The 121,896-nt window shown below is 35.7% G+C and overlaps 4 protein-coding genes and 2 long non-coding RNA genes across 23 annotated transcripts; 3 read left to right on the top strand and 3 right to left on the bottom strand.

The window, feature by feature from the left end:
• The first annotated feature begins 474 nt into the window (after window positions 1–474).
• On the top strand, window positions 475–30,257 carry LOC110006785 (uncharacterized). Of its 9 annotated transcripts, XR_016040516.1 has the most exons (6): window positions 475–598; window positions 707–813; window positions 1,214–1,312; window positions 1,404–1,454; window positions 28,632–29,599; window positions 29,710–30,257. It is a non-coding gene; the product is annotated as an uncharacterized LOC110006785 (long non-coding RNA). The 9 variants fall into 9 exon arrangements; XR_016040517.1 differs by lacking the exon at window positions 475–598 and having other exon boundaries at window positions 628–813; window positions 29,458–29,599; XR_016040518.1 differs by lacking the exon at window positions 475–598 and having other exon boundaries at window positions 628–813; window positions 28,738–29,599.
• A 9,052-nt stretch (window positions 30,258–39,309) lies between these two features.
• LOC148780572 (uncharacterized) lies at window positions 39,310–42,335 on the top strand. Its single transcript, XR_016040513.1, has 2 exons — window positions 39,310–39,668; window positions 41,972–42,335. It is a non-coding gene; the product is annotated as an uncharacterized LOC148780572 (long non-coding RNA).
• A 1,663-nt stretch (window positions 42,336–43,998) lies between these two features.
• On the bottom strand, window positions 43,999–48,861 carry LOC110006786 (uncharacterized). Its single transcript, XM_088846461.1, has 5 exons — window positions 48,690–48,861; window positions 44,824–47,052; window positions 44,652–44,693; window positions 44,384–44,472; window positions 43,999–44,284 (listed from the first exon to the last, which is right to left on the bottom strand). Exons 2-5 carry the CDS (start codon window positions 45,429–45,431, stop codon window positions 44,085–44,087), a joined length of 939 nt encoding a protein of 312 aa, XP_088702587.1. The 5' UTR covers window positions 45,432–47,052; window positions 48,690–48,861; the 3' UTR covers window positions 43,999–44,084.
• A 14,366-nt stretch (window positions 48,862–63,227) lies between these two features.
• EMB2757 (Transducin/WD40 repeat-like superfamily protein) lies at window positions 63,228–72,913 on the bottom strand. Of its 10 annotated transcripts, none has more exons than XR_016040508.1 (14): window positions 72,787–72,913; window positions 72,574–72,636; window positions 72,416–72,484; window positions 72,047–72,103; window positions 71,572–71,870; window positions 71,106–71,170; window positions 70,930–71,023; window positions 70,313–70,368; window positions 69,114–69,180; window positions 65,829–65,911; window positions 65,619–65,710; window positions 65,407–65,513; window positions 64,588–64,651; window positions 63,228–63,614 (listed from the first exon to the last, which is right to left on the bottom strand). XR_016040508.1 is itself a non-coding variant. In XM_020663901.2 (13 exons), the coding sequence occupies exons 4-13, from the start codon at window positions 72,115–72,117 to the stop codon at window positions 63,522–63,524; spliced, it is 1,035 nt and encodes a 344-aa protein (XP_020519560.2). In that variant the 5' UTR covers window positions 72,118–72,177; window positions 72,416–72,484; window positions 72,574–72,636; window positions 72,787–72,913; the 3' UTR covers window positions 63,228–63,521. The 10 variants fall into 10 exon arrangements, 4 of the variants coding, with proteins under 4 accessions (XP_020519560.2, XP_088702586.1, XP_020519559.2 ...); XR_016040510.1 differs by having other exon boundaries at window positions 71,623–71,870; XR_016040507.1 differs by lacking the exon at window positions 70,930–71,023.
• Window positions 72,914–85,624: 12,711 nt separating this feature from the next.
• Window positions 85,625–88,650, top strand: LOC18428720 (glyoxal oxidase-related protein). Its single transcript, XM_006838018.4, has one exon. It carries the CDS (start codon window positions 86,883–86,885, stop codon window positions 88,521–88,523), a length of 1,641 nt encoding a protein of 546 aa, XP_006838081.3. The 5' UTR covers window positions 85,625–86,882; the 3' UTR covers window positions 88,524–88,650.
• A 19,039-nt stretch (window positions 88,651–107,689) lies between these two features.
• On the bottom strand, window positions 107,690–109,609 carry MGH3 (male-gamete-specific histone H3). Its single transcript, XM_088846459.1, has 5 exons — window positions 109,557–109,609; window positions 109,292–109,397; window positions 108,741–108,817; window positions 108,437–108,527; window positions 107,690–108,285 (listed from the first exon to the last, which is right to left on the bottom strand). Exons 2-5 carry the CDS (start codon window positions 109,361–109,363, stop codon window positions 108,115–108,117), a joined length of 411 nt encoding a protein of 136 aa, XP_088702585.1. The 5' UTR covers window positions 109,364–109,397; window positions 109,557–109,609; the 3' UTR covers window positions 107,690–108,114.
• Between the last annotated feature and the right edge of the window lie 12,287 nt (window positions 109,610–121,896).

Below are 121,896 nucleotides of genomic sequence, written 5' to 3'. Positions count from 1 at the left end.
GTGACATCCGAAGTTTTAGGGGAGGAGCCGGAGGTCATAAAACGGCGATACCTATAATTTTTTTAAAAATCTAAATAAAAAAATGGGAAATTTTCATAAAGAACCCTAGTTCCTCGTATTATTTCATGGTATACCCTCTTTCCGTTTTTCTTTCAAGCGGCTTAAGAAAACCCCTAAAGATTTCACCATGCCCCATCATTTTTTATCTCCCTCTTTTATTGATTTTGATCATAAAAATTGGTCTGAATAAATCTTTTTATATCATTTCAACCCAAAAACGTTTTTACTGGGTTGAAAAGGAAAAAGAAAGTTAAATTTTTTTTTGGTATGAAATGATATAAAAGATTTATTGAGACTAATTTTTATGGTCAAAATCAGTAGAAGATGGAAAAAATAGATAAGCGGTGCGGTGCTAGTTAGGGATTTCCTCATACCATTTGAAAGAAAAAAAGACAGACGGTTTACCATAAAATAAAAGGAAGAATTAGGGTTTTATACAAAACTTTCCCGAAATAAATTTATTCTAAATATCTCTTTGGACCAGGGGGGACAAGTGATCATCATCATCCATTATTTTATTAAACGGCGGAAAACACTCGTAAGTAGTAACCATTGGGTTTCCTAATCATATGGATCATAGCATTTTCCTGGTAACCGTGGGGTTTCCTAGTCATATGGATCATAGCATTTTCCTTGACATTTCCAGCTTCATGCCTGGCGTTTTAATCTAAGGAGCAGGCATCTGTAATGACTCTGATTTCATTTCTACCCCATTTCTGAACGGGCAGCACGAGTTGTTTATAATCCACCATGGTAATTTAGGCTTTAAACCCTTTCTTTGTTAGGTGTTTATTTTCGGACAATCTCTTGCTTCCCCATTTTGATTTTCTAGAAATTTCTTCTTATTTTTTTTGCTAATTGACTTATTTATTGGTTTCTGATTCTGATTTTGTTATAAATCTAGTAAGAAATGATGCAGAAGGATCTAATGAAGTTTGGGGTTCATTTGAGTTTTTTTTGCCTTGGAAGGAATTTGACAATTTTTTTTTTGCAGCTGAAATCAAAATTGGATTTTTTTTTTGAAGCTAAATGTGATGTGATATAGTGTTTTTCCAGCTAAGATTAAAACACGTTTTTTTTTTCCCCCTTCTTTTTATTCAAGGAAATGGTGTTTGGTTTTACAGAATGATCGGAATGCATTTGGTTTTTGCAGATCCGTTTTATATTGCTCCAGAATAGGCAAGGGAAGACGCGTCTTGCAAAATACTATGTTCCACTTGAGGAGCCTGAGAAGCACAAAGTTGAATACGAGGTATAAATTCCAATATTTTCCTTTCTTTTCTTTTATGAATTTTCTTCAGATTTCAGGACCTTTTAAATCTTATTCGCTTGAGGTTCTGCAGGTTCACCGATTGGTCGTAAATAGGGACCCAAAATTCACAATTTTTGTTGTGGTCAGTAGCTCTTTGAGTTTTTACCCCCATTTTTCTTATTTGTGAATGGAGATTAATCATGTGTTTCATGCATTTCCCTTGTTGTTTTCTACCTTTGTTGAATTATTTATCTTATTATTGGATTTCTACAGTTTTTGGGATTCTAAGACAATTTTCTTGTATATGGTTATGTTTATTTTGTTTAAGAAACTTAGGCAATTAGGGGAAGTTATGCCCAATGGAGTTAGATCACAAGTTAACTTTCCTAGATAAATTAGCTAATTTGGAAGGAATGGTATTAGTTATGACTCAATTGTAATAGAAATAGACAGAGAAAGCTAAGAGGTTTAAGCTCATTAGCTATTTTTAGAGATTTTATGGAGTCTAGAGCTTATGGTTTCCCTATCAGTTAGATCAATTTCCATTATGGGTTGAGGCAAAAAAGATCTTATTGAGAATAAAATTTGAAAACTTTGAATAAGAACCATTAGCTTTTATGCTTAATTAGAATTTTGCAACATGGATATAGAAGCTTGAAGTTTTATTCATATAAATGATCGTGCTTCAAAGATTTTTGGTTACTCTTATAAACATTACAACATTATGGAGTCTAGAGCTTATGGTTTCTCTAGCACTTAGATCAATTTAATTTTTGGGTTGACACAAAAAAGATGTTTCTGAATCTGAAGAGATAAAACTTCAAAACCTTGGATAAGAATAGTCAAATTTTATTTTTGAGTAGAATTTACCTCTAGGATTCTAGAATCTCAGTCTTATTCATAGAAGTGATCACGCTTCAAAGATTTAAGTTATTCTTAAATCAAGTAGCTTCAATAATAACAGGAGTTCATTACATACTAGGGCTCATCTATGCCATTGGTAGAGTCGATATCTTTTCTCTCTTACAACCTCCCATGTTTGGGTTACCATATTGGTAGCAATGTTGCAAACTTTCTCATCTATTTGTTGCAACTTTTTGATATTTGGCATGGGTTCCAGTTTTGGGCAACTCCAAGCATTCCATGATCTAAAGCTTTTTTAATGCAAAAGTTTATGGAGCATACCAGGAATCTTCTTTTGGCTGGTAGATTAAACAAATTAGAAACTTGATTATTATATGTAAACCTTGTTTGTGAGCCACATTTTGGCACTGAGATCAGCCCATAGTTGATGGCATCAGGATAAAAGGTTGGAGATTGTGAAAGGCTACAAAATCCATATGGTTGGGAGCATCTTTGGATAATGCACATGTTAGGCACTTATCATCATCATCATCATCTGAGCATATGTTAGGACCCCAAATGTTAGGACCTTGATCCCACCTTTTGAAGATTTTGATCCAACTTTTTGGGATCTTGATCCCAAACTTTTGGGGATCTTGATCCTGACCTTAAAGTATATATAATCTAAAACTATATATACTCTTTAAAGTAGGTATCTCTTTATTTATAGCCAACAAACAATGCAATCGTATGAAAAATATAACTACATTTGGTAGCTGGTTATAAACAAAGAAAATCCTTAGCTTGATCTTTATCTTGGTCTTTAAAGTGGGGATTTAGATCCCCAGTAGTGGGATCGATATTCCGAATAATCAAGATTGGGATCCTAAAATTTGAAAGTTCAAAATTCCTTGAAGATCCATTTCCCGGAGTGCTGGAGGGAGATTCCAGAGCGGGATCTCCAGGTTGGGAGATCCAAACAGCTATGAATCAACCTGTTATGAGCATTTGCATGGTGAAGGGTGTAGCATCGCCTAGCGTTAAAGTAAGCAAGATATTTGTCCATAAAAATTAGCAGCAGGATTGAATGTCTTAATTGCTGGAGTGGTACTCAACACAACTAAGAAATGGTCCTTATTAACAGCCTAAACTGGAGTTAAGTTGGGCTGCCGCTGGGGATGGAACCCATGACCCATTAGAATTATTTGAAATAAGTTATGGGCATTAACTGGAATTGGAACCTAGTATTGTAAGACTTGATTCTTGCTTCAATTTTGGATTGATTGAGACCTTTAGAGCTGATTAGAGAAGTTGTCCACTTATTTACATAAACTTCTAATACACTTGAGGTACCTTTTGCATGGTTTCATTCATTTCACAAAAACAATTCCTTCCTTCTAAATTTCTAAAAACCTTGCAATGTGATGTGATAATGCTAGAGAACAAAATATTTGTATGGCTACCTAGTTCAATAATAATAAAGTTTCTTTTTTTTAACATCTAACCTAAAAGGATAAAGACCAGAATTCAAACTAGAAGCACTATTGTAATAAGTGGTATTCTCTTTATCATCAATGCTAACTCCCTTTTCTTTTCATATGCTATGTTATGACGTTCTTATTGCAACTTGATGTATGTTAATGAGATAAAGAATTAAAGAAACAAATGGATCTGGCTAAGAGATAACATATAGTAGTCAAGTCACAACATAAAACTAACAATACAACATGATAGTGTGAGAGACAAAATTGTTTTTGTGCCTCAATAACCTAGTTCGATACAATTCAATTTTGAGCTTTATCATCCAAGTTTCTTGAGTTTTAACATCCAATCTAAAAGAATAATGACCAAAATTCAATACCAGAAGTATCTAATGTAAAAAAAAAAAGGAAGGGTCATAAGCCGGTGCTGGTCTTGCTTACACAGGGTCCTTGGAGGGGTGAGATGGAAACGGTCCTAATCTTTGGCTTTTTATGCACAAATTGGCTGCTCTCAGGACTTGAACCCTCTTGCGCTAGCTACCCGAACCTTTTACCGTCACACCAAGTGACGACCCCTTTAGGAAGTATCAAATGTAATAAGTGGTAATTCGTTAATTTTGGTTTCCATTTTTTTTGTGTTGTGTTTGTTGTTTTTGACCCCTTTGCAGTTCCTTTCTTCAGTACCTACTCAGAATCATATTGGGCCTCAAATTTTGGCATTGATGTAATATCTGCCGACCTTAGTTCTTTTGCCTCGAAGAATGATCTGTTTGGTTCACTCTCTAGGGATCTTTTTGTTAAGCTAAAATTGTTTGTGCTTAGAATGGGAAAATCCATACTTCCTATGAAAAGAAAGGAAGTAGTAAGTTGAATCCATTGAGAATCCATACTTGGTATGAAAAAAAAAGGGAGCTGTAAGTTGAATCCATTGAGCACCTTTGATGTAGAAACATTTGTAGCTCTAATTTTTAAGTAGGACTTTAGAAGAAAGCTTTGTCTTGATTCCTATGAAGCAATTATGAGTATGGGGCGGAAGACACTTGGTCAAATTACTCCCCCAATCCCACCTTATCTAAATTAGATAGGTTCCTCACTTCTCTAGATTGGGACAATCTCTTCCATGGGACTCACTCCTCCGTTCTTCCCAATCTTACTTCAGACCACGGTCCTATCTTACTCGATACTTAGGCAGTCAAGAGGCGTCCCAAACCTTCAAAAAATCCAAGGCCTCGTTATCAAAACTTGACTGAGAGAAGATATGATCACATAGATTGGAAGGTTCTTGATGAGACTCTCCCTAGAATGGGCTTCAAGGGTAAATGGAGAAAATGGATTCAAGGATGCATCTCCAATCTTTTTTTGTCTGTACTCATTAATGGCTCCCCCAAGGGATACTTCTGGCTTTTAGGGGCATTCGATAGGGTGATCCTTTGTCACCCTTCCTCTTTGCAATAGTGGCTGAGGTGTATAGCGCCTCCATTTTGAGAATGTACCGAGCATGCTTTCTTACTGGCTTAAACATTGGAAGGTCGAGTACGTCCATCTCCCACCTTCAATACGCAGACGATACTCTCCTCTTTTGCAATGCATCCCAGTGACAAGTTGACTGCCTGCTACTCTTCCTCCAATGGTTTGAGTTTGCATCCTGCTTCATAGTTAATATGGTGAAATCTAAAATGATGGGTATTGTCTTGGACAATCCTTTGGTTCAGATGATAGCTGACCGAAGGGTTTACACAATAGACGACCTCCCTTCCACTTATTTGTGGCTTCCTCATTGTCTCGGTTTACTAAGACTCGACCACTCATCATCATAGCTTTTTCCCAATTAATTGGGATCGGCTACAAGAATCATGGTCAGCTATTCTGCTCTATTAAAGACCATACCCTCAGTGAGGTCATATGTCCCCATATCTTTTCGGACTATTTCCAACCACGTCCTTTTGGGCCTACCCCATTCCCTCTTCAATTTTTCCACTTGAACTAGCTCGCTCCTCCAAACAGGTGTTTTACTTGGTCGGCGCCACACATGGCCAGTCCACTTAAGTCTACTCTCTCTCATCTTATTGCCTATTGGTGCCACACCTAAATTCTCTCGAATGGAGTCATTTTGACTTTTATCCCTTCTTGTCTTGCCACTCACCCATCTCAACATCCTCATCTCCGCTACACTCATTTTTTTGGTACATTGTTTTTTGTCCGCCCAACATTTTACCCCATAGAGCAAAGCTAGTCTCACAATTTTCATATAGAACTTGCCCTTCAGCTTCATTGGTACGCGGAGATCGCATAAAATTTCATTTGCACATCTTCACTTCGCCCACCCAACTCTAATTATGTGTGAGACATCTTTCTCAATCTTTCCATTTTCCTAGATTATCGACCCAAGATATCGAAAGTGCGGTCTGTTTTGTACTTCCTGGCCTTCAATCTTAACTGCTTCCTCGTCTCTACTCCTATTATTGTTAAACTTTTATTCCATATACTCTATCTTAGTCCGACTAATTTTAAATCCTTTGGATTCTAAGGCATCCCTCCAAAGTTCTAACTTTGTGTTGACGTCGTTTCAAGTCTCATTGATCAAAGCTATGTCATCTGCGAACAACATGCACCACGGTACCTCATCCTGTAGGTGCTTAATTAAGACGTCCATAATTAAGACAAAGAGGTACAGGCTCAAATATTGAAGCCCAATAAATTGATAAATTTGAAAGGAGGCTAGCTGCATGGAAAGGGAGATTTTTATCCTCAACCAGAACATTGATACTCATCAAGGCTACCCTCTCTAGTATTCCACTCTTCATAATGTCTCTTTTTCACATGCCTGCCTCTATCCTAGCTAGGTTAGAAAAACTTATGAGAGACTTTTTGTGGTCAGGTGACGGTGGCCAAAAATTTCTCCTTATCTCTTGGGCTAAGTTGTGCTTACTTAAATTCAGTGTATCAAAAAGGGCTACGCGGGTCCTAGGCGGCCTGGGGGGTCCAGGTCGCCTAGGGCCCTAGGCAAGCGCCCTGGGGGGTCCAGGTCGCCTAGGGCCTAAGCAGGCGCCCAAAACCTGGGCAGCTGCCCAGTTGAAAAAAAATACCAAATTACCAAATACCATATTCCAAGTTGAAAAAAAAAAGATAGATGTCGAGAAAAGAATTTTGATAATCTATATTGTTAAAACAATAAACTGTAAAACCATACAAGTGTAGGATATAAAAGTCAACACTCAACACTCAACACAACAGAAATATACAAAACTTTAGAATATAAACAATCCAACAAAAGTCAACACTCATGGCTTAACACAACAGTCAACACTCAACACTCAGCACCAAGAGGCAAGAGTCTTCAGTTGTTGTCATCATCATCGTCAGAAGGAATATCAATAGGGCAAGCCTCATCATATGCATCAAAGTCGAGGCCATCATCATCAGAGTCATCTCCCTCTTCAATATAACGCTCATCCTCCTCAGTTTCTTATGAATTTGCCTCTTCCTCGTCTTCTACCTTCCTCTCATCGATCAAAGCTATGTCATTTGCGAACAACATGCACCATGGTATTTCATCCTGTAGGTGCTTAATTAAGATGTCCATAATTAAGATAAAGAGGTACATGCTCAAATATTGGAGCCCAATAATTGATAAATTTGAAAGGAAGCTAGCTGCATGGAAAGGGAGATTTTTATCCTCGGCCAAAAGATTGATACTCATCAAGGCTACCCTCTCTAGTATTCCACTCTTCATAATGTCTCTTTTTCACATGCCTGCCTCTATCCTAGCTAGGTTAGAAAAACTTATGAGGGACTTTTTGTGGTCGGGTGAAGGTGGCCATAAATTTCTCCTTATCTCTTGGGCTAAGTTGTGCTTACTTAAATCCAATGTATCAAAAAGGGCTAAGCGTGTCCTAGGCTGCCTGGGGGGTCCAGGTCGCTCAGCGCCTAAGCGGCCACCCAGTAAAAAAAAATACCAAATTACCAAATACCATATTCCAAGTTGAAAAAAAAAAGATAAACATCGAGAAGAGAATTTTGATAAACCATATTGTTAAAACAATAAATTGTAAAACCATACAAGTGTAGGATATAAAAGTCAACACTCAACACAACAGAAATATACAGTCTAACAAAAGTCAACACTCATGGCTCAACACAACAGTCAACACTCAACACTCAGCACTAAGAGGCAAGAGTCTTCAGTCGTCGTCATCGTCATCAAAAGGACTATCAATAGGACAAGCCTCATCATATGCATCAGAGTCGAGACCATCATCATCAAAGTGATCTCCCTCTTCAATATAATGCTTGTTCTCCTCTATTTCGTTTGAATTTGCCTCTTTCTCCTCTTCTTCTACCTTCCTCTATGCAAATGAGGCCCTAAGAGTCTTAGCTGCTCTACCTTTTTCTTTGTGCTTCTATGAACTCAAATATTGTATAATTTCCTCCTTGGTAGCCTCAGGAACATTTTTATAGGGAGCAACATGCTCCTTAATACCGGGAAGGTGTTTTTTAAAATGATAAATGCCCATATTAGTATCCTTTCCACAATAATTACATTTAATACGATTTTTATCACTTGGATTCGGGTTACTTCCAACCTGGATCACCACTCCGACTAGAACTTGGAGAAGATACTTCAATAGAACAAGGCTTATTTTCAACCTTTTCTGGTTCTTCTTAATTCAGAAGATGTCTAATCTCATCCCAAACTGCTTCAGAAACATTTGTACAAGAGCAACATTACCTCTAACACCAGCAAGGTGTTTGAATCGGCTAATACCCCTATTGGTATCCTTTTCACAAAAATTATACCTTATACAATTTTTATCATTTGGTTTTGGGTTGTACCCATACTTCCAACTCGGATCACTTCTTCTAGAAGTAGCAGAAATAGATCTATGACAAGGATTTTGTTCTTGTTTTTGTTTTGCATAACTTATATATAGCTTAATCTCGTCTCTGATAGCTTCAGGAACATTTTTTACAAGGGGCAACATCCCCTTTAATACTGGCAAGATGCTTCTTAAACCGGTTTATGCCTCGTTTTGTATATTTTTCACAAAAATTGCATCTAACGCAATTTTTGTCATTTGGATTCGGGTTGTATCCATATTTCCAACCCGGATCTCTAGTTCGACTAACTCTTGAGGAAAAGTTTTGCACTTACTTTGATTGCTCAAACTCCAAACTTTGAGACACTTCGATCAAATGAAATGTAGTTTTCTGGATATTTCTTTCTCTCTAAAAAGTGTTCTTGTGGGTTTAGGTTTCAAATGAACCCAAAACCCCTCCTTCTAACCTTTTATATCTTTTAAAAAAATCAAAACAAAAAAAACATTTCCGCCTTTGGGCGGGGCACACGTCCTGGGCAGCCGCCCAGGGACCACCCCCCAGTTTGGCCACCTAGGCCCGATGTGACCAAACCTTCTGGACCACCTAGGCGCTGGGCGGTCTGTTTTTTTGAACGATGCCTAAATCCCAGGTGGTCTAGGTATTTGCAACTTAAGAGCCATCAATGTAGCCCTGCTATGCAAATGGTGATGGCGTATGCCACACAACCAAACCACCTACGGAGAGAGATCATCTCTTGTAAATATTGTCGCCAAGTCCACGCTTGGCTAACCTCCTGTAGGTCTACCGGCAATATATCAGGCTTTTGGAGGTCTCTTCAACACTGCTGTAGCCTATTGTTCCACTGGGTCTGTTATTGCCCAAGGTTGGGTAATAGTAACTCATGCTAGTATGATGTTTGGATTGGTGGCAACCCTCTTAAAGAATAGTTCACCACCCTCTTCTGCTCGCCCAATATCCTAACTCTATGGTGGCCGAATGCTTTGTCTGCTCAAGGAATACTAGAACCTGGAAGCCCAATTTTAGAAGGCCCCTCACTAATCAAAAGCACTTTTCAGAACTCTCAGTCCGCCTACACTCGGTTTTCCTTCCTTTGTCTGGGGAAGATAAAATCATTTGGTCACCTGCCTCATCGGGGACGCTCTTCGTTGCCTCATTCTATTGAGCTATTACCATGCTTTCCTCTCCCACCATTGCCACTCCCTTTATTGCAGCCAAAGCCTGGATCCTATCCACCCCCCTTAAGATCCAAGTTTTCAGTTGGACTACCCTCCACGAAAGGGCCTTAACACTTGACCAACTCCAGAGAAGAAGCCTATCCCTCCCTAACAGATGCATTGTGTCTTTGAGCTGAAGAGACAAAGTCCCATTTCTTCATCCATTGCGAAGTAGCATTAGCCCTTTGGTCCAATGTGCTCAACCTTTGCAAATGGAATTGGGTTACTCCCCAGTGAATCCCTCAGCTCTTTTCCACTTACCTACATACTCCTTGGAGTAAATTTGGTTATTTCCTTTGGAGAGCCTCTATTGCTGCTATCTTGTGGACAATTAGCTTGAAAGGAATAGCAGAAAATTAGGGGCGAAAGGAATAGCAGAATTTTTAGGGGGGGGAGGGGGGGGGGGGGGGGGAAGTAGCTCCCATCCCTTACTTGATAGGCAAATTCCGTACCTTAGATTCCTTTTCGGCTAGAAACCACAAACTCCACAAAAATTTCTCCTTTGCCCATCTTCACCACAATTGGCATGAACTCCTATACCAGACAGCTCCTAGTATATCTTGCTCCTCATTGTGGAGACCGCCGGAAGATGGGCAAACCAAACTTAATTTCGATGGTTGTTCTCTTGGCAACCCAGGGCCCTCTGGCATTGGGAGAATTTTTAGAAATTCTGAGGGCTCTACCCTCCTTTCATTCTCCTTGCCTGCTAGATTTACGGACTCCAATACCACGGAGGCCAAGGCATTGCTTGAGGGGCTCCGAAGACTAACCCTAGCTGGAACACTGAATTGGTAGTTGAAGGTGAATCTAGTAACATCATTACTTTGGCCTTCGAGTCAACTCCATGGCCCTGGAGACTTGACCATCTTTGAAGAAATCTCTCAAATTTCTAGCACCTTTAGGGTTATTTGGAGTTGTGTTTTTAGAGAAGCCAATGAGGCTGCAGACGCTTTAGCTTGGGAAGGAGCAAGTCTTAACTCTACCACAGGAATTGCAAGCATTTTTTAAGCTTGCATTCCCTCCCCCTCTCTTTCTTTTTCTCTTGTGTATCTGCTGTAGATCATTTTTTGGGCAACCCAAATACTGGGTTGCCTATTTTTTATATGTGCTATTAATTGTACTCATTTACGGTATTAATACAATAGTCAACTTATTCAAAACGAAATTATGAGTATTATTCTTCAATGTGTTATATGGTTTGTTTTTATGGATTGCTTGGCAGCCCCGATACCCAAGAAATAGAAAATAAAAATGTAACTCTGGTTAATGTGTGTGTATATAAGGATACAATTGGGCCAGCCTTGGTAAGCTAGTGGGCCTTAAATTTTGGCATGGCCCATTTGCACCCAATTGAACTGGAAAATCATATAATAAGGGCCCATTGAAAAAGCATATGCATAGACTTGACACCTTAACTTTAGACGTTATATCCAGAGAGTAAACAAGGTGCATGGGGTCCCCAATTGCTATCGTACCCACCTCCACCCATCCGCCCTTCCTTTCGTCAGCCCCGCGACTTATCCCCATCTCCTCTGTCACTCCCACCAACCTCGTTGCTCAGCTTCAGACCTCCTTGGTGGATACCTTCAACCCCCAGAGAAACGAAAGTAAGGGGATCAAGAAATGGGCTTCGAAACTCTAGCAAGAACCTGGTCTGGCCTGCAGGGCCCTCTCCAAGGGCTCCTACTTTTTCTCCTTCCTTTCTGAGGAGAGAGCTTCAGCAGCATTAGGGACCAGTCCTCAACCCTTTCACGGAGCCCGTCTGTCCCTTTCTCGCTGGACTGAAGAAGTTGAAGCGTTCCGGTGTCAAAAAATTTGGATCATGGCCTCTTGCACTCTGCTTCATTCCTGGTGTGTCGAAACGTTCAGAGCCATTGGGGATGCGTGTGGAGCATTTGCAGCTGTCCATTGGCAATCTTTGGACATTCTCCCTCTCAGGTTTTTAAGGTTGATCGTTGATGTTTTGGACCCACAATTCATTCCTTTATCCCTCTAGCTTGAAATCTCGAGGACTTACTTTCAAGTCCTTATCTTGTGGTCCTCTACTTCCCCTCCCTCGTTTCGCTTTGTCTTCCATCCGTCCCCCACCCCTAATTCTGTGCCACCCGCTACTGACCATTGGACGATGGTCTCCCATAAATGTCATTCTTGCCTCGTCTGACCTCCTCAGAAGGGCCACTCCTTTGCTCTCCCTCTCACCCCTACCCTTCGTCCGCAACCTTTTTATCCGCCATACAACCCGTCTCCCCCTTCTTCTATTTCTCCTCCGCCACCTCTGCCTCCTCCACCTCCACCTCCATCGTCCTTTTCTCAGGGTTTGACCTCAATCAACAAGCTTTCTGTAAAGGTAGTTGACGGTAACATTTCTCACGCCCCGAAAGCTACCTTGACGGCCATTGCCAACTTTTTTCCTGGAAACCACACACCTTCATTCAATGCCCCCGACTACTCACCTCCCTCTTTCTTTGCCACTGACATTCATCCGCTCCCTCTCTCTAAGGCCTTATCTCCCTCTCTGGTCCACGTGGCATCCTCGGTCTTTTCATGACCTTCCGCCCACACTACCTCGATACCTCACCCTTCGTCAGCAATGTTTCAAAAAGTGCTAGGCTGTCAGGGGGGTCCCGGCCGCCCAGAACATGGGAGGCCCAGTAAAAAAGTTTTTTTTTTTTTGGTGTTTCTCTCTCTAAAATTGCCTCTAATGGGTTTTAGGTTCATTTGAAACCTAAAACCCACAATTTTGTACTTCTAATATTAAAACAAATAACCCAAAATGACCAAAAAATGGCCTCAATGAGCGGCATTTCTGCCCCTGGGCGGGCGCCTAGGCGGGTTCCCGGGCGCTTAAGCAGGCGCTTGAGGATACCCGCCTAATTTGGCCGCCTAGGCCTTGGCGATGCGCCCAAGCCTTTTGGACCGCTTAGCTGCCGCCCAGGCGGTCTGCGTTTTGAAACAGTGTTCGTCAATTTCTGCCACTTTGAATCATGAGGTCCCTGCTGAGAAGGACCCTCAAGGCTCGATTTCGTTCTTCTTTAGACCAACCTTGGAAGGTGGCTTGCCATTGCTCGATCTACCAAGACTTTCAGTCACAGAATCTCCTGTTGAGGTTTTCTCTCTAGAGGCTACCCCTTCTCCAATTGCTCCGAAATTTTCGGTCTCTCAAGACACGTCAGAGGATCACCCATCTTTGCCTTCGGTTAATTCCAACTTTGTCAATCGTATGGACGTAGCTCAAGGAGACATTAACCAGGTGTTCATGGTCATGGGTTTTCCTTATGCTGCCCTAGAAGAATCGCTCCATGAGTTCTTCAATGCTAGCTCTCAAACCAGATCTAGGGATAGCCCAGGGCCTAGTAGGGAGGCTTCCAACCTTGCATGCTCTGTCAACTTTGGCAGAACCTCCATCTCTAAGTCATTATTATATTGCCCTTTTGGATCATTCCCGCTTGATGGCGTATATAAACTAGCTATCTCCTCATCCATCCTCTGCTTTGCAATGTTTTTGCCTTTGGTCGCGTTGAGAAATGTCGTCATCTGCTTTCTTATATTATTAGGGACACTATTGCACGCAGAAACATCTCCCTTAACCCTTGTCAAGTGTTGCTTGAACCTATGTACCCCACTACTTTTCACTCTTTGGCAGTAATTACAAATAATTTTGTCTTTTTTTGTTGGGATCAAGTTTGACCCCATATTGCCATGCAGGGTCTTCTGCAGATCTTGCCATGGTTCAACTTTAATATGTAAAAGGTTAAAAATTAACCTGACAGTTCAACATGAAAAATAATCTCCATGTGTAGTGATAATATGTAGGGATAGTTCATGAAGTTATATTTTTTCTATTGACAAAAATATTTTAATTCCTACTGGAAAAAATAATTTATTTATGTAACATTATAGATAAAAATAGCCTATATCAGCCACTACATATAGAACAAAAAATTTACATTGATATAGTATCAATAAAAAATATATTTACAATGGTATAGTAACTCACAATGCCAATACATATGGACTTGTCACAAATCTTCATTTCGACAAACATTAATTAGCTCCTACTGAGAAAAGAAAAATATTGATGCAACATTATATATAAAAAACAAGTCTTTTAAGTCACACTTAGAATCAAGAAAAAAATTACATTAATATAGTCATCCATAATGCCACTACACATATATTTGACACAAAAAACATTTACAATGATATAGTCATTCACAATGCCACAAATAAGATTTACAGTGATATAGTCGGCACAATCTCAACTCGATTGAAATGATCACAAATAATCGTACATCTCAATTACAAATATGCAAGATAATAAAATAAAAAATTCAAGCTCCAAACATGGCTACAACTAAATTATCAAGAACATACATTTTTTGCATTAAAATTTTAACAATAAAATTGAAAATTGCAAGATAATAGAATTATCATACATGCCATGATTTTTTACAATGATATTCACTTTAATTCCTAATGATAATACAATTTAACAACATGTATTTTTTGCATTAAAAATTTTAAAAATTAGAAATACATTTTTAATGCAAAACTGCATTAAAAATATAATACAGTTTAACAACATGTATTTGTTAATGTATTTTTCTGCATTAACAACAAATTAAAAAATAACTTTTTTGCATTAAACCTATAATAACATGCCACGATTTTTTTACAATGATATTCTGTTTAATTCCTCATGATAATACAATTTAACAACATGTATTTTTTGCATTAAAATTTTAAAAAATTAAAAATACATTTTTAATACAAAACTGCATTAAAAATATAATTCAGTTTAACAACATGTATTTGTTAATGTATTTTTTTGCATTAACAACAAATTTAAAAATACAGTTTTGCATTAAAAATATAATAACATGCCACAATTTTTTTACAATGATATTCACTTTAATTCCTCATGATAATAAAGTTTAACAACATGTATTTTTTGCATTAACAATTTAAAAAATTAAAAATACATTTTTAATGCAAAACTACGTTAAAAATATAATACAGTTTTAACAACATGTATTTGTTAATGTATTTTTTTGCATTAACAACAAATTTTAAAATACAGTTTTTCATTAAAAATATAATAACGTGTATTTTTTTGCATAAATAATCTATCAACATGCAATTTTTTGAACTAAAAATTTAACAATAAAATTAAAAATATTGTTTAATTCATCATGATAATAAAAAACTGGTCACAATTTTCAGAAAATCATGATTTTTCGAAAAATTTACCATGAATTAAAAAAAAAAAAAAAAAAAAAAAAAAAAAAAAAAAAACGCAGTTCCTCACTGACCCACCTAACATCAATCATTCCAACTAAAAAATCTGCCTCAAATCGAATAAATTACATCAAATTGAATACATGTTTTGATAAACAACACTATAAGGAATCAAAGCCCTATAATGTTAATACTTTATTATCAAAATATTAAATAAAATCGATTGAATTGAGGGGAAAAAAAAAACGCAGTTCTTCACAGACACCAGTCATTCTATCTCAAAAATCAAACTCAAATTGAATAAATCAGATCAAATTGAATACATGTGATGATAAACAACACTATAACGAATCAAAACCCTATAAATTTAACACATTATTTGTAAAATATTTACTAAAATTGAGAGAATGGTGGAAAAAAAAATAAAAACTCAGTCATTTTTTTTTCACAGACATCAGTCTTTTTTTCTCAAAAATCCAACTCAAATTGAATAAATATAATCAAATTGAATACATGTGATAATAAACAACACGATAACGAATCAAACCCTATAAATTTAACACATGATTTGCAAAATATTAACTGAATTTAATAGCATGCCGGAAAAAAAAAAAAAAAAAACACAGTTCTTACCTGTTTTTCGTGCACCCATGCCTTCAAATTCAAAATTGGTATGTATTCCTCCAAAATAATCACAAATTATGAACAAAAACTTCTAAACAACACTATTACGATCAATCACCCTGAAATTTTACAAAAAATGATGCCCTATTTCGCTTGAAATCAGTGAAATGGCAGAAACCCTAAAACTCACTCTTCGATCCAAAATTTTTTGATCAAAATCGGTGATTTTTATTACCTTTTATTGAGTGAAATGGCTGAAAAATTTGAATTAAAGCCTACAAGATTCGATTATAAGGCTGAAAAAGATGGAAAATGATAACAAAATGACAAAAAAAGATGAAATCTGTGAAGAACACTGTGCAGCTCGTGTTCTTGGGCGAGACTCAGCGTTTCACTATTGGGAATCGCCCGGTTCTCTCTGGACACGGGCAATTCCCGGTTTGTCGTGGAATAAGCACGGTAGCTAATGATTCCTGAGTCGAACCGAGCTAGTCCGGCTCGAATCGGCGAGTTTTCAAACCCTGGGAGAAACCATACAGTGACTTGTCCTGTAGGAAACAAACTCCTTATATGGGGAAATGCATAATTATATATGAGCATTAGAAAAATCAGTAAGAAACATGTCAAAAGTAACAATAATCAGCATGTACCAACTAATAATAAGAAAAATCAATCATGCCTACCAAGATAAAAAAATGCATACCCTCCAATATACATAGGGTGAAACCGAGATTGAGGTTCCTATTGAGATGTCCCCCTACATTGTTGAACGCCATAAGGAAAAGCCTTCTCTTCCTCTCAACCACACATTCGCTAACCTATTTAGGCTTATAGGGCCTGCCGCATATGCTTTGGCTGAATCAAATGCATTACAAACTTTTCAATAAAAGGTAGGGTACGTTTCTAATTGTCAAAGCAAATTCCACTTAATGCAATTAACTGGGCTAGAGGACTATCTGAGTGCCCTTTTGATCAAACAGCCGTGTAAAAAGAGCTCTTTGTATGTATTGACATTGCTTGAATCACCTTTAATCATCTTTTGGCTCTCGAGATTCTTTATTATCTTCAGACCCTAAAAAAGAGCTCTTGCTTCAGCTTCGTTTATTGTTGTATATCCACATGGTCCCAAGTAAGTGAATTTGTAATGACTCATATGATCTCTAATGGTACTGCCATAACCTGCTGGGCCTGGGTTTCCAATTGAGCTTCTATCAAAGTTGAGCTTTAAGCAATTTTCATGAGGAGGCATCCAAATAGCATTTCGAGTCTGTCTGTCATTATTAAGCGTAGCAACTTCATATGGGATTTTAAAAATCGGTGATTTTGGGATAAACTTACAATCTTTGTTTGTTGAAAACCATTCAGCAGTTGTTGCTAAGGTGTTGGACTTCAAATTTTCAATATCACATTGTGTCCCTTCAAATGTTCCAAATCGTGCTCACCTATAAAGCTCTCCATAGCATTGTGCCAATTTTCGACAAACCAGGGTTCATCCATTGAGAAAAGATCAGTTCTGGGATTTGTGAGATCATAATATTTAGATTCAACAACTTTATCCACTAATCCCACATTCTTAGAGTGAAAGGATAATGTAAAAGAATATGATCTACACTTGCGTTATCCCTCAAATAGAGCCTACAAACATTGACAATTATGAAACCTCTCTTACAAAAGTTATCCCCAGTAGGCAGCTTTTTTTTAAGAGCTACCCACAAAAATAACTAAACCTTCAGCGGGACCTGCAAATTCCATATTATTGCTAAACTATGATCACTCACTCTGTGAGTCTCCTCATACAACATTCAATAGACATACTTAAATGAAAAATCCCCTGAAGCTGTGAGTTCCAATACCAATTGATCATCTTTATTGGATATATATAAAAAATTATTCAATAGATTCATAAGCAATTGAAACTCATGAAAGAAAGAATCTGAGACCCTCCAAGACCTGCAAATAATACTCTATGAAGAATTAGTAAAATCAGCTCTTTTGAGATCTTTCACTGATGTCAATAGATTGTCGACTTTGGAGAAAACCTCAGGGAAAAAATCTCGAAGAGTAAGATCTCCTAGCCATTTATCAAACCAAGACAAGGTTTGATCTCCCTTTCCAACTACTTTGCGACAATGACTAAGATATAATGATCGGTACGTATCAATTCCTTTCCCAATGTTTGAAAAACCAACCTTAGATCTTGGATTTTAAATGAGGTCAGTCAACACATCTACTCTATATATTTCTTTTAACACCTCTCCCCATAAACTATCCTACTAATTTTGGAAGTGCCACCACCACCACTTAGTCATTAGGCTAGTGTTCATCAATTTGAGCTTTGTAACTCCTAGACCCCCATCTCTCTTAGAAGTGCATACATTTTCCCAATTCACGAGTTTCAGTTTTTTTCCTATTCCTACATTGCTCTATAAAAAAGAGCTCATAATGTTTTCCAAAGTCTTCACTACCGGCTTCGGCATTATGAAAATTGACATAAAATAAATGCGTAAGTTGGACAAAATAGACTTGATAGCTCCTCCTCCAAACGACAACACTTTAGAATTCCATAGATCCTTTTCTTATTAAATATTTCAATAACAGGATCTCAAATAACTGTCGATTGGTTTCCTCCAAATAATGGAATAACCAAATATTTGCAAGGAAACTTGCCAACCCTACATCCAATAATTCTGCCAAAGACGCAACCATGTTATCTGAAACTCCAATCCCAATAAATTTGTCTCTTCTAAATTCACTTTGAGACTCGTTGCTATTTCCATATACTTTAAGAATACCCAAAAATTCTTTACTTCTTATTCCTCTAGGTGACAAATGGTGTCATCTGCATACTGCAAATGAGAGATTGTTAATCTACCAACATTAAATCTAGAAATTAGGCTTCTACTCACCACAAAATTCAGCATAGTACTAAAACTTTCAACCAAAATAGTATATAAGTATGGGGACAAAGGATCTCCTTGCCGAATGCCTTTTGATGCTTTAAAATAACCACAAGATTTTCCATTGAAAATGATGGAGAAATGAGTTGACATCAAACGTCCTTGGATCCACACTCTCCAACGTGATCCAAAACCCATCTTTCCTAAGATTTCATATAGCACATGTCAATCCACTTTGTCATATGTCTTTTCAAAATCTATTTTATATAAAAGACCTGATTTTTGTCTTTCAGCCTTGACTGTATGCATTCTTGTGCCATTAAGATATTGTCCATAATATGTCTGTCTTTGAGGAAAGCAAACTAAGGACCTTTCACAACCAGATGCAATAATTCCCTCAATCTATTTGCCAAGATATTTACGACAATTTTATAAACACTCCCCAATAGGCTAATAGGCCTTATATCCTGCCCACTCTCTATAATAGTTTTTTTGGGAATTAAAGCAATAAAGGTAGAATTGTTGTTGTTTAGATTTTACCACTATGATAAAATTCATCTATGATAAAAAAAAAACCCTCCTTTAGAAGCTCCCAAAAGGTTTGAAAAAAGGCTAAAGGAAAACCGTCTGGCCCCGACGTCTTATCCCTCCCCAAGGAGAAGACAACACCTTTTATCTCATCCATTTCGAAAGGTCTTTCCAGCGATAAAGCCCTTTCTGAAGGCAATCTATCGAAGAAGACATTCTCAAGACCAAATTGATTTCTTTTCTCTCTTGTAAAAGCTTCTTTGAAATGATTAACTCAACTTATTTTGATGCTAATAGGTTTAGTAAGCACCACATCTGGAGTTACCTCTATTTCTAGCATTAGCAATAACATGAAAGAATTTAGTGTTCTCCTTCCTTTAGCCATTTTAGTATAGATCTTTGCCTCCAATATACTTCTTCCAATTTCAGAAGGTCATGCAGGGAAGCAAGAGAGATGCTTCTTGCCCTCATTTTTTCTTGTGACAATGATCCTCTCATAAATTGGAGCTCATCAATTTCTGCAATAGTTTTTTTTGTCATTGTAATTTTTTCTATAGGTTACTCCAAAATTCTTTTTTCCATTTACAGATTTCATTATGTCAATAATATTTGAATACTTATAGCCCGTCTCATGTTGAGTGTTAGTTGTCTATTAAATTACCTTATAATCAAAATAAAGTTTAAAATGCAACATGATAATAAAATGAATATCTTTAATTCAATTTATTTGTTTTATTGTATTAACTTAGGAGTTTTGATTTTTGAAAAAAGCTATATGGAATAATTTAATGCAAGAGGTTGATAGTAGAGAGAGAATTTTAGTAGAATTATTTGTTTGTATTGTTTAGTAGACAGAGAGAGAATTTTGATAGAATTCTTGTACTACGTAGTAGAGAGAGAGAATTTAGTGGAATTAATCTTAGTAGAAATGTTAATAGAACAAACTTTGTAGAGAGAGAGACTCCAAGGTTTGGGGAGAGAGAGAGAGACGCCAAGGTTTGGGGAGAGAGAGAGATGCCAAGGTTTGGTGTGAGAGAGAGAGAGTGTGTGTTATGTAACGAAGCAAGAATTAAGAACTGCAATAATACACATTGTAAATGCTAAGAAGAAGAAAAGAACCACATCAGGGATACAAAGAAGAAAAGAACCACATCAGCTATGAGTAGAGTTCATATCCACATGTGTGAGATGGTGAGTTGTGCTCACATTGCATTGGGATTCACACAATATTGAGAAAAGTGCACAAATAGCCGTTCCTCTCATAGAGCTAGTTGGTTTAAAGGGGGAGTCCTCTAGATCCCGATATATTGCGGGATTCAAATCCCCATCAACGATTCCCGATGCATATTCTATTTTGATCCGGGCTACCAAATTTTCAAACCTTAAGATAAACAAAATTTCAAAGAAATTATCCAAAAGATTTACATCTTCCAATGCAACTTATCAATATAAACATAGAAATTCTTCAATAAAAACTTTTCATTATTAGTGTTACATAACACATTGGATTAATATTTGCATATATTCACTAAACAAGAATCAATTTAACACTAATGAAATTTATCATATAAAACAGGGATAGGCTAATATCAGGAATCGGGCTTGGATTGAGACTGTAGCAGCTGGTTTTTCATAGCACTACGTCTCAAGTTTCATTCCTATGTAACTATGATCAACAATTCTCGATTTGAATTGGGTGATCCCGATCCAGATCGTCGAATTATAGTTGTAACTCTAAAGAGCTGCACCCTAAATTGCTAGAAAATGTAGTTCTGGCTGCGCCAAGCTTAACAAATGATCGTCTTGACTTTGTCAATTTTCAATCCCTAAAGAATGTCTATGCTGTAAGACATTTTCTGAAACGTCCATTCAAGTGTTATGACATGTAACATTTTTGGATCTCCAAATTACTAAGAAAATATAGATTTGTTAGCCCTCACAAGGGTTCTAGCACTAAAACTTCGATCCCAAACATCAATTTTATGGGTGTAGTTTGGGCAAGACCCCTCTTCCACACTTTAGAAGCCACCCGTTCTGTGGTTTTGCAAGGAAATAGCAATTTTGACGAAACAACTTTTAGAAGCCGTTGAGCTTCTAAAAGTTGCACTTTCCATGAAACAAACATAGGAAATGCTATAGTTGTACGCTTTGAGAGAATCACCACCTTCCATGAGCTATTCAAAACTCCGATTTTGATTAAGCACCTTATGTGGTGTGGTAGCTTTGGTGACAGTGAAGGTATATTTTTAAAAAAAAAATTATAGACGCCTGCCTTTTTTTTTTTTCTTTTTTCTTTTTACCGAAATTACCATAATATAGATAGGGAAATGTTCTTATTGAAGCAAGCACACCCGCAAGAGCATGGAAACAATTATAGAATCGTTGTTTTTGGTAACCCTTGTCATTTGGGCCAGTATGATGTTGGAGATATTGTAAAGTCCCCTTTTTATTGTTATTTGACATTGGGCCATATGGTTAAAAGAACAATGCTAAATTTGGGGTGACCTAATATTTCCAATATCAATCTGCCCCCAGAAATGGGGGAGGCAACACACTCCCCCATAAATCACAAAAAAATTAAAATTAAAATAGAAGAAAAGGTGGGGGAGGGGACCATCTGCATAAAATTTCCAAAATTTTAGACAAGTCATAATTCCAGCAAATTCCAACAAAAAAACTGATATGTATGTAAATTATTCTATTTTAAATTATTAAACACCAAAATCTGACTATATTGAGTAGGTTGCATGCTTATGGCGTCCTAAACATACTCATCAATAATGTCTTCATGAGAAGCTACAATAGTCTATCTCAATAATACTTGACTTTCTATCAGTGAATACTAGGAAAGACAGATACGGCCCAAATCCCTACTAACTTACCAAAAAAAAAGAACACTAAGAAAAAAAGTAATGAATAAGCGGATTAAAATCCAATAGAAACAGTTCAACAAATGTCACAATAATGTCTTCATGAGAAGCTACAATAGTCTATACTTGACTTTCTATCAGTGAATGCTAGGAAAGACGGATACAGCCCAAATCCCTACTAACTTACCCAAAACAAAAGAATACTAAGAAAGAAAGTAATGAATAAGTGGATTAAAATCCAATAGAAACACTTCAGAAAAATGTCACAATAATGTCTTCATGAGAAACTACAATAGTCTATCTCAATAATACTTGACTTTCTATCAATGAATGCTAGGAAAGATGGATACAGACTAAATCCCCACTAACTTACCAAAAAAAAAAAACACTTAGAAAGAAAGTAATGAATAAGTGGATTAAAATCCAATAGAAACACTTCAGAAAATGTCCCATTAAAAACCCAACCAGAGTGAATAATTACACAGAATCCACCCAACCAAAGTGAACAATTACACAGAATCCATTTGTTTCTCTCGCTCACTTTCCATTTGTATGCGCTTCAATTTTACAATGATCAACATCCCAAATGCGGGCAAGCAATCGGATCTTTCCTTTCTTATACATAATTACGAGGACAATTTTGTTCTGATTAGCTTTCAAATTGAATGATTTGACTACTTCCATCCAACCTGTACTTATAACGTAGGCATTGTTGTGAGCCCACCATTTCAATGTACTTCTATCTCCTCTACCATCCATTCTTTATTTACAACCAAAATGTTACTTCTATCTCCTCTGCCATCCATTCTTTATTTACAACCAACATTTTCAATGCCACAGGCTCCCTCACTTTCCTATCAACATTATCCTCTCTTTCACTTAAGAGTGTCCTCAGATATTCAATTTCACTATTTCTAATCATCTAGCGAGCTTGATGTTGGTGCACATCGCTCGTTGTGAGCACTTTTGCGAACCAAAATATCGGCCAATACTTCCGCATGAAGCCAGCTGCTTATCAAAAGCAAATCAGAAAGAAAAATGTAATTAATTCATCTATAGAAATTCATCAAAATATACCCAAGAGTTAAAACTATTTTAGTCATTTCTTTTTAAATGATTTTAAAAATCCTATAAAGAAACACCCGATCATAAATTTGAATGGATAACTCATTAAATACTCGCACACACATACAATAGTTGTTCTAGATCATTTTTGTTTGTTCTAGATTATTTTTGTCTGACCTAGGGTTGGAAATGCCATGCAACTTCATGCATGGAAATGGATGACTTTCCATGAAGTCATCAGCTGCTTATCAAAAGCAAATCAGAAAGAAAAATGTAATTAATTCATCTATGGAAATTCATCAAAATATACCCAAGAGTTAAAAATATTTTAGTCATTTCTTTTTAAATGATTTTAAAAATCCTATAAAGAAACACCGGATCATAAATTTGAATGGATAACTCATTAAATACTTGCACACACATACAATAGTTGTTCTAGATCATTTTTGTCTGACCTAGGGTTGGAAATGTCATGCATGAATGCATGGAAATGGATGACTTTCCATGAAGTCATCCATTTGGAGCGAGTTTTTTTTAGCTCTTTTCTCAATACAATTCAACTTCATAATGAATTGAATAGAAAAACTCATTCTTACTCATGCAAAATGACATAGACACAGTAGAGTGATGTTGTGTATTATGAGTAAATAGATCTATCATGGTAGAGTCAAAAGGATTCGATATATCTGGACTTGGATATATCCGTATAAGGGTATTTTGGTAGTTTATACTATATCCGGAACAGATCCGTACATGAGTTATCTGTAGTATTTTGGATTCGATATACCTAGGACTTAATATATATCCGTACAAGGGTATTTTGATAATTTATACCATCTATACATATAGCTCTACATGCGTATTATCCATAAATCGTTATTTTGATTACAAGGGTATTTTGATAATTTATACCATATATACATATAGCTCTACATGTGTATTATCCATAAATCGTTATTTTGATAATTTGTATAAGACGGATATATATCCGTACAAGGGTGTTTCAGTAATTTATATCATCTATCTGAATAGATGCATATTTATCCATACATAGGTATTTTAATAATTTGTATGGGACACTATATATTATAGAATATATATATTGTAGAATATTGTAGAGATGGAGTTCCTTTTTAGTGTTAAGGGAAAAACACTATATATATACATATACATGGTTATTGGGTATTTATCCGTGCATGGGTATGATAATTTGTACGGCACTCTATATATATTTATTGTATATTTATTGTAGAGATGGGTTCCTTTTTAGGGTTAAGGAAGGGAACAGAGAGGCATGAGAAAGAGAACAATTATAACCCTATTCTCCATTGGGTTATAATCTCCATTGTCAAAGCTCTTTGGGTTGTGGTTGGTTGTTTCTCTATGGTCAAAGCTCTCTCTAGGTTGTGGTTGGTTGTTTCTCTATTGCCAAAGCTCTCTAGGTTGTGGTTGCCTTACTCCATTGCGAAAGCTCTCTGGGTTATGGTTGGTTGTTTCTCTATTGCCAAAGGTCTCTCTAGGTTGTGGTTGGTTGTTTCTCTATTGTCAAACCTCTTTAGGTTGTGGTTGGTTGTCTATTTTCTGTTTGTTTGTTCTATCTTGGTTTCGTGGATTACTTTTCGTTTCTACATAGAGAATGCCTAATACTTCATGTGTTTGTTTGTTCTATCTTGTTTTCGTGGATTGCTTTTCGTTTCTACATAGAGAATGCCTAATACTTCATGTAATTCATGTTTTCATGGATTGTTTTTTGTTTCCATATAGAAAATGCCTAATACTTCAAATTAATTGAAAGTAGGGCATACATATTATAAGACAAACCGTTCCCCATATCAAAGAGGAAAAATTACGTTTTAAAAGTGGTGATTACGGACTGATACAATCTTATGAAAATATTACGCAGAAGTAGAAGCAGTAAGATAAGATATTTACACTACGTGCCTTTTCCAGAAAGGCTGCGCGACCGTTTTTTTTCCCTATTTTCATATCGCTCATCCCTCCTAAAATTTTAGAAAATTTTAGAAAATTTCATGAGGTACCACCTTATGTTACTTTCTTTATATAAATTTTGGTCCATCAGACCATATTCTCCACAAAAAAGAAAAACAAAAAAAAACAAAAAGTTTAGAGTGATCTAAGAGTCTAAATCTAGTGCCTACATTTTGAAGTTATAAAAATAAAAAAAATATGATATTTCCAATGAAAAAAAAAAAAACTTAAATAGACCTATGTGTCATATTTCCATAAAATTTTATCAGTTTGTAATTACATATTTAATTTAAGAATAATTTTAACGTAATTTTTCTAAAATATTAGAACAAATTAGGGAGAGAGAGATACTCACATATATCCAGGGGTTCCTTTTGATGGACATCCGGTTTCTTGGCGGTAATACGTTGCCGTTTGGGTGGTTTCTTGGCGCTAATACGTCGAAGGCCACTGTTGCCAGAAGTTTGGGTGCAATTAGTCCCAGAAGTTTCGCCTGGATAATTCTCGTAGCCATGATGAGCTGCTTCTATTTCTTGCAGACTAATGCAATCGCTTCTAAGCTTTGCATTATTAGAAATAGAGTCCTCCTTCACCCGTATTTCTCTCTCTTCCAAACTCAATCACCTTTGTCTCTCTTCAAATTCTTCCCTCGCCCTCTTTCAGATACCTTCTTCTGATAACCTCCCCCTCTCTCTACCTTCTTCTGATAAATCCAATGCTGTCACGTTTCCATCCCTGAATCTCATAACTTAAGAAGATGGAAACATAAAAAGGTACACAATCCCTCAATAAAGCAAATTCATATCCTCTCTCTCTCTCTCTAAAATCTAAGGATTCTCAGCTGACAATGCAGTCCATCTTACTCTACAATGTCCTCAAAATATACAACGCAATGACTTCTAAAGGACTAGATTAGGATATCTTAAGAGAAAAGAGTCCTAACAATCAAATTAAAACCCACCTCAAAAAATTCACGACAAGATATTGTTTTGATGCCCAAATATCCTCCAATTGATCAGATATCAAGAGGCATGATCTTTATATCAAGAGGCATGAACATGAGAAAAAAATTGGATTTCAAGTTTTGAAAATAATACATATTGTACAGGACGTCATTTTTCAAGATTTTCAATTTTTCATAGATCTGCTTGATCTACTAACTATTTTGAAGCTTAAATTTTAAATTTTTATATGTAAAGATCAAAATATATTTTTTAGGAAATAGTAATTCTCTCTCTCATGAAAAATTAATAGAAATCACACACAAAACAAAAAAGAGAAAAACACAATAAACTAATAAAGATCTCTGATCAAGAAATTTAGTATATGAAGGGTAAAAAAATAAGAAAAATAATAAAAAGAAGAATTAAATGTAAAACATAATAAACTAATAAAGATCCCTGATCAAGAAATTTAGCATATGAAGGGTAAAAAACATAAGAAAAAGAGGAATTAAATGCGAAGGAAACCAGCCTTGCGCATAAGATTTGAAAAAAAATGGACCTTTATGTATTTTCCCATTAATGCTTTGTGTCAATATAATGAGAGAGAGTGAGAGTTTTCATAGGAATATGTCTCTATTCAAAGAGAGATATTTCTTAACAAAGAAAGAGAAAGAAGCTCACGAATATTGTTTCTGATGTCCGGCATTCATGTCACATGGTTTCTTGCCACAGAACATCCCCACCGTAATTTCGGAGCAATTTTTTCACCCCCAAAGAATTTGAATTCAGACCCAATTTCTTAGTAGTTTCCATTTGATGATGAGATTCATCGTAACTCTTCTTCTTCTTTCTTCTGAGGAAGGCAATTGTCTTCTGTTTTCTGAAATTGAATTTGAATTATCCATAACCTAATTTTTATTATTGACCTCCTTCCCCTTCAATCTTCAATTTTTTTTGGCACTGCCTTCTCTCCTATTGCCATTTCTCTCTCTTCAACTCCTTTTCCACTCCTTTCTCTCTCTTCCAAAACCATTAACTTACGGAAGCTAGTAACTTCAAAGTTAATGATCCTGTAATATTTATGGCCCTTCTACAAAATTTAAAATTCATGTACAGGGGTTATTTTCTTGGAATAAAATAAAAACGTAAAAATCAAGAAAAATAAAGGTTCTCGCTCAAGAAGGAGTGACAAATTTTACTCCGATCTATTTTGTTACTTATTTACTATATTAGTATACAGTCAATTTCTTGAAAGAAAATTGTAAGATATTCTCCTATGGAATGCAAAATCTATTTCCATAAATATAATGAATAACCCATTCAGGTGTGTTCCATAAAAAAGACAAGATGATTTGATTTTCATAATTTAGCCTTTGTACCTGGTATTGCATGGTGATCATTATTCTTACCACCTACTATTGAAAATTAAAACAATTCATTTAATTAATACTTAAAACAAATAATTTCTCTAGCTTTTTTTTTTTCTTCTTCTTCTTGAATATTAACTTGAAAGTCAGATGATGAAGACAGAAAGATACAGATTCAAAATTTAGTGGGGAGAAAAAAAAATTCATAACTGAACCCATTCTTCCTCTCCTCTAAAACAAAATAGGAAATTCTGAAACAAAAATTCATCTCAGGGACTACTCACATGAATTTGAGAATCTCAAATTCATCACCCCTTCAACAAGAAACAAACAAAAATACAGTAAAAAAATCACACAAAAAAATTAAAGAGAACAACTTGAAAGATGAGATACCTTTGATACGTCTTCTCACTTTACCAAAGGTTTCAAATATCTCCCACCTCTAACAAGAAGATTTATAATATGAAACAATACTTGGAACGAATTATTCAAGTAGTAAATCTCATCAATAATTTATATGATGATATTGTTTGTTTTAATAGCATATAAATATACACCCACCAAAAAAATTGTGCGATTATCTGATTAATGGGATTCCTATCGATTATCTGATTAATGGTATTCCTATCCTCTATTCAATAGGAGTACCTGTGAAGTCGGACGTAGATATCCAATCAAAAGTATATATTTAAAGTAGTTTTGGGTTTATCTAACTGCCACTAATTGTTTTTTCAATAAAGAAACTGTATGTGAAGTTAAAAGAAAAATTAATTTCCAGTAATAAGAAAATATGAGAACTGAAATATAATTTATAATTTTTTTTAATTTCAAATAATGGACTTATCACATGCCTATATTCATAAGGTAATCGTTCATTTATCTAAAAATATTGATATGCAAAAGGGTGTGGTTTGTATAAGGTTGCAACGCTAAACAATCCAATCAAGGTGCACCACCAAATTTTATCATATCATGTAATTTTGGGGTAAAAGTTTGTTAGGATTATCTCAAAATCTATTTTCATATCTAATTATAAAATTTTAAACTCAAAAAATGGTTAAAATCAAGTAGATCTATAAACATATGAAAATCTTGAAAATAGACGTTCTAGATAATGTCTTGCAAGATGTATTATTTATGGGACTCAAAATCTTTTTTTTTTTTTTTTTTATATTCATACATATTGTTGTCGAGATGATCAATTAAAGGGTTTTTTGACATTAAAAAACTTTTTTCGATGGATTTTTTAGGTGCATCTGTAATTTTGCATTTTAAGGTTGCAACCTTATATAAACTTTTTCCTATGTAAAATAGGCATTAATTTTAGTATTCAAATTTAAATATTAAGGAAAACGCTATCATGAATTTTCTCAAAATTTCTAATATTTTCATATAACATTGCAAGAATCCTTAAAAATAGGGACTCGCTATATGAAATCGATAGAGAGCAATCCGCATGAGAATATGAAGTAGCCAAGTTTCAAGGGGTGCCCCTAGTTCCTATGGATGCCTCTCGGGGTGTGCAGGTCCTTGGGCTTCCACGATGGGCCTTGCGGTGGGCCGCGTTCGAGCAGCACTTTATGGCCTGGTCGAGGCCCGCTTGTTATGCCGGAATTATTTTTGGGAGGGGTGAGGAGCCTTTGTCTGCCCTCTCGGGTCCGGACCAAAAATTTGTATAAAATACAATTTTTGTTATTTTATTTTTTCTGGTTTGGGAATCAGTAGTTGTTAAAAATGACATCCACAAAATTTGGACACAAAAAGGGGTCCGTATTACAAATTGGTTTATTAATTTTATTTCTCAAAAAGGAATTAGTTCATTAATTGGTCCTAACTTTCAAGGGGTACCTCTTGAATTTAAAACCACTTAATGGGCAATTCGTATTCGTTTAAGTGACATTATTGGCCTTATTTTACCTAGAGATCCGTGTCCCTTTCATTGAAACAGCCTATTTTTAAGGATTCTAGAAATTGAAACGCCTTATTTTTAAGGTTTTTTGAAATGTTTTTTTGGGTAAATATTTCGTGAAGAACTATTAAATGATAATATTAGCGTGAACTAAATCGTTCATGAGTCTTAAATCTTAATCCATTTCATTGAAACAGCCTTTTTTTAAGGTTTCTTAAAATTGAAAATCCGGTTTCTTGAAATTGAAAATCTCTGTTTTTTAGATGAATATTTCTTGAAAAAAATATTAAATCATAATAGTCGCGTGATATAAATCTTTGATGAGATTTGTTACTAGAATAATCCGCTCCAAATATTGCGTCATTATATAAAAGAAGGGAGTCATTTGCGTCATTATATACTTCTATGCGAGAAGGGAGTCATTTGAAGTCCTTGTTAGAGAGAGATGACGTATTCTGATTCCAAAGAGAAACAAACCAGTAAGGTTTCTCATCTTTTTATTTCATTCTTTGTACTGATAAGCTCTTGTTATTTCTTTAAAAAACATCTAATAATGTTTTCATTTCCATTTTATTCATTGATTTTACAGATTTGAGAATACAAAAGGCAATAAGATGAACAAGAAACGAAAATTGGAGAATGCAACCCCAAAAGTGGAAGAGTGAGAAAAGGTGAAGGCAGAAGGAGAGGAAGAAAAGCCCATAAATTTGGAAGAGAGAGAGTGAAAGAGAAAATAGTTAGAAGAGAGAGAGTGAAAGAGGAAATACATGGAAAAAAATTTTCAATAGATTTGGAAGAGAGAAATGATGAGAGAGAAGCAGAGAGAGAAAAGGGAGAAGGAGAAAAACCATTGAAAGAAGAAGAAGAGGGACTTCTGCGCTTCACGTTGAAGTGGGTCAACAACCATTATGTCTTTCAATCATACGATAAGGACACGTGGGTCAATCCGAAGAGATACGATCGTTCAATGGATGCTTCCTTCAAAGCTTGATACAGTCACCCTTTACAAGCTCTTTTATTTTCATTTGATGAATTTTGAATTCCTATTTATTTGGTACTGTGATTTTTCATCTATGGATTTCTTGAATTGATTAACAAAAGATGTAAATCCATTAGTGTTGAGCTTTCTTGGTGGTTCTCACAGAGGTAGAGAGAGAAGAAATATGGTGTGAGAATGAGGATGAGAGATATAGAGAGATTTTATCCAGGGTTTGGTGGCCATGGGGTTCCCTTTCTAACTTCTTCAAAGAGAGAGAGAGGAGCATTCGGGATGGGGGAGAGGGTGCGCAAGAAAGTTTGGGCTTTTCGGATTATTTCAGGCTGCCCGATAAAAAACTTATCTTCTTTTTTGCCCTGCCCGTCTTGGGCCCGAATTCGTGGCCGGGCTTGCAAGCCCAAGGCCCAGCCCGAACCCTTGGCCGCCCCAACCTTATTTATCTTTATTTATGATAATGACGAATTTTCAATTTCAAATAATTCGTTGTTTTTTAGATTTCCCTGGTCAAAATGAAACCTAGCCTCCTTAAAGGCTGAGAGGGCGAGCTAAGAGGAAATTATTTATTTAATTTTTTAGGTAGCTCAGCAGTACGAATTGAACCAGAAAAATACCGCGTTATATTAGATGCTAACAGTTCAAGCCCAAGTATAATTCTTAGAGGTGTCGGATCTACTTTTTTTTTTTTTTTTTTTTTTTTTTTTTACAGAAAGAGAGAGAAGGAGTTTAGGGCGTTTTACAAAGACAAAACGATAGAGAGAGAGAGTTTAGATGAAGTGCCTCGCCATTTATTCACGATAGAAGCGAACTCATAATGTCATGTTGTGGCGCTACACCACCGTGACTATTTACCCTTAAGCAATCTTAAAGGTGCTTATAAGTCATCATGCAGAATAATATTAAAGGCGCTTATGACTACTTGCCAATTAATCTTAAAGGCGCTTCTGACTACTTACCCTTGAGCAATCTTAAAGGCGCTTATAAGCCATTATGTAAATTAATCTTAAAGGCGCTTATAAGTCAATATTTCAGATTAATTTTAAAGGCGCTTATAAGTCAATATGCAGATTTAGAGTTTATGCAGGCAATCTTAAAGGCGCCTTATAAGCCTTTAGAGTGGTTAGCAAATTATGGGAACATCTTCTCACCACTCACTCCTTTGGCCCTAACGGTCTCTCATCCCATCTCTGGCCAAGATGTGATAAAGGTTGAGATACAAGATGCCAAAGATTTCCGCTCTCATGTTGCTTCTTTTCTCAAACACATAGTTTTTCAGTGGAGCCGTTCCGATAATGGCATTGTATGTTTTTTGGATATGTTCAGAACCAATGAGATTTGTAGTAGGACAATTCCTTCATGTTGCTTCTTTTCTCAAACACATAGTTTTTCAGCATAAAAATTCATAGTGGAGCCGTTCCGACAATGGCATTGTATGTTTTTTGATATGGTCAGAACCAATGGGATTTGTAGTAAGACAACTGCTGCCGGCCAGGCCAAAAGGGGATTGGGTGGGAAAGCAATTTTTCCCCTTCTTCCGATATGAAGTGAAGGCCGGCCTGCTCACAAAATCTTTGCGTAAGGCCTGCCCTCTCCCTTTTCCCCAATGAAATGGATGAATTCGGAACCCTAAAGAAATGGATGAATTCGGAACGGAAAAAAGTAAGGCACAAATGGGAAATAACCGAGTGGTTCGGGAAGATCCTGGTCAACCAGCAGACACAGAGATATATAGGACGATTTCTTCGCAATTTGGACAACTTATAACGGTGTTTGTCTCTCATATCACTAGGAAGATCGAGATCTTTACAAAAGGCTTTATAAAGTTTTCGTCTCAATTCATATTTAGCGGCGAGCAATCTACGTTTGTGATCTCGTATATTTCGCTTCTCCGGCATCTTACTGACAATCCTCATCACCTTTTTATAAAAAGCTGCTCCACGGTGATAAAGTCTCGTCTTGTGTGTTGGCAGAAGTGACAATAGTCACATTGAACCCTCAAATATGCTTGAAGATCTGAAAATGATCTTCCAGTTCTGAGAGAATTCGCAAAACTCTTACATAAAAAGAATTCTTTTTCTCCCCTCACGAGTACGGGATTACTATTGGGTCGGCATTAGATTCATTTCGATCCCGTGACTTGCAACTTCATCATCATGCCGTTTGATTGCTCAAAGCCATTTACTTGGATTTGAGAGGCAATGTGGACTGATCCCCTTTCTATCATGTTATTTTTAGAGAAAATTACAAAAATCGCCCCCGACCCAATTTTCTTTGCAACCTACTCCCAATCAATTTTTTTACGGCAACATTTACCCCAAAACAAACTTTTCTAGCAAATAATTCCAAGTAAAAAAGTTGTAGTTTTGAAGTCCAAAATACCCTTTCTCTTTTCTAGCACCAACTACTTAACTTTTCCCATAACACACAAAAAGGCGGTGCAACAGTATAAATATTTTGTAGTAAAATGATTGCTTCCTAGAGAGTGTTCCATGAAAGGAAGTGAATATATGGTATACACTGACCGGGAGCAAGTAATCTTTTAGTTTATTTCTTTATTTTTCTAATTTTGTATGTACTATTACGAGTATGTATTTTTACTTTATCGGCACGTATAGCACATTCGTGCGAGATCATCATCATCATCAAGGTCTTTTCCCAACTATTTTGGGTAGGCTGTACGAATCCCGGTCTACTATTCTACTTTATCAAGGTTCATACCCTCAATGAGGCCATAAGTCCCCATATTTTTTCTCACTACTTTCGACCATGTTCTATTACTCTTAAGTTTTTCCATTTTTAGCCTTCCACTTGAACCTACTCGCATTCGTGCAAGATCATTAGAAAAATTTACATACAGATTGAAGAGATGTAGTATTATTGAGTGGGGCACATTACAAGATGTAATGTATTATGAGGGGGCTACATTTTGAGTTCTTGTTTGTCAAGTTCTTTTAATCATATTTTACCTCCAGTTCTAAATCTTAACTTTCAAACTGTCGAAAATACAAAAAAGAGAAATGATGGTAGCTGATACACCAACCCATGAGGGGAGACTTACACTTTGTATTTCACTGATGTATACCCACAGGCTAATAAAACAATTCATCACCCATGGCCTAGATTTAATCTTTGTCAGACAGATAGCCACAAATCATTTCTTTACGTTTTTATTTATTTCTTAGGAATGATGTTGACAAGAAATTTGGAGTGTTTCTACATCAAAATGGGGACGCCCGTAGTAAAAAATATATTTTGGGGGCATTTCAGCCAATTTTTTTCCAAAATATTTCTTATTTTTATTTGTTTCGCCATGTTTTGATGTAGAGACAATCCAAATTTCACTTAGAAAATATACAATACATCTAGTATGGGCCGTTGGGCATACAAGATGAGGTACACGAGGGGTTGTACTGCATTTTTTCATTATTTTTTTATGGAAAAAGTTTATATAAGGTCGCAACTTTAAAACATAGAATTAACGTTGCCTCAAAAATCATCAGAAAAGGTTGTTTTGCTGTTGGAAAACCCTCTAATTGATCATCTTGACATCGAGTTATATAAAATGAAAGAAATATATATTCAAGTGTCAAAAATAGTGTATCTTGTAATACAATATTTGGACCGTCTATTTTCATGATTTTCATGTGTCTATAGCTCTAATTGATTTGAACTATTTTTGGAGTTTAAAATTTTATATCAGAGATAAAAATTGATTCTCAAGCCATCCTAAGAATTATTTAGACCAAAATTACATCTTATAATAAATTTAGAGGTGCATCTTACTTTGATTATTTACGGTTGCAACCTTATGTAAACTATACCCTTCTTTTATTCCTCAATTAGGGATCTTGTGTACGGTTTTATTACACAACAAATCTTGGTTATTTACTGTAATGACATTTGTATGTGGCCAGTTTGGAATGAAGTTATTCTGCTAGGAATGGACCATTTAACTTTTTTTAGTTTTTTGGTACATACCTTGTTTTATATATAATATTGTCTAACTATTTTACCTTTTTATGATTTGCAGCTACTTTTAATTATTTTAATTATCAGTTACTAAAAACACATGATTTCAACAAATTATTTTAAATAAAGTAAAAATATCTTTTTTTACAATGTTACCTATAAATTTATCTCAAATAATATTATGAGTATACTACCAAACAAAAGATAATTCATTATCATGATTAATTTTATTGAAATAATAAACTATCAATAATAATGAGTACATTAGAGCTTAAATCATATATAGTTGGGAAAAGTTTACATAGAGCGTAGGCTCTAAACAATCAATTACAGCTTGCTTCAAAACTTTCACTAGAAGAGGTTGTTTCGATGCTCAAATATCATCAAATCGATCATCTCGACAACAACATGCATAGATACAAGAAAAAAATGGATTTCAAGTTTTGAAAACAGTGCATCTTGCAAAGCATTTTTGGACCATCAATTTTCAAGACTTTCAAGTTTTCATAAATCTGCTCGATCTACATTATTTTTTAAGCTTTAAATTTTATAACTAAAGATAAAAATATAATTCAAGGCTATCACAAAAGTATTGAAACCATATTCTCTACACTATTTGAAGGTGGGCTCTAGTTTGATTGTTTAGAACTTCGGCTCTATACAAACCACACCTATATATTTTGATTGATGTTTTCAATTAAATCAAAACACATGGGTAAAATGTTAAATAGTTAATACCTAAATGTATTTTGACAAATTTCCCTAATTAGAATAAAAAATCAAAAGAAATATTTTGAATGACAATCGAGAAATTTCACTAATTGCCTTTTCTTAAGGTAAACAATCCCTATAAAAAAGATGCAGTCAAAAAATAGAGGAATTGGTCCTTAAGTTTAAGTAAGTAGCTAACGTTTAGCAACACTCTCTCTCAAGTTCGATTCCTACTTTTGAACTGAAAAAAAAAAATTGCAGTTGGAAGATATAATTTACCCAACTTCCATTGGGTCATGACTCATGCGGATTGGTCAACTTATTTCCTAACCTTTATATTTTTTATTTATTAATTTTTCAGGTTCCCTTGATTGTCCTAAACAAAAAATGATGAAATCCATTTAACTAAAATTCCCCAAAATTTGAAGGATAGGATTTAGGTAACACATGTTAAAACCAGTCCACCTTCAATCCAAAGTTTTGTAGGTCTATCATTTAAAGAACCACCATCATGAATCTAATAAATAAATAAATTTGGAGCTTATGGAGCTCCTAATTCAGATCTGACGAAAATTGATATACAAGACTATAATGTTTTGGGGTATGTTTCAGATTCAAAATCCTTCTAAACCTATGAGTTTGCATGACTCAGCCAATTCACCAAATATTTTTCCAAAATAAAATTGTCAACGACAAAGATTAAAGAGTGGGTTTAGGTGTGTCCAGTACATGTTACAGTGAGTCAACTCTTGCAGAATCCACCTTATCTTGGAATCAAAATTTGATCTTTTTCATCCTTCAAAGATAAAAACAAATCTATCCTATCTGTAGAGCTCCAAATTTATGGATAAAATCTATGAATATGAGGCAGTGATTTAAAATGCATTCTTCCCTAAATCCCTCAAAAATCAAGGCACATATATGAGTCGGCCCACTCACCAAAGTTTCCAAAATTGAATTTCCAAAGGCGATTTGGTAATCAATGGATCCCTTGTTGTTAGTTTAATAGAGATAAGCCCCTTTTTAAGAGATCAAAGAGAGAGAAGCGGGAGGTCGATGGTGGTCAGTTGGATGGTGACTTTTTGAGTTTCGTGCTCCAACTCGCATCATTGTATCCTTCTAATACCTCAGGATAACCAATATGTCATATGCTATAATTGATAGTTCCTTTGAGATATCACAAAGCTCGAGAGATTGTATATCAATACTCTCTACTTAGGCAACTAGTATATTTAGGAAATTTACCCATTGTGTAGCAATGTCTAGCTTAGTACAACTGATGGTATACATCAAGCTACGAATTACTATTGTTTACTCAATTTGAGAACTACATCCCCCTTCTTTTTTCATTAATTTTATATGAGGATCCATTGGTGTGAGTGTTGGTTTACAATTACCATGCTCAAATTTATTGAGCATTTTTTCAATATAGTGAGATTGGGTTAAAACTAAAGCATTATCCTTTTTACTATTTTGATGCCCAGTATTACATTAGTTACTCTTAAATTCTTTATATCAAAGTTAAATCCAAGAAACCTTTTGGTTTCCTCCACAGTTTCCAAGTTAGGTCCAAGTCTTAATATATCATCAACATACAGACATATTCTAATATACATCGAATTAATTTCTTTACTATATACACAGTTGTTTGCCTCACTCCTTTTGAATCCATTCGATTATCAAATTTCTTAGGCCATTGTTTTGGAGCATGTTTCAGCATATACAAAGCCAATTTATACACTTTGTGTTCATGGCTCGGCATAACAAACCCTTCCGCTTCCATATAGTTTTTTCCATCTTCCTCACTATTTAGGACTGAGGTTTTAATATTCATCTCGTAAATAATTAGAAGGTAAACAGAGGCAAGAGCAAGTAGCACATGTATAGTAAATATAGTAACTACGGGAACAAAAGTGTCAAAATAGTCTAGGGAAAGGTTTCTATGATTCCCCTACATCATAGAAGTTCTATCCACCCCCTACCATCCGGCCATCCAATTTTGATCGAGAGAGTCACTCACCGTTTGATCTTAGATCCGATGTCTCAAAGTATTTTATTTTTAGTTTTTTTTTATACAAAAATTATGAATATGAAATTTGGCATGTGCCATCTTCTCATTGGGGCGCACCTATAAAAAATATTAAAAATAATTTTTCGATAAAATATAATGACCAAAATACCTCTTGAATCTTTCAAAGGTATTTTGGTCATTTTATTTTATTGAAAATATTTTTTATATAGTTTTTGCTAGTGCGAGTTTAACAGAGGAATGGACGTCCAAAATTTGGTGTCAAAATAGTAGAAAAAAATTAAAAATAAAATTGTGTAGAGACATGATATTATGATTGGGACAATCTTAGCCCTCCATTCAGAATGGACGGTTGGATAAAGGGGAAGATATAACTTCTATACTGTAGGGGAAGCATAGAAAGCTTGCCCAATAGTCTATACCTTCTTTTTGTTTGGAAACTGTGGTAACTAATATGGTATCATAGTTATTTATGGACCCATTGGCATTCTTTTTCCTTATAAAAATCCACTTACATTCAATAGATTTAGAACCAAGGGTCAAGTCTACTAACTTCCACGTATCATCAACAAGAATCGAATCTATCTCACGATTGATAGTCACTCTCCAGAAGAATGCATCATTAGATGCTAGCACTTCGCTTAAAGAGGAAGGTTCCTCCTTAATTGAAGTCATGAGTATTTCACCCAAAACTTGTCTTTGGTTGGCTTCCACCAAGTAAATATAAAAATCAGGCCCAACATTATGTGATGGATCATTTATCGCTATCTTACTTCTTCTTCGTTCTACAACCTCTTCAATGGGTTAATTACAAGCTTCAAAGTTCATCTCTTCTTAGAAGAGGATCATCACATTCCGGTTCTTTTTTGAGTTAAATCTCAAAAAAAATTGCCTCTAAATTTAATCATAGCATTAGAACTTAGTTCTAGAAAATGATATACCTTACTGTTTTGCTCATACCCTACAAAGGCAAATCTAGAGGTTCGAGGTCCCAATTTATCTTTAGATCCGGCAATCTTACATATGTCAAACAGCCACACACTTTGAAAAAAACCCAAATTTAGTTTCTTATTGAACCAGAGCTCATAAGGTGTCTTCTCTACTTTCTTATATGGAATTCAATTCAGTATAAAGCATGTCGAAAGTAAAGCTTCACCCCACAAAGATAGCGGCAAACCAAAATTAATAATTATAGCATTGACTATCTCCCCTAATGTCAGGTTCTTTCCTTCGGCTAAGCCATTCTGTTGAGGGGTGTATGTGGCGTGATTTGGTGAATGATCTTGTTGTTTTCACAAAAGGCAAAAAATTCATTTGATAAAATATTCCCTACCCCAGTCACTCCTTACAATCCTTAATTTTTCTCTCAAGTTAGATTTTCAACTTTAGCTTTATATATATATATATATATATATATATATATATATATATATATATATATATATATATATATATATATATATATATATATATATAAAAGTCTTTTAAATGCCTAGAGGAGAAAATGAACAGTGATTTCGCCTACCCTCATCACCGTCTAAAGTTCATCATCGCAAGGTCATGATTGTCCGATAGTATTTTATTTTTCATTTTTTTTCTACAAATCAAAATGATCTGAAATTTGGAATGTATGTACATCTTAGAGAGACACACCTAATAAAAATATAAAAAAAAATAATTCGTAAAAAAAAATTGACCAAAATACTCCTAAAACTTTTCGAGGCTATTTTGATCAATTTATTTTATGTAAAATATTTTTTTGATATTTTTCATAGATTCGCCTATTTTTTTATATTTTTCATAAATTTTTTGGGATATTTTAATCACTTTATATTTAAGGAATTATTTTTTTTCATATTTTTATTAGGTGCGCCTCACTGAGATGTACACACGCTCTAAATTTCAAAATGCCTATAGGTGAAGTTCCACAGTACTTCACCTACAGCTTTATCACCGTTCAACGTTTATCACACAGTCATAGATGATTGATAGTGTTTGAATTTTAATATTATTTTTACAAATCATATTGATCTAAAATTTTTTAGGTGTGGGAGCCCAAGTGAGATGCATATGAATAAAATATAAAACAAATAATTTGAATGATACAAATTATGTAAAATACCCCTATAAATTTTTAGGTGTAATTTTGTGATTTTATTTTATGACTATTATTTTTTTAATATTTTATTATGCTGTGACTTGGTCATATGTACACACGCCCCAAATTTTAGATAAATTTGATTAATAAAAAAATTATAAAAATTCAAATACTACGAAAAGTTGTGACCGGGTGATGAACTTTTGACGATGAATTACTATAGAGCTTCACCAATAAGTCTTTTGTAGATGTTTCATATATATATATATATATATATATATATATATATATATATATATATATATATATATATATATATATATATATATGAGCTTGGTTGTCACGCCTATATGGTTCAAATGCGCCCAATGGCGCTGATTTAAAGCTTTGGAATGGAGGGCCAGAATGGGATCCCGTGGGGGAGTTGCTTTAAACGTCTAAAACATATTTTAATACGAATTTAACAGATAGGGTACTGAAACTCGCAGAGAAACGAAAAGAAGAGTACTCCGTCTCTCTCCTCTCGATCTCTCTACGCATTCTCTCTCCTTCGGCTCTCTATAAATTCTCCCTCCTCCCGCTCTATCTCTGCATGCTCTCCACCTGCTCTGTCTCTATGGCCAAGCTCTCTACGTATTTCCTCTCCTCTCTCTGTATATTCTCTCACCTCTGCAGACCCACAAATCTCGCACCCTACTGCTACCATTTGTCCCTGCTTCGGCACACAGAAGCTCTATCCCATTCAAGGTATGGTAATGCTCTCTCTCTCTAGTTTTTCTATTTCCATCTCTCCCTTTGGTTTTCACTCTTTTCAAGTACAAAACCTCCAAAGCCCCAAAGAACAGCACCAAATCTGAGCATTTTTGCCCTGAATATCCCAAATACTAAGCAAAATCTGGGCAAAAATATGGTTCTTTCTCTGTAGAATTTTTTGCTCAGATTTTTTTATAGCCTTTTTTGTCTAGATTTTTGTTTTCGTTTTTATTGCATTTTTTCCCAGATTTTTATTTTCATTTCTTGAATATCCTGAATACTGAGCAAAACCTTGTGTATATATGGTTCATTCTCTGTAGCATTTTTTGCCTTGATTTTTTTATAGCATTTTTTATCCAGATTTTTGTTTTCATTTTTAAAGCATTTTTTTCCAAGTATTGGAATACCGTTGAAATACTGTTTATATGTGGAAAAATGGGTGAAAATGTAAAAGTTGGGAAAAATGCCCTCTCTTTGTCTGATATATAAAACTAGACAGCGCTGATTTAAACCAATATGTGTTCAAGGGCATAGTTCAAGAAATACATCCAACGTCTTCCTCCTTCAAAAGCTTAAAACTAAGATAAGAAGTAGTGGTGATATCTCATTGGATGGAAATATATGACCATCGCAACGTGGTTGTAAAACTTCTTATTCGTTCTAATTAATATGTGTAGGCTAGAAAGGAAAAGGACACTATAGTGATAGATTTTTACCTTTTTTACCTTAACTCCAAACTTATTTCAGATAGCCTGATTTATCGCGTTGGGGCATAAGTTGAAAACAGTTCTTTAAATTTCTGCTAGAAAGGTAAAGTAAAAGCAGCAAGAATATATCAAACTATGATCATTTGATATATCTTAATACGCTCGTATGAAACTTTCTTATGATTTAGGACTCTTATAATAGTTTTAGACTTGATAAAGTAGTGTATGGTAGCAATTTGATTTCGTTTTTTGGCAAACATATGGTTTTTAACCCTGTGTATAAATGGTAGCACGACTTACACTCATATTTAAGGGCCTACTTGATTCTTGATTATTTGACTTGCTGAAATTCCGAGGTTAACTGATGCCTATACATTATGTTTGGAGCTTGAAATGAGTTGAGGCAATGTTTCTTGCCCAGATTTTTTTATAGAAATTTCATTTTGTTTTTTTGGCAAACATATTATCTTCAATCCTGTGTATATATGGTAGCATGACTTACACTCATATTTCTGGTTCTTGATTATTTGGCCTGCTGAAATTCTAATGGTAATTGATGCCTATGTATTATGTTTAGAGCTTGAAATGCCTATTTAAGGAGTAGGCTTTGGAGTACTGTTGAATTTTCATCACTATCCTTCTGTATTCTTTTATTTTTTATTGTTGCAGTTGGTTTTATGTGAAGAATGTTATTTTCATGTTCAGTTTATTTAGATGATAGGCAGAGTTTCATAAAACTTAGTATTTTTGGCCTTTGTTGTGACATGAACCAACACAAGCACCATTCAATCGCGTCCAATTCGAACTTCCATATGAAGATGAACTGATGAAGCATGTTGAAATTTTTTTACCACTTTGTTCCAAAAAGTTTTATTAGGAAGTAGTCTTGAAAATTTGAGATAGGTATTGCCTGAGGTAGGTGTCATTCCTCTATTGTACACCTTTTTTGCTCTGAAAATTGTGACATATATGTAGATCGACTATGATTAAATTGTGATATAGACTCATTTTATCTAATCTTGGTATCCTTATTAACCATAGGCTTTATGGAGATATATAAAGCCCTATGTCAACCTTTACTATTAGAATGCATACATAAATATATATTTTTTTATTTTTTTTGCTCATTTTGTATACTATCTTTTATTATCTCTCAGATTTTGTTATATTGATTTCGAGATTGAGTTTCCTTTTGAAGATAAGTGTATGAATCCCTATCATGCTTTGCTTTTTGTTATTTGGTGTTTCCTCTGCTCTCTGATAAGGTATAGTTTGCATATGTTCACCTCAATGGCTGATGCAATCCATAGATGTGATAGAGTGAGAATAGGGCATTTGAGTGCATCTAATCATTTTAATTGAATGGATCTCGACAACCAATTCCCTCCAAGGTTTTGTAAATGCAAACTAAGATGTGGTCGGATGCGTGTGTTTCTTTCAAAGACGCACAATAACTATAATAGACATTTCTATAAATGCTTTAATTGGAAGGTATGTAATATTCTTTCATTAAGATAATGTAAAAACATATTGGTGTTCCATTGTAAGTATATATCTAACATACATTTATCTTATTGTGTTAACCATTAGAAAGAGACTGAATGTGGCTATCTAGACTGGTGTGATGAAATTCTAGGTGAAGAAAAAAAGCATGTGGTTAAAGGGTTCGTATCTCAGAGGCCAGATGCTTGTGCTGCCGATAGAGTAGATGCATCTTTGCTGAGAAAGAGAAGAGCAAATCTATTGCTATGGTCCCTGAGAAAGCAGACGTTCAAATTTTTTTTCTCACATGTGTAATTTTATTAATGACATTGATGTTTGCCCTCATTTTCTTTGTAAAAAGAATGAGAATATGTTTTATAGTGTCTATATATTTATAATTGTATACACTTATTGTTCTCTATCTTCTATGGATCAACAAATTTATTTTTAATGTATTTGTACATTAATATAATTCAATAATCCCTCTCTCTCTCTCTCTCTCTCTCTCTCTCAAGCATCAGATTTTCTTTAGTGCTTTGGATGGTGAAAGTTGCATTAGTAGGTGTTAATTGTTTGTGGTTTTGGTGGTTGAATGGTGAAAGCTGAATGACTAGGTGTTAATTTTTTTAGTGTTAATTTGCAACCCCATTCTTTCCAAATCTAATATTTTCTTTATCTTTTTATTTTCAGATTCCATTTTCTTTGGCTTGAACTTCATATGAATCGTGGCTGCTCTTTTGCCTAGGTTTTCATTGACGAATGAGTAACTGATTGAATCTCCACTTAGATCAACTGACTTCACAGTCAAATGATTCAAATGACGAAGTACATTTAGTTTTTCATAGGGTCATAAAGAACTCATGGCATGGTTATCTTCACAAGAATATTGGTGTTCCAACAAACCAATTACTCATGTCATGAATCCCTACTTACTTTCACTCATTAGTTGTTTACATCAAGACCATTTCACAATTTTACCCATTAAATTACACTTTGATAAAAGAGAACACTATAATTTATTCCAAATTACATAGAAATTGATCATTTGATAAATGGTCTTGATGTATACCAACTAATGAGTGAAAAACTTGGATGGCAACTAGACTGATCTGACTAGTGAATCAGAAAGTCTAATAGTTTTGACCACACCAGCTTTTTTACCTTCGCTGATTGAATGATCCAGTTTGTTCCTGATGACATTGCTTCTAAACTGTGATTATCTCTTCCTGGGAATTTAATCTAGCAAAAAATGCTTTCTGAAGGTACCTTTACTTATTATATAGGGTCTAGGCTCTTTAGTACTTGGTAAGAGGTCTCCAAAGCAAGGCCACTCTAGATCTTGTGAACAGGTACTTTTCAATACCTATTCTAAGGCATGCTGCTATGCTGCCAAATGGGTAGCAAGAATCTCATTCCAAAAGTATTTCAGCGCATACACACACACATGATCTTATTGAAAAAGAAACAAGATCATAGGTAGATGCCAATTCAGACAATCTAAATAATTATAAAATCTAAATAATTACATACATATATTAAGAAATGCACGTTCAATTTGCACCACTGAAATAACATGCCAAAACATGGTCATCACTACTCAGGAAAGCATCCAAATTTCCCAGAAATAAACAAACAACAATGGCAGTCCAATGCAAAAAATTCCTACATACATAAAACATATCTATTTTAAAAGGGTATAAAAAATAAATAGAAATAAATGAACTTTAAGGATCCTCTAAGGCCATCCTTCCACCTGGCAAATTCATCAGCTGAGGTCCTTCAATTACTTCAACGCATTCATTGACCTCTTTTGTGCAGTTTGCTTCGAATTTCGGCTTGTCAAGCTCCCCAACAACCTGTCTGGTGAATCCTTGAACTTCTCACAAATGCAAGCCACCTTCTTGTAGTCCAAAAGCATTGTAGTTCTTCTCTCTTATAATAGGATTCATGAAATTCTCAGGTGTAGAACTTATTAGAAGGTTCACCAACTAATAAATGGTTTTGATGTATACCAACTGCTTCCCTATTAAACTTATGAAACCATCAAGCTTAAGAAATCCAAATGCACAGAGCTCCATATCAGGAACCACCAAGAAGACATTAAAGAGAGAGAGAGAGAGAGAGAGAGAGAGAGATTATCCATATGAAGACATTAAAGAGAGAGATAGATTATCCATATAAAGACATTAAAGAGAGAGAGAGAGAATCTGTTCCACATGGACTAGCAGCAAGAACCACTAGAAATCCTCAGTAAGGAAAGCAAGTAAGAAAAAGCCATACGCATTCTAGAATTCATCCCCATCCATATATGAACAATAAATACACACATGCAACAAAAATTCTTCAGCATACAACACATTGCATAGAGAGAGAAGGAATTAAAGCATCTGCAGCTTGCTTTCACTTTATGCGGCACAAGATCTGCATAAAGACAGGGACAAATTATCATAACTTGCATGGATCGCGAAAAAAGATAAGAACTTGCACGGATCATGAAAAAGATATTGTTTAATAGAATACCTTCAAGGAATTCATATCTTCTCGATTTATGAACAACTGATGCTAAGATGACAAAAGCAGATCCTAAGTCAAACTTTAAATCAATCAGGCTGCAAGTCAAATTCAATTTTTAAATATACTTTGATGGATACAAATCCCATTAGACGGTTCTTTAAAAAAAAAAATTCAAATAAGCATACGACGTGTTAACACAACAAACCCAACACTTCACTAGTTACCACTCCTATATGGATGGATTTGATGCAAATGGATCTTATCATCAACTCACCTCTTATGGATCCAAAGTATACGATGTGTTTTGTCCTTAGCGCTATAAGAGGAAAATAAATTCATATGTTAGCAATTAACTTGAAGCTAATACAAGTGTAAATCAAATACATCAACAATAATGAGGATAATACAATTGCAAATAAAAATAATGTAACGGTCTGTAGTTGTACCTATCAGAAACAAACGATAGGCAGTTCCTTTTATCATGTCCACTTCCATTGCATACTGTGCATTTCCTTTTTTTCAGCTTCCATCCCTCAGACCGAGCTTTCATTCTTTTAGTGGCCGATCGTCTCTTTGTCCGTGCTCGTGCAGATTCAAGTACATTAAGACAATGATTACTTCCACTTGGTGTGTTACTACAACTAGCAAAATTGGCATCTTCATTGACATAGATCATAGCATTATCATTTTGACCTCTCTTGCATATGAATATTTCATCAAACTGATGAATTCCATTTTTTATTATGGACATTACAAACTCATAACCCTCTACATTTTGTGAAGCACGCTTGGCAAAGGATTGACTTGCCTGCATAACCTCGTTATATCTAATGGAGCGTGGTAATTTAGATGTTACTTGAATTTGTTCCCCAATTTCATCAAGAAAAATTCCCTTCTTTACATCCTTGGTCCAACGCTTCTTTATATTTTGTGGAGGGATTTCAAACATATCTTTGACCATAAAAATCTTCAGGACATGCCTACAAAAAAGGTCAATCCTCTCAAAGAAGTGACAAGAGCAAGAAACGGAATTGCCATGGCAATTGAATTTCATTAAGTAGGATTTAGTTCCGGTCCCTGGGACTGCCACCTTAAAGGTTGCAACCTGTCCATTGTCTTCAACTGTCTCCCTCGTAAAATTAAAGCAATTAGCCACTTCTTCCCCAAATATCTTTAAAATCTTTTGAGTATAGATTTTTTATGCATATGTCTCAATGAAAGTGGTTGTTCGCAAGACTGGAGTAGTTTGAATATCTTTCAAGTCATTTTCCCTCTCTTTTCGCACTTTCTTATCATTGACTTTTGCAACAACTTCTAATAATGCACGCAAGCTTGTTGTGGGTGTCAAGTACATTTTGAAAATCATATTCATCCATTCACTCCTTTGAGTAGAAGTCGTACCCGCAGTGAATGTGTCTGGACGCATTGCATGTGACAATCATAAAGCCTACTCAGTCATTCATTGTCTTCCAGGTTATAATTATCCATCATTGATTTCCAAGCCGATTCAAATTCTTCAATTGTTGGGCTAGCCACACACTTCTTAAAGGTATCTGAATAAGAAGGATGCATGTGCAAGACATGACACATTTTTTCTTTGATCTTCGCAAATATGTGCCACTTACAATAATGATGCTTACTTTGGTAAAGAACTTGCCTCACTGCATATGAAATTACAGGATCTTGATCAGTGAGAATAATGCCTGGTTGTCGTCCACCGATGGCTTCCAACCAGTTTTCAAATACCCATATAAATGATTCTATCTTCTCGTCAAATATGAGTGCAAACCCAAAGAAAGTTGATCTGAAATGGTGATTTACACCAAGTATAGGTGCAAAGGGCATACCAAATACATTTGTCTTGTATGTGGTATCAAAGATAACCACATCAGAGAAGCACTGATAGGAAATTTTAGATGTAGAATCAACCCATAAGATACCGTGAATGTGATTCTCTTCATCTAATCTTAATCTATAAAAAATGATGGTTCTTTTTATAGATCCATTGCAAAATTAAATTGCCATCTTCTCCTCTAAGTTTTTTTCGAGCACTTGTTATTTCATTTTGAATGTCCCTTTGTGTATAAGGGACATTGTCGATCCCTCCAGCCTGCTATATGAATATGTCATGAATATATCTAGGCTTAACCATTGTCGAGCTCATTGAATGTATCAATGATCGACAATGATCGATGCGTGCGAATTAGACGAGCTTTTTTTGGACTAACTAGATCCTGATTATGATCTATAAACATGCTAGTCACTTTCCACTCGCCGTTTTCTTGACTACTTATGCACATCCTAACCTTGTTCCCACACCTTAACTCAGGATAAACTTTTCCCCTTTTATTAGGTTTTTCTTGTTTAAAGCCTTCCTTGGAGCAAACATAAACTGTATCGAACCATTTACTTTTCTTGGTATGAGTACTCCCCCTGCGAATACCAAAACCTTTGGTGAATGCATAAGACTTAAAGATCTCATATGCATCATCCTCTTATCCAAACATCATTCCTATACATAGTTCTTCTATTTCGTGACTCTTGTTTGGTGAGCCACAACCACCATCCGGGATTTCGTCAATACTGCCTACATTTGGATATATGCTAGATGCTACACCGACTGAATTCGTGGGATCCATCTCCATTTTTTGACTTACCCAACGTGAAACTGCAAACTACAAAAATACATGTATAAACCTTCATCATAAGAATACTCAAAACCATATATTTGCCAAAACACTGAAAGGAAATTGCTACTAAAAAATCTGGGCAAGAAACATTGACTCCACTCATTTCAAGCTCCAAACATAATATATAGGCATCAGCTATCCTTGGAATTTCAACAGGGCCAATAATCAAGAACCATGTAGGCCCTTAAATATGAGTGTAAATCATGCTACCATATATACACAGGGTTAAAAACCATATGTTTGCCAAAAAAATGAAAGCAAATTGCTATAAAAAAATTGGGCAAGAAACATTGACTCCACTCATTTCAAGCTCCAAACATAATACATAGGCATCAGTTACCCTTGGAATTTCAGCAGGCCAAATAATTAAGAACCATGTAGGCCCTTAAATATGATTGTAAGTCATGCTACCATATATACACAGGGTTAAAAACCATATATTTGTCAAAAAAATGAAATCAAATTGCTACAAAAAAAATCTGGGCAAGAAACATTAACACCACTCATTTCAAACTCCAAACATAATACATAGGCATCAGTTAACCTTGGAATTTCAGCAGGCCAAATAATCAAGAACCATGTAGTCCCTTAAATATGAGTGTAAGTCATGCTACCATATATACTCAGGGTTAAAAACCATAAGTTTGCCAAAAAAATGAAATCAAATTGCTACCATACGCTACTTTATCAAACTTAAAGCTGTTATAAGAGTCCAAAAGCATAAGAAAGTTTCGTATGAGCATACTAAGATATATCAAATGATCATATTATGATATATTGTTGTTGCTTTTACTTTACCTTTCTAACGGAAAATTAAATAACTGTTTTCAACTCATGCCCCAACGCGATAAAGCACGTTGTCTGAAATAATTTTGGAGTTAAGGTAGAAAAGGTAAAAATCTCATCACTATAGTGTGTTTTTCCTTTCTAGCCTACACATATTAATTAGAACGAATAAGAAGTCTTACAACCACATTGCGCTGGTCATATATTTCCATCCAATAAAATCTCACCACTAACTCTTATCTTAGTTTTAAGCTTTTGAAGGAGGAAGACGTTGGATGCATTTCTTGAACTATGCCCTTGAACACATATTGGTTTAAATCAACGGTGTCTAGTTTTATATATCAGACAAAGAGAGGGCATTTTCCCCAACTTTTACATTTTCACCCATTTTTACACATATAAACAGTACTGCAACGATATTCCAATACTGGGCAAAATGCTTTAAAAATGAAAGCAAAAATCTGGGAAAAAAATGCTATAAAAAAATCAGGGCAAAAAATGCTACATATAAAGAACCATATATACACAGGGTTTTGCTCAGTACTCAGGATATTCAAGAAATGAAAACAAAATCGAGGCAAAAATGCAATAAAAACGAAAACAAAAATCTAGACAGAGAATGCTATAAAAAAAACTGACCAAAAAATTTTACAGAGAAAGAACCATATTTTTGCCCAGATTTTGCTCAGTATTTGGGATATTCAGGGCAAAAACATTCAGATTTGGTGTTGTTCTTTGGGGCTTTAGGGGTTTTGTACTTGAAAAGACTGAAAACCAAAGGGAGAGATGGAAATAGAAAAACTAGAGAGAGAGAGAGAGAGAGAGCATTAGGATACCTTGAATGGGAGAGAGCTTCTGTGCTCCCAAGGGTTTGAGGAGCAGGGACAAATGGTAGCAGTAGGGTGTGAGGTAAGAGAATATCTAGATAGAGGAGAGGGAATACGCAAAGAGCTTGGCCATAGAGACAGAGCGGGCGGAGAGCACGCAGAGACAGAGCAGGAGCTGACAAATTTGTATTAAAATATGTTTTAAACGTTTAAAGCAACTCCCCCGCAGGATCCAATCCTGGCCCTCCATTCCAATGCTTAAATCAGCACCATTGGGTGCATTTGAACCATATAGGCGAGGCGGGCAAGCCCATATATATTTATATATATATATATATATATAATAATAATGATACTATGAAACCCTTTCACACCCAGTGAGTAGGACCCCAAAAGATCACCATTAAATTTTGACACAGATCTCTGGAGAAGTTATCAATAAACCCATTCACCCAAGTCCCAACCCATGTGATAACGTTTTTAGATATCTGTATCAAAATTTAATGGTGATCCTTTAATGTCCTACTCACATGGTTGTGGAAGGGTCTCATAGTGTCATTACTCAATATATGTGAACAGTGATTTTGCCTACCTCATCATCGTCCAAAGTTCATCATACAGTCACAATTATCCGATAGTATTTTATTTTTCATTTTTTTTTCTACTCATCAAAATGATCTAAAATTTGGAACGTATGTAAATCATAGTTAGACGCACTTAATAAAAATATATAAAAAAAAATTACGAAAAATAATTGACCAAAATACCTCCAAAACATTTTGGAGATATTTTGGTCATTTTTCATGTAAAATATTTTTTATATATTTTTTGTAGATTTGCCTATTTTTTATGAGCATACGCTCCAAATTTCAGGTCTTTTTGATTTGTAAAAAACAAATGAAAAATAAAATACTAGCAGACAATCGTGACCTGTGATGAACTTTGGACGGTTATGAGGATAGGCGAAATCATTGTTCATTTTCACCTCTAGGCATTTTGTAGTATCTTCCTATATATATTTATATTGAATCTTTTAAAGGGAAAAGTTTATATAGAGCCAAGGCTCTAAACAATCAAACTAGAGCCTACCACAAAATATCACTAGGAGAGGTTGTTTTGATGCCCAAATATCCTCAAATTGATCATCTCGACATCAAGATGTATGGATACGAGAACAAAATTGGATTTCAAGTTTTGAAAATAGTGTATTTTGTTATGCATTTTTTGACCGTCAATTTTCAAGATTTTCAAATTTTCATAGATATGTCGATCTACACTATTTTTTAAGCGTTAAACTTTATAAATAAAGATGATAATATATTTTAAGACTATTACAAAGATTTTCAAAATTGAAACCACATTTTTCGACACTATTGTAAGGTAGGCTCTAATTTGATTGTTTAGAGCGTAGGCTCTATACAAACGGCACCCTTTTTTAAATGCCTCATCTTTATTCCTTACTAAATAAACTGTGTACTGTGAGAAATCATCACTGAATGAGATGAAGTATCTCTTTCCTCCTCTTATGAGGACACTATGGAGGTCACAAATATCACTAATTAAGTATTTTTTTTATTATTATTTTGACTTGAATACATGTTTCACATTTACCACCTGATGCATCACCACATTCAAGGATTAAACTAAACTTAACCATATCATTAAATGAAGTAAAACTCAAGTGGCATAATTTAGCATGCCATAAATTAGAAACACTTACAAGATATATCAGAGTTCGTTATTTCATTACTCAAATCAAGTTTTAACATCACATTATGTGTGTACCCTCTGCCAACAAAAACACCTCTCTTGGTCAAAATGCTCTTGTTAGAGATCCAATGACCATTAGAAAACCATACTTATTAAGCAAATAGCCTCACACCAAGTTCCTCCTCACTTCAGGCACATAAATTACATTCTCTAAAATGAGAATTTTACCCAAACTATTTCAAGTCCATTGTGCCTTTACCAAGCATTCTTGCCAAGGTTTGGGTTGCCACTTAGACTGAGTTTACCATTTTCCACTGGCTCATAGGTCTTAAAATAATCTCAATTGTTACAAATAGCACCTGTGTGTACCCATCAAGCGGAACCATTTCTAATAAGGTTGACCTCAATGATCATAGCCACAAATTTCTCTTCTTAGTTGACCAAGTTTACTTGGTTTAAGAACCTTGCAACCATCTTCCAATAGTGGCACTTTTTAAGTAGTGCCCAGGTTCCGTACATAGGTAATAAATTTCTTTCTCTGTGGACTTCTTAGCTTTAGAAATGTCTTTTTACTGCTTGGGAAAGAAAGGCTTCTTGATTTGAGCACTGTCCTTAGATTTGTACTCAACAAGGTTTGCCTTGGACTTAAAGTCCCTTGCCAACTAATTTTCCATGGCCACATCTTTCATTTCCCGGAGCCTACTCTCTTCTTATATCCTAAGAGAGCTTTGAACTTGAACAAGAACAAGATCCATCAAACTTCTTATTTTTCATTTTCTTTTGGTACTCTCTACAGGATGAGGGTAACTTATGAATGACAGCTCCTACTTGGAAGGCTTCACTCAACTCCACTCTGCAGTCTTTACGTTCACTAACGATAAGCTACAACTCATATACTTGACTAAGTATAGGCTTATTTTAGTGAATTTAAAGTTGCGAAGGATGGAAATCAAAAAGTATCGGTTGCCTAACTTTGCAGTTTTTTGTTTGATCTCCAACTCATTTCATGCCTCCTTTGTTTGGATAAAGATTGAAAGTTGGACCAAGGTGATCTAGCACGGCATATACAATTTTTAATTATTCTTTTTATAACTGACTAGAACACTTACAAAGGTCAAATTACAATAAATTCAACTCAAAAGAAAAGAATAAATAAATAAGTTGGTTCTCACTTGCTACATCTATTTAGAACTTTCTTTTATTGAATGAAACCAACACAATGCTTTGTGGGAATAAGAAATAAAATACTACAAACCATAAAGCAAGATGCCGAAATATTACCTCAACTGGACTTAGTACACCTTACACCGGGTCTCCCCTACAATGGCACATGGTATCAAGTGTCAATCTCGGAGCTTCCAAATATAAGAAAATCTTGGCTAAATCTCTTCACCAAAATATAAGAGCAATAACTATTTGATTGAATCAAGGCCTCAATGCCTTTGGCAATTTTATGAGTGGGGTGTGCCCACCTCTATTGTCTTTTATGGGGTTGTGCTCCCTATCTTTTTTAGAGAGATGAGACTTTCAAGAGAGAGAGAGAAGAAGAATTTCCCTGAGGGTGGTGTGCCATCCTAGAGAGTTTAAAGAGTTTAGAGAGAGAGAGAGAGATTTTGGTCTATATAATGAAAGGTGAGGAGGCCCCTATTTATAGACTTTTCAGGAATTATGGTTCCATAAGGATAATCATTCTTGTAGATTGATCATGAACAATTGATCATAGGAGACATGTGGGGTGAGAGATCTCAGTTATTTAATCCTTGAATCAATCATCATGATTTAAAGGATGATGTTGAACTTTATCCTTCAATTTCATAAACCGTTATCCCATCAAAAATAAAATATAAAAAATATCTATCTTTGTATAAATCCCTTTGATTTATACTTGTTCTTTTTAGAAGTCATAATCTCTTCAGGATTTTATAAAGCATATCTTACTTATTTATATTCCTTTTAGAAGTCCTGATCTCCTTAGGATTATATAACATATCTTGTTCGTAATTGACTTGGTCAACAAGACATGATCCAAATCAATAGATCCTAAATAAGTGGATCTCAAAATTGTAGAGAATTCTCCACTTTAAGTGCAGCGTGCCAACTAGGGCTCCCATAGTGAGCCCCACACACATCCCAATGGGACCTCATCTATTATATTAATTTTTACAATAAGAAAATTGTTTTTTAGTAATTGGAAAATGAATTTGATTTTTCTCTGATTGTTTAAATACTGAAAAATTAAATATTTTTATTTTATACATTTATTTTGTAAAAATAAATGATCTAGAGACTCGTAAAAATTTAAATAATATTCTAAAAATCAATTAACATCAAAATAAATAAAACCATATAAATTTGATAGGAATAGGATTCTTCAAGGTTTAGGAATTCATATTTCTGAAGCACTTCATCTTTTACTGTTGACTATAATCCACACTTGTTTATCCAAACTGACCTAGCAGTTCCAATGACCCACATACCACTGCAAGGGTTTATGATTGGGCTACCAAAGTCAACCAATAGGAAAAGAGATATAATCTCAGTATATGGATTACAAGTTCTCCCCTAGATAGGAACAAATGGTCACCAAGACCAGATGCAACCACAGCTCTATGGTGCATAGGGGTTCTCTCGTACATATGCATGTTGCACCCTCAATTGTGTATTGCTTTCCTAATACGACTATCATATGCACATGCAGTGTGATGGTTCAGTGATGTGGCTTTGACCCTCGTCTATAGAAGTTATCCATCACACACAAGGGTCATATAATCCCTTGACTCACTCCACTAGGCAACTCCAACCTCATCAAGGATTAATCCATAAACCCTCTTCGATTTTATTTTATGCCCAAGTATTTAGGGGTTTTCCAACTCGATTGACCTAGCTTATCAAGCCAAGTCTGAGTATCGGCATATAGCATTTGCCTATCATGGTCTACAAAGAACAACACTCCTAGTGAGTTTATATTCCACTATATTATATATTGATTACATGCTCTCATAAGGTCTTTAATGGCCACATAAACCATAAAATACTCATATCAAAGATGGGATCTATGAGTGCATTGAGGATACGTCATTTGCATATGAAGTCGTCCTCCATCCACTTCTAGCAGAGTTTGGATTGCTCCTCTCATTATTGTGCTTGTTCCGTCAGCTCTCTTTCAACTTGTGGTAGCTGCTCCGACATTGAGTTAGTGAGAACATAGACAACATCGTCACCAAAAATAAAAGTTTTTGTTGTCATCTTTGAAAGTTCAACCCAGTGTTTAAAAAAACGCCGAGTTGAACCAGACTCGCCTGGTTCGACTCGAAAATCGCCATGGACAGGTCGAATCGGTGAAAAAAACGGGAATCGCCCGGTTCTAGAGAGAACCGGACGATTCTGTACAGTGACTCGCCGATTCACTGTACGGAATCGGCGAGTCCGTACAGTGAATCGGCAAGTCCCGTACCGAACATTTTTTTTTTTTTTTTTTTTTTTTTTTTTTTTTTTTTTTTTTTTTTTTTTTTTTTTTTTGTAATCCATGATAGATTTTTTTGTAATACTTGATCTATTTTTTTGTAATCCATGATCGAATTGTTTTTTTTTTTTTTTTTGTAATCCTTGATCAAATTTTTTGTTTTTTTTTTTTTTTTGTAACCCATAATAGAATTTTTTGTAATCCATGATCGAATGTTTTGTAATACATGATCGAAATGTTTGTTTCTTTTTTGTAATCCATGATCGAAATGTTTGTTTTTTTTTTTGTAATCCATGATCAAATTTTTTGTTTTTTGTTTTTTTTGTAACCCATGATAGAGTTTTTTGTAATCCATGATTGAATTTTTTGTAATCCATGATTGAATTGTTTTTTTCTTTTTTTGTAATCCACGATTGAATTTTTTGTTTTTTTTTGTTTGCTTTTTTTTGTAATCCATGATCGAATTTTATGTAATCCATGATCGAATTTTTTGTAATCCATGATTGAATTTTTTGAAAATTTGTGATTTTTTTTTTTTAATCCATGATCAAATTTTTTTTTGTAATCCATGATAGAATTTTTTGAAACTTTGTGATTTTTTTTTTTTAATCCATGATCGAATTTTTTTTTGTAATCCATGATAGAATTTTTTGAAAATTTGTGATTTTTTTTTTTTAATCTATGATTGATTTTTTTAAAAATTTGTTATTATTATTTTTTAATCCATATTATTCAAAGAGAAAATGAGAGAGATAATGCTTTTGAGGCCACCCTATCCCAGCCATATTATTCACATATTGAGTCCCAACAGCAACAGTGTAGGGATGAGCACGACAGGGCGGCAGGTGAGCATGAAGGATGGACAATCTTCGGGGATTTTAGATTGGGAACACAACAAAACACTTAACACTCAGGGATTTGGGAATAGTCAGACGCCTGCTAATATCGATGATTCGTTTTTAGATCGAATCAATGAATTGTTAAACAAATTCAATCAATGGCACCAACGTGACCAAGAAGAACAATAACGTCGTCTATCATTTTATTTTTAGATCATATGTTACTAATTTTATGCTTTATTGTAGTCCATGTATGTTGATACACTTATTCCATGATAATTCTATATTTATCCTTTTGTGTGATGTAAATTAAATGCTGAATGGCGGTTCTTGCAAAGAAAGAACATATCAATATTCGCATATTCATTCAAAAACATGAAAATTCTTAATGGAGTACCCTCATTTCTTATTGAATTCCTAAAAAACAATATTTATAATGAATTTTAATAATTAATTTTTTCGGATTTTTTTTAAGCTTTATTCTGACCGATTCACCCGATTCCCGATCCGGATCGCCGATTTGCCGATCCGGATCGGTTTTTTGGAAGCCCGATCCGGGTCACCGATCCGTTTTTTAAACCATTGGTTCAACCCATTAAAATGGTTGATATTCACAGCTTTGAAAGACTCCATTTTTACCCGAAATACTGTCTTGCGTTGTTGAAAATAGAGGGTGAAACGAGGCAAAAGATAAGGATTATAGGAATAAAAGAAAATCCAATCTCTCTTATCCTAGGCGCGATATAACGCTTTCTCAAAGAAAATATTTGCCCTTTACTAATATAAACCAATATGCATCCAAATTACTACCAGGCAAATTTGTCCTTGGGATACATAGGAGTAGAGGATTGAGGAACTATATTATCAATACAAATGCACAAGCATTACAAGATCTAAAGCATTAGAGTTGCCTTCTTTCTAGAGAGAAAAAATTAACAGAAAACCACTTAAAAAATTTGTGTGAGCATTGAGTATCAAAAACAGGAGGAAACAAGTCCATATTTATAGAGAGATAAAGTATATTTTCACTTTCATGAGTGATCTCAAAAGTCAAGAGTTGCGACTCTTGAAATCTCAACCGTCAGTGCGGCGTGGTAACTCTTGGAGTTCCAAACAATAACCGTTGCCATGTGCATGTTCAGTACATATGTGTCTTCACCTATAGACCATAAGTAACGGAGTGCCACCAAACCATCAGAGTTATGCATAACATACATGTCTTCACCGATAGACCACAAGTACAAGAGTGCACCAAACTTCTAGAACCATGTCTAATTACCAGAGGGCCACAATCACCAGAATGCACCATACACCGAAACCATGCAGTGGGGCATAGTTCACTAGAATGCACCATCCGCTGGAACTACGTGCACGTTGGGGTCACTATGAAGATTCACCGAAGGCTAGGCATTCACCAGATGGTGTAAACCACTAGAGGTCACTCTTTCAGAAGAATTACATCTAGCGGCAAAAGGATCAACGAGCCACAAGCATGACCCATGTGCTTGGCGAAGGCACATGCATCAATGCAAACCGCAAAGTAGGGGATGCTACGGGTGGGGTCCGGTTGGACCCGTCGGGTCCCGGTCCGATCGGGTCCATTGCCACCCTCACTATGAGCTTCTGTTTTTACAGCCTACAATGGTGAAAAACAGAGAACTGATATTTGAGGGATGGGCAATTAGAGAGAGAGAGGCGTTTGAGATCCAGAGTGAGAACTATGTATCAAAGAAACTGAGAGAGTGAGAATTTTAGAGAGGGAGGATGGCAATAGGGTTTAGCCGTTTGGGGAACCAAAAGAAGATGAAAAGTATTGAAACAATTTTAGAGTTGGGGCTCTAGCTTTGGGTAAACTAAAATCCAGGTATTCACTGGGTCGGGGTATGGCAGGACCCGAACCCGGGACTATCCGGGTATCCTTTGTTGGACCCTACCCCCATCCGCAAGTCCAAAACTTGAACCCATATCCGGACCCGTGTCGGAAATACCCGGTGGTATAGGTTAGGTCTGGGTCCATTGCCACCCCTATCTTTACGTGACCCCACGTACATATAGATGATATGTGACTTATTTCTCAATAATTCGTTCTGAATAGATGACTAGGATTGCTCATGTCACAATGTCACACTAAAAAACTGTTTTTTTTTTTTTTAACAATACCTTTTTGAGAGAAATTTAGGGTGTCCCATCTTCTTATTGGGGCAAACCTAGAAAAAAGAAAAGAAAAATATTTGTCATGAGAATAAGTAACCAAAATTCCCCCAAAATTTCAAGGGGTATTCCAGTAATTTTCTGTAAGAGAAAATACTTTTTTTATTATTTTTATCATGTACAAGGGGTAAGCTCAAAATGATGTGGTTGAAAGTAGTTTAGAAAGATATGGAGATTTATCACTTCATTGAGGGTATGGCCTTTAATAGAGCAGTATAGCGGATCAAGATTCGTGTAGCCAATCCCGATTAATGGGAAAAGGTTATGATGATGATGATAATGATTTTTAGCATGTACAACCGGCAAATGTACGTATGCTGCAAATTTCACTACGAAACAATTTATAGAAGAAAGATTAAAAATAAAATACTTAGAACCATTAAATCAAGATCTGACGCTCAAGAGCCAACATGTAATATTGTTACTCAAGGCATCATGGACATGTACTCTTGTCTAATAGTTTCGAGTTAAGTATCACATATATAGTATATATGGGTACATTCACATATAAAACTTTCCCTAAAATAAACTTTTACAAACAAAGTTCCGCCATAACTATTCCAAGTCAGCTTTATACTAAATGAAAAGTGTTTGCTAAGTCAGCCAACTCACACTATTCTTTTGCGGTGTCCATACAAAAAATATCTCAAAAATGTAATTTTGATCCAAAATTTTAGAGTTTAATGATCTCAATCTCGATCTAAATTTAGAATGCTCTTTTTTTTTTCAATGCATTTCCATCGTGCCAAACTTTTTTAAGTCATGATTTTTACTAGGCTGAGGCCCAGCAGCCTGAGTCGGCCGCGTGGGCGGCTTTATTTGAATTTTTCATATCATGATTTCACGGTTGATTGATGTTCTCTCTAGCCAACTTTTCACTGTTTTGCTTTTTATTTCTTTTTGCATTATTTCTTCCATCCTAAGTATTTTATTTTTTATTTTTTTAACAGTACTTCTTCCATACAATGGACTAGATTGCCGTTGGCCATGCTTACTAGGACTTAGGCTACAAAGCCCCCTGGCCTGATGGGCTCAACCTTGAAAAACTAGGACCCGGGCTACAAAATATGACATACACTAGGGTAGTATGGTGTTTTTTCTTAATAAAAAAAATCTATTAGGCCCAACTCTCTAAAGCCACCTCCGCTCAATCTGGGCTTCGCTCAGGCCTGGGCTTGCTAACCCTAAGTTGATGGCGTGTGTAGATGCCACCTAAAACCATGATTTAAGGGTGTTTTTTCATATTAAATCATTTATTGAAAATATGAAAAAAAAAAAAAAACAAAAAAACGAAAAAAGTTGTCAAAAAATCACCACTCATTTTAAGGTGCAATTTGTATAAGGAATCAATCTTAAACAATTAAAATATGGTGCACCTCTAAATCTTATTAAAGGATGCAGTTTGGGTGTCAAAAATACATACGATAGCCGAAAAATCTATTTTCAACCTAATTATAAAATTAAAAGCTCTAAAAAGAGTATAGATCAAGAAGAGCTATAGACATTTAAATTTTTTGAGAATAGATGGACTAGATAATGTATTGGAAGGTGTATTACTTTTAGAACTTGAGATTGCTTTCTTACTCATATTCATCCATCTCAAGGTCGAGATGATGTTGTAGGGTTTTTCAAGGGAAAATTACAAATAACCCCTAAGGTTAGACATTTTATACAAGTTACTCCAACCAAACTTTTTTTCATACTTTTTTCCCCATAATACACTTCTATAGCAAATATCCCCAAATCAAAAAGTTTATTTTTTTGGAGGAAAATGCCCTTCCTGTATACAAGAAATCATTTTGGCCAGATGACGTTGACTATCATACCCAAGTAGCAATTGTTGGATCGCACCATTGAATTGTCGGACCCTTGCATTTATGTCGGACCGAACTTTGAATTGCTGGACCCTTTATTCCAAAAAAATGACTGTCGGACCGCACTTTTCAACTGCCGGACCCCTTTTTGTTCTATTAATTTTTACTGTTGGACCACCACTGTTATTTACCGAACCGACATTACACTGCCAGACCGCCCTAAAAATATGCCGGACCACCTTTTCATGGGAAAGAAGTGAGAGAGTCATGGGTAAAAGTAAAGGAGAGTAGTTTAGACTTTTTTTATTTTTTATTAGGTTGGGAGGGTATTTGGTAGAAAAGTGTATCTTGGAGAAAAAAGTGAGAAAAAAAAAAAAAAAAGGTTGGGTAACTGCATAGAAGGTCTAGTCTTGAGGTTATTTGTAATTTGCCCATTTTTCAAAATCAAGAAGGTCTAGTCTTGAGGTTATTTGTAATTTGCCCATTTTTCAAAATCAAAATAATATTTTTGGGTGGATTTTTGAGGTGCACTTTATTTCTACAATATAAAGTTGACATTTTATATAATCTTTTTTTCTCGCTTTAAATGATGGTCAATTTGTAAATAAATTCCAAATACAATTGCATATTTCTAATCATAAACCAACTAAAACTCCCTTGTGCCTAAAGAAAAAAGTCAATAACATCTAGCAAAAGAAAACCAATAACAAGGACAACCAATACTTAACTTGATCCAGTATCCACCCAACATGAGAGAGAAAAGGAACATAGGGGTCTGAAGAACAGCAAATTAAGGCACTATAACCATGAGGGTATTGCCTGTAATAAGAAAGCAAACGGGGTTAGGGCTAATACCTGAGCATCCCCACACTCTTTGCTCCTGCAACCTCTATAAAACCCCAAAGTTTTGTCCATTTGGAGATACAAGCATGGATAGTTCCAGCTTTCTTAGGTTCTAACATACCACCATATGCTCTTCTTAGAACTTTAGGGACTTTATTGGGACCCTTCTTAGAACCTTAGAGATTTGATGCTTTTTATTGGGGAATATTATGGAATCCCCCAAGTAGCATTCTCCCCAAAAAATACCCTGGGTGGAAAAGTCTCATGTACTCATGATCGAAAAACACAGTTTCTTTTTTTTCCCTTTCCCCCAAATGCACTTTGCAATATTATATAAGACAAAAATACTCTTATTAAATAAAAATTAAAAAATTAATTTAAAAGCAAAGAAAATCTCGCTCTCTAGACAAATGGAGGAAAAACATTGTGCTACCTATTTAGAAGAACAAATGAAGCATATAGAATTTTACGAACTATCGAGGTATTAAACTTCTGAACCACACTACGAAAGAGAGTGGTTAAGCAGCGACTAAGATGTGAAACGAGTGTATTAAAAAATCAGTTCATTCCATCCAAGTAGGTCAACTATCGAAGTTATTTTTCTACTTAGACAACTATTTGAAAGGTTTAAGACAAAGGGAAAAGACTTCCACATGGTATTTATTAATTTAAAGAAAGCATACGATAGGGTACCTAAATATTTAATTTAATAGGTGTTGAAAAAAGAGGTCGCCAGAGGTTATATTAACATAGTACGAGATATGTATGTGGGAGCGAGTGCTAACTAGTGTATGGATAACTGATGGAGAGACAAATGAGTGACATTGTACATCATGGGTCCGCGTTGAGCTCATATCTCTTTGTTTTGGTTATAGACCAGTTAAACAAAACACCTACAAGACGAGGTACTTTGGTGTATATTATTCACGGATGACATAGTTTTGATCAATGAGACTCGAAGCGACGTTAATACAAAGTTAGAATGTTGGAGGGATGCTATAAAATCTAAAGATTTTAAAGTTAGTTGAATCAAGACTCAAAATACGAAATGCAAATTTAGTAATGATAAGAGTAGAAACGAGGAAGTAGTTAAGATCGATGATTAAGAAATACTTAAAAGCTATTGTTTCCAATATCTAGGGTTGATAATCCAAGAGAATTGAGAGACTAAGAAAAAGGTTACACATAGAATTAGAGTTGAATGAGCAAAGTAAAGATGTACATCTGAAGTTTTATGTGATTGTCACATACCATTGAAACTGAAGGGAAAGTTCTATAGGACAAATATAAGACCAGCTATACTTTATGGGACAGAATGTTGGGTAGTAAAGAACAACATATCTATGAGAACAACATATCTATGAGATGAGCATAGCTAAAATGAGATATTGGGATGGATGATTGACAAGACCAAAAAAGATAGAATTCGAAATAAATACATACAAAGGAACTTAAGTGTGGCTTCAATAGGCAATAATATACTGAAGTGGGGTGTAGACCTAATACAACACCATATAGGATGTACAATTTGGTTCAAGTGGAGGGCTCTAAAAGAACAAGGAGAGCCTAAATGAACATGGATAAAAGTATTGAAATAAGATATAATGATTTTTGGTCTTACTAAAAGTAAAAATACTTGATATAGAAAATTAGAGAAACATGATTCATGTAGCCAAACCCAAATAATTGGACATCAAATGCACATCTTTACTTTGCTCATTGAACACTAATTCTATATCCCTTCAGTTTTATATGATTGTCACATACTAGGGAGATTGAGAAAGAGAGATATTTGTGAGATAGAGATTTGCCTTGTTTTTGGATTTTCTAATATTCATTTAATAAAGGCATTTTCATTATAAATTGTACCAAAAAATGCACTTACAGGAAAACCGAATTGTTTTGGAGTAATGAGTGTGGAAGACTTTTTAACCGGAGGTATTTAAAGGAGAACATTATAAAGAAAAGTATATAATAAGACCATTTATCTTTGATACAAGATGCTCATAATTAATCTTGACCACTCGATATAAAATTGAATGGCTCCATGTATTTCATTGACCAAGCTCAAAGTTTAAAAGAAATTTTCTCAAGCTTTATGAAACACCCAAGCTCTCAGATTTCACATCAGATGGTTATAAGTAATTACAACTTCCTTGTGTCAAAGGTAAATTATCTCATTATATACAATCTCATATTATAATGAGGATAATCCACAATTTTCCCTTCTTTTTTTTTTTTTTCCATGAAACTTAGAATTTTTTTTTTTTCCATGAAACAGAATGGGACTACTGATGTGAACCAGTGTGTAAAATGTTTTGTTTGGTGCAACTCTTTAATAAGGTGCCAACGAGTTTTTGGAAAATTTATTCAAAGAAAGATTAGATTTTATTTGTTGAACAGAGCTAATGTAAGTTAAAGAAGGAAAAGAGAGAGGTCCTTGAAATTACCTTTTAAGACCTTTTAAGAATGTTTTGTTTTGGAAGAATTTGTAGTGACTATGGCATAGAAATAAAGAGAGACTGCTAGAATCCTAGGGATGGATGTAAACATGGAGTGGGAGAGGGATGGCTGAATATATAAAAGAGTTAGGATGTTGGTTTTGGTGGAACTTTTCAGCAGTGGGAGACCCAAGTTCTACCAAATGGACTTCCACATTTGTTGCACCCTTGTGGAAGCCACAAGATGGACTGGCAGCTTCCTCGCTTCCTAAAAATATTTTTTAATAATATTTTTAAGAAGCCACCCCACACATACGACCCCAAAATGCAAAATAACTTGATGCAGGTTGCAGGAATCTTAGAAGTGGCCATAATATCTTGACAAAAATGCAAATTTCAATTGCAACACAAGGGTAAAATTTTGAACACGTTCTAGCAGTGGTTTTTCATGATCGTCAATGTCCAACAAATTCATTATTATCATGAGTTTCTTTTCAACTAATTAAGATTTTTTTTTCACCTAATTAAGATCGGCTACATGAATTTTGATCCACCATTTTACTCTATCAAGAGTCATCTCTTAAGTGAAACCATAAGCTTTTTTATATTTTTTCACTACTTTCAACCATGCTTTTTTAGACCTATTCTTTCTTTTTTTAAGCCTATCCTTGTTCCTTTTTTTGCCTTCCACTTGAACTAGCTCGTACCTCCTAATAGATGTTATAATGGGTTTGTGCCACCCATGGCCAGCCCACCCAAATCTACTTTTTGTCATCTTATCGTCTATTGATGCCACGCCTAAATTCTCCCACATGTATTAATTATGCATTCTATCCCTTCTTGTTTTGCTACTCATCCATTTCTACATCCTCATCTCAACTAAGTTCGTATGTTGTTTCTTGACCGCTCAACAAATACATTTTCAAAGATTTAACATTTAACCATTCCTTCGTTAGAAGTTATTTTAAACATGCAAATTTGTGCAAGGAAGGTGTCGGTCTTACGGAATGAATTTCTATCCAAAAAGTCCTCAATTTGATTGTGTTCTCATCATCTGTCTGATTGGGTTCACATCAAAAATTTATATATCTGAACATATCCATGACCGTATCGCATCTTTCCAAGCATCTTTCCAAGTGAGCTTGGAAACCTGCCTTCGATATGGTGCCGAATGCTGCAATTTATCAAATGTGCCATTAAGATATGTGCACTTTCTAGGCATAATCTAAGGAAACAAAATGAAGATTCCAGTAACTTGTGAAAAATTCAGGAGCACAATGTCTAATTGCGGAAAATGTGGAAATATATATTTCTTTCCAACAAAGGAACCGAACATTTCTTAGTAACTCCCCAGATTGATAGGCTTGAATGAGGCATCCCATCTACTAAGAATTGGTCCCTGAGAATACATAAATATATACAGTATATAAATATATATATATACTTTCCCGATTGCAGAAAAATAGAGCATCTCTTCTATGCATTTTGCTAGGGCAAGCTGGCAGCGCCGTATTCTCAATCTAAGGAGGATACAATTCCCATAGTGCAACAGTAGTGTCTTCAGATGAAGATGCCAACAGCTTACAATCAGTTGAAAATGACACCGCGTTACACTGCAAAAATAACATCTAGTAAGGGCCAAACAGTTTCTTGCAGATCAACGTGTTGATGTGTGTGCACACTAAGGATAACATGAAAATATACATATTTGCCTTTTTTTTCTAATAGAGATCAAAATCATTTAAATGATTATCTTATCACCCTCAAATCATTCAATAAACTATTTGCAATACCAGAGGCAGCCAACCCTTTAATGCAACTCTGTTGTAACATAAGACCAGATGTTTATCAACAACAAATACAATAGTTTTATTCCTAAAATACAATGATAAAAATATTGCCTCTCCATATCTCAGAACCATCACATGGTCTGATGAACATCTCCCAATGCGCAGCAACTTCTCACATGATCTTTGACTTCTCTAACAGAGAGAGAGAGAGAGAGAGAGAGAGATTCCTAGTGAAATGGGAGAAGTTTCTATAAAGTATCTCTTACAGAACCAATAATATATTTGGCTATTTGCCACTCCTGAAGCATGCATCTAATGGTAAGAAAAGGTATTTGGCCCTCTGATCAGCATTTCCACAGGTGAAACACATCCACTTGGTTGGTGGCTGGTCCTAAACCTTTACCTTGTATTGTCTAGCAAAAATATGCACCCATTTAATAGAAGATTATACATATAAAACATGTACTTATGCCACAGACGTGTTTTGTGTGCACAAAAAGAAAATCTGATTGATAATGTTTTTCTTTTTAATAAATATGTATAAGACCAGTGGGTAAACGGAAAAAAAAAAAGAAGAATTTCAACAGGAATGGCAATAACAAACTTAAGGGGTCAACTGAAGCAACCAAATCTTGGAAAGAAAATTCCTACTGTGTTGGATAATGAACATGAGAAAACACTCAGATTAATCACTCACGTGAAAGCAGTAATATAATAATATATCAGAGCACAGGACTTCAATAATTCTGCTGAATAATTATCCTAAAACAATTTCAAAGTCATCCTAGGGACATACCGTAGCACTGTGATATTTCAAGATTGCTAGAGCCTTCCCATTCCGGTAATTATAGATCCGCACCCTGTTCGCAAAAATCAGATTGTCTAGTATTTTGAGATGTCAAATTTGTTATGGGATGATGTACATGCAAATATCCTATGAGATTCTAATATGGAAGTTAAAGATAATGCAGTAACCAGTCACTGACTTTAGCTAACTAAGCAATAACGTCACCCAGTAACTGAAATCTCAATTGAATTCAAATTTCAATCGATTGAATAATCTGAACAGAGCTGCTGAGCTACATCATGCGCAACCATACAGTGTGTGTGGGTATATATAGGCATGTATTTCACATCTAAATAAGCCAGTTTAGCTTCCCAAGTGTACACCTATTAATTGCATAAAGAGTGTAAGTTTTTACATTCACATGCACACACAAACAAAAGTTGACCCCACGCATTTAATACCAAATTATGGCGAAGCATATCCATTTCCTTGTAGTTTAAAGCATAGTATTCACAAATGCATGATGTTTGTGAACTAAATAGTTCTCCATTGTTATAAATTGTGACAATTTAAGAGATGGGACATCTGTAGATGAAATTTTGAACAAAGATTTAATGACAGATCAATGGATTGTATTCTGTAGACTAAACTTTCCCCAAACCTTAAGCCGTACCTATACCTAGGCCTCACTATGAGTTTGATTAGTGATACAGAATACTGGAGTTTGATAATTCTAAGTAAAGATGTAAGCTGAACATTGTATTGCTATGTAAACTCATACTTTTTTGAGAAAATGAGAGGAAAAAGATTAGAAAATAGACTACCAACCTATGATCCCAACCAGCAGTTGCAGCAATTTTGTTGTTGGCTCGAATTGAGCAGCTTGCAATGCCAGGTTGCCCAAGGCTTATCTCTTTCCTATTCAGACAGGTACCCTGTAACAAAGACGATTTGAACAAGATGTAATATATATCGAGTTAACAAAAGAATGGAAGAGCTAGACACTTAAAAACACTTGGTGTACTTGCACATTCCCCTACCATATGATGATCCAGAGAGAAAAGCATTATTTTGTTGTCAGCAGCTCCAGAAATTCCACCAGTACAGGCTCCATCCAGGGCTAGACTTAACACTGAATATGTGAGATCATTAGAAGTTGCCAAGTTGCCGAGGAAAATAAGAAATTCTTCAAAAATAGATAGGGTCATCATTGATGCTAAAGAGATATTTTCAGTAGTTAAATAGCTAACCTGGCTCCGAGTGAAACTTCACCGAACATACTGGGACCTCTGGGCTCCGTAAATCCCATAACGCAATACTCCCATCTTCATAACTGCAGCGTCAGAAACAGTACTCAAAGAATAATCCATGGCCAAAATAACTAAGGAGCACTGGAGCAGAATTCTTGATATCAACAACATACTTTTCTTGTTTTAAACACCATCAACCATAAATTTCCTCAAAAAAAAAAGAAAAAATACCCACAAATTCACACTAAATATAGGCTGCTTTTAATTGGTTATATAAATTACAGGAACATGATCCAATAATACAACTTCTTCAAGTACATAGAAATAATCCTTCAGATATCAGATATCTGCAAGGTTTTATCAACAAGTCCTACCAATTCAAGATAACAAGGGTAAGAAAAGGAACAAGTGCAAGTGCTTAGAAGTACATATTGAAGAACTAGAATCGGTAAATAGAAATTAAAAAACCTGATATTATCTTACAGGGTTTAGAAAGTGCTGGTTCAACTAGAACGGGTGGAGTCAAACCATAGTTAAACTTCTCCAATACAAAACAAAAAACAAAATGAGGATTCAAACGACACCCAAAGGGCACTGGGTCGGGTCTTGGGCGGAATCGGGCAAGTCACCCAGTACCCCTCCTTCAAGGTAAAAAGATTTCGTAAAATTGCTTTTTTTAGCCTCATTTTAGAAGTTTCTCCTTTGGTTATATAAATCTGAGTTCTCCTTTGGTTATATAAATCTGAGGCTACAATCAGCCCTGTTTTGACTGATTGTAGCACCAAGTGACTTCTATTAGCCCCTAGCAAAGGATTTTTTTTTTTTTTTTTATTTTGACTATGGGTTGATTTTCTGGATTAAAAATCATCATTTGTTTTAACCAAAAACCCTAAGCTGACATTTTACAAAGTCCTCTCTAAATTGTCAACTAAATGCTTTGAAATATATATCAATTTGTTTGTCTTTGAGTTCTCTATCGAACTGCTATGGCAATTTGTTTCATAGAAATGCAAAATAAAAGAAATTAAGAGCCCAAGTTTTCGACATTTTTTGAATCCGAAATAAAAAATCTTTGATTTCTCTTTCATTTTTCATCCAATGCATTCAAATTTGTTTCAAAATGTTCCTAACACATTTATCCACAAAAGGCCAAAGAAGGTTTTTAAATCAAAACCAAAAATATGAAACAAAAAAATGATTTTTGTTATTCTTCGCCTTTTTTTCCACCATTTCTCTTTTCAAAGGTCATTTTGATTTGATTTTTTTTATTTTAACTTTGATTTATACATCCTATAATATGAACCCATTTTTCTTATTTTGTTTGGCCTTCTTTTCTCTTTCCCTTGTTTCTTTTTAAAATTTTAACCAAGTCGACTGGTCCGACTCGCCAAGTCGACTCAGCCAACCTCGACCCAGCTGGCACCGGGTTTGGATATCTGAGTTGGGTTTTTAAACACTGTTATCTTATTAAACTATGTAAAACTGGAACTACTGGAAGCAACTAATGCAATGATCTCATCCATCACATCACTTGCCTAACCTATATGACATGTAATCAAATGCACTCAAAACAACTGCACTAGCAACAGTTCACTGCTTCAACAAAAAACAAAAAAAAAAACAACTGCACTAGCGCTCAGGAGCAAAATTACTGAAACACTGAATATTATGCAATACCCACACCACTCCTAGTGATAATCATTTCCCTCCTGTACATCATGTGCAGGAATTTGCGTAGAAGTTTTATGTTTCAATATTCCCCCTTAGGCCAACAAAGTGACCAAAAACATCTCCCCTTGAGAACCACTGGCCACTCTTGAATAAGCCCTTCATGAGATCTGTATGCTGAGGATATAGTCAGGTGAAGGAATGATTGCACTAAAGAAAGTCTCTTCAGGGTAAAGTTAGAAACCCTAAGGTCTCCCACTTCCATCATGCAGGACAGAACGTTGACCTCAATGTCCTAATCAAAACTAAAAAAGAACACAATGGCATATAAGTTCAGCATTAGTAGTCTGTGGTATGGAGCTCTTTCGGCCAACCCCTTTATTACAGGTTGAAATGCCCCACTTCCAAATCACATGAAAATAAAAGAGTTAATTTCCAACCATTAGATTTCCTGTTCCGTGTGGTCTTTGGCTTGCCATGAGGCCTAGCCTCCTTCCAAAAAAGTAAGTGATTTAAACCAAGATCCAATAATCTCCAGTTTTGATTAAATCTCCACCTGATGAAAGAAAATTTCCATGAAGATTTGCACTTGGTTATTTCTTCAACCCATTAGAACTTTGGAGTCATACACAATGCCTTATTCGTTGTACTCTGTGAAGTGTGAACTTATATTTCACAAATTAGATTCAATTCCCCGATGGTTCGGAGAATTCATCAATCATTACTCGTAGAAAAACATCCAGCACTCATTTGGACCCATGTTCCTCTTTCCTCAGCAAAACTGTGTGCTCAGCATGATTTTCATACAACTAGGTAGAATCCATTTATCCTATGGATTCTATGATAAATTAGAAGTCAATACCCATATTCATCGAAAACCAATCGTTATTATGCAATCTTCAGTTACAATTACTGAATATTTTGGCTTTTCTTGGTTCCAAAATCAGAATAACCTGTCCTGAGACCCAATTATTTCAAAGAAAATCCAATTACCATTCAATGAAGTTGCATATTTCTGACTTATAGAACACACTTGATACATAATGGCAATTCCAAAACATCAAAGGAGCTTCTTTCCATATATTTCAAAAAGCAAGACATACAACAATCAATTCATATGAATTATTTTTTATAAGGAAACGGTGTATATAAGGTGTCAACCTTATACTAGAGGAAAAAGGTTGTTCCGACGCTTGAAGATCCTCTAATTGATGATCTCCAATACAAGATGTATAGATATAAAAAAAAAAAAAAAGGATCCCAACACCTAGAAATAGTGCATCTTGTAACACACAATCCAGACCGTTCATTTTCAAAAATTTCAAGTGTCTTTAGATCTGCTCGTTCTGCAAATAATTTTTTGAGCTTTAAATTTTACAATTATGGCAAAAATAATTTTCAGGCCATCACAAGAGTTTCCGGCACCGAAACTGCATCTTTTGGCAGTGTTTGGAGGTGTGTCGTATTGATTATTTAAGGTTGGCACCATATACAAACCGCACCCCTTTTATAATTGTAAATACTGTTATGAAAACAAGGCGAAGAAGCAAAAGTTGCTACATTTTTCTAGAAAGATACTGCAGAAAATTGATATTCTTCTAAGGACATAGCACAAACCCGGCCAAAACATTCAGATAACCTTGTGCTTGACTGAGGTAAAATGCCTGAACAGCCATACACATTCCTGCCACAAAAATGAAAGCCATTTTATTAATCTATTTCATTCAAGTAAAATCATTTGATGAACTTTTTTTTTAAGTAAGAAAAAAAAAAAGAAAAATTAAAAATCTAGTTCAAAGATGTCATCACATCTATGAAGTTATGGTATAGAAAAATATTAAGACAAGCAAAAATACAGAAATTTCTCCAGGGTCTTGTATAGGGCACGCTGTATTAGGGATTGCCTTAATTTTGTACTTTCTCTCTCTTGTATTATTATTAATACAAAAGTCAACTTTCTCAAACAAAACATACAAAAATTTCTGGGTCTAGAGAAACTCCAATACAAGCTACATTCGCAATAAGCATATCCTTCAGTCAATAAAACATGACTCCTGCAGTTAAAGAAGAATAATGGGTAGTGCAACTATAAAAAGACTGCCCTAATATCAAATATGTCCAATAATTCTCCACTGAAATTCATAAAAGATACACCAACAATGTTCAAACTCATTAGATGATTGCAGCATGTTATAGTCATTATATTTTAGGCTTCTGAGTCCATCTTTCCTCTTGGATAGACAAAAGAATGACGAAAACTCAACATACTTGCAAGAACATAAAACCCCAAATATCCCCAGTGATCAAAAGAAAGCCAAATTCCAACTTAAACAATAAGCACGCAATACCACTGCATACAACCATAACCTACTAAGCAATAACAAAACAATAGAAATCAAATGTCTGGTAGAAAAGACAAAAGGTGAGACCCTGGATTATAGGACTTCTCTAAAATGAATGATAATGAATTTGTTTGACTGATTTTTACTTTTTCTTTGGATTAGCATCCAATTTGTGTAATCAACCACTTGAGTTCATTACTATATATATAGGGCTAACAAGGGAAATGAAGGACATACATAGAATATTTACATGAGTAATAAGGTTAATCTCAAAATAGAAAACTATTCAAATCAAGAAATTAATCAAATCGGTATCATTGGGTCAAGTGGAGGTAATATGTTAAAAGGAAAGAAGATGTTAGCATATTTCAAACCAAGAAATGAATCACATGATGCGGAATCATCTTGCATGGAAGCTTTTCAAGGTAATCCATGCAGGTTTTTACTTTTCTAAGAATTTAAATTTATCCATACTTGAATTTCATTTGGCGTGGCTCCAACATGAAAATACTCCTAGATAGATACTGTGCCTATACAAAGAAAAACTTAATTAAAACATGTTACTAAAAAGTAATTAGAAAGCATAGTTCAATACATGGACACTAGAAATATTTTGACAACAGAGAGACCAGGTCCAATTTTCCAAAGCAAGAGACTAATCCATGTAGGGGTTTCAAGTAACCAATATTTAACCATCAGACTTAGTGTAAAAAGTTGGCCATCCAATAGGTGAAAGACAAACATTTAAGTAAATAAGGACTTCCCAATAGATTAATATTTTCATGGTGTTTTTACTGTGAGAAGATTATCAAAGGTTGTTCTTCACATGAAACAAGGGTCACCAACCCATTATGAGAAATCCCAAAGGTCATTTAAAGAAAGGCCTGACTTCAAAACTTATTCAAACCTACACCCATAGATATGGCATACAAAGAAAGTTTAAGCTTCATCTGTTCATTGTTTAAGAATGCTTTAAGCAAGAGAGTATGAGGTTTCTCTATCATGGTTTAGAATATGACAGAGATATGAAATGAGTACTGAACTGCTACCAAACTGCAGATTACAAGATATCATATAGACTGTAAGCAAACCTTGTGACTTCTTAGAAAATTCTGATGAGCTTGAATCATAAATTTGAGGAAATAACGCAACCTTTTGTGCATTATTAATATCCCAAATCTCGACCTGCACGAATCATAAATGCCTAACCATATGTGGCAATGATATGCATGCACCAACTATAAACAGCTTAAAATAGGAGTCCCACCTGAGAGGGATGCTCCCCTGCTAGGGCCATCAATGTTGGACCCTGGTCACTAATGACTTCAGTATCTGTACCATTCAAGAGGAACATTACATCATGAAAGTTTTAATAAATGAATTGTGTTCAAAGGAAAGAGAGGAAAAATATGGCATTACGATAAAGAAAAACGTCCACTGCAAAATAAACAAGTGATACTCTCTAGATAGGTGAGTATAAATACAAAGCTATTGTGTAGTGTTGATCTAGAAGGTGTCCGCAAATGCCACAAGGGAGATGAAGAGGTTGTGCAGAGAAGTGCATATTTTTTTATCATAAGACAAGCCTTACTGGATGTGAGCAGTCATAATTTTCTCTAGTCAAACAAAGGTAGGGGTCCACTAGGTCCCAGAATTTCAACCCAAAAGAAAAATGTTTCAAGGGAGCCAATATAAAGCACTCTTGAAGAAAAAAGAAAGTCATTGTAGCTCACATTGATATTGGACCCATAGAACACCCGTTTGAACTTGCAAAATATTCAAACCTGAAATGCATGAGAAGTTTTCTGTTCCTTCTTGAGCTTTTCCATTGCTAATGCCATCGTGATATTCCTTACACAATGATGTCTTCTCTTTTGGTTCACAGTTCTTGTCATAGTCTCCCGGTTCATTCAATTGATCAATTGCTCCAGAAGATAAATTCTTCCCCAATTGTGGAGAACAAGTGGGCGTCTTCGCTAATGAAAGCTTGCAAAAATGGTAAGAATTTGTCTTCAAAGTAACCAAGGGAATCCTAGCCAACATAGACAAATCAAATGAAATACAATCACGAATCCACTGTAAGAAAGAAAATGTTTTCATTGTAATAAAATGCACATGCAATCACGCATAATCCACCATGCACAAATGCAAATTGAAAGAATCACAAGATTAGAAACCCCAAAAAGATATCAACATGAAATAGCATACCTTGATAAGCCTCCATCACTGATATCCCAACATTTTACTGTCCCATCTCTACCTTGACTGTGTCCAAGCATGAAAGCATAAGCAATAAACCCGAACTACCAAGCTTGCAATATTTTAAAAACCAAACAACGCTGAAAAAGACAAACGAATATAAGAAAACAAATAGAGACAACTCCTAAAGCGATGCTACGATTAGAAGCAAGGCGCAGAAACAGAATTCCATGGACAGTTTCTTATACTAACACTGAACGAAGAACAAATCCTCGGGGTCATAACCTAATTCCGTGGAACCATTTGTCTCAACATCTAGATTGTAATTCACAGTCCATGGTTACCACACACACCCAGAGAGAGAGAGAGAGAAAGAACCTGAGGATTTTGTCTCCAAGTGAAGCATTGGTGGCAACAGTAATGATTCCAGCCGCTCCAATGTGTGCCCTAAATTCTCGCACACAGAGCATCAAAATCAGAAGGGAAAAACACAACAAATCCACCCAAATAGAGCCCAAATCAATAGAGAAACATACCTCGAAGAAGAAAGCGTCCTATGCTGAATTGTGTCCCACAACCTCAGCTCACCGTCTCCAGTACTGTATTATTCAATCACGGCCCATATAATCGATCAATTCAAATCAGCAAAAGCATAAAGAAACAATACCCCATAGACAAAATCAACCTTCAGAACACAAAACAGATGAAATAGTAAAAAAAATGGCCATGGAAGTGGGGAATTGACGTACCCAGCAAAGAGAATGGGTTTAAAGGGATGGAAACAAACGTCAGTAACTGAAGCGCGATGGCCCCTCAGAACTGCAATAGGATCAGGAGGGGGACGCTTTGCACTCATTCTGTCTAAAACCCTAAACCCAAAACATTCAAAGGTAAAGGGCTTACGGATATTTGAATCGTCGAAGGAGGCAATCAAGCTTTATGATTCATGGGGAAAAGGTTTCATGGTGAAATTCGGTTTACTAGAAAAAGGAGTTTCTATACTAGCTTCTGGGTTTTGAATAGTTTGTTTGCACTTCCCTACTGTTCAGATTGTTAGGTTTCTTGTTTCACGGCTCAAAATCCATCCATATCAAAGAGAGAGCGATATTCTTCTCATTCCTGAGTTCAAAGAAATGCCAAAAAAGGAGCCTCATATTCATGGTTTGCGACCTGCGAGTTGTGTGCTATATAGCATGTGAAGTAAACAATGGCTCCATGTACTCAAATATTAATGATTTTGATATTTATGCTGCCAGTTGCACTTTTTAGATATTTAAAATAGAGAAAGCTTTCTATATGTCATTAGGTATAGGAAATTTATAAATGCCACCCCCTCTATATGTCATTAGGTATAGGAAATTTATAAATGTCACCCCCTATCCTAGTTGTTTGATTTGAATAGGCGGTTAAGATGAACTTAAGAACAATGTCATGCCAAAACAACATTTTATTTTTATTTTTTTATACGAATCGTATTGATAACAAATTTGAGGCATCAATCCTTTTATAGCCTCCGAAAATTTTTAAAAATGTATTTTTTAAAAATAAAATAAACAAAATACTCTTCAAAGTTTTAGAGCATTTGGGTTATTTTATTTTTATGAAAATATTTTAATAGTATTTGTTTCACAATTTCAACGAGCCCTAAACCAGAAGCTTCTAAAATAAATAATTCAAAAAAAAAACTTATTTCAACAGGCCCTTAACCATTTATTTTGCTCTCTCTAACTTTCTCCTTCTCCTCTCTCTCTCTACCCTATACCAGTATAATGCCCATTTTTCTCTTTTCTTCTCGTCACACTTCTCTCTCTCATGAAAAAAAAAGAAGGGAAAGGTTTCTATGCTTCCCTACAGCATTGAAGTTCTATCCTCCCTCCCCCTACCATCCAGCCATCTAATTTTGATTAAGGGTGTCACTCACCTTTTGATCTTAGATCCGACGTCTCAAAGTATTTTATTTTTTGTTTTTTTATACAAATTGTATGAATATGAAATTTAGTACGTACTATCTTCTCATTGGGACGTACCTATAAAAATATTAAAAATAATTTTTCGATAAAATATAATAACCAAAATACCCCTTGAAACTTTTAGGGGTATTTTGATCATTTTATTTTATTGAAAATATTTTTATATATTTTTCACTAGTACGAGTTTAATAGAGGAATAGACGTCCAAAATGTAGTGTAAAAATAGTTTATAAAAAAAAAATTAAAAATAAAATAGTGTAGAGACGTGACATTGTGATTGAGACAATCTTAGCCCTCCATTCAGAATGGACAGTTGGATAAGAGGGATGATAAAACTTCTATGTTGTAGGAAAAGCGTAGAAAGCTTGCCCAAAAAAGAAAACCCGTATCTTCTCTCACTTCTTCCTTCTTCTTCTCTTCTTACCTCTTCTTCTTATTTTATCTTATTTGTTTCTTTTCTTTTTTTGAACACTAATAAATGACTTCACAGAAACACTGACATAATTCAACATTTAAAGTATTCAAGATGTCCCCTATCTCATGAAAAATTGTGGACAATCTCCAAGGTATTCTTACCTCCCCTCTACTCCATGCAATAATATTTGGTGAATCTCTTTCTACGATCTTTACACCTTCAAATTTTGATAACAGTTTGACACCCTCCGAAAGACCGCTAGCTTCTGTTTCATTAACAGTCGAACTACCACATGGACTGAAATAAAAAAGAAAAATGATGGCATAGTGGTCACTAATCAATCCTCCAAAGCTCCGCAGCTCCCTAATTCCCAAAAGAACTCTTATCAAAATTAATAATTTACATGAGTTCAGTGTTGGAGGGTTCCAAGCAGCACTTCGAAATGATCTATAACTACAAAGATTAGCCACCTCACATGGATTCATGAGTTTTTAGGGATGCCTTTCTAATCCTTATGTGTGGAAAACTAATATGCTACCATAGCCAAGATATTGGACTTTAACATTCCAACATTCCATATGACTCCCTCGAAAACTCTTCTATTTCACTCCTTTCCATATTCCCCAGAGCACACTCACCTAAACTGATCTCCAAAGAACATTGCCCATCTTCGAAATTCTCAGTGTTATTCACTATTCTAGAAGAAACTTAGCATCTCCCACAATTGGCAAAGAAAGTTTAAATAGTTGGCAAGCCCAGCTCATAGATCCAATGCCAAAAGGGCATTGCAAGAATAGATGATGCACACTTTGATTATCGGTTTTATAGAAAATGCAAACGGCTTTACTGAGAATGCAAAACATTGACTACGTTGAAGCCCTTCTTCCTTAAATTATCAATGGTAACCAATCTCCCTCCCTTGACATAGAATACACAAGAACAATTGGATTTTTGTAGGAGCATGAATCTTTCGTATCTTGTGTAGCCAGGGATGTAGCGCTCTCCAATGTTGGTCGAACAGTAGGTTGTATGTTGATTTGACTGAGAGCTCCCCCGAGTGGGTAAGATCCCATATGGTGGCATCCTCCTTGTGAGGTGAGATGTAAACATTATGAAACGTCTCCAGCAAATTTTGATAATCATCTACAAATCGATCAGAAACCCTCATGCGCCTATAATGAAAAGACCAAACAAAGTTATTAAAATCACCCCCACTGGCCTCTTTGACAGAAGCTAGGGGGTTGTTGACTTTGGTAAGTACCCCAGGGAATTAAAATCTCAGTACCCCATAGCCCAACGACTTGTCGAACCAAAACAGTATTTGTACTCCATTTACAGCAACCTTCCTGGCATGACTCAAGTAGGTGGGCCTACAATGATCAATACCTCTCCAAATAAAAGAAAGGTTGGACTTGTTCCTTGGACTTTAGAACAACCCAGTAAATATGTCCACCCCATATTTGTCTCTTAATACCTCAACCCAGAAAGCATGTTGTTGTGTTTGTACTCTCCACCACCACTTTGTCAGTAGCCCCGAGTTCATGATATTCAGCCTTCTAACCTAGACCTCCTTCCTTTATAGGTGCGTAGACTCTCTCCCAATTCATAAGATGCAGTTTCTTATTCTTATCAACATCCCTCATAAGAAGTCTCTCATCAGTCCCTCGAGTCTCTTGACAAGTTATAAAGGCATACGGAATAAGGGCATATTATAAATTGGTAGATTGGATAAGGTGGACTTGATTAAAGTATATCTCCCTCCCCTAAAAAGTGTTTTAGCTTTCCACAAGTAACACTTTTTCTGAAATCTTTCTACAATTGGGTTCCAAATTGTTCTTCGAGCCTTAGAATCGGCTAAAGGAATGCCCAAGAACTTACAAGAAACCACAACCCAACAAATCCACCAGCCTTTCAACAAGATAGTCTTGACATCCAATCCAAATCAATTTTCTCTTGCTGAAGTTGACTTTTAAACATGTTGCCAATTCGATATATTTCAAAAAAAAATCCATATATTAGTAACTTCCTTCTCACACGGATCACATAAGATAATAGTATGATCTGCATATTGCATATGAGAAACCAGTAGGGCCTTACTTCCAATCTTCACTCCTAAAATATATCCTTTAGATATTAATCCCTTAGGCATCATACTGAAATATTCATGTAATCAAAGTATACAAAAAAGGCAAGAAGGGGTCGCCTTGTCTAAGCCCTCTAGACGCCTTAAAGAACCCAGTAGCTTTCCCATTAACCACCATTGAGAAATGAGTAGATATCAAGCATCCTTGATTCCACAATCTACATTTTGATCTAAAACCTATGCCTCCCATAATGCTCTATAAAACCTGTTGATCAACTTTGTCGTATATCTTTTCAAAATCGAGCTTACAGATTAAACTAGGCTTCTTCTTTTCTTTGACTATTGAATGAATGCATGCTTGGGCCACCAAAATATTATTTATAATCTGTGTATCTCTCAAGAATGTCGATTGAGGCCCTTGAATTTCTATATGTAATACATGTTGTAATCTGTTTGCTAAAACTTTGACTATTAATTTGTATAAGCTGCCCAGCGAACTTATTGGACAAATATCTTTAACCTCTTAAATCACTACTTTATTTGGTATCAATGCAATAAAGGTGGAACTCATTGTTGTGTTGATCCTGCCCTTCTAGCAAAACTCCTCCATAAGTTGAAATAAATCATCGTTCAATAGCTCTCACCAAGTTTGAAAAAGACCAACAAGAGTCCATATGGTCTTGAGGCTTTGTCCTTGCCCAGTCCAAATACTACTTCTTTAATCTCCTGCAAATCAAATTCTCTCAAACCATAAAACCATATCAGAAAGAATTTTTAAAAAGGAACATTGCTGAGGGAAATATCCAAGTCTTTCTCAGCAATAAATGCCTGTGTGAAGTACTCAATTAAGGCATCTTCCAATTCCACCATGTTATCACAGGCCACTCCTTGAATTTTAAGGTTTTGAATCGAATTCTCTCTCCTCCTTGCATAGCAATGGCATGAAAGAACTTTGTATTTCTATCACATTCCTTTAGCCATCTAACTCTTGATTTCTGTCTCCCATGGATTTTTTTCAGTCTCAAGAGATATCTTAGGGAGGCAATACAACTAGTTCTTTCTATATATGGAGATTATCCCGAGAATTTCTTTTCTAGGAAATGATTTTTTCTTATAGTAACTTAAGAATTCTGGAAATTTGAAATCCTTTGCACCCTTTAATGTGAGTATTTTTCCAAAAAACCTCTACTAATTCTAACAATGATCTATTAGACAACCAAGTAAGTTCAAATCTGAAAGGCGAAACCCCATATGAAAAAACCAAATATATGGAAAAGTAAACGAACACGGCCCGAAGCCACTTTGAGAAGAGATTTGACACTGATTTTTGGAAATCATTTATCAAATTCAGAGCTAACAAGAAATCTATCCAGTCTAGTTAACACTAAATCAGCAGTGCCATGGTTAGACCAAATGTATTAGCCCCACTGGAAGGAAGGTCCACCAATTCGTGCTTTGGAATAAAATTTTCAAAACACCGCATACAAGTTGACATAAGTGGAGAGGAAGATGATTCATTAAGCCATCTAATAATACTAAATCACTAGCAACACAGCAAGGCATATTAAATTGATAAGAAATAGCATAAAGTTCATCAAAAAAATAATAGCCTTTCATCAGGTCTATTAAGTCCCTATATAACCCTTAGACACCAAATGAAATCATCCATAGGGCCTTTAAACAATACATAAGCATGTCTAATAGAAATAAAAAAATCGGCCGCATGCAAAACAGTCAGATCTTCTTCTTGCCTTCTCTTTCTTGGAGAGACCCCATGGGAGAGGGAGAGGGAAGATTTCACATAAGGAAAAATAGAGACGATAATAGGGTTTCAGGAGAGGGAGGGCATATGATAGGCATGGGCAAGAGAATAACCAGATGAAAAGGGAGCAAAGCCCTGCATATTGTCATTCAAAATAATTTGCAATTGAGTGACTTGATTTTTGGATTGCAATTTGGGTGTTTTTTGATAACTGAAAGGAGATAATCAAACGGTTAAAGGGCAAAATAAATATAAAAATTTTATGAGTGTGGTTTGTATAAGGTTTCACAAATAAGGTGCACCTCCAAATTTTATTATCAGATGTAATTTTAGTGTAAAGATTTATTATCAGATGTAATTTTAGTGTAAAGAATTTTTAGGATGGCCTTATAATCCATTTTTATCTCTAAATATAAACTTTTTTTAAATTCTAAAAATAGTTCAAATCAAGTATATCTATAAACATATAAAAACCTTAAAAATAGACGTTCTAGATAATGTTTGGCAAGATGTTTTATTTTTTACTCAAAATCGTTATTTTTTCACATATTCAAACATCTCAATGTCGAGGTGATCAATTAGATAGTTTTCCAGCATCAAAACAACTTTTTCCAATGGATTTTCTACGTTTTAAGGTTGTGACCATAAACTTTTTCCTTTTCTAAACAAATTCAAATTACAATTTGGAGAGGAAATCAAACGGACCCTAATTTTCTAAACAATGTTCATCGCATCTCTAATGCTCGTACGTTGAAGCACAAGAGTATCAACCAACATATTCTATCATTAATCCTCAACTGATGGTTAGGACTTGAGAACATGGGGTGGCAATGGACCTAGACCCGAGGGATAGACCCGGTGCATGGGGTCCAAAAATCAGACCCGGCACGTCGGGTCTAGATCCAAATCTTGGACCCGAACACTCTTCGGGTCAAGGTGCGATAATATTTTTAAAGTCCCAATATATATATTTAAATATAGTTAAAGATATAAATTTTTCAGTACAGTCATTGCAAATGCCCAAACCACCCTTATTTTTTGCTTGAGAATTAGGAATCAATTATAGGTACAGCTAAGTTTCAAGTTATGTTGTACAATAATGTCCCTCAAAGAGTCCCAAACTATTGCTCACCATCTCCTCTATGGTCACAGCTCCTCAACATGCTTCATGCTAAACAGGATATTTGTAAAAATTTAAATACTAAATCTAATAACTCAAGGGGGTTTTGCTAGTAAGAAGATTTAGTGCCAATTGCACAATGGTTTGCGATTTAGAAGAAAAAGAAATTATCACTTGGTTCAAACCAAATTATCATTTGGTTCAAACCAAATTATCATTTGGTTCAAACCATTTAAATGATAGCAAATAGAAGGTTTTAACACCTCAAAATCATTTGTTCGTTCAATTTGAATTGATCATAAGGTGAATCAAAGGTGATTTGCTCATTTTTCAGGCCATAGAATCCCGTAGCTAGATAAAAAATGTTTTATCTGTGGGACCAAGTTGTACATTTTGGTCACGAGCGACCATCATATCTTAAGCCGTTTTTGGTGATTGGAGAAAACTCGAATCAGTGTATTCATGGAAAAGGCAAAGGCTTCTTATTGGGATTATATGCGAGACCGTTTACCGATTGTTCAACAAGGATGTCACAATTGTTTATAACAGTCTCATTTGAAATTTAATAATTTAAGTGTGTCATAAAGTTTGAAAAAAAAAATTGACTCTTGTGTTTGATCAATAAAATAAATGTAAAAAAAAATATAGATCCTCTTCCATTTTAACTTTATACCCATCCTATTCCGCAATATTTTTTATATTATACATAAACTTTAATATTATTTTTTTTTTGTATATACCCCTAGTCAAATGGTCAATATACTTTGACACCAAATTGTCCTTTTTCACTCTCTTCCCTTTTTTTTCTCCCTTTATAGTCACGTGACATTTATCTCTCTTTCTCTCTACCCTCCTTCACTCTTTCTCTCTCTACCCTCCATCACCGTTTCTCTTTATCTCTCTTTCTCTATCATCCCGAACTCTCTTTATTTACCCAAAAGTAGCGGCACTGCTATTTGCCCTCTCCACCAAAATTAGCGGCGCAGCTATCTCCCCTCTCCACCAAAATTAGCGGGCAATCGAGCGAGGCTAGGATCCCAAACTAATGTTTTTGGGCTCTCCGTCTACACCGCTAATACAAAATCTCTCTCAAATGGGTGTTTTTCCCCTTCTTTCTCTAAAATCAGTATCCCAAACTAGTGTTTTTGAACTCTCTGTCAGTGTAGAGATAATTTTTCCTAAATGTAACGACCCAATTTCACATTCAAAAGCCAAGGTTAATTGTGGCTGCCTTATACAAAAAGTCAATGGCTTCATTGTATAATTTTCCCTTCTTATTTAATTTGCTCAAATTTATTTAGGGTATGTTAGGTACGCGTGAAAACACTTTTGTGAAAGTATTTTCACATAAAAAAAAAACTCTCTTATATGACTTGGTGTGAGAGTTTTGTCACATAAAATGGATGTCAATTGGTGCGAAAAAAAATACTTTCACAAAAAATTGATACCAATTGGAGCAATTGGTGTGAAAAAACTTCCATGCCTAGTTATATAAGGGAGTTTTATACGTGAAAATACTTTCACATAAATATTTTTACGCGTACCAAATGCGCTTTTAGAATGTCACGTATTCAAATACAAATAAATAAAGGAGCTATCAAAATACATCCAGCATTTCACTATAATAGTTTAGCCTTTTCAACGATTCTAACTCATAGTCATGTATTTTTTTATGGTATTTTAAAATTAAATGAAAAATATTAAAATATTAAACAAATGATATGTTTTGTTGGCAAATTTGTTAAAAATAAATAAACAAATAAACCATATAAAAGCCATTTGGAAGGTGATAAAAAAAAGATGAGGATTGATGTGAGACGTAAATGAGAAAAGAATCCTTGGGCTAGAAAATGGCTGCTTTGTGGATGCCAACGGTGTGCTCTACAAAACAGGGCAAAAAGCAGCCAACAATGGTTATAGGGTCCACTAACATGCAGCTAAGACTAAGAGGATACTTCCATTCAAGCCTTTTACCAAGGTTGTCTTGGCTTGTCACATGCACAACTAGCTTAGCCTACAAGACAAGAATCCAAACTTTTGCATTCTTTTCTCAATTATGAATAGCTCTTTTTTCTTTTATTTTTGGGTAAATCAATAGGGGTAGAAAAAATTACGTTATACTATTTTACAACGCTGAAATAGGGTAATTGCGCCACATCATGAAGTAAAGGACAATGAAGGAAATCTAGAGGTCTGGAGCACCAAATGGTGGCTTCTGTGAAAATTGTATTCTTCACGAGAACATTGGCCATCATATTAGCCTCACGCTAGACATGGCATATGGATTATGAAAAATTCTCAATACTGAATTCACAATTAGCAGCTTTATAAGTACATATAGATTTTTTTTTTTTCTTTTTTGGGTAAATCAATGGGAGGAGAAGGGCCCCTATTCAGTTTTCATTAATCCAAGATAGAAAAAATTGCATCATACTATTTTACAACTCTGCAATAGGGTAATTGCGCAACATCATGAAATAAGATGAAGGAAATCTGAAGGTCTGAAGTACCAAATGGTAGTTTCCGTAAAAATTGTAGCCTTCTTCGTAAGAACATCGGCCAACATATTAGCCTCACGCTAGACATGGCATATGGACCATGAAAAATTTTGAAGACTGAACTCACAATTAGCAGCTTTATAAATACATATATTATAGGAAAAATATCTCCATACCCCCCATTTTTAAGTTTTATATCTCAATAGACCTAAGATTTCAAAACATATCTTGGGTCATAAAAATTCAAAGTTTTATATCTTTTAACCCCCTAAGCTAATTTTATCCTCTTAAAACTATTTTTTTGCCCTAAGCAAATATAAGAAAGACATATTCTTTTTAAACACCATCATTTCTCTCTCTTCATGTGATTTTCCTCTAAATTTCTCTCTCTACCAATTTTTCCACTCTCTCTCCCCCGTGTCTCTCACTTTCTTTCTTCCCCATTAGAGAGACAAAGCGGGTGAATGTTAGAGAGAGAAATTTGGAGGGAATATATTATGTAAAGAGATGAAGGGTTTAAAATGAACATGTCTTTTTTATATTAATTTGGGCTAAAAAAATAGTTAAAAGTGAGTAAAGTTAATCAGGAAGTTAGGAGATATATTTTGAATCTTTAAATCTATTGAGATATGAAAACCAAAAATAGAGAGTACGATGATATTTCCCTTATATTATATATACATTTATGTTATGTGTAGCAAGAGGAAAATAAAAAGGATGTTGAATTCAGTAGTTGCCATTTTATGTCATGCAAATTTTTTATAGACCCTAAATTTTTTTTTAAAAAAATACGAAATGCTCTATTTATAGGTGAAAATTACAAAAAAAGTCGGTCAACCAGCCTTTTTTTCAAACTTACCCTTTAGTATGAGGACATCCTCAGATCGAATTTTAATTATTATTTTTTAGGGTTTTTGTTAGTAGAGCACTACCCTAAAGCTTGGGCCACTACCCTATAAACAAAAAAAAAAACTAAGAAAAAAAAAAAAGAATTAAATTTTAGATTGAGGATTCCACCTCAAACAGAGGCGTAATCTTGAAAAAAAAAAAAAATGCAAGTTGACCGCTCTTCTTTATAATTTCTACCTGTAAATGGAGCATTTTGTAGTTTAGAAAAAATTTTAAAATGCGTACGTAAATCACTCTTTTTTTTTTTTTGCGGATCAATAGGGAATATAAGGCCCCACCTGTATTAGTGAGAATGGATGCCATTATTTTTAATGGCGACTCAAGTGTTGCTACCACCACGCCCCTAGCCCCACACTGTTATGAGGCAATTTCATTTCAAAGAAATACAATCGAAGACTTTAGATGTTTCTAATGTTTACCATAGAATAATGCATAGGTGGATTGGATGTGCACCGCAAAATGTGAAAAATGTGTGTAAAACGTGTCGAATTTTATTATGGTATATAATTTTGATGCAAAATATTCTTAGATTATCTCAAAATCTATTTTTATATCTAATTATAAAATTTTAATTTTCAAAAATGGTTAAAATCAAGTAGATCTATAAACATATGAAAATCTTGAAAATGAAGGGCGTAGATAATATGTTGTAAAATGCACTATTTCTTAGACTTAAAATCTTTTTATTTTTCATGATCATATACCTCGATGTCGAGATAATCAATCAAAGGGTTTTTCAACATTAAAACTACCTCTTCCGGTGGATTTTTGAGGTGCATCCATAGTTCTACATTATAAGGTTGCATCCTCATATAAACTTTTTCCTTTACTCTAATAAGTAATACAGAAATCAAGACAAAATAGGCCTCTATAGATTGTCCTTTTCAAAAAGCTAAATAGACTTTAGAGAAGATGTTCATGCGCATATTTACTTGTCATTGTCAAGAATTCCTAGTGAAGGAAAATATCAAACACTCGGAGTTTTACTAAAACTCATGAAATTTCTTAGAGAACAATTTTATCTTATTCCATACATCTTGTATCTTGATTTAGATTTTAATGGTTAAAAATAATAGAATAAAGTTGTTTACCTCTTGTACAAGGCCGTCACAAACATACAAAATTATGCTCGTAGTATTTGTATGATCTCAAAAATTGCATATATATTCTTGTTATCCCAATAGTCAATTTTTACAAAAACAAAGTACTTTAAATCTAGACCATCCAATTGATGAATTTCAAGATCTATGCCTTTGTGAACTCAAAACCATTGTTTTCTTTTTCAATATTGTTCATCTAATGATAATAAAGATGTAAAAAAAAATTCAAACGTGAAAAAATCATTTTAAGTCCTACATCTAATATTAAAAAAATGGACGGTTTATGTTAATTAGGCTAAAAAAGTACTTTCTAAGGTATATTTTCAATTTTTATTTTTTTAGTGATTGTTTATTGGAATAAAAAGAGTGTATATTTAAAAATTGGGGTCAAACAAATAGTATTAACTTGATTTTTTAATATTGTTTCATTGTATTACTATACATATGTTCTATGAAATCTTTCTCCTATTTCACATCTGACAGCTAAAAACGATTGTGACATCTTAATATCACAGTAAATAATCTTACAATATACAATCCGTTCAACTATAAAAGGATTAGTTCGGCCACCCATGATTTTGGTTATCTAGCCAATGTTTTTATTTTGCCAGCCAAAAGATAAGTGGAAAGTAGTAGCCACCGGCCATTTTATATTAGGATTCTCTTTGCTTTCCAGGGTGGATTACTACATCTTTCTAAATGTCTTAAAGCAATCGCCTAAGAGAATAATCTTCATATATCAAGTATCCTCAAAAAAGAAATCACTTTTTACAATAAATTAAAATGCCAACCACTCACCACCTAATTTGCCACAAGAAATTTTTTTACCATATATAAGCAACGCCTTCAACTGATTCAAGCGCTTGAGCTGACCATTTGGATTCCACTCCGCGTGGAAATTTAAGATCACAACCGTCCATTGTGTTGGTGGAGCTGGCATCCACATTTCCTCCTTCCTAGTGAGGATAGTATCTTTGCAACCCATAGAATAATCTCGGCAAAAAAAATTAAATTAGATAAACTCTCTATGTACTAGAAAAATCTTATGCTTCAAGATTGAATAGAGACCGTCTAATTTTTTAAAAGAAAAAGTTTATATTAAGCCGATGCTCTAAATAATCAAATTAGAGCCTACATCAAAATTTTCATTACAAGAGGTTGTTTTGATGCCCAAAAATCCTCAAATTGATCATCTCGATATCAAGATGCATGGACATGATAAAAATTGGATTTCAAGTTTTGTAAATAGTATATTTTGTAACACATTTTTGGACCGTTAATTTTCAAGATTTTCAAGTTTTCATAGATCTGTCGATCTACACTATTTTTGAAGCTTTAAACTTTATAAATAAAAATGAAAATATATTTTAAGGCTATCAAAAAGATTTCCAGTATTGAAACTACATTTCATGACACTATTTGAAGGGGGGCTCTAATTTGATTGTTTAGAACCTAGGCTCTATACAAACCACGCCTTTTGTAAATGCTAGATCTAAGTGTTAAAATTCAAATTATTTTCTTTTAAAAATATTCATCTAGTAATTTTTATGTGTTACCCAAAATTTTACACTAAGAAAATTCTCCTAACCAGATGTTTTGAGCGAGAGAGAGGAGTTGTGCAGTATCCTCCCTAGAGAGCATAGTCTGTGCGCTCTGGATGTAGTAGCACGACCAAACAAGGCTTTAACGTGAAAGGAGTGTAACACCTTATACCAATAATTTCATTTTATTTTTGGGAAAAAAGCTTCTCTGAATTGGCAAGTGTTTTTAATTGCGTGTTGGATTGAAGAAGGAATGGCTTAAAATAGAAGAAAAAGAATGATTACACCGCCCAACCAATACCTGACCCTTTCATAGTTAACAATGCGTGACACCAATGCAAATTCTAGAATACTGAATTCCATTATTCTCCAAAGAAACTGATATGCATAGTTGGGTTTAACCCACAAAAACTATTATTTTATAATATTATGTTTATTTGGACAAATAGAGCGGAATAGCAGTTCCTAATTCATGTAACTGATCCTATTAATTCAAAAAAAAAATTAAAATGCTTCTAGGGAGGACTTTTTCAACCTGGAACTTTGAATCCACCCAATAATCATTATATGATTGTTAAAAAAAGAAATAGATTTTGAGTTTTAAAGAACTTAAATCTAACCAATCAAAAACTTGTTTTTTTTATTTTTTTCAGAATTGTAAAGAGTATTAAATTTTGAGTTTTTAAACACTTGGAACTCACAATTTAAAAACTAAAGAATTTCTATTTAATCTTACAACAATTAATTTTTCAGGCAAGCAAAGGCATAATGCACTAAGATTTTTTATTTATTTAAGGTTTTGTGATTGAAAAAGTCGCTTCCCCAAAATTTGAAGGACCTTAAAGGTCTCCTAAACAGAGTACCACCCGTGAGAGTGAACAGAATAAATCCTCCTGCGGGAGCACAGAATTTTTTGAGCCACAGTAGACCCGTGAGAGTGAACCGAATAACTGCTCCTCCGGGAGCACAAAATCTTTTGACCCACACTAGGGTTGACCTGGCCAGTCCCGGTCTGTTCCATGTTCCTTATCCCTATCCGGGCTGGGGCCTAGCCAGAAAAATTAAAAAAAACCAAAAGGACAAAAAGATTAAAACAAAAATGGTTGTATCGGGCCGAAATGGGTCAGGTCCTTCTTACCTTGACCCAGGGCTGGGTCGATCCGGCCAAGCCGGGACACCCCGCCCATTGCCACCCCTACCCACATAGGTCATTAGCCACTCTCTTACCCTATCCAAACTTTGTTTATAAACCCTAAAGCGAACACGAAATGAACCGTATGAAGATTACTTCATTTGGCAATAGGCTTTATATATCGCCTTTCCACTAATCCCAATTAACCACTAATCCCGGCCTTCTCTTATTTAACCCGAGCCCATAAGCAAGCATCACCATTCATTCCCTGTGGCTAGGCAAAATCCGAGCCCACCTCACCTCACCCACCTGACCATGAAAACCCCGAACCCACGAGCCCACTTTCTGAACCTGCTGCCCCTGTTGGTGTGCATGTTTGGTGCCATAGCACAGCTTGGTAGCTGGGAGCTGCTTCAAGAAAATGCAGGCATCTCAGCAATGCACATGGCTCTGTTGAGCAACGGCAAGGTGGTCATGTTTGACAGGACGGACTTCGGGAAGTCGAACCTCTCGTTGCCAGCCGGAAGATGCCGGTCGGATCCTAACGAGCTCGCCCTAACCCTTGATTGCACTGCCCACTCGGCGGAGTACGATCCCGTCGCCAACTCTGTTAGGCCGCTCTTTGTTCAGACTGATGTCTGGTGCTCCTCGGGCGCCATTGCACCTGACGGCCGCCTCATCCAGACTGGGGGCTTCAATGACGGAGACCATGTCGTTAGGGTTTTCCAGCCGTGCGATAATTGTGACTGGGAGGAGTTCCCATCCGGCCTTGCTGCCCGCCGCTGGTATGCCACCAACCAGATCCTCCCGGACGGCAGGATCATCGTTATCGGCGGTCGTCGACAATACAATTACGAGTTCTACCCCAAGTCTGAGATGACTGCTGCAACCTTTCTCTTTCGATTCCTGGCTGAAACCAAGGATGCCAATGAGAACAACCTCTACCCTTTCGTCCACCTGAGCACAGACGGGAACCTCTTCGTGTTTGCCAACAATCGTTCCGTCCTCCTCGACTATGGCGGAAACCGCATCGTTAAGGTATTCCCGACAATGCCCGGAGGGGACCCCCGAAACTACCCGAGCTCAGGCTCCTCAACCCTCCTACCCTTGCGAATCTCACCGGAATTATCAGCTATCCCGGTGGAGGTGCTGGTGTGCGGTGGCGCGCCAACTGGTTCGTATGATCAGGCAAGGGAGGGGCAGTTCGTCCAAGCATTAGATACATGTGGGAGAATAAGAATCACCGACCCGTCCCCGCAATGGCAAATCGAAACCATGCCAGTGGCGAGGGTCATGGGCGACATGGTACTGCTGCCCACCGGAGACGTGCTCATAATCAACGGTGCCTCTGCAGGAACCGCAGGATGGGAATTTGGCCGGAATCCTGTGCTCTCCCCAGTCCTGTACAACCCGGTTGCCCCATCCAGTGCTCGGTTCCGAACCCTAGCCTCGACACAAGTGCCTCGAGTCTACCACTCCACCGCAATCCTGCTACCCGATGGACGCATTCTAGTCGGCGGCAGCAACCCTCATGTGTACTATAACTTCTCCGGTGTGCTTTTCCCGACGGAACTAAGGCTAGAGTCATTCTCTCCGCCATATCTGAGCCCGCAATTCTCCAGACTCCGGCCAAATATCATTTTTCCTGCTAGCAATCCGGCAACTATAAGGTTTGGACAACAGTTTCAGGTGAGGTTCTCTGTGGAGTCTATGGTGGGTGCAGAGGGAATCACTGTAACAATGGTGGCTCCTTCTTTTACAACTCATTCCTTTTCCATGAACCAGAGGCTTTTGGTTCTTCAAAATACGATGCTTACTGTTTTGTCTCCTAACGTTTATCAAGCGAACACAGTTGCTCCACAATCACCATTATTGGCACCCCCGGGGTACTACCTTATATTTGTGGTCCATCAAGGTGTACCCAGTTCTGCCATATGGTCCCGCATCTCAGCCTGAATTACAAAATTCAGCATGCTTACCATTTTTTTTAGGCCAATTTTGTTGTAATTTTATTTACACATATGGTTTGCATAATGTTACAACCTTGAATAATCAAAGTAATATGCACCTCAAAATTTTATCATAAGATGTAATTTGAGCATAGCCTTAAAATCTATTTTTCTCTCTGCCAAAAAATTTTTAAACTCGAAAAATAGTTCAAATTAAGCATATCTATAAATGCATGAAAATCTTGAAGATAGTCAATCCAGATAATATGTTGCAAGATGTAATATTTTTAGGATTTGAAATCTCTTTTTTATCCCTATCCATACATCTTATGTCAAGATGATCAATTAGCCTGTTTTCTAATATTAAAATAACTTTTTCCAATAGATTTGAGGTGCACCTTAATTCTACACTACAAGGTGTCAACCTTAAACCTTTTTTCTTTATTTACTTTACTCTTTTGGTTGTTTGATGAGATTTAAAGGCATTTCCTCACATGGGGTTTGGATATTTCATGCAGAGGAAATGAGCGTTAGAGATCCAGTGTGCCCTGAATGGACGGTTAGATTGAGCTTATAACAGTTTGCCTCTTAAAAATCTGAACCGCCCATAACTCACGTGCTTTCTAATGCACAATAACAGTTGGTTTTTTTTTTTTTTTTTTTTGTTACTGTTATTTCCTGAATTGATCACGAGATCGTGCCAATGCTTATAAATGTCACGGGCACGCAACTTTAGATTGGATTTCAGCCTCAAACCTGCGCCTGTCCCCCCTCACTTTTGTTTGGTATATTTATAAACAATTTTGTCCAAAGTTTAATGCTCCCGCAGGTGCAGGATCCTTCGGGTTAAAACCCCATCTATTGGAATTTAGAAGACACCAGATTTCGAGGATGTCTCTCAAAACCAATAAAAATAAAATAATTTTGAATTGTATTTCTAGCTGAAAAATAACAACCCATGTTTTGAATTACATTTCGGGCTGAAAAATAGCACCCTAAAATTGAACAAAGATACTCTAGTTTGATTTAACTCGTTTGAAACCTAGTGGAAGTTGTACTTTAAAAAAATACTGATTCAGTGATTCTAAGTTGATACACTAATGTTATATAGATAAAATAACTCGGTGGAGGTCTTTTAGCCTAGGGATTAAGTGTACAGTATGCTCCAGCGAGAGCACACTACACATGCTCGTAACCCTCCGGCCACCGATCTCTTGTTCTGTTTATGTAATGCCTTTTATTGTTTATATCCATGTACTTTTAAAAAAAAAGAAACTTTAAGCAAGTTTCATTGAGATGATGAAGAAGTAGAATAGTGAAGAAAAGAAGGACAAAGAAAAGAAGGGGAAAACAGCAACCCTAGAAATAAAGCCTAGAGTTGGTGTATACAGGAAGTTGAGGTACAGTGGCCCCTTTGGCTAATCTCTCAGCATCGTCATTGCGCTCCCAGTATGTATGGATGAAGATCAGCACCAAGGGAGGTGCTTGGAATCCTTATACCAAGTTGTCACATTAGTTGTCACCTTCAACAATGACGTGCTGTTGGAATAGTTGGCAATGAGGTTGATGTAAACAAAGGAGTCATAGAATAATAAAAAAGCAATCTCTCTTCTCATGGATGTAGGCAAAAACGTCGAACCATGTAATTCTTTTCTTCTTTTTAATTTTCTCAACATTGTATCAGAACGCAAGAAAACCTTCGGTCAAAAGTTTCCTTGCCCTCCATTGAGTCGAGAGTAGACGCGAGGGTTGTGCATCTTAGCAATAGCTTTATAAAAACCAGCCGCAGTTGCTCATCAAAAAGCTTGCAAGCGGATTACCTTTCCTTGCTCTTTCTATCGCTTCTTTTTCATCCATGTGGAGACATTCCTTTTCTTTCCTTTTTTTGCCGTATGTTCTATTACTATTATTCATGCCATTGGTACACATCTCATTGTGGACGAGGTTTGCAGGGATATTTGCTTAACCAAGTCATTGTAACCAAATTGATTGGGCACGAAGTTTGCTTCCCAAATCTCTGTGGGTTTAATTTTTTCGATTTGCTTCTCAAATCTCAGTGCGTGTGTGCAGTTAAATCTTCTCTAAGAAAGCAAAAGCTTGTCACTTTTCATCTAAGAGAAAAAAAATCTGAAGACGAATTAGTGGCCTGTTTTGTTTTTGCAGCAGGTTTCCTTTGGCTTTGTTGTGGCAACACTCTTGACCACGTTTTCAATCCTTAAGCGCTACAGGTCAATTCTTCAGCTACGGTTTTTTTTTATCTTACTTGTGTGCCTTTGCCAAGGTCAGTAATTTTGTTTGGGCATCCATTTTTTTTTTTCTCTTCATGGCTGAAAATTCAAATTCAAATGAATCCAACCCAAATTTAAAAATTACTTCAGAACTTTTAAAGGGTGGGAACAATTATGTTTTTTGGTCCAATTCTGCATAAATATTTATTAATAGAAACGGAAAGTTGCCTTACCTAACTGGGTCAAAAAAGAAGGCTCCAAACAAAAATGACTCTATTTATGAAGAATGGCAAACAAACAATGACCTCATAAGGTCTTAGTTGGTGAATTCTATGGAAAGAAAATTAGCCACAAGGCTTCAGTTTCTTCATACTGCTAATGCCATTTGGAATAAAGTCAGAGAATTACATGGCAATTTAAATAATGCTTCCAAGATATATCAAATTAGACAAGAGATTATGCATTTAAAAAAGGGGGAACAATCTGTTGGATAATTAATTGGGACTGTGAGTGGCTTGTATGATGAACTTGATTATTATATGCCTACTACAACTGATGTGAACACTCTTGAAACTCATAAGGACCAAGAAATGACCTTTTCCTTGCTTTCAGCTTTGGGTCCTGAGTATGAAAGTGTCAGGAGTCAGGTACTCATAACACCTACCATGTTAAATTTTAGCACTGTTTGTTTCATTCTTTCTAGAGAAGAGACATGACGAGCTACAATGTCAGATGATGCTAAAGATAAAACTGATGTATCTGATCACTCTGCCTTGAAATCTGAAAATATTGAAGTGTCTCGAAAAGCCTTACCATCTAAGAATACTTCTTCTTATAGCAAAGGGCGGAACGGAAATGACACTCAACAGAAAATTGTTGGAAATTACATCCAAAAAAGAAAAGACAATTCCAAGAAAAAAAGAATATGGCCAATCAGGCAGAGAACAATACTCAATAAACCCCTAAGAAATTGGCTCAACTCCTTCAAAATGTTGGTAAGGCTTTCGTTGCATCTAATTCCCAAAGCTCCGGCAGTGAGCTAGGTAACTCTTCTTTACTTTCGCATTTTTTATCTTCCTGGATTATTGATTCCGGTACCACTGACCATATGACATGATCTAAACAAGTTTTAACTCAATATCATGCCTCTCAAAAAAATGCTCATGTTACTATTGCTAATGGGTCCATGATTTCTATTAAAGGAAGTGGAAAAACAACATTTTTTCACAATCATCCTAGTACTAATATTACGCACTTACCTGATTTCTCATCGTGCCTCTTTTCTGTTAGCAAAATTACATAAAATCTTAATTGCAATGTTATTTTTTCTCCTATCAATGTCTTGTTTCAAGATCGGGCCACGGGGAAGATGATTGGTGAGGGTCCGTTGGAACGAGTTCTTTACATATTGGATGTCCATTCAAAGACATTCATTCTAATAATAATAAGGTAACAGAGAGTCAGTTGTGGCATTAGCGTTTTGGTCATCCATCAGATACAATACTGATAGTTCTCTTTCCTCATTTGCATTTGGACAGTGAAAGTTGTGGTGTTTGTCGGTTTGCTAAACAGACTCGTTTGCCTATTTAGACTTCAAGTAGGATTTCCTCAACTTCTTTTAATCTGGTTCATTCTTATGTTTGGGGACCTGCACCTGTCCCCTCATATCAAGGATACCATCATTTTTTAACGTTTATTGATGATCTCTCAAGAACTACTTGGGTCTATCTTTTGCAAACTAGAGATCAAGTTTTCCCAACTTTTCGGTAATTCTATAAGATAATTGAAACTCAATATGGGACTCGAATCAAAATTTTACAATCTGATAATGGATCAGAATATGTTAATCATACTTTTTCTAAAAAATTTAAAGAAAATGGGATCCTTCATCAAACCTCATGTGTGGGCACCCCACAACGAAATCAGATAGTTGAACGAAAAAATAGACTTCTTTTAGAGATTGCCAGATCCCCCTAATGTTTCAATCTAATGTCCCAAAATGCTTTTGGAGTGATGCCGTGTTAACAGCCTACTACCTCATTAATAGACAGCCTAATAAATTTTTACAAGAAAAAACTCCTATTAAAATGCTAACAAAGAAGAAGAGCTCGTTATCTCACTTGAAGGTGTTTGGGTGTGTTTGTTATGTGCACAATCCTAGATTTGACAAACTTAGTCCTAAGGTACAAAAATGTATGTTCTTTGGCTATTCTCCTACAAAGGAGCCTTATAAATGTTATGATAATACGGAGAAGCATTTAATTATTTTTCACAATGTTATTTTTCAAGAAAACGAATCTAATTTTCCTCAAACCCAAACTGATGAGAAAAATAAGCTTGAAGAGGTGAATTATATTATGCCTCTTGTCACCAATGATGACTATGTTAAAACCGATACTAATCATGAAGGAACCAATTATGAAAGACACACTCAAGAAGAAGAACAACCTCAGGCCACCGACTCTTATACAATGGCTCCTCAACTGACCCCTCTCATGGTGCCCATATTGACTTTAATTGCCTTCGTCAAACCATTCGACCTCCAAGTAAGTTTTAAGATTTTCAAACTTACCAAGTTTCTTCAAACTATCACATTCCAAAGGTTTTAGATTATTCTAGAATCTCTAAAGAACACCATTGTTACATTAGCTCTATTTCTGTCAATCGGGAACCTACTAGCTTTCAAGAGGCATTTTCTCACCTTGTGTGGAAAAAGGCAATGAAAGAAGAGCTCATTGCTCTTGATAAAAATCACACATGGGAACTTGTCAAATTATCACAAAAAAAAAAAGGTTGTTAAAAATAAATGGACATATAAAATAAAGTACAATAGTAATGGTACAATTGAGAGATACAAGGTAAGGTTGGTTGTTAAGTGGTTTACTCAAACGTATAGAGAGGAATACAAGAAAACATTCGCTCCTGTTGTTAAAATGGATAATGTTAGAGTTCTGCTCTACATTGCAACCAACCTTTGGCCATTGCACCAACTTGATGTTAAAAATATGTTTCTTCAAGGGGATCTTGAAGAAGAAGTTTATATGAAAATTCCCAAAGGTCATCCAAAGGAAAACTCAAATGTGGTTTGCAAGCTAAGAAAAGATATTTGCGGCCAGAAGCAATCACCAAGAGCCTAGTATGCCAAATTGAGTTTTGCACTTATTTCTCATGGTTTCTCTAAGAGTATTGCTGACTCCTCTATCTTTGTAAAAATTGGAAAACAAGGCAAAGTTGTTATTCTTGTTTATGTGGATGACATCATAATCACTGGAAGTGATGTTCAAGAAATTTTTCTCATTAAGAAATATCTTCATCATGTTTTTTATCTAAATGACCTAGGGGAATTGAAGTATTTTTTGGGTATTGAAGTTGCATACTCAAAAAGGTGCACTTTCCTGGCTCAAAGAAAATATACTTTGGATTTGCTAAAGGAAACTGGTAAATTTGACGCTCGTTCTATTGAAACACTAGTTGAAATAAATCAGAAATTAACTCTTGAAGATGGAGAACCAATCGAAGATATTTCAACATATCAACGACTTGTGGGAAAATTAATTTATCTAACTATCACTAAACCTGACATCACTCATGCTGTGAGTCTAGTTAGTCAGTTCATGCATACTCCTCGCACCACACACATGGAAGCTGTCAATAGAATATTAAAGTATTTTAAAAGTTCTCCAGAAAATGGACTTTAAATGAAGAAAAATGGCCATACTACTATTATGGGATATTGTGATGCTGATTGGGCAGGAGATCCTTCTGATAGGAAATCCACTACGGGATTCTGTACTTTTGTTGGCGGAAATTTAGTCACTCGAAAGAGTAAAAAACCAAGCATTGTAGCTAGATCTAGTGCTGAAGCTAAATATCGGGCTATGACTTCTACTGTGTGAACTCATCTGGCTCAATGCTCTTCTTCAGAATCTTGGTTTCAAAAACTCCACTCCAATTAAGCTCCATTATGAAAATCAAGTCGCTATTCACATAGCATCAAACCCTGTGTTCCATGAACAAACTAAGCATAATGAGGTTATTGTCATTTCATCAGAGAAAAGGTTCAAGACAAGATCATTCAAACTCCTTACATCAACAGTGAAAACCAACTTGCAGATATTTTTACAAAAGCCATTGGGAAGAATAAATTTAAAGAAATTCTTAACAAGTTAAGTGTTTTCAATCTTTTTGCACCAACTTGAAGGAGAGTGTTGAATAGTTGGCAATGAGGTTGTAACCGTGTTGACAAGTTGCATCTAATAGTTACCTCAAAATTTGGGATTTCTCTCTATCACCTCCTCTTTTTTCTCTTTTCTCTGCTTCGAAGTTGTAATCTATATAATGTAAGAGAAACAATGAGTCATAAAATAATAAGAAAGAAATCTCCCTTCTTGTGGATGTAGATAAAAACGCTGAACCGCATAATTCCTTTCTTCGTTGTATTTTTTTCAACAGGTGCATATGGCTAAGATCCAACTTCGAGACACCAAAATTTAAGGCCCATAATTCTGCTTCATTGTTCTCACAATAGTGCCGTCGTTGTTGATAAGACCATTGAGTGACAACATTAGAGTCTCACAAAAGACCACAATATCCTCAAATTTGCTCTTCTACTCTAACACCGCCATCAAAGTTGAGTTTAAACCATCCTTTTGGAGGTGGTAGCCAACTTGTCAAAGTTGTGGTCTGTTTTTTTTGAGGAATATGTTCTTCTTAAAATGGGTAAAGATGTTTTCTTTCTGGAGGGACCTAAAATTAGGCAGCACGTGTGCCCAAAATCTGACTGAATTCTATATTGCTTGACAGACCGGGCCAATGTTTCTCCTTCCACCTTCAAAGTCCTTAAGTTCCTTTCTTTCCAGATGTTCCATAGTAAAACCACTAACAAGATTCCCCAAAGGCTCAAGCCAACTGAGAACGTAGGGACCCTTGCTCTAACAGATGAGCAATATTTCTGGGTTGGACCCAATTCTAGTAAGACAAACCACATATCCAACCGGATAGAGCAACAACGAAAAGACTGTTAATATTTTTTGTGAGGAAAATGCTGAAAGTGTATTTCAAAACAACAACTTTGGTTTTATTGTTCTTTCCTAATTTTCTTTTATAGATAGAGAGAAGGATATGGGTTTGAGTCCCACATTGAAGAGGAGTAAGTTTGTTGAGCTGTATGTAAGAGTACGTATTCCCATGCAATATACTCTTAAGTACAAAAGAGACAGAATGTGCATATGCGAAGCACACGAAGTGTGCGACGTACACGTGCGTTTGTGAGAGCGTGGGTGTGGGCATAAAGGTACTTGATGGTGTACTTTGCATTTCCATCTAGCAGTTGATACATGTGAGTCACCCAACGGTCAGATAGTCGTTGATGAAATGGAGGCATAAAGAGGCTGTAGCAACAGCCATCGAATGAGTTAAGGAGCTACATTAACTTGTAACTATTGGTAGTGCACGCTACAGGAAATGTGCAGCCACCTTGTGGCTCTATATAAAGGTAGAGCTTATGAACATCGTAAAGAACCTCTTTGTTTTTTGTATCTCGATGACGAATTGCCCTTCTTCTGCACATCATATACTCTATCAAAGGGGGGCAAATATCGTCTTCAAAATAGCGCTTCTGCGTGCCCGAATACAAGAAGAGTTCGAGATCTTATTTTCAAAATTGTATCATTTTCTGCCTCCATTTCACCCAACCATACTCCTACAAGGACAAGGAACAAATATGTGGTCCTTTGTCTCTTCAGCGTTCTTACAAAACAAACAACTATTAGTAATAATCATGTCCCTCTTATGCAACTTGTCAATAGTAAGTGTCTTGTTCTGACCTACCAACCACAAGAAGGCTCTCACCCTAAGTGGCACTTTGCAATTCCATTATTTGTTCATTGTCCTCTTATCATCAATGAAGCAGTCTCTATATTTGTGGCAATATAGACATCTAACTGAGAATATACCACTCGGCTCCAGTGTCCAAACTAATTTATATATCTTCCTAGGGCAGTAAAAGAATATGTAAATGAATGTAATTAAGGACATAAACTACTGCTTTACAGTCCTTTCCACCCTTCTAACATCAAATCTTATATCCCAAACCGTCCCTTCAAGTCTACTGGATACCACAGTTGCCACCTTCTCATTTTTATGTATATATCTCTTGTAAAGCTCTGAGTACATGTGTTTGAAAGGGTATTCTCCTATCTATTTGATGTGCGTTAACCTTATCTTTCTCCCATACCCATCTACCATTTTACTATAGGCCACAAAAAGCAATCTTATCGACAGGATCCATTTCCAGACAGTGGATATGAACACATTCCTTAGGCTTTGCTTGGCAATGAAGCCATCTGGGTCACAACCATATTTCTCCAAGATAAGCACCTCCCAGAGGTGTCCACTTTATCTTGAAAGCCTCCATCACCACTTCATCAGAAGTGCTTCATTAACGACCTTTAATCTTCGAATGCCCAAATCACCCTCTTTTTTGTAGCAAACAAAGTGAACTCCTTTTAAGCAGGTGGAACTTCTTGTTATGTTGACGCCCACTCCAGAGAAAGGGCCTCATAAGAGCTTCAAGCCTTTTGATAATGGACGCGGGGGCTCTGAAAGGATAGATAATAAATGGGGAGGATTTTCAAGTAGCTTTAATCAGTGTTATACGTCCCCCAAAATAAAGATACCTGGACTTCTACCCATCCAACCTGCGTTAAAACCTATGAATGAGAGGATCCTAAGGTGCTTTGGAAAGTCTTCCAGTAGTGAGTGGCAGACCCAGATACTTAGATGGGAATGTATCAAGACCACACTCTAACCACTCACAATTTAGAATATGTGCAATTAATGCTCAAGAACTTGGTTTTGCCCATGTTAATTTTTGCGATAGAAATAAGCTCGTAGCACTTTAAGAACAACTAGACATTATGAATGTATGTATTAGAAGCCTCTGAAAGGATTAGAGTGTCGTTAGCATGTTGAAGATGAGATAGATAGATACCACCATGCCAAACTCGTAGACCTCTTATCATACCACTATCCACCACCCCTAACAACATCTTACTAACGGATTTAGCCACTACAATAAAAAGGAAAGGGGACAAAGGGCCACGATGTCGAATCCCCCTTAGAGGCTTTGAGATAGCCACAAGCATGATGATCACTGAAAAATACATTGAGTAGAGGCATCCCTTGATCCATATCCTCCATTTGTTGCCAAAGCTTATGAGCTGCATGATTTTGTCTAGATAGTCTCATTCAACTCAATCGTATGCCTTCTCAAAGTCCAAATTGAGTAGGATACTTTTATTTTCTTGACCCCCAGTGGCATAGATGACCTCCTGGGCAACCAACACACCATCCACAATTGGACGATCCTTGATAAACATTGTTTGGGGGCCCTCTACCACCTCATTCAAAACTTTTCAAAGTTAGTGTAGCCAACATTTTAGCAAGAATCTTATAAGTTTTCAAAAGGAGGAGGATGGGTCTAATTTAGGGACTAGAGTGATAAAAGTAGAATTTATAGCCTTGTAGATCACCCCATCATGGTAGAAATGTTTCACCGATTGGAACAGATCATCTTTAAGCACATCTCAAAACTCTTGAAAGAAAGCAGTATTTCACCCATTAGAACTGTTTCTATTCTTGTACTATGGAGTATATAATTGTCACCCTCCCAATCCACATTCATGTCTTGCCTCTCATTCATAAACTCCACCCAAAGTACCTAATATTGTGCATTATACAGTGAAAGAATCCCTCAAACAAAGTACCCATTTTTTATTTTCTCGCTCAGTTAATTATCTGGCCTATTGTAAGAAGACCTATAAAGGTCGGTAGCCCAATGCAATTCATGGATTTTTTTATTTTTATTCTTTTTCTTTTTTTTATTAATAGATCAGTGGGGAATACAGACCCCTACCCATTTTAAAATATGCTAGTGGCTTTCAAATTTTTCAATGGAAATAGAAACACACACCAGTAGTTGAGGCTTTGATGGTGCTACCACCACAAACTTAACCCCATTTCCAATTCATGTATTCCTTACCTAAGTTGTAGTTGATCACTTTACCATTGGCTGATCATGTGCATAAACTTTTTGAAAGAAAGACCTATGTGGTCTTTTACCAAGGAATACATTTTTTTTTTTTCCCTTTTTTTTGGCAAAAGATCACTTACAGGTGGTCTTTATTATAATAAGATAAATTTCAAAATAAAATCAACATAATAATAAAACCAAGATCTTATCAACTTGATACCATTGAAACAACTATACACTATGCTTGAGAATAAACGATAAGATTGCAAGAAACAAAAGGAAGAGTGTCGGAGATTACTTCAACCGGGCTTATTACACCCCACACCAAGTCACTACCATCCGATAGCGCAGGATCAACGGTTTAGCTTCAATCTCGAACCGGGAAAACAAATTTCGGCCAAACCACACCAATGGAACATGAACCCCTTTGATCACAAACTCAGCAACCTAATTTGAAATAGAAGGATTCTCTTTTTGCTAAACCTTAAAATCCTTAGCCGTAAATCCATATTTGAGAGATAGGAAAGAAGAACTCCATAATCTAAACCCTTAGTTTCTTTCACAATGTGGGAAAGAGAGACCAAACATGAGAGAGATAAACGTTTTTGAGAGAGAGGTAGAAAGATAAGGTGTAGAGATTTTTTTGGTAGAGACAATCTATTTTTATACGCTTTGATTTATATTAGGGTTTCTTAATGTTTTCTTTGGCTTGTCTTTTCTTGTGAGATTGAACATATACCGTCGATCAATGGTGACTTGTGGGGTGAGAAATCTGAGCCATCTATTTCATAGATGAGCCATCAACATTATGGAATGTGCATGAATCATTATCCTCGTTTTTTAAACCATTTTCCCATCAATATATTTAAATAAAATAAATATCATGCATTCTATAAAATTGCACGATCTATGTCACATATTCCATAAGGATATGTCAAATAATATCAAGAAAATAAATACTACCAAATATAAATAAGATAAGATCCATATCAATTCAAATTGATCATATCTCCTTAAAACAAACTTGCTACAAAATAGATAAAGTCACGGTCAATATATCTCTTCCAAGATTTGACCACATGTCACAAATCAAACTAACTTTATCTTAAAAGCAAACAAGAGAATCCAAAGAGGGTGGGGCGTGCCACCCTTTTATAGCACATGTGGGCCCCCACCCACATGCCACATGGTGGGCCCATGAGCACTTTTGGCCCCCATGGAATATTATAAAAAAAATATTATTTTTAAATTGAATAAAACAATTTAAAATATATATTTAAATTTTTATAACTTTGTAAGAACAATACATGTATTTTTATAAGTCCAAAAATCACAAATAAAATATTGAGAGATTCATAAAAATTCAAATAATAAAACTCAAATCATTTCAATAATAAAATGAACATAATTAAATTAATATGATGGGAAAATGATCCATATGGTTTTAGGAATCCAATATGTAACACCTTCAACTGTGGACTACAGACCACACTAACTTTATCGAACCGACCTAGTGTTTCCCATGACCTACAGTCCAAGCAGGGGCTCATTAGCGGGTCACCAAAGTCAGGTTGATCAGTCAAGGGGTCGCAATCCTAGTCTGAGGATTACAGGTCATCTCTTAGATACGAGTCAAGGTCACCACGACCTGATGCGACCACAGCTCTAGGGCGCATAGGGGTATCACTCGCACATACATACGCTTCACCCAAATGTGGATATCTGGCTTTCCGGACGATCTATCAATATGCATGCCGTATGATAGTGCATGGATGAGGATTTGGCCCTCGTCTCTGTAGGCCACCATCACACATAAGGGTCACACAGTCCCTCGGCTCACTCATCCGGGCATGTTCTCCGGCCTCATCAAGGGCCAACCCATAAACCCTCATCGGTTAGTTCTTCATGCCTAAGTAATATGGGTTTTTTCCAACCAACAGGCTTAGATTGTTAAACATAGATCGGTATCAGCAAACCATCGTTTGCATAGTATGGTCCACGAGGGACCACACTCCCACTGAGTTCATGTTCCACTGTATCATTTCATTTTACAAGTACTCGTAAAGCCTTTAAAGACACATAAACCCAACACTTTTGTCATGCCCCAGCTATTTGCACTGTTTGTGGTGTTTTCATAATGCTCAAAATATTTTCATAGTGCTTTTTGTTAATACAAATATAGAAAACCAAGCTTATGCACTCAACTTCAGTTGACCTTTTTTATTTGGCTAGACGATATTAAAATTTTTGAGTCATCTCCTCATATGGTGCATTCTATGCATAGTGTTCAACTAATTTATTTTCCTATGGGGATTTTCCATTAACTCATCAGTAGGTCTACCAATGGACAGGGCCGAGCTTGGGGCTTTCGGGCAGGGCTCAATTCCGAGCCGCTAACAGGCCTACTAACGGCCTCCGGGACTCTAACGAGTGGGCCACTGTGGACAGGGCCTCTAACGGGCTGGCCAAGAAAAGGGTCAGAAATTTTGCTCAGTGGGTATGACTGGCCCAATAGAACAAAAATGCCATGGGTTAGCCCAATAAGGCCAAGTCCAGCCTAATAAAGACCGACCCGACCCATTAAGTCTTTTTTTTTTGTTTAAATCTTCAATCTTTAAAATTTTTTTTTTGTAGTATGTCAAATAATAATAATAATAATAATACATGCTTAAAATATGTTTTGGAAAATTTAAAACCCTCTCTCTGTTTAAAAATCCAATTTCTCTCTAAAACTCATTCTCTCTCTCTAAAAACTCAATATCTATTTCTCTAAAAACCCAACATTCTTTCTTACTCTCTTTGAAAACCCAGTCTCTCATTCTCTCCCTAAAAACCCAATCATGTCTCTCTCTCCTTTACCACCAAATAAAAAAAACCCTTCTCACTCTCTCTGTCTAACTTTATTTTTATGCAAATAAAACAATTTTCTCTCTCTCGCCACTTTGCTCTCTCTCAATCATCTCTGCTCTCTAAAGATCTTCTTTGCTCTCTCTCGCCTCTCTGCTCTCTCAAGATCTTCTCTGCTCTCCCTCGCCTCTCTGCTCTTACAATATCTACATATTCAAGCTTCATCAATGACATTAATCCTCGAAGCTTGCTCAAGAGGCCTACAACAAGAAGCCCCACCATCACTACCAGGGAGATCCAGACCTCTGTTGGTTTGGTTCTTCTTTGCTCTTACAAGTACTACATCTTCAAGGGAAGTGTCTTAATTGGATGGTTTAAGGTTGCAACATTATAGAAACCACACCCTTATATAAAAGGTGTGTTTTATATAAGGTTGCAACCTTGGTTATAGAAGTGAGATTGTGATAGTTCATATAGTCAGGCAATATATATTTGACATGTTTTTTAAAATAGTATCAAAATTTGACACATGTTTTAAAATAACACAAAATCTATTCATGAAAAGATGTGGCAAAGTTTTATGTCAGTTGTCCTACTTAACATAATCCTCCTCTTTTATCCGACTTGAGACCACCTACAACGGAGTTAACAGTACAAAATATATATCGTCCAAATAAAATGGACGTAATAGATTAATGCCGCCGGAACTATAAAATTAAATTGCAACCCTATATAAATAATTTCCTTACTTAAATTAGTACATCTTCTCTTTAATTTTTCTTATTTATATCATTCACTAGAAATTTTGTCGTAGTTGTTTTAGTCTTCTATAGTCATATATTTCAACGACCACATGAAACCATGATTCATGTGGACCACCTTGAAAACAAGGATGGACGCTCGCCAAGTATAAGATGGCTGGTTGGAAGCATAGTTACCTTGAAGCCATAAAAGCATGAAATATCAAGAAAGGATAACGAGGGAGCGGTTTGTATAGAGCCGAGGCTCTAAACAATCAAAGTGATACCCACCTTCAAATAGTGTTGAGAAATATGGTTTCTATATTGGACATCTTTGAGACAGCCATAAAATATATTTCTATCTCTAATTATAAAATTTTAAGCTTCAAATATAGTGTAGATCAAGCAGATCTTAAAATTTAAAGCTTCAAAAATAGTGTAGATCAATCATATCTATGAAAACATGAAAATCAAATTGACGATTCAAAAATACGTCACAAGATGCACCATTTTCAATAATTAAAATCCATTTTTTTTCTCATGCCTATGTATCTTGCTGTCGATATTTAGGTATCAAAACAACTTCTAATAAAAATTTTTAGGGAAGCTCTAATTGGATTTTTTAGAGCGTAGGCTCCATAAAAAATTTTCCCATGGATAAATTGTGAGGGATCTTTTTCACCCACCATCTTACTCGAATTCAAATGTGTCATATTAGCCAGATGAAAACTAATTGGATAGTTGGGAATGATTGGGCAATCACTAAACATTTTTAGGTGCATATGGATTATGAACTTTCACTAGATGAAAAGACTAAACGTTTGGTTCGTGTAAAAATATTTTCAGGGAAATATATTCAGGTTAAAAAATTCATTTATGTGGATAAGTGTGGGAATATTTTCATATCAACTAATTGTCAATTGGAATGACATATATACTAGGATCAATTCGTTTAACAATATTATCACACCAAACCACGGGAGAGAATTCTTTCACAAAAAAAAAATTTCCGAAAAATATTTTCACACGAACCAAACATATCAATTTTGCAACAAAAACCCGTGACAAAAGGTTACAAATAGAAAATCTAATGGACCAAATAATAAACACCTTCAAGAAATTGAAAACCACACTTAGATTTGTAAAGACATGAATAAAATTTTAAGAGAAAATGCATAATGAGACCATTTACCTTTGTTACATGGTGGTCACAAATAATCTTGACTATTGGATGTGAAATTGGGTAGCACTATTTATTTCATTGACTAAACTCAATGCTCAAAAAAAACAACTCTCGAATTTTTTGGCACACCCAAGCTATTCGATTTCACATCAAATGGTTGTAAGTAATTATGACCACTCTATACCAAAAGTAAATAGTCTCATTGTATAAAATCTAAAATTTTAAACCACATCAATGATCAATAAAAATCAAACCTCTATGAAGCGAGATCATCATATGTTCTAACCTATGACAACACAAAATTTCAGCTCACAAAGCCATGACAATTATTTGCTAATAAACGTATAAAAACACATTTAATTGAGCATTCAGATAGATATTAAATGAAAAAATTACAATAAAACACACGAGAAGCAAATGAAGAAAAAATAATTTTATTGCCACTCCTAACATTCAAAAAAAAAAAAATAAGACCCCGTAGATTAAATTATTGGGAACATAGTTTTTCAACGGAATTGTATCAATTTGGTGCAAAAAAAGGGAGTATCAAGGACTTTCAAAATCCAAATGGAAGGAACCCTCGATTTCTAGACTCTGAAGTCTCAAGTCTCAACTGCACAGATTTTACTTTCTAATCCAACAAATTGCCACAAGAATAAATAACCAATTGTCAATTGAAAAATAAAAAATACAAATAGAATAGACATCTCTACCAAACCCTTTAAATGTCCACCCAAACGATTCACATAAGCCTAGACAAAACCTGAATCTACCCAGCACGGCACTGACACCACCTAATCCACCCAAGGGAAAACCCCACCAAGAGGCAACTATACTGGCGAAATTTAGTTAAATAAAACATTTCTGTAATAAAGTTACAACCTTACTAATAAAGAAAACCTTTTTATAAGGTTACAGCAAAAAATTACAATTATCTATACCATCAAGTTTCTTAAAATACCTATTGACAAAATATTAAACGATTATCCACATAAAGCATCACAGCCTTTAGTCAACAAATAAAATCGTAGCTATAATATTGCCACCATACAAAAATTGCCCCCTTAAATAAAATAAAGTTTACAGGAAAATATATATGTAGATATTAATTTTAGGTTTCATTTATTCGTAAACAACTCAAGTTTTCAAAACTTATTTGATGGCATAAAAAATCTATCGACTATATCGTGTAACACCGTCGATTAACTTTATACTTCCCATACAACATAAAAGAACTATGCTTCATCTACAATCCAATCGTCCAATGTTGATCAAGAGAGTCACGTACCGTTTGAGCTTAGATCCAACGTCTCAAAGTACTATTTTTTTAATTTTTTTTATACAAATTGTAAGAATATGAAACTTTGTACGTGCCATTTTCATACCGAGGTGTACCTATAAAATATTAAAAATAATTTTTTGATAAAATATAATAATCTTTTTGGAGTATTTTGACCATTTTATTTTATTAAAACTTTTTTTATATATTTTTAAATCCAAATTTTGGTTTCAAAATAAGTTCATAGAAAAAAAAATAAAAATAAAATAATATAAAAAACATAACATTGTAATTGGGACAATCTTAACCGTCCATTCAAAATGAATGGTTGGATAAAAAGAGCAAATATATAAGTTTTATGCTATAGAAAAAACATAAAAAACTTACCCTATCTTTTTGGTCCAAATAAAATTAAAAAAGCACTCTTTCTGTCTCCAAGTAATTGTCTTTTTTTTCTCCTTGACTCTCTGTACTTCCCAAAATCCCTCTCTCCATTTTTCCCATTAGTCTCTCCCTATACTTCCCCAAATCTCGCTCTGCAGTTTTCCCCATTTTCACTCTTCCCCATGCGTCCCCAAATGCCTCTCTTTCACCAATCTCACCACCGATCTTACCAACCATATAGAAACCTGAACTTCGTTTCATATGGATTTACTTGTTTCATCCCCGAAAGTATTCCTGAAGTGGAAATATTGAGTCTTTAGACATTGTTTTCATGATAATTTATCTACCAGGAACTCGCCCAAATTCAAGCCTACCAAATCCCTTCAAAGTTTTACCAAAAAAAAGCTACCAAACCCTAAAGAGCTTCTTTCATACAAAGTATCGACATCTGATTTCTCAAAAGCAGATATAGACCGTTTACACAATAAGAAGAACAGCATCACAAGTCTTCATGGAAAAACACTGCATATTAGGTCAACAAATGAAGCACAGACAAAGTTTCCAACTTTTGGACAAGTGATGAAGGACACAAATCCTTTACATATGAATAAGTAGTATTACGACAAGCACCTCCCATTTATAGATGTGCCGTTTTCCACATACATAAACTGTTGGACTTTGCATTTTGACAATTACAAATATGCAGGAGTCGTTATCTCAACACAGGTTCTCAATTAAAAACTTCCAAACCACTAGTAATTTGGTTGAACTTTAAACAACACCTCCAAACCCATTCTCCGCTTTATTTTTTCTTCAAACCCGTTCACAACTCTTTGCGATTCTCCTATTTTCCATTCATCGAGTCTAATTTAATATTAACTAAAAACAACTTCAATTTCAAATCAGCCCACTCGCTTTCCACCCCACAATTTTCTTTCGTCAAACTTCTTATATCCCTGTAAAGCCGTCCACAATTTTTTACCATCCCATCTTAACGACTGACTTAGAGTAAATATAATTAAACCATTTCAATTTTTCGTAACATTTTAAACCAATGGTTTAAAAACCAGATCGGTGACCCGAATCGGACTATTCAAAAACCGATCCGGATCGGCGAATTCACGATCGAATCGACAATCCGGATCAAAATCAAATGAATCGATCAGAATAAAATTTCAAAAAAATCCGAAAAAATTATTAAAATTCATTATAAATAATGATTTTTAAGAATTCAATAAAAAATAAAAATACTCCATTAAGAATTTTCATGTTTTTTAATGAATATGCGAATATTAATATATTCTTTCCTTGCATGAACCCCCATTCAACATTTAATCTACAGTATTTCGTGCTCATCCCTACACTGTTGCTGTTGGGATTCGATATGTGAATAACAAGGCTGGAATAAATTGGCCTCAAAATCATCATCTCTCTCGTTTTTTTTTTTGAATAATATGAATTAAAAAAAAAAACAAATTTTCAAAAAAATCGATCATGGATTAAAAAAAAAATCACAAATTTTCAAAAAATTCTATCATGGATTACAAAAAAAAATTCGATCATGAATTGAACAAAAAAAATCACAAATTTTGAAAAAATTCGATCATGTATTACATAAAATTCGATCATGAATTACATAAGATTCGATCATGGATTATATAAAATTCGATCATCAATTAAAAAAAACAAAAAATTTCAATTGTAGATTACAAAAAAAGAAAAAAATAATTCGATCATGGTTTACAAAAAATTCAATCATGGATTATAAAAAACTCTATCATGGGTAACAAAAAAAGCAAAAAACAAAAAATTCAATCATGGATTAAAAAAAAACAAACAAACATTTCGATCATGGATTACAAAAACAAAACAAACATTTCAATCATATATTCCAAAACATTCGATCATGAATTACAAAAAATTCTATCATGGGTTACAAAAAAAAAAAAAACAAAAGAGTCGCTCATGGATTAAAAAAAATGAAAACAAAGATTTCGATCATGGATTATAAAAAATTCTACTATGGGCTACAAAAAAACCAAATAATTCGATCATGGATTACAAAAAAATCTACCACGGATTACCACACAAAAAAAAAAAAAAAAAATCCGTACAGAATCGCCAATTCACTGTTTAGACTAGCCGATTTCCGTACAGCGAATCGGCGATTCACTGTACAAAATCCTCCGGTTCTCTCTAAAACAGGACCATTTCCAATTTTTGGGCGATCCAATTCCGTTTTCACTGTTTCCGAGTCGGGCCGACTCGGACCGGGCGATCTGGTTCGACTCGGCGTTTTTTAAAATGCTGTTTTAAACCCATCTACTCAAAACTGTTCCTGCAATTTTTTTCATCCTTCAAACCAATCTCGCGTAAACCTGTTCACAATTCCTTTCCTTTGCAATTCTTTTAAAATTTTAACGTTGACAAAGTACTGTCCTCGACAACTTTGCAGCTTAAAAGTATAGGCCTCCGACAACTTTGTTAACTTCAATTTTATAACAACAATAAACTAATACATTTGAGAACACCACACACCATATCAACCATCAGAAATAAACTTATGAATAAGAAATACATCCAAATAAACCAATAAACTATAAGAGATTGAAAAAGTATAACATCACAAAATCCAAATAAGAAAGATTTACCGCATACAGGTGCGTTCAGTCTAAATCAAAAAGAGAAAGCAACTACCAGATACAAGTTCTTTCCCCACAGAGTTTGTGGTTCGAAGGCATGACCATCAATTACAAAAACACCAAGAGAAGGGCCTATCTATATATACACCTTTCAATCCAATCTAACTTTAACCCCCAAAAGGTCCATTGCCTAAAGTTCCTTCCATATCCAAAATTAAAAATAAAAACTGAAGGGTGAGGAGTCAAATTAGAGAGGAGAGAACCTAAGCCCGCTCCCCACGAATACGCCTAGCAAGCTGGATATCCTTGGGCATGATGGTTACTCTCTTGGCATGAATGGCGCAAAGGTTAGTATCCTCAAAGAGCCCAACCAGATAAGCCTCAGCAGCTTCTTGGAGAGCAAGAACCGCATGACTCTGGAAACGAAGATCAGTCTGCACATTCCACCAGTTCCCCATCAGATCATGTTAACAACAAATTTCCCCTCAAAATTGAACAAATTTCTTATCAAAATTGTACCCCCCAAAATAATAATAATAGCCATAGTAAACTACATTAGCCAAGACCGTGTACAAACTTCAGTACCTTGAAGTCTTGGGCTATCTCACGAACAAGCCGCTGGAAAGGGAGTTTACGGATAAGGAGTTCAGTGCTCTTCTGATACTTTCGAATTTCCCTGTAAGAGCCAGGGCCAACATATCATGTCACAGAATAAATAACAAGACGACATTGATAAAATAACACCAAAACAAAATCAGAGATCAGATTCACTGATAGACAAGTTGAGAATAATGACGATAAAGATAATATGAGCAAACAAATTCATAAATTTAAAAGAAACTCAATTAGTTTAAAAAATCCACTATAAAACCGGTCGTAAATATAATACCTAAGAGCAACAGTCCCAGGGCGATAACGGTGAGGCTTCTTGACACCACCTGTTGTTGGAGCGGACTTTCTTGCAGCCTGTAGAACAAAATATATCAACAACAAAGCTCAGATATAAACTCTATTCAATATTGAACGCCTCAGAAGGTGTAAAGAATTTTCACCATGCATCAAGAGAGAAACTTCAATGAGTACTCTTCCACAAACATTAAAACATCTAAAAGAGAAATCACAACCAACAAACCCCTAACGAGGAAACTTCAAAATAAACAATAAAACCCAAAAATGGATCCGAAAACAAAAATATTCAAATAATTGACGAATATATTAGAAAACAAAAATGACAATTCGTGGACAACAAAGCGAACGATTGTCTACTGCTGAATATGAAACTCACCCCTGTGATTTAGAATAAGGTTTCCAAAATCATAATATCTAATTACTTCTAGCCAAGAACCTCCCTGTGACTGAACCCCAGGAACGATAATTAATCTTGGAAAGCCCAGAACCCAAATGCTTAGTATATGTCACAACAAATTAGGAGAGAAATACCTTGGTTGCAAGCTGCTTCCTTGGAGCCTTTCCTCCCGTTGATTTACGGGCTGTCTGCTTCGTACGAGCCATTACTCGGTTTCACAAACCTCAATCAACAAAATCTCTACAATTTAAACGGAAAATTTAAGAAAATTACACAGGATCACAGATCCATAAGAACCATAAAAGCTAGCATTAATGAAAAATCTAAAATAAAACAAATAACAAAAAAAAGGAAAAAAAATGAGAAAATTAGAAGAAAGATATCAGGGGGAAACCATACCCGAAAGAAGGGAAAGAATACGGCACCCAAAAACTAACACAAACACGCGATCTGAAAATTCGAAATTTAGGGTTTGGGGGTTACTTATAGGCGTCGTTAGGGAGATTTGGGCAACGACCACATCGACGGCTCTCGTGCGTTTGAGAAAACACATTATCCGTGTACTCTTTGCTGATTGGTGAAGACGGGTAACGCGCGGATCGATGACGTGTCACGATCTTTTGATTTTGTGTCTTGTTGTAGATGTGCTTTTTCCTTCCGATCGAACGGATAAAGTTTCGAGCTTCTCCTATGGACGGTCGAGAGTTGTTTCTGCCAAAGGTTGTTGTGGATCTTAACCGTCGAATAATGCTCGTGCGTTTCTCTGTTCCGTTGGATCACGGAGAGTATTTGGCTTTGCGATTGGAGCGTCGATGCCGCGTTCATCGGTCTACTGCGGGTTAGGTGGGCGACGAAATTTGAGCCGAAATTCAATTAACTTTCGTGTGAAGATTATTTGTTAGCCGGAATGGACCCCGTGTCCATGCGCCAAGTCTGCACATGTAGAAATGCGGGACTCTTAATAAATTTATTTTTAAAAATGATGTTAGGACTTAATTTTTAGGAAAAAATCTATATGAGGTTGCCACCTTAAAATGTAGAATTACAATGCACTTCAAAAATCCATCGGATAATATTGTTTCAATGTTGATCATTTCGTCATCGAGATGTACGAATATGAAAAAAGAAAAATGATTTGAGCCCCATAATAGTGCATCTTCCAACACATTATCTAGACCGTCAATTTTCAAGGTTTTTATATATTTATAGATCTACTTGACTTAAATTGTTTTTAGATTTAAAAATTTTTATAATTAGATATGAAAATAGACTTTTAAATAATCCTAAGAATTTTTTACACCAAAATTACATGTTATAATAAAATTTGGAGATGTGTCTTAATTGGATTATTTAAAGTTGTAACCTTATAAAAACCACACCTTAATTTTTAAAGACATTTAATCTCTAACATGAAGATCATTAGTATGAAAAAACTACCCATTCTTCGGATCATCATGCATGGTAGAGACGGTCTTGTCCGCTTCGTCTTTATCGACATTGTATCCTTGAAAAGGGGGAGTCGTCGTCAAACACAACCCACTCTAACGGGCGCATTGTGAATGAGGATCCTTCTTCTTTAATTACAACATTTAAGAAACTCAAGGTGGTGACGGTTCCTATTGAGATCACTACAGAAGAGGCCGAGGCTCAAATAGTTCATCTCATGGAGTGGGTGGCGGCTCATAAAACGAAGAGTGTTGATCTAAAGTCAAAGGGATAGTTTGTCTTTTCATTTCCTAGTGTATGATCTTATGATCATTTTCCTGATTTTAGATTGTTTGAAGTTTGTAATAATCTTCATCTTTTAGAGCGGAAAGTGAAGTTTCCCTAGTTTCCAATTAAATGGTGAAGAATCTTCTGTTGTCCTATATTTTATGTTCCAGGTGTGCCCAACAATGATCTGGATCACCTAGGGGAGTTTTTGGAAAATTTTGGGGCTAGTTACCACCTGTTCCGAGTTATGTGGCAAAGAATGTCAACCGTTTGCGCCACACATTATGACACAAAATTTTCTTTTCTACTTTGATTTCCCTTCTTTCTCTTTCTTCTTTTCTTTCTCTCTTTACTATCAAGAGCTGTCATTTGCACTATCCGTCTTTTTCTTCCTTTTTGTTTTTTTTTTAGAATTTCTCTCCCGTTCTCTCTTTTTAAAACCCCTTCTTTCAGTTTTAAACTTATCGCCAAGAGCATCAAGGCCTCTTTTCCCGATTTTGATTTTCACCACGAATTCGAGGCTTTGGGAGATGGCGAAAGAAGGTAGAGAGGCGTGTCAATTGTGGCTTAGGGAAAACCATGCATCAAGGATTGAACTCATCTATTTTTTTTCCTTTTTTTATATGATTTCCATTGTGAGGAGGGGTATTATGAGGGATCATTTAGTTCAAGTGGAAGGCCCTACAAGCACAATAGGAAGGCCTAAAAAGACATGGATAAAATTAGTGAGAAAATATATGGTTACTTGTAATCTGACTAAGAGTATGACCCTTAATAGCGACATAATGACTCATGTGATCTAGCCGGAGTATATAATTAAATTTGTTTCCTTTGTTAATTCTTTTTCTTTTTTTCGCTGCTAGATCACTCACAAGTAGTCATATACAATTAGGATCTCAAGAACTTGAAGCCATTCAAAATATTTATTTCAACAACAAAGAAATAACACAACCTATACTTGGAAATAAATAAAGCAATAAACAAATAAGCAATAAACTAAAGAGAGTGTCGGATTTACCTCAATCGGGCTTCTTACACCTCACCAGTCACCACCTTTCGATGATGCATTATCGAATGGTCAACTTTCAATCTCAACTGGGAAAGCAAGTTTTGGATAAGCCGTATCAATGGAACATGAACCCCTTTGATCACAAACTCAATAGCTAGATGAATCCACGTTGATAACCTAGCTTGAGAGATATGCTTCTCTTTTTACCACACCCTATAGACTTAGTTCCAATGTGAGATGAGAGATGATGAGATGAGACAACCACCATGAGAGAGATATCAAATACGAGAGAGTAGGGTGCCCCTTTTGGCTATCTTGAGGGAGAGAGAAACTTTATTAGATAGGAGAGAGATAAATTGGCTAGAGTGGAGTGTGCCCCTTAGATGGATAAGAGAGAGATGGAAAGTGTATGGTGTAGAGATTTGGGTAGGGTACAACCCCTTTGTATAGTGCTTGAACAAAATTAGGGTTTCTTAGGGTTTTTCTTGGCTTGCCACTTATGTGAAATTGAATATGCACAATTGATCTTGGGTAACTTGTGAGATGAGAGATATGAGTTGTTTATTCTATAGATGGGTCATCAACATCTTATAGAGGGTGATAGCACCATTATCCCCTACTTTCTAAATTATTTTCCCGTCATTTCTTATTTATTAATATATGATAATATTATTATATCTTATTTTATGCTCAAACATTCTCACACATAATAATATTTTGATTCAAAATGTCTACAAAGCTCAAGTTTTCGAATACACATCTTTCTTATCCCACAAGAGAAGTGCTTGTGCACTTTAAAATAGTAAGTTCCCTAGGTAGGGCGTGCCACCCATTGTGACACATAATGAGCCCCACCTAATTTTCTAGTGTGGCCCACAAGTCCTATTGAGTCTCCTATGCAATTTTAAAATAATATTTTTTTTTTAGAAATTCATAAAACCATATTTGACTATTTAAATTAATATAAAATCAATATATTTGTTTTTATAACTCCAAATTTGATAAATAAAAGATCCAGAGATTTAAAATTTCAACTAAGAATTTTAAAAATCATATATTATTAAAATGGACAAAATTAAATACTTTCATGGGAAAATGATCCATATAGTTTAGGAATAAATATGCACTGGGGCAATCAATCTTCAACTGAGGCCTACAGACAACACATGCTTTCTCAAACCGACCCAATATTACCCATGATCTATAGTCCATGTAGGGGATCATTAATGGGTCACCAAAGTTTAGCCAACAAGAAAGGGGTCGCAGTCCCAGTATAAAGATTTTAGGTCCCCCTAGAGACAAAACCTAGGTCATCTTGACCTGATACAATCCATTGCTCGATGATGCACATGGGGTATTTCTGGCACATACACATGCTTCACCCTGAAAGGTGGTTCACTTTTCTGAAAACAGTTATCAATGTGCTTGTCGTGTGATGGTATAAATGATAAGGCTTTGGCTCAATTTCTGAAGGCCTCTATCATACACAAAGGTCACACAATCCATCGGCCCACTCTTCTAGGTATACTCCAACTTCATCACCATCTAACCCTTATTAGTTTGTATCTCTATGCCGATGTAACATGAGTTTTTCCCAACCAAACTGACATAGCACATCAAACACAGTCCAGTATCAGCAAACATCATTTGCTTAGTATGGTCCATATAGGACCATACTCCCAATGAGTTAATGTTCCACTAAATAATTTCATTTAAAAGCATTAAAAGGCCTTTAATTGTCACACACACACCCAACAAATAGAATGGGATGATAAAACATAATTCGTGTAGCCAATCTTAAATAGTTGAGATAAGATTCAGATGACGATAAGACTAATTTCGACTGTCCATTATATAAAACCTACCAATGATCACAATTTTAATTTCAAAATCTCATTCATTTTTTAAAAAATGCCCTAATATCTTTGGAAATTATCGAGAATGATTACAAGACCTAGATTTTTTTCTCATATTGGGAACCACTTAAAAATTACCAGATGATCATTCTAAAAAAAAAAAAGTTGAAAATTGAGTTTTTTAACAATTCGATCTTAGCATCTAAAAATTGGATGGTCTCTATTCGATCTCGAGACATTATTTTTTGGGTAAATTACAAAAAAATCCCAAGACCACACTTTCTATGCAACTTACCCCCAACCGTATTTTTTCTCTCACTTTTATTCCCCCCAAAATACACTTTTTTGTAAATATCCCCCCAATTTAAAAAAAAACCTAAACTACCATCCCTTTTACTTTACCCTCCCATACTTTATTTAACCTAAGTTTTTAATCAAAGTTTCCCCCTCTCTCTCTCTCTCTCTCTCTCTCTCTCTCTCTCTCTCGCTCTAAGTCTTGGCCCGAGCGTCCTCCCTCTCGCTCTCTCTCTTGACTCGACCTCCCTCTCTCTCCCTCTCTCTCTCTCTCTCTCAATCCTCTCCCTTTCTCTCTTCAAAGGACTAAAGGCCCACCCTCTCTTTGTGAAACGGCTTGGGCTTTCAATTCCTTTGCCTTAGCCTAAGCCCCCAAAGCCCGAGCTCGAATTTTAGCTTAATCTCTAATACAGCTCAGATACCAATTGATGTAAATTGAGAAAATAAAACCAAAAAAATATAAAAATAAAAGGTTGAGATAATATACCCACTCTCAAGGTCTGCAAGGGAATTCACCCCGAGATTGAGAAAATATACCCTCTCTCAAGGTCTGCAAAGGAATCCACCCCAAAAATCTCTTCACGGGACCAAATTTTATTAACTCATCCACCTCTATAATGAAGGGAAACGTCCCTTTAAATAGACTTAAAAAAAGAAGAAGAAGATAAACAACTGACTTTCCTATTTTATCTCCCTTAACCTATTTTCTCTCTTCCCTATCTTTTCTCTCTTAAATTCACGTGTTCTCTTAACCATCACATATAACAAAGATATCTTCTCTCTTAACCTACATTTTATCCAGAACGTTCCCAAGTTGAAAAGATAAACTCCCTAGAATTAACCTTATCCTATTTATATTCCTAAACTAACTAACCCAATCCATAAATATCAACTCACACATAAACTCAATGCCCAAAAATATCTCTGCGCACATCCTCTTAGATAAACTAAAGAATAAGAAAAAGTTAAAATAACCCTAATATTATTTACATCATTCTCCTCGAGTTGGGAGAAGCTCGACTTCGAGCTCAAAAGTTGGTGATGAAGTCTCACTATGAGCCTCGATACTTTTTCTTCAAGAATGATGCATGCAACTGTGTTCCAAGAGTAATGGTTGAATATGAGCTTGAGCTGATTATTCCTAACCAAGAATGGGTCCAACTCCAAAAAAACACCTAGTTCAATCGATGAACATTGCTTGACCATGAAATTTTGGGAGATCGATTTTAATGTCAAAATTTCGTGGTCGTTTTATAGGATGTGGCAGATCTGGCTTCTCTATAGAATACAATGGATCTGGCTTATAAATTTCTTCAGTATGCTTGTAATTAATATCCTGGATTTGTTGTGGAATTATTAGTGGAAGATGAATGTGGTTGTGATTACCTTCTTCACGAGGAAGATTCTTCTCTAGCCGCTGCACCCTCTGATTCATCTCACGTACTTCAGTTCGAAAATCTTCTAAGGCTTTAGTAAAATTTTCTACCCAATGGTAATCTAAAGCAAGAGTAGGATTAGCTTGATTGCTTAGATCTAACTTGCCAGCTTGATTGCTTAGATTTAACTTGCTCTCGGGATCTGACTTACTCTGATCTAACTTGATCTGGATCTGATTTGCTCTGATACCAATTGATGTAAATTGAGAAAATAAAACCAGAAAAAAAATATAAAAAAAAAGTTGAGATAATGTACCCTCTCTCAAGGTCTGCAAGGGAATTCACCTCAAGGTTGATAAAATATACCCTCTTTCAAGGTCCGCAAGGGAATCCACCCAAAAAATCTCTTCACGGGACCAAATTTTATTAACTCATCCACCTTTACAATGAAGTGAAACGTCCCTTTAAATAGACTTACAAAAAAGAAAAAAAGATAAACAACTAACTTTCCTATTTTATCTCCCTTAACCTATTTTCTCTCATCCCTATCTTTTATCTCTTAAATTCATGTGCTCTCTTAACCATCGCGTACCAAAAATATATCTTCTCGCTTAACCTACATTTTATCCAAAACATTCCCAAGTTAAAAAGATAAACTCCATAGATTTAACCTTATCCTATTTATATTCTTAAACTAACTAACCCAATCCATAAATATCAACTCACACACAAACTCAATGCCCACAAATATCCATGTGCACCTCCTCTCCTATTCCTGAAGAGATAAACTAAAGAATAATGAAAAGTTAAAATAACCCTAATATTATTTGCATCAATCTCTCAACCCCAAATCAGCCCCATCAAGAGTATAAAATAGTTTTTTAACTATTTCTTATTAAATACATATATAGCAGATTTATGGAAGAAAATCGCTAAATTTTGTTATTGGGTTATTGTTTGTTGATATTTCTACGTTATCCCAAACTTTTTGCATGCTTCAAAGACCTTTTCATTTTTGAGTTTGGATCCATTGTCAATAATGATTGACTGAGGAACACCGAACCTAAATACAACATTATTATTTATGAAACGGGCAACATGTTGTCCCTCAATTTTGACAAATGATACGGCTTCTACCCATTTGGTGAAGTACTATGTAGTCGTTAATATAAAATGATGGCCGTTTGAGGCTTTCAATGAGATCATTTCGATGATATCAAGACCCCACATGGCAAAGGGCCATATTGGCGGTGTTGAATTGAGTGGTATGAACGGTGCATGGATGAGGTCTCTATAAAGCTGACATTTGGGACACCTCTTTACGAACTTTCAACAATCTTCAACCATGGTGGTCAAGTAATAACCTTGGCGCTTGCTTTTTTTAGCTAAGGCGGCTGCACCAGAATGACCTCCTTCATTGTGTAACTATGTAAGTACATGGTCGATTTCTGGCTGATCAAGACACCGTAGAATCATGCCATTGAAGAACTTTTTGCACATGAGATCTCCTCTTACTAAGAATCCCATAGAAAACTTTCGAAGGGCTTCTTTATCCTTTTTGGTAGCTCCTTGAGGGTATAACGTATCTTTCAGCAAGGACAGAACATCATGGAACCATGGTTTTGCCTTAAGTAGCATATCTGAAGTCACGAGAGACACTTCTCCATCGTTCTCATTTTCTTACTTTATTTCTTCTTCGATCCTTGGTGGGGAAGGATCATGTTTGTTCCAGATATAGAATGGCAGCATGGTGATTTTTGAATGAATATCAACCATTAAAGAAAGGGTTGCAAGGGTGTCGACGAACTAATTATGTTCCCTAGTTACATGCTGAAAGGTGATTTTCTTGAAATATAGGATCATCTTTTCCAACTTTTCATGATAGGGCTTGAACTTTTCTTCTTTCACCTTCCAAATCCCTTGAAATTGGTTTATGACGAGTAAGGAGTCACCAATCACTCGTATTTGTTGGATTTTCATTCCCATTGTGTTCTTTAGCCCGGCTATCAAGGCTTCATATTTAGCAACGTTATTGGTAAATGGGAAATTCAATCTGATGGCTGTTGGCATTAAAATCTTACCGGGTGAGCATAATATGACTCTTATACCTAACCCATATTCATTCCTTGCACCATCGAAGTATAACTCCCAAATTGATTCCTCAATTGTGAAGATGTTCTCATCAGGAAGATCCGTGTTGATAGAAGTGTTATTTGGCAGCGTGTTCAGCTAAATGGTCAACAATGACTTGTCCTTTTATCGATTTTTTAGTAACATATTCGATCTTGAACTCGCTCAATAGCATTATCCACTTCGCCAAATGTCCATTCAGGACTTGTCTCTCCAATAGGTACTTGAGTAGGTCTATTTTTTAGATGAGATTGACTGAATGAGATAAGACATAGTGTCTTAACTTCTGCATGGCCCACACAAGCGTCAAGTAATGCTTCTACACATCTGTGTATCTTGTCTCATAGTCCACCATAGTCTTGCTAATGTAGTATATCGTTTGTTCTTTTCCATGGTCATCGTAGTGTCCTAATATTGCCCCCATGGTCTTGTCTCTTATTGATATGTATAGGAACATGGGTTTATCTGAACTTGGAGGGCTAAGGACTGGAGGTTTAGTGGGGTATTCCTTGATTTAATCAAACGCTTCTTGGCACTCATTATCCCATATGAATGGGGTATCTTTCTTGAGTAGTCTATTAAATGGCGCGCACTTGTCTGCTAGTTGTGAGATAAAAAGCCTAATGGCTTGTATGCGACCTTGCAACCTACAAATTTCTTTGATGTTCCGGGAAGAGGGGATTTTAGTGATGGCTCGTATTTTGGACGGGTCCACCTCAATGCCTCTTTGACTTACTATAAAGCCTAGTAATTTGCCGGATTCAACCTCAAAGGTACACTTTTGCGGATTGAGTTTGAGTTGATGTTTTCGGAGTCTCTCAAAAATGGTTCTCAGGATGGCGAAATGATCAAGCCTGTCTTCGACTTGACCAGAATGCCGTTGACATAGTCTTCCATGACGGTGTGCATTAAATCATGGAAGATTTTAGTCATCGCCCATTGATAAGTTGCCCCTACATTTTTTAGGCCGAAAGGCATGACTTTGTAGCAGTAAGTTCCCCATTGTATTATGAACGAAGTCTTGGTCAGGTCTTCTTCTGTCATGAAGATCTGATTGTAACCTGAGAAGCTGTCCATGAATGACAACATCTCGTGCCTTGCAATGTTATCAATCAAGGCATCTATATTTGGTAATGGAAAATTGTCCTTTGGGCATAGCTTGTTGAGGTCTCTATAATTAACACATACTCGGATCCTCCCGTCTTTCTTGGGTACGACCACTATGTTGGCCACCCTTTCTGAGTAATCAATGGGGATAATGAACTTCACTTTGAGCAGCTTGTCGATTTCTTCTTTAATTTTGAGTTTAAGGTGGGTCTTCTAACATTAGAATTTCTACCTTACAGGCTTTGCCCCTTCGTTGAATATGAGGTGATGTTGCACCAATGTGGGATCTAGCCCTGATATGAGGTGATGTTGCACCAATGTGGGATCTAGCCCTGATATGAGGTGATGTTGCACCAATGTGGGATCTAGCCCTGATATATCATCGTATGACCAGGTAAAGACATCGCGATATACTTTGATAAAAGAAATCATATTTTTTCGCTCCTCAAGAGATAGGGAGGTTCCAATCTTGCTTAACTTTGGCTCCTTATCAGTTCCTAGGTTTATGTCGATCGTCTCTTCGGTGATAGCCGTTAGGTCACCATCGAACCTCTTCTTAAATTGCTCAACATGGGAAGTGAGTTCCTCGGGTTGAGGGATTTTTTCAGACTCTTGGCTCTCTTGATACTTGTCTTGGTCATCCAATTCGTCATCTTAGGTATTGTGTACCATTATCGGGCTATCTTGAGTGTTCGCCGTTTTTGAAAATTCTTTTTCATTATTATCAATTTTATCATGTTTTGATTTTTCAACGGTTTTTGAAATAACACAAGAGGTGTCTCTTATGGGACTCACGAGGAAAATATTGGGGACTGAACGCGCAGGGTGGTTAGATGGCCACCTTGAGCCTATCCGTTTTTTTGTAGCCGGACTTGAAGGTGCCGCTGGTATGCTTCCAGCGATTTTCGAGATAGGAGAGTGATCAACCAATTCTGTTCCTGGGTTTGAATCAATGGATGAGCACGTTTGGCTGTGTTAGAACCGATTGTGCATACCTTCAAATCCATGTCAACAAAAAGGTCTTCAATTCTTAGTTCTTGTGTGTGTTGAGATGTAGAAGAAGAGTTATTCCCTGTTGGGGATTCAAGGATCACCTTAGGCCTTTTTGAAGGACGGGCTTCGAGAGGATCGAGGTTTTGAATGCCTCTAGATACAAAGCTCAGATAGCTTGAAGGTTTCATTCGGCTTTATAATAAGTTGAGAGAACATCTGAGACTTCTTCGATCTCCGTTTTTAGTTTTGGCTTCGAATGATTCAGAAATTGCCTCCGTTTCGCCTTGCCCTTGACTACCCAAGCCTTGGCCTGGTTGGAAGCCTTGAGAGAAGAGCATGTGCCAAGCTTTGAGGGACCCGAAATCGTATCGATGTTGACATTGGATAATGTCATCCATTGATGCAGAAGTTTGCAAAATTTGAGAAACATGGTTGCCGACCTCTAGGCGTAAGGTGGCACAATCGGCTTGCTCGAAGGAAGCGAGCAGGATTTCTCCGAGTTCGACTCCTACAGTTAGCTTCCCATTATGTATACTAAGATTGAGAAAAGCAGGGGGTTCATCACATACCTTTGCAATTCTATTTTAGTTGGAAATTTGAGACATTGATGGAGTGTAGAGGAGACCACGAGGTTTTCATGCAACCACTGTCTTCCTAACAACATGTTGAAATAAGGTTTTATGTCAAAGTATCACTTGGACGATAGGGCCGATCTTGAGTGTGAGAAGCAGTATGCCTTCAGCTTATCTTTTGGTTCCATCATATGTAGCGATAGTTAGTTAACACGGCTCGAAGTCGTCCAAAATTTTGCCTATCTGCTTCACTATTTTCATATGGCATATGTTTAAGGATGTCCCATTATCAACAAGCACTCTTCGTATCTCATGTCCTTGCATGAAGACGGTGATGTGCAGAGGTTGGACGTGAAATCGGTTGAAGTTAGCTGGGATGTCATCATCTGTGAACACGATGGTGGTTGATCATTTCGCACAACTCATCCAACTGTGTGTTGCTCGGGATGTGTGTTTTGGCAAAGACCTTATCGATTTGGGCTCTATGTGCTGGTGAATTGGTGAGTAGCTCCAAGATGGAGATTTGAGCCTGGATCTTCTTGAGATGAGTTGGTAGATCGTAGGTGGTTGCAGATCCTTGAATTTCCTTGCTCGGCTCATGATCCATGACCCCCATTAGTTGTTTGGTTTTTGAGGTATTTCTCATTCTTACATCGAGAGTATCGGCTATCAATTGAATGTGTTTGAATACTCGGCCTCTTCAGGTTAAGGAGTAGACCTCGCCAGCCTGAAGCTCGATACGGTGCCTTAGCATGAGTAATGGGAGACTTTGGAGTGTTGGCCCCTTGTTTGGAAGATGACACATTTTCATTGGTCATGACCATATCAATCTGTAGTGTTTCATCTTCATCATATCGGTCCCATTTAGGAAGGTTATCGAGGTTTGCAGATGAAAGGCTTCCTCTTGGGAGGCTCAAAAGATCTTCTTCGGGTTCTTGAAAGTGATGATCATAAGCCAATATGAACTGACTGGGATCATCTTCTTCGTCTCCACACTCAATCATGTGAATAACAACGTTCTCTTTCGAGTTGTTTTGAGCTCCCGGCTTTTCAGTCATTGTGACCATATTTTGAGGGAGAGGATTTATGAAGATACCCATCTTTTGATTAGGCTCTTCGACATGTTGATTTCTAGGTGCGACAATGATGTCCCCCTTATTGATTAACCCTTTAATCACTCATTTCAAATATATGCAGTTTTGAGTATCATGAGCATGGTTTTGATGTTATTTGCACCACTTGCTCTTATTCGTGACTTGAAATGGTGCTTCAGATGGTGGCGGGAGATGAACCGTATTTTTAGCCAAGAGTAATTTCAACACTTTTTCTAATGGGTATTTGAGAGGGGTGAAATTATCTTCTCGCCTTGGTGATTATTTTGAGCATTGGCTCTAAGTTGACCATTTCGGTTTTGATTCTGATTGTTGCGTTGAGCAGTTGAACATTGGGCCGATCCGTTAACGACGATCTCATTGACCTGACCGGAAGCATTCCCCTTGTTTTCGTTTTTATTTTGGGGAGCTGTTATCGACTTGTTGTCGGGCTTGGTATTGAGGGGTGTCCCTCTAGCCCTTTCATGTCGCGCTACCCGCTAGATCATGGAGTCGAAAGAGTGGGGGATAAGACCTTGGCTGAAGAAGGTATTATATTCGGGAGCAGCATTCTCTAAAACTATGCAGATCTTGGCTG

This window comes from Amborella trichopoda, chromosome 9 (genome assembly GCF_054954075.1).
Source record: "Amborella trichopoda isolate Santa Cruz 75 chromosome 9, AtrichopodaSantaCruz75HAP2 v2.0, whole genome shotgun sequence".
Lineage (NCBI taxonomy): Eukaryota > Viridiplantae > Streptophyta > Magnoliopsida > Amborellales > Amborellaceae > Amborella > Amborella trichopoda.
Note: the sequence above shows the minus strand (reverse complement) of the source record. Positions and strands in the feature narration are given on the sequence as shown.

What these genes read in the sequence shown, in the direction of transcription:
- EMB2757 (XM_020663900.2), bottom strand. Translation starts at nt 72,893, where the DNA reads ATGAGTGCAAAGCGTCCCCCTCCTGATCCTATTGCAGTTCTGAGGGGC. An exon ending in TCTATGGGTCCAATATCAAT is followed by an intron (nt 71,171 to 71,571) that starts GTGAGCTACAAT and finishes TGAATGGTACAG; the next exon opens with ATACTGAAGTCATTAGTGAC. An exon ending in TCTCTCTGGATCATCATATG is followed by an intron (nt 65,514 to 65,618) that starts GTAGGGGAATGT and finishes TCTTTGTTACAG; the next exon opens with GGTACCTGTCTGAATAGGAA.
- MGH3 (XM_088846459.1), bottom strand. Translation starts at nt 109,363, where the DNA reads ATGGCTCGTACGAAGCAGACAGCCCGTAAATCAACGGGAGGAAAGGCT. An exon ending in CCTGGGACTGTTGCTCTTAG is followed by an intron (nt 108,528 to 108,740) that starts GTATTATATTTA and finishes TGGCTCTTACAG; the next exon opens with GGAAATTCGAAAGTATCAGA. An exon ending in AGATAGCCCAAGACTTCAAG is followed by an intron (nt 108,286 to 108,436) that starts GTACTGAAGTTT and finishes TGGAATGTGCAG; the next exon opens with ACTGATCTTCGTTTCCAGAG.
- LOC18428720 (XM_006838018.4), top strand. Translation starts at nt 86,883, where the DNA reads ATGAAAACCCCGAACCCACGAGCCCACTTTCTGAACCTGCTGCCCCTG.
- LOC110006786 (XM_088846461.1), bottom strand. Translation starts at nt 45,431, where the DNA reads ATGAAATTCAATTGCCATGGCAATTCCGTTTCTTGCTCTTGTCACTTC. An exon ending in ATACTTTGGATCCATAAGAG is followed by an intron (nt 44,473 to 44,651) that starts GTGAGTTGATGA and finishes TTTGACTTGCAG; the next exon opens with CCTGATTGATTTAAAGTTTG. An exon ending in AAGATATGAATTCCTTGAAG is followed by an intron (nt 44,285 to 44,383) that starts GTATTCTATTAA and finishes GTCTTTATGCAG; the next exon opens with ATCTTGTGCCGCATAAAGTG.